Raw genomic sequence first — 121,896 nt, 5'->3', positions numbered from 1 at the left:
ACACCCATCTGAAAGCAGCCTAACACAAAACGTGCTACGAGAATCAGAAGTTTCCTAATAGGATAACGCGTTTATTGCAGTTCTGTGCTGGATTATTAGATTGAAGGGATCACTATAAAAAAAATATACATAAACATGGGCTAGCGTCATAATTAGCCTATAGCCAAAAAAAAGAGAGTCGACGCCAAAAACCAAAAACTCCAGTCTTTTTCTGCAGATATGTCCCGCTACAGCCTCACCTGAGTCAGTCAAAACAGTTTTGTAAAACTTTCTTTCACCTAACGTCTATGGTCACCTATGGGCTTCAGTTTTACCGTCTCTTTGCATTAGGCCAGGGCTCCGGAGCCACCTCTAGTTTCGGTAAAAATTAAGAGCTTTTGCGCCATCATGCAAACCCAATATTTCCCTGTGGGTGAAAAAGTTGCACAGGACGTTTGCCTGCAACTTTTTCCTCTTATAGGAAACTTTAAATTGTAACTTAAACTTTTTTTAAAAATTTGACATGTCATGGGATTTGAGTCGGTGGGGGTCTGAGCACCGAGACCAAAAACAAAAGCGGCAGAAGCACTCATCGATCAGCAGCGATGCGGTACAGCGCTCACCCAATCGCTTCTGACGCTTTGTTTTAGCAATCGCTGGGGGTCTAAGTGCTCGGACCTCCACCGATCAAAACTTCTCACATGCCAAAAGTTTAGTTACCCTTTAACATGTGTCGGTAAAGGTATGTTCGCATGGAGTGTTTTCAGCCGTTTTTCGGGCCGTAAACGTCCCGAAAAATGGCAGAAAAATCGGAAGCAGAACGCCTCCAAACATCTGCCCATTGATTTCAATGGGAAAAACGGCGTTCTCTTCCGACGGAACGTTTTCTATGCGGCCGTTTTTCAGAACGGCCGTGTAAAAAAATGGCCGCGAAAAAGAAGTGCATGTCACTTCTTCAGGCGTTTTTGATAGACTCTATAGAACAACCGCTCCAAAAACGGCAGTGAAAAACGCGACGGATTTAAAAAACGTCTGAAAATCAGGAGTCTTTTTCCCTTGAAAACCGCTGCGTATTTTGAGACGTTTTTTATTTTGTGTGTGCACATACCCTTAAGGTAACCCTTGAAGTGGCAGTGGAGCTCTAGTCTTACTCTAGCATTCCACGTATAGCAAACCTGTCCAACAAAGAATTCTTCCACAAGCGCTTTAAGCTACTGCACAAGCAACCAATGTATTTCCCCTCGACTCTACCCCATGAATTGCGTTGCATCCCTTTGACCTATAATGCAAGAGGAAACAGACTGGGGGGGGGGGGAAGACAGATAGATATTTAGTAATAGTACGGGTAAATATTTCCAGAATAAACTGCATGATGAACACATGGTTTGCCATGCATAATTATTTCATGACTCTCTATAAGAAATCCATTTTATCAAATATATACGTACATATAGAGGATAGCACTGCAGGACATTATATAGTCCGGACGTTGAAGAACGGTCTGAACACTCAGACGCATAGGAGTCCTTCCATATCTTGACAGGACAGATCCAAAATGTTCATGTCAAGACACAGAAAGGCTGATACATCTGCTATAGAACATTTCCTCCTAAAATTAAAGCAGTAACTAGAAATTCTGGGGTCCTTGCCCAGTCTCTGCGGAGATGAAGAAATTATGCGTTCCTTTAGTTAGATCCGTTTCAGGTGACAACCAATATGGCCGCCATTGCAGCTCCCCACGTCAACCAGTTCTCCCAGACTGGTGAGTTTCCAATCTACTTAGTTAGGGGCTGTTCACATCTGCGTCGGTGGGACTTTCCTCACAGATTCCGTTGTTTTTGCCGGACAAAGTAGCGCAGCGTGCCGCACTATTATGTCCAGCAAAATGATGGAGACTGGATGGACCCCATTAATGTCAGTGGGTTCTGTCTGGCGGCGTTGGTTTCTGTCATGCAACGGATTCCGAGCTTCCGGTATTCTTGTTGTTAGCGAAACCAGGAAAGCAGATGTGAACAGGCCCTAATACTGCTGCATAACTAGGTAGAGATCAGGTTAATGCACATGGGACAGATTTGCCGAATTTGCGCAGAAAAGCCACGAAAAATATGGTGCAGTTTTGCCGCTGTAGATTTTGAAAATAATTTTTTTTTTTAAATGCGCCAGATTTACTATTGAAATCTGGAGTACATGTCGTGCGCCACTTTACCGATATTAGAGTTTTTTTTTTGTATGCTTCACGAGGGGTGTGGCTTATCTGGAAAGAGGCGTGTTCTACTGGAAAGAGGTGCGGCTTAAAGTGTGACAATGGGCACCAAAAATGTGCCAAAATTTTGGCACAAAGACCTGGCGTAAACGAAGCCAACGAACAGGCGTTATAAGGAAAAGTGTCTAGCAAGATGCGCCAAATTTATCATACAACGCGCACCACTATGATAAATTTAGCGCATTTTCTGACTGCCTTATCTAAGTTTACGCTGTCTAAAACTCACATAGTATTAGTAAATCTGCCCCCATGGGTTTCAAAGCAGCGACAGTGGACGTCATTGCAGAACTTCAAATCTACAACAAATCCGCAACATAAATTGACATGATGGGGACTTAAAAAATCTGCACCGCAGGTTAATTTCCACGCATAAAAATTACACAGCGTCCAAAAAACATTTAATAAAAAGGTCATCAACTTGGCCGCTGCTGTATCTCGCTGCGGATTTTCCACGTGCAATCCCGTCCTGTGAACATTTACCTTCAGCCTTCAGGAAAGCTTAGCTATGAGCCTATGGGAAGTGTAATGGGAGCCAAATTAGTGGTCACCCAATTTTTACAGATATAACGAAGGAAGGGATAAAAATAACTTTCAATTACTGGATCGAAAATCACGACTCAGGAACTTAAATGTGAACGTCCTTCCTTATAGATCCAGAATTCTGTGCGGATTCATTTCTTTATAGCGATAGCAGCTCCACTTAAAGAGGCTCTGTCACCAGATTTTGCAACCCCTATCTGCTATTGCAGCAGATCGGCGCTGCAATGTAGATTACAGTAACGTTTTTATTTTAAAAAAACGAGCATTTTTGGCCAAGTTATGACCATTTTTGTAGTTATGCAAATGAGGCTTGCAAAAGTACAACTGGGCGTGTTTAAAAGTAAAAGTCCAAGTGGGCGTGTATTATGTGCGTACATCGGGGCGTTTTTAATACTTTTACTAGCTGGGCACTCTGACGAGAAGTATCATCCACTTCTCTTCAGAACGCCCAGCTTGTGACAGTGCAGATCTGTGACGTCACTCACAGGTCCTGCATCGTGACGGCCACATCGGCACCAGAGGCTACAGTTGATTCTGCAGCAGCATCAGCGTTTGCAGGTAAGTCGATCTTACCTGCAAACGCTGATGCTGCTGCAGAATCAACTGTAGCCTCTGCTGCCGATGTGGCCGTCACGATGCAGGACCTGTGAGTGACGTCACAGATCTGCACTGCCAGAAGCTGGGCGTTCTGAAGAGAAGTGGCTGATACTTCTCTTCACAGCGCCCAGCTAGTAAAAGTATTAAAAACGCCCCGATGTACGCACATAATACACGCCCACTTGGACTTTTACTTTTAAACACACCCACTTGGACTTTTGCAAGCCTCATTTGCATAATTACAAAAATGGTCATAACTTGGCCAAAAATGCTCGTTTTTTAAAAATAAAACCGTTACTGTTCTCTACATTGCAGCGCCTATCTGCTGCAATAGCAGATAGGGGTTGCAAAATCTGGTGACAGAGCCTCTTTAAATAATAAAATTCTGACTGTATTCGCCGCTAGGGGGAGCTAATGAGCTTTCTGCATACAGTTTTCTTATTGAGTTTAATGTAGAAACAGTATTCGCTAGCTCCTAAGCTCCCTCTAGTGGTGGCTCCAGGCAGAATGAAGTCTATCCTTTATTTCTATGCAGGAGATTTGGAGCTCTGTATCAGAAAAACAGAGCTCCAACTACTATAAAGATATATTAATAAATTAATCTGCAACAATTTTTTATAAGGAAGGACATTCCCTTTAAATATACTGCCATTTTAAATTTTAGGAGGAAATGTGTATTAAAGAGAAAGAGCACCGAGACTTGTACTCAATGTAAACTTATAAACTTCAAGATCTGCGATACACAGCGACTTCTTCCCACACGCTACAACTGAAATGGTTGATGGGTACTTTGGAGCGTAGTCTAGTTTAGGGAAATTTACTGGCTATAAAACCGTGAGCATGTGCCGCACGGATTCACCAGGCAGGTAGATCATCTCCCCTGGATCTCCACGTCTTCGTAGTTCATTTTCCTGGAAACGAGGCCTCGGACATCCGCTCATGCAGGAATACATTATTACACAATGTGCTTATGTTCATCAAAGGGCTGTCAGACCAAAGTTACATCGCGAATATGCCATGCCGGCCGAGTCCAGCCATGTGTCCGAAATAGGGTCATATTTCTGTACCGTGTTGAGATAGGATGACCCTGAGTGACCCCCAACCACATAGAGGTAGTTGTCAATCACCGCTGCTCCGACTCCTGCATGAGAAAGAGAGAAAAAAATAGTAATGGCTTCATCGCCCTGTCTCCTGGATGGGGGGGGGGGGGGGGCTGGTAACACTTAAAGGGGTTGTGTAGTTTGGAGAACAGCTTTTAAAGTAAGAGGTGTGACCCAATAATGAGCTGATCGCAGGGCCTCCCCCCTGGGTATGTCAGAGTAAAGGACACTATGCGGTGGCTATCCACTCAGGCTACTAAACGGAGTCACCCACTACATTCATATGCGCTAATAGGGTCCATGGTTGATCTTAACCCCTTTCCGCATGATCACGTACATGAACGTCACAGGTAGGGTCCCCTTCCTTCACTCTGACATGCATGTATAAGACGGTGATCCTCCGGGCACCACGGCCGTGCTTGCATGATCACCGCGGGAGACCGACTTTGACAGCCAGGCTCCAGCTGCAACGGCCAGCCATTTAACCCCCTCGAATGCCGCGGTCAATTGCGAGAGGGAGGGGGGCATTCGGCACCCATATTCGTATTGACCCATAGAATAAAGGTTTAATGTTATTTATGCTGCATAGTGAACGGCGTAAATTTGAAACGCTAAAAACCATGCTGGGATAACGCTTTATTTGTTCATTCAATTCCCTCCCCCCAAAAAAAGATAATCAATATATTATATGTACCCAAAAATGATGCCTTTGAAAAATTTAACTCTTTCTGCAAAAAACAAACCCTCATACAGCTATGTCGACGGAGAAATAGAAAAGTTGTAACTCTTGGAATGCGACAAACAGAAAAAAAAAAAAGCGTGATCATTAAGGGGTTAATCATGCACTTGCTATGTAATAGCTTGTCCTGTGCACGTTTTACGTGTCTCAATTCAGTCCCTGGGACCTATGCAGCATGTCCAAAGATGAGGAACATGTCCATAAAGTACATATTACTTGTCTGCGGAGGCGCTTCACGTAAAAACAAAACCATACAGCCCCCCGTAGCCATGGTCCACAGAGATCAGGGCCCGAGATGAGCCACAAAAACTCTACTGATGTAGAGAGCCACGTTTAAAGGGCTTTCAAACAATGTTATTATACTTTGTAATTCAGTTTTTCACCATGTTGAAGTATTTTGCTTGCTGTCAGTGAATGGAAAAAAGTCTTCATTTCATCTAGAGCCTGAAAACCCCTCATGATCATGTCCAACTGATCAGGTGCAGGGCTCGGTACAGTGTAATAAAGCGCTCTTGTAACGAGCCATGCACCCGTGCTAGTTCAACAAATCTCTAAATGTAAACAAAGTTAATTTTGTTGACAGCAAGTAGAGATCTTGAAAATTGTGAAAACACAAAACAATGTATATTAACTCATGTGAGGCCCAATTGTCAAACATTAGTGTGTAGTAAGACGTGGGAATAAATACTGTGGTCAATGTAGCAAATTTCCTAAGTAAGTTCCTTAGAGGGATTAAACATGGCTGCTTTCTTCTAGAAACAGCGCCACCTACGTACATGGATTGTGCCTGGTATTGCAGCTCAGCTCCATTGAAGTATATACAGCTTAGCTGCAATACCACACACAACCTGCGGACCGGCGTGGTGCAGTTTCTGGAAGAAAGCAGCCATGTTTTTCTAATCCTGTACAACCGCTTTAAGAATCCCTCACTTCTCCCTCTAGGGTTGTGTCCCTGTTATATATATATATATATATGCTCCTAAGAACAGGATAATCTACTAGGTTTTCACAAACGCCTGAATAATTTAGAAGGACGGCTGATAAAACATTTAAAGGAGGACACTGGGCAGAGATGTAAATTATTCATGTATACGGTTAATACTCCATTTTTCTCACCTGTCCTGGGTTCTGTCATCGGTCTACAGACTGTCCATTGATTTTGATGGGGGTCATACCTCTCGATGCTCGATAAGTGGGACACTCCGTTGTGCCCCCCCACTACAAATATAAATCCCAGCATAACGCTCACTCCAAAATTAATCCTCTTATCCCCCATTGGAGCCACCATCTCCCAGGAATCTTTAGCCGGGTCGTATCGCTCCACACTAGGGAAAAGTAACAAAGACAAAGTTATAGGAGTTGTCCAGGTTGGTGGTGTTTTCTATACTGATGACCTATCATCCAGAGGATAGGTCATTAGTAAATGATCGGTGGGGGTCTGTTATCCGGGCCCCAAACCGATCAGCTGTTTCAGCTGCCTCCGGGCGATGATGGCTCCGGCCACAGAATAGCGGCCGTGCTGCAGGACTGCTCGTGCTCAAGTGCATAGGAGCAGAGGTGCAGCACGGCCGCTATACAGTGTACGGAACCATCTGCTTCCGACAAGGACCACTGCATAACTTCCAGCACAACTGATCGGTGTGGGATCAAGGTGTCGGACCCCCACCGATCATATACTGATGACCTATCCTGATCAGTATGAAATACAGCCCCCGACCTGGACAACGCCTTTAATGCTTCTCAATTCTTCTGCTTGGCCATTCGTAGCATAAACATTAGATTATAGAGATTAAAGGTAGAGGATGAATTTATGAATAGACTGTCGGTCAGTACTTGATCTTTTGGACGAAAGGACATGACCAATACAATGGACGAGTCTGTCTGTATCATCCATCCTGTCCATGGTTTGCTTTAAATAGGACGTGTTGACTCTCTGAACATGTAAATACTTGTAATCCCCAAAAAACAACAATACTGGATCTTTTCTTATAACTCTGTTCCTCTGTTATTCCTCCTGGAAATTAATAAATAGACATCTGGGCTTTACCGTGTCAAAAGGGTGTGTCTCTACACAGTCAGCACTGATTGGACAGTCAGACTGTAGGTACATACCCCACTGGCAAGGGGAATGGCAATGATTAATACATTTCCAGAAGGAATAACAGAGGAACAGAATAGATAAAATAAAATAAGATCTTCCAGAATAGTTTTTCCATGACGACAGCAATTTTTTACTAAAACAGACATGTCAGGAGAACGGACAGCCCCTCCTTAAAGGGTTATTCCCATGTTATAATGTGATGGCATACTGCTAGAAAAGGAAGTGACCACACAGCAAAGCTGTGGCCCCTTCCCTTTCTAAGTGGACGAGTGAATGGGGCCAGCTGCAGCTCCCTGTACAGCCAGACGACCAGGGCACCGCTGTGCAGGGAAAACAAAATGGTACAGAGTGCTAAAGCAGCGCTGCGGCCCTTTCCTTCTCAGGATCTGTGGGGGGGGTCCCCACGATCATGAATTAATGGCATATCCTAACGATACGCCATCACTTTATACGATGGGAATGACCCTTTACGCTCATGAGTACTTGGCTGAAAATAATTTTTATTTTGTCCCCCAAAAACAGCGCCACTCTTGTCCATTGGCTGCAACTGGTACTGCAGCTCAACCCTGATCACATATGTAGCCGATCTGCACTACCAGACACAGCCCATGGATAATAGTGGCGCTGTTCTTGTTCTGCAAAAGCAGACCCCTTTTTTTGTAATCTGTAGGGACCCCTTCACTTGCATTTGTATTAACACTACATAGACTTCTTTAGTGTTAGTCCTTTCAGGTGTCTCTTCACATACAGGTTGTTCCCCTAACAACCATGTATTTATAGACCGATAATCACATCCCTTGTTGTTTATTACCAAGAGGATTGAAATGTGGATATTGCTAACACGGCGTAAACATATAAAATACCTGTTCATGTGAGCGGGCCCATAGCCACCTATAGCATAGATCATACCATCCAGGACGGCACCTGCGAAGCAACTTCTTGTTTTAATCATGGGAGCGACCGGGTGCCATTCTTTAGCCTTCGGTATATATTTTTCGACAGATTGTAAACAGGACTGTCCATCGTATCCGCCCAGGGCGTAAAGTTCTCCTGCTAAGACCACCGCACCAAGGGTGCTCCGACACTCATTCATTCTCAGCACCGACGTCCATGTGTTGGTCACGGGGTCCCAGCACTCCACCGAACTCTCATGCTTCCTGTAGTTGATGCCCTGTCTCACGTGGGTGGCAATGCCCCCGACAACATACACTTTCTGGTCAAGAGTACACAGTCCAAATTCATAGCGAGGGGACCCAAGAGGGGCCAGGCCGATCCACGAATCGTCTTGGGGAAAATACATCTCCATGCTGGAAAAAAAATAACAGAGCGTTACCCCAACATATTAAAAAGTGCAACTTGAAAGGCCGCCATGTGACACATTTACCGGATAACCCCAATAAACACCATGACAAATGCCATCCATTATTCCTTATTAACGACAGCAGGGTTCTTCTTTATGGAAAGTCATATTTTGGGGGGAGGGGATCTGAAATATCATGTTGCAGTATGGACATCTCCGGTAACTTATCACATGCTGTTTATTTTAAGACATGACTAGGGTTCTGGTTAAATGTGGAATGACTTTAACCCGCCAATACCAGGTCATCAGTATTACAACGGGTGATCTAAATTCCCAGTTTTAAACGGGGTCCGGCTTCTGAAACCCCAGAGATCAGTTGTTATCCCGGGGTAAAGCTGCGTCCAGATATATATTTCCTTACAGTGGCCGCTGCAGGGGGAATGTAGCATTCAAATGCATGGCCGACTCTGTAATGCATGGACGCGTCCGGTCCGCCAGAGAGACTCTCCGTTCTGGCACATAAAGTGTGTCTTGTTTATTTTTAGTAATTTTTAAAGAGAACCTGCACATAAAGAGGACGTGTCACCTAACAATTGTAGAAAAAAAAAATAGATCTTAGAACTCAGCAATGTGCCATTCCTCCGTTATTCCTCCTGGAAGTGTATTAATAAATTGACAACCGTGTGTTACCATTCCCCTTGTCAAAGGGGTGTGTCCCTACACAGTCTGAGACGGACAGCACTGTGGACATGGTCAGACTGCTAACACCCAGTTGTCAATTTATTCATACATTTATAGGAGGAACAACAGAGGAACAGCAGAACGTAGAGTTCTAAGAAAAAACTTTCCAAAATTGTTACTTCATGGGGGAATACAAAATTCTACTAAAAACAGTGTAAGGAGAGGTGACAGGTTATCATTTAAGATATTGTTCAATATATTTGGCAAAGGAAACTGCAGACCAAACAACTTAGTGGTCATAGAAGCATCATTCAGAATGAGACCCCCAACAGATTCTTGGGAAGAGATCACAGATCTTGGTAATGCACCAAGACCCCTAATGGCACTAATCACAGATTTCCATAACTTGGAAACCTCTAAATATAGGTGGAACTCCCCTTCAAAAAAAAAAATAATTTCATTCTTCCAATGAATCTAAAATGAAAGATGAAGAAACTTTTCAAATAGTATTCCTGAAAAATCTCCCATCGTTTTGTGTAAATATCTCCCATGCAGACCTATGTGTTTCCGTGGAAACAGACTACAAACATACCCTGTGTTGTCAGATCCTGCGATCATAATCTCTTCCATCTGAACCTCTTCCCTACATACATTTAGTGACTACAGAATCAGACTACACAGGGTAAGTTTGTAGTCTGTTACCATGGATACACACCTCCACAGGAGCTGTAGACTCAAAACAATAAGACATTTTTAATTAAGACTAATTGCAAAGTGGCTTTATTTTTCATTGACGATGTACTGGTAAATAAGTTGGGATGGTGGACCTTTCCTGTAAATGATGGGACACCCATGCACGTACCTTTCCAGGCAATTGAACAGTCCGGCTTTCCCTCCCACCGCACATAGCACTTTGGGTGCGCAGCGCGGCTGTGTCCTTAGCACCGTCTGATGGGAGAGTCTATGTTCAGGCATAAAATGGTATTTCAGAGCTTCGTTCAGTAAGTGTTTACATGTGTGGTCATCGCGTATAAGGTGATTCGCTTCGTAGAGCCGGGTAAGAAACTTGACACTCAGCAACGGCAGCCGGACGCAGTGCAACAACTGAGAGAGGAACGTCTGCCGCTCCTGCACGTCGTACTTGATCCAGGCCTCGAGGGCGTAAAACACACTCTCCTCATTCACAACATTCAAACAGTCATTGGAAACGATCTCGTGTAACTCGGAATTCGTCAGCTCAAAAAATTCTTCCGTCTGACAAACGTCCTCAAAGTTCTGGCAAATAAACTTGTTGGCGGCTAGGTAGAGTTCATGGCAACCGTAAGTCTCGGCGAAGCGGGAGATCCCAATGCAATTGCCCACGTCAAGCTGGCTCTCCAAGAATGCACAGCACTCCTTCAGGACGAGCTTGATCTGCAGGAGGTTTGCAGCTGGAAGAAGGGACTCCACCGTTTCCTGGGAGATGAAGACGGTTCCGGTGTAGGCATACTCTATGATGGCCTGGAGGGCGGCCTCGTCGACGCATTGGAACTCCACCTGCGTATTCTCTTTCTCCGAAAGGTTTCCTGTAAACATGGCTTTGAAGTAAGGGCTGATGCTGGCGAGGACCACTTTATGGGCGTGTATCTTGACATCGCCCACCTGGAGGACAATGTCGCAGAGCTCGTGGTGCTGGCGGAGGAGGTTCAGGCCCTGCAGGAGCTGTTCTGAGTGCAAGTGGGTGATGTTGGCAAGCATGTAGGACTGAGAGGACTGGTCCATCTGAAAATGGAGACAAGCAGATCACATTGGGGTGTACTTTGTGGAAGCGGCAACGGATTTACAGCTGTTCATGAACTGCGCCAAAATTAGAAGTAGAGATTTATTAGAGGGGTTTTCTGGTTTCAGCAAATAAAAAGGTTATTCATTTTAGAATGAAAGCTTAAAGGGGAACTAAACTTAAAAAAAACTTTTGACACGTCAGAAGTCTTGATCGGTGGGGGTCTGAGCACGGAGACCCCCACCGATCCCTAAAATGAAGCGTTCGAGCGAGCGTTGTGCCGCTTTGTTTATGATAGTCTTTCCTCGGAAAGCCAAGCGAGCGGTGTACGGATTCAGACTTTCTATTGAGCCCGTACACCGCTCTGAGGAAAGCCGATGAGAAACTAAGCGGCTCAGCGCTCACACGAATGCTTCTGCCGCTTCGTTTTATCGATCAGTGGGGGTCTCAGTGCTCAGACCTCCACCGATCAATACTTCAGATGTGTCACTATGACATGTCAAACATTTTTTAAAAGTTTAGTTACCCTTTAAACTATTTTTTAATATACTTTCTGTACCCAACTTGACACAGTTTTCAAGATCTCTGTTTGCTGTCCATAATTAGATTTTTCCAAGGAATAAAAATCTGCCCTGGTCATGTGCTGGACACATAGGTGCAGGACTGATTATAGTTAGGATCCTTTTACACTGGCAGCTGATCTACGATGTCGATGCCATCATCGTGAGTTTTTTTTTTAAAGGGGTATTCCTAGAATAGACAATCACTTATGCACAGGATAGGCGATAACTGTCTGATCGCTGGGACCACCACCAATTGCGAGAATGGGATCCCGAACCCCCTGTCGAGCATGGGAATGACGGAAACAGCCAAGTACAATGCATCGCTGTTTCCGTCAGTCCCATAGACATTGAATGGATTGGGGGCGCATGCTCCATTCAAACTCCTCCTCACTGCAGGCGGTGCAGTGAGGGGGAACAAGAGGTTCAGGACTCCCGTAGTTATGATTGGTGTGGGTCCCAGTGATCAGATAATTATCCCCTAATGGCCATTCTGTGACAACACCTTTAAGACTGATGATTCGGACGATCATTCGTGCCCCCCCCCCCATACAGTTTCCATTATTGTCGGCAGCACGTCCTGTTTTCCGAGGGGTTGCGCTGCCGACAAACGAGGATTTTTATGTCATCATAAAGAAGTGATCATAGTTCTATCTCCTGACATTTACATTTGGCAATGATCGGGAACGAATATTCGTATGGACCATCATTCTGGAGATTACACCCCCCCCCCCCCCTGCGTGAAAGCCCCTTTACAGTACGTTTATCAGAGCTCTGTCATCTCAGTCCTCACCTGCGTATCTCACATAACCAGCACATATATAATGTTTTTATCCTTCTAAAGGGAAACAATGAAGGTTCCTATTAAAGGACAGCAAGCAGAGATCTTGAAAACCGTGAGGAATTGATACAGAAAGAATATTGGAAAATTGTAAAAATATGTTTCATTAGACAAAGAATAACATTTATTTTCTGAAATTGAAACACCTCTCCTGACAACTGTTTTAGTAAATAATTGTATTCCCCAAGAAATCATCTGGGTCATCTGTATTCTGCGTTGCCATGTTCCTCTGTTATTCCTCCTAGAAATGTAGGAATGTCAAAAGGGATCTCCCTACACAGTCTGACACCGATTGGACAGAGTGAGACTGTGCAGGGACACGCCCCATTGACAAGAGGAATAGTATCACCTAATTGCCAATTTTATTCATACATTTCCAGGAGGAATAATAGAGGAACTACACAACGCAAAGTTCTAAGGAAAGATGCTCCAGAAATGTTATTTTATAGGGAAAGGAATTATTTAGTAAAAACAGACATGTCAGGAGAGGTGACAAAACAAACATTCCTTTAGTCCCTGTTCACAATGAGTTTTTTTGCAGCAATTTTTGCCGCGAAAACCACGGCAAAAAATGGGCGAAATTGCCTCCCATTGATTTTAATGGGAGGTAAAGGCGTTTTTTTTTCCCACGAACAGAAAAAAATGATTGCGGGAAAAAGAAGCGACAAGCCCTTCAGGCGTTTCTGTCTCTGACCTCCGATTGACAAAAAACGCGGCAAATGGCGTGCAGGCAGGTCAAAATCTGCCTCAAAATTCCAGACGGAATTTTGAGGCAGATTTTTCTGCCTGCAAAAAACTGTGTGAGCACGGCCTTAAGAAGGATATTCGTCTGCAGAGACCAAATCTAGCTTTAGGGGGGGGGGGGTGTACGCAATGGGAACACAGACCCTAAAAGTGTATTCATACGGTGCGGTGTCGCCTTTTTCTTTGCCGTGCGGATAAAAATCGCGCTGCAAAACCACAGTAAATCGTGGTAGAAGAACATGCATTTTTGCAGTGCGGTATTCAGCCACACGGCAAAACTGCACCATGTGAATACATCCCAAAGACAGCTATGTAGACAAAGGTTGTTTGGGATTAGCAAAAAAGGAGGTTTTTTTTCCCCCCCGAAATAGCCCCACACTTGTTCATGGGCTGTGTCTGGTACTGCAGCATTCAAGTGAATGGAGTTGTGCTGCAATACCAGACACTGCCCACAGACAAGAGTGGCGCTAGGTCTGGAAAAAAAAAAAGAAAAAAAAGAAAGCCATACCCTTTTTTTTTATAAACGTATATTACCGCTATAATCACACCCAGCACGCCCAGTGCAGTCGTATGGACCCCAACAAGTAACGTTGAATACATTTGGGTGTAGTGACCGGTATTTTCACATTATTATTGTTTGACATTTCAGAATCTCAATTCTGTACAACATTTGGTGCATAAATTATAAACCACATTCACTTCCTCCGTCGTCGTCGTCTCCATATCACAAATCTTTACGGATTTCCCCTTTCTAACCAAATATGCATCACAAATGACATTACTACAGATGTAGGAGAGCTCAACTTCACTGAGCCCACAATATTGGTGCATCCTGATAACTTACTTAGGCTTCGTTCACATCTGCGTCGAGACTCCGTTCATGGGTTCCGTCTGAGCTTTCTGTCAGGGCGACCCATGAACGGAATCTGAACGGAAACCAGAGGTTTCCGTTTCCATCACCATTCATTTCAATGGCGACAGATCCGGTGCAAATGTTTTCTTTCCGTCTCCGTTGTGCAAGGGTTACGTAATTTTGACAATTAATTCCGTAGTCAACTGCGCTATTCATTCCATCAAAACGACGGAACCCTTACACAACGGAGACGGAAAGAAAAAATTTGCACCGGATCTGTCGCCATTGAAATCAATGGTGATGGAAATGGAAACCTCTGGTTTCAGTTTGGATTCCGTTCATAGAAAGGTCCGACGGAACCCGTCCCAACGCAGATGTGAACGAAGCCAGAGTAATGTAAGTTGGAAGGTTTACCTGCAGTCCTATGTAAAAACCCAGATAATACATATTAATCAGCACAGGACTTTCATCTCAGGAGCCTGTAGGAAAGGATTGTCTAGCAAATGACGGTCCATTCAGACGTTGCGGTTGAGGGGTTGTTTAAAATGCTGCTGAAAAAAGCGATTTTGTGCATTTTTTAACGCAACCGTATTGAAAATCACGCCAAATTGTGGTAAAAACGCGTCCACAAGTAATCCCGGCTACACGTTGTAAAATTATTCCACACGTAAGTTGACCTGCGTGGAGTATTTTACAATCTGCATCACGTCACTTTATCTCGCGCTTTTTTTTTTTTTTTTTTTTTTAAAAACACAAACCAAAATCCGCAGAATAAAATCCACATCAAAATGGGAAAACCTCAACCCAAAAACGCTTTTAAAAAAAATGCAATATTAGGATTTAGATTTGACCTGCGGTTTTCATGCAGATTTTATTTTTATTTTTTTTGCACCAAAATTTTGCAACATGTGCATGAAGCCTCAGGGTTTTTTCCCGCAACAAATCCACACAGAAATCCTGCAGTGTTAACGCTAGGTGTGAACTTAGCCTAACGTGGTAAGTCATGTGACCATCTCCAGTGCCCTCAGTAATATATATTTTTCATTTCTACACATTGGGCATGGACCTGGCATCAGTGACCCGTCAATCATCAGCTCCAGTAAGAACCTCCTCCCTGACAGCACTCTCATCATGTGTGACAGCGCCATCTCCCCCATTATCCTCACGTCAGTCACCTGTCGCCCCTCTGCCATAGCCAGCCCGGCACCTCCTTCCCACAGGTGTCACCCGTCACCTACCTGTGTCACCCGGAGACAGCAGAACACACACAAGCGCGGCCTCCTCTCCTGTCACAACCCAAACACAGCGGAGAGAGAGCGCGTCACTTCCAGGTCAGGACGGCCCCGCCCAGAAACAGCGCCGCCCTGTAATGGAGACCGACCCAGAAAACTACAACTCCCGGCGTCCAATACGTGGCGCGCTGCCCACCACGTGATAAGGGCGGAGCAGTTGATGTAGTTGTTATAGGAACGGGTGACAGACAGCAATAAATCATTCACACTAGTCATACATCAGTGTGTCACATAGAAAAAACTCAATTTCCTAAGCTGTGGTCACGTCCTACAAGGCAAATCCCGGTGTTGCTGGCGGACTCCTATGCCACTAGATGTGGTACTGTTGTAATGGCAGAGGGGCAAATTTATCAAAACTAATGCAAAGGAAAAGTAGAGTGGTTGCCTATGACAACCAATCATATTCCAGCTCTCATTTTTCAGAGACTCTTGAAAATGAAAGAAGACATTTGATTGGTTGCTATGGGCAACTGCTCTTTTTCCTTGCACTAGTTTTTATAAGTGCCCCACAAAGTCTCTCCTGCAAAGTTCCTATACAGAAGGGATTTCGGGCAATTGTACAGTAACAGTATCACCCCCGCTGGCAGGAGATGAGAACGACAGCGACATTGGCGTTGCACTATAAACCGGTGTCCGGCGCACAATTTGGCCAGTAGCATTACAAATATTTACCAATTTACACGGCCAAAAATTGCCAGAAGTAATTGGAAAAAAAACCAAAACAACCTTTTACCCACTGTACAGAAATCTGTGTCCCCAATGGGGCTTACAATCTAATTTCCCTTTCCCAAACACACACATTTAAGACGTTATAAAAGGCTGTGGCACGGTGGTTTAGTGGTTTTCACTTTGGCCTTGCTGGTTTCCAATCCGACCAAGGGCAAAATCTGCACAGAGTTTGTATGTTCTCCCCGTGTTTGCATGGGTTTCCTCTGGGTACTCCATTTATGGGTACTTGGCTTCCCATGAAATCCAATTCTCCGGGCATTTCATATTGATGGCCTATGCTTAGGGCCATCGTAGGGGGATGACAGAACGCCGAGGTGAGGGCAGGGAACCACAACGGTCATCGCTCTGGTGTACGCATTTGGTTTAAAGGTACCATTTGTAGGTGACCAGGCGACCGCCGGATCGAGGTCAGGAGGTCGGGTAGTTTGAAAGCCCGAGTTGCTATGTGCCCCAGGGCTGGTGACCCTGGGGTGCCCTAACTCACTGGGGGTGGGATCCCACTGAGTGAAGGCACACTTGCACGCACTCTTCTTTCACACTTCTAAGCACACACCTTTTTTCTCCCGGCCTTCTGGCTGGGAGATGAGGAATTTTTATATACCTGGCGGATGTCCAGGCTGTATCACAGCGCACATCCACTTATTTAATTTTGTTTTTCACTGTGTGTTTGTCACGTTTGTCACAAGGATTTTGGGATGCGGTGCCCTTTTGGGACCCTCCTGAGGTCTAGGGGGAAAATGTGTGGCCTTCTGGTTCCTTTTTCCCCTGCAACCCGGCCTCCCTTCTTCGGAGGGGAGGTGCAACTAGGATGCAGGCTCCTAGGTGGACACTGGGGTGGCAGCCCAGGTAGAAGCCTAGGAGTGTGTTTGGGTCTCCCTAAGCTTCGGCGAGGGGGGACCATCGATCCTTGATCCCAGGGGCGTAACTAGGAAAGACTGGGCCCCATAGCAAACTTTTGACTGGGGCCCCCCCTCTGCTGGGTATCACACAACCCCCCCCCCCCCCTTGTAGATAGTGCCTCCCTATAGATTCCACCACACAGCGCCCCCCTATAGATAGCACCATACACAGCCCCTGCAGATAACGCCATACAGCCCCCCTGTAGATAACGCCATACAGACTCCCTCTGTAGATAACGCCATACAGCCCCCCTGTAGATAACGCCATACAGCCCCCCTGTAGATAACGCCATACAGCCCCCCCTGTAGATAACGCCATACAGCCCCCCCCCCCCAAAAAAAAACGTCCTATAGTTTGTCCTACAAAAGACATGCATCCCCTATCCACAGGATAGGGGATACATGTGTGATCACTGGCAGCGATAAGGAGAACGGGGGACTGAAAGTCCCCCGAAGTTCTCCATGACTAACCTCGGACTTCCGGCGTCTGCGCAGTTCAATAAAAATGAAAGGAGCGCTGGTCACGCATGCGCACAAGCGCGACCGGCGCTCCATTCATTTCTACGGAGCTGCCGACACAGACCCCGGAAGTCCGAGGTTTGTCATGGAGAACTTAGGGGGGACTTTCGGTCCCCCGTTCTCCTCATCGCTGCCAGCGATCACACATGTATCCCCTATCCTGTGGATAGGGGATACATGTCTTATGTAGGAACAACCCCTTCAGTGGCGTCGCGCTGTAGCAGCCATAGCGGCTGCTAGCGGAGCCTGCGGCCATGGGAGGGGGCCGTGCCGGCGGGTGGCACAGGCCCCCTCATGCTGCAGGCCCTGTAGAAGTCGCTACGGCTGCTATAGCGGTAGTTACGCCACTGCGTATAAGTTTGTACGGCGTAAAACTACAGCTCCCAGCATGGCCGGAACAATGGTAAGGATATGCTGGGAGATGCGGTTTCACAAAAAAAATCCTATCACCATCATCTCGCTGCAGATCATACAGTGACTACAATACTGATTAGAGGCAGAATAAACATTTACATTAAGTGACTCACCGGTGACGTCTCAGATTCTAGTTCTTTTCTTCTCCCTCCGGTTCAGACATCTATGATGGATTTCTCCCGGCCATGACCCATTTCTGCAGTTTTCCGTTTAGATGTCTACAGCTTCTCACTTTTAAAACATTTCTGCACCTATAAAACGAAGTTAAAATTCTCAACACATCTAAATATAACTGTCACAAACACACAACATGTCCCCTGTAGATAGTGACCTACATAGAAGCCCCTGTAGATAGTGCCCACATATGGACTCCAGAGCTGCAAGGCAATAGTGCTAACCACTGAGCCACCGTGCTGCCCTACATATAGCTTCCCCTATAGTTAGTGCTCCACGTATAGCCCACCTCTGTATATAGTGTCTCACATATAGCTCCCCCTGTATATAATGGCCCACACCCCCACATATAGACCCCCCCTGTAGCTACTGCCCCACATATAGACCCCCTATATATAATAGCCCACATAAAGATGACCCCCCCCCCCCCATAGATAATGCCATTCACATTTTTATGAGGGGAAAAAAAACAAAAACTTGCCATACTCACATTCTCCGGTTCCCACGCTGTTCACTGGCGATGCAGACATGCTCTCTTCTGAGCATGTCTGCAGGAGTTGAACGAGCGTCCTCCAATGACGCTGATTGGCGGGGCAGAATGACTTGCCCCGCCAATCAGCACCTTCCAAGCATGGAAGCGGCGCGATGATGTCATCGCGCCGCTAGCCAATCAGTGTCATTGTAAGGCACTGGATGGTCAGGCACGGAACATGCCCGGCCATTCATGTATTTGGCTGCCGCTAGCACTGGGGCCCCCTCCGGTGCTAGCGACACCTACAGGCATGAGATGGCCTGTGTAAGGCTCGGCGTCGCGGGCCCCACAGTAGCGACGCTACCGCTGTAGTAGCCATAACGGCTGCTAGCGGCGCCACCGGGCCCCCTCAAGCCCCGGGCCCCGTAGCAGCCGCTACTGCTGCTACCGCGGTAGTTACGCCACTGCTTGATCCTCTAGGCCTAAGGTTTGGAGGGTCAGGGAATGGTTATGCGGGGCCTCTCTCTTTTAAGAGAAGGGCTGCGATAGACCGCATCCTTGTGCACTTTTTGTGTGGCACCTCTGCACTTTTTATGCACTTGGGTGATAGAAAGCACGACTCGGGCTTTCAAAAAAAAAAATAAAAAAAAAAATGCTTAGGATAGGTTAGCCCTCTTGCACGTGACCGAGTGCCACTCGGGCTGTTTTTCATGGCATCTGAGTGGCACCCGATAGTTTTCACAGACCCATTCACTTCAGTGGGTGAATCGGGTCTGGGAAAATGAACCCGACTCTCCGATCTGTGAACATGTCCTATCTTTCCACGGATCACGGATGGGACTCGGGCGGCACACATGGTCGTGTGCAAAAGCCCTTATCAATATCAGATCGGTGGGGGTCCGACTCCTGGGACTCCCCAACAATCAGCTAACTGGGACCGCAACACAAGGCACAACGTGGTACACATCCGTAGCTGCTGTGCCTGGGATTGCAGCTTATTCCCATTAAAGGGGTTTCCAGTCATAAGAAATGGATGGCCTATTCTCAGGATAGGATATCAATATCTGATTGGTGGGGGTCCGATTTTGGATACCCCTTCCAATCAGCTGTTTTGATGGGGTCACGGCACTTGCACGAGCGCTGCTTCCCCTTCATTTCTTTTCTGCCCGTTCTGTGAATCGCCGACAAACTTGTAGCGGAGGTTCACAATATACTATCCCTTTATACTATCACAGAAGACGCAGGCTGCGGGTGGCTGCACTGTATCGACAGACTAATATAGAGTTGTCGCCCACACGGAAATGTTGGTGGCATTCTAATATGCTCCATTCAGTAGCGTATCCTACATTTTGCTTGGGTATTTTCGGAGGGAAACAGGAGATGATGGCAGATGCTTAAACCATGTCTGATCCTTTTAAAAATGTTATTTCCTCTAAAAAAAAAAAACAAAAAAAAAAAAAAAGAATAGGCGTTAAAAATAAGTTTGTGGTAGGTGAGTAAAGTGTCTGCTATTTTAGTATATAGCAGATTCTACTTTTCTTCTGTCTTCGAATCCACTCCTGGTTGTGGTTTAAAAAACGGAACCAAAAAAACTGCACAGTGTGAATATGCCCTTACAGATGTTTACTGCGGATTTAACCCTTTTCAATGAAATCCACAGCAAGATCCACACATAACAGATCCTGTGTGATTCTAAGGGTAAGTTCACACGGCCTATTTTCAGACGTAATTCGGGCATTTTACGCCTCGAATTACGCCTGAAAAGACGGCTCCATTATGCCTACAAACATCTGCCCATTGCTTGCAATGGGTTTTAAGATGTTCTGTTTAGATGAGGTGTAATTTTACGCGTCGCTGTCAAAAGACGGCGCGTAAAAAGACGCCCGCGTCAAAGAAGTACATGTCACTTCTTTTCACGTTTTTGGAGCCGTTTTTCATTGACTCCATTGAAAAACGGCTCCAATTACGTCCGTAATGGACGCCGCAAAAAACGCAAGTACTTGCAAAAACATCTGAAATTCAGGAGCTGTTTTTGCGCATGGCCGGGGAGCCTGGACCGCAGAAAGAACAGCTCATAGGAAATAATGTGCACAGCCCGCGATTTGCGGGCGGCTTGCGGGTGACACTCCGCCCCGGCCAACCCGAAAATCAGGGCCGTGCACATGGCTACGGTTGTGTGCATGAGGCCTAAGAACAACCAAAGCAATGGCTGCCATATTGGATGTTACTCAGTTTTCCCAGAAACCAATATAACTAGGAAATTATTATGGGATATTAGAAGTTAACACAGGAGGACGTAGGGTGTTTTTGTTATGTTTTATCTTTTTGCATTTTACCACAAATGTTAAGGGCAGCTTTGCTGACATATTCATTGCTCTTTATTACAGTTTAGAGGCATATTTAGCTCCCTTCTACTAACAGTTCTATGCACAGTCTGCCAACATGAATCCATATTACTTTATCGCATAGCAACAGAATGGCCACTAGGTTTCCACAACGAAAAACGCGGATGGAGGAAGTTTGGCTCCACAGCCCTGCTGTAGCTGCTTGACGTCACGGGTCAGCTGACCGCCTCCGTCCAGAGCAACCGGCAACACAAGCGCTGCATCCAGTGTTAGCCGGGGAGGGCAGGGGGCAGCGGGAGCTCAGTGTGTGGTAGGGGAGGCGTTGGCAGGCTGGTATTAAGGGGGTATAGCGGGCAGGGCGAGGTGGCTCTGGTGGCAACACGCAGCTTATACATCCGTATAGCGGGGTATTTGGGCGATATTTACTCCAGAAGAATTGTGACTGGTATGTGAAGGATTGTCACCATGTGTATATGAAGGTATATACTGGTAATCATGAGCGATGACGTCAGATGCTGCTGTGTGTGTGTGTATATATATATATATATATATATATGTGTTAGGCTGTGTTCACATATATCTATTTATCTATTGATCTATCGTATACATGTCTCACATTGTTTATTTACAATTTCGAATGTTTTGCAAATAATTATTTACTACCATTTATTTATTTATTTTTTACTATTATATGTATCATTTTCAGTGGTGTTATTTATGGTGTTATTTATACATTTTATTTATCTTTTTATATCATTTATTTCCTGTTTACATTACCATCGTGCCTTCCATTTTTAAAGGGACGTTCTGAACTTAGACATTTATGGCATATCCACAGGCGATGGATCTTCGCTCTGGGACCCGAACCTACACCAAGCAAGCGCTGCCCCATACAACAGAATGGAGAGGGCCGTGCGAATGTGCAGCCCTCTGTCCACTAGTCCCCGCCTGGAATTGGCAGCTTGCGGCCGTCGCACCAGGCGATACAGGGGTGGGGTGAACCCCGTTCTAGATATAGGTGCGGGTCCCAGAGCATCTGTCAGATATTGTCTAAGTTGGGAATACCCCGTTAACGGAGCCATAACGCGTGTGGCGATTGTGTTATCAAACAAATAGTGATGGACCCCAATGACTTCTTATGGGGTCTGTCTGGTTTCCGTTTTAGTTCCACTGTCCGGCATAGTTGTTGTGTTGAAGTCATGATGCTAATGGAAAAATATATTCTGTAGAAGAGAATTTATATATTTACAGAATATCTGACCGTAAAGAAATTCTATAGAAAATGTAAATGTATGTTAAGTTATAATCAGTTGTGTGTGCAGGAAATTATATATTCAGACAGAGAAATATATATAAATAGATATTGCAAAAAAATCCGTCTATCACTTGCTCGCCCTCTTTCTCTAGCGCTCTCTCGTTCGACCTCTTTCTCTAGCGCTCTCTCGTTCGACCTCTTTCTCTAGCGCTCTCTCGCTCGCCCTCTCTCTGGCGCTCGCTCGCCCTCTCTCTCTGGCGCTCTCTCGCTCGCCCTCTCTCTCTCTGGCGCTCTCTCGCTCGCTCTCTCTGGCGCTCTCTCGCTCGCCCTCTCTCTCTCTCTCTGGCGCTCTCTCGCTCGCCCTCTCTCGCTCGCCCTCTCTCTCTCTCTCTGGCGCTCTCTCGCTCGCCCTCTCTCTCTCTCTCTGGCGCTCTCTCGCTCGCCCTCTCTCTCTCTCTCTGGCGCTCTCTCGCTCGCCCTCTCTCTCTCTGGCGCTCTCTCGTTCGCCCTCTCTCTCTCTCTGGCGCTCGCTCGCTCTCTCTCTCTCTGGCGCTCTCTCGCTCGCCCTCTCTCTCTCTCTGGCGCTCGCTCGCTCTCTCTCTCTCTGGCGCTCGCTCTCTCTCTCTCTGGCGCTCTCTCGCTCGCCTTCTCTCTCTCTCTCTGGCGCTCTCTCGCTCGCCCTCTCTCTCTCTCTCTCTCTCTCTCTGGCGCTCTCTCGCTCGCCCTCTCTCTCTCTGGCGCTCTCTCGCTCGCCCTCTCTCTCTCTCGCTCTCTCTCTCTGGCGCTCTCTCGCTCTCTCTCTCTCTGGCGCTCTCTCGCTCGCCCTCTCTCTCTCTGGCTCTCTCTGGCGCTCTCTCGCTCGCCCTCTCTCTCTCTCTGGCGCTCGCTCTCTCTCTCTCTGGCGCTCTCTCGCTCGCCCTCTCTCTCTCTCTCTCTCTCTGGCGCTCTCACGCTCGCCCTCTCTCTCTGGCGCTCTCTCGCTCGCCCTCTCTCTCTCTCTCTGGCGCTCTCTCGCTCTCTGGCGCTCTCTCGCTCGCCCTCTCTCTCTCTGGCGCTCTCTCGCTCGCTCTCTCTCTCTCTCTGGCGCTCTCTCGCTCGCTCTCTCTCTCTCTGGCGCTCTCTCACTCGCCCTCTCTCTCTCTGGCGCTCTCTCGCTCGCCCTCTCTCTCTCTCTCTCTGGCGCTCTCTCGCTCGCCCTCTCTCTCTCTCTCTCTGGCGCTCTCTCGCTCGCTCTCTCTCTCTCTGGCGCTCTCTCGCTCGCCCTCTCTCTCTCTCGCTCTCTCTCTGGCGCTCTCTCTCTCTCTGGCGCTCTCTCGCTCTCTCTCTGGCGCTCTCTCGCTCTCTCTCTCTCTGGCGCTCTCTCGCTCGCCCTCTCTCTCTCTGGCTCTCTCTGGCGCTCTCTCGCTCGCCCTCTCTCTCTCTCTGGCGCTCGCTCTCTCTCTCTGGCGCTCTCTCGCTCGCCCTCTCTCTCTCTCTCTCTCTCTGGCGCTCTCACGCTCGCCCTCTCTCTCTGGCGCTCTCTCGCTCGCCCTCTCTCTCTCTCTGGCGCTCTCTCGCTCTCTCTCTGGCGCTCTCTCGCTCGCCCTCTCTCTCTCTGGCTCTCTCTGGCGCTCTCTCGCTCACTCTCTCTCTCTGGCGCTCTCTCGCTCGCCCTCTCGCTCGCCCTCTCTCTCTCTGGCGCTCTCTCGCTCGCTCTCTCTCTCTCTGGCGCTCTCTCGCTCGCCCTCTCTCTCTCTGGCGCTCTCTCGCTCGCCCTCTCTCTCTCTCTGGCGCTCTCTCGCTCGCCCTCTCTCTCTCTCTGGCGCTCTCTCGCTCGCCCTCTCTCTCTGGCGCTCTCTCGCTCGCTCTCTCTCTCTCTCTGGCGCTCTCTCGCTCGCCCTCTCTCTCTCTCTCTGGCGCTCTCTCGCTCGCCCTCTCTCTCTCTCTGGCGCTCTCTCGCCCTCTCTCTCTCTGGCGCTCTCTCGCTCGCCCTCTCTCTCTCTCTGGCGCTCTCTCGCTCGCCCTCTCTCTCTCTCTGGCGCTCTCTCGCTCCCTCTCTCTCTCTCTCTCTGGCGCTCTCTCGCTCGCCCTCTCTCTCTCTCTCTCTGGCGCTCTCTCACTCGCCCTCTGGCGCTCTCTCGCTCGCCCTCTCTCTCTCTGGCGCTCTCTCGCTCGCCCTCTCTTTCGTGCTCTTTTATTTTGTTTTTTTCGCTATATTTTGACTTTTTATATATATAACAACTGTTCCTATTTTAACTTGTGCTTTTGTGTTTTTTTTTTTTTTTTTCTTCTTTCAGTCACTCGGGAACCACCTCCTTCTGTGTGAGGTAGAACATTACGTCAGCTATGATACCTGATTGTAGGATTTCCACTCATGTCTCTATCATCTCGGACACAATATGATTTCTATAGGTTGGTCGGTAACGAAGGACGACATTAGCCGCTGGATTAATCTTGGGGGTGGCTCACCAGGCAACCTCAGTCTCCAGCATCGTCAATACCATGTAGAGAATGACGTTTTCTGATAGTGGCGATCGTTTACCTAGGTCTAGTAAAAATATGGAGGTCCACGTATCCCGAGTGGCACCCTTTGCCAATAATGGAGAAATCTCACAGTTGCGCAGTGGATCTGGAAGACGGAGATCACATACTCAAGACAAATCATATTGTGATCTCTCGCATGAACCGGTTACCCAAAGAAGCAGTTCTCAAAGTAGACCACATTCACGTACACGAAGCTCTGCCATTATAACAAGTCCTCCTCAACACAAGACCTACCTATCTCTAAGTGACAGCAATCTCAGCTGTGGGGTCATTCCAAAGGAGCTGCAGTCCAGGCTTCTCGACTTGAAGGACTATAAGTCCAGGACTCACGCTATCGAGGAACTGAAGTATCTCATCCAAGATTGCGACTTCAGTTCGGTATCTTATTCCAATGTGGTTGGGTTTATCAGCTTTTTATGTACGCTGCTCGACGACAGTAACTTCACGGTTGTCCTCGTCACATTAGACGTTCTTAACTGCTTTGTCCTAAACCTTAGTCAAGGTGTTAAGGAGTTCCTCAAACCCATTATTTCTTCCACAGTAAAACTCCTCGGAGATGGTAAGATAAAACAGGAGTATATGAAAATATACATGAGACTCATGAAGGTGGCTGGACCTTACAAGGTGTTGACTGTTCTGCTTGAGAACCTGAAACACAAAAACTCCCGAGTGAGGGAGGAGGTGGTGAATATTTGTATGGTGTCTTTATTGACTTATCCAAGCGAGGACTTTAATTTACCGTTTTTAGCTTGTGCGATCGCACCGTGTTTAATTGATGGCAAGAGGAGAGTCCGCCATGCAGCTTTGGAGGCCTTTGCCGTCTTGGCGGCCTCCATGGGCCCAGGGAAAAGCAGCCTACTTAAAGCCGTGGATGAAGTAGAACTACAAGAAAATGGAGATGGGTTAATGAATGCCGTTCAGGCCAGGTTGGCACGCAAGACTCTTCCTAGGATTACCCCCCAAGGTTTAGTAGAGTATGCCGTTCCCTTCCCATCTTCTGCACAGATCAGGGGGACTTATCATCTGCCCGCAGCGGACACTGACTGGCTCTTAACTGGGAATCGGGTACAGAGTGGACATTATCCAGCTGCAAATCACGGTGGGAGAGGAGTCGTCCCTCACATCGATCCTGTTGCTCGCAGAATGTTGAGTGCTGGGAAAGGAAAAAATAGGTTCCCTTGGGAAGACTCGGGAGTCTTGGATGTGTTTTCTGGAGCTCAGGCCTCAGAACAGGTACCTTTGCATGTAAATGTCGTGTTGATTTCATGTCTTCTCCCTGGTGGTTTCACTCATCATGCAACCTCTGCATAGGTGACATTCGTGGAATCTTCCTTCATTGGTTTATTTTTAGTGATGACCCTAAGGAGCATGGATTGTGTCTTACTGATCCTTCAACTTAAAGAAAAATACTCCTTGAATTTATTCTCTGGTTCATTTGATATATAGTTTAGGGTAGATGCTTGATGTTCCATGTGGATCTTGGAATTAAATAAGAAAATTTAATATTAAAGGGGTCAATCGGGAAGTGATTTTTTTTTTTTCTTAGGGGCTGCAAATGAAATAAATAAAGCAATACTTACCTATCCTTCACCGCGGCGATCCAGCGCTGTCGCTCTGACTGCAATCACAGGGCTGCATGGCCTCTGAACCCCCTCAATAGGCTGTGGCGGTCACGTGCTACGTGCATGTAAACAACCACCGGGGCTGTCGTCGGAGCGATATCGCTGTATTGCCGGAGTCAACGATAGGTAATTATTGCTTTTTTGCCTTGTTCATTTCTTTTGCAGCCCATAAGAAAACATTTTCATTTCCCGGGTAATTCATTTTTAAATGAATCTACAATTGTGTGTTTTTTTTGTTTTTTTTACAGCATATAAAAAAAATTTTAATGGTGTTTTTTTTTTTTTTTGTTTTTTTTTTTTGTTTAAATCGAATATCTTTGAGTACCTGCATTTTTACATGCGTTTCTATTTTTTGTGGAGTTTTTCACCTTACAAATCATGAGATTTGCAACACTCTTGAACATCTGCATTTTTTTAAACCAATGGATGTCTATGGGAAAGAAACGCCAAGAAAATTACTGAAAAAACATCAAACCTAATGCATGCTGCTATGAAATAAAAAAAATACCCCTGATCTAAAAACAAAACGTAAATAAATAAACGTCATAAGGAAAAAAACGCAATGTTTGTAGTGCGTTTTAATATTTTCCTGATGACTTCTAGCTAACATATGGCGCAGCGGTTTTTCCCCTGAAAAGATTCTGGCAAAAAAAAAAAAGTGTAAATACACCCTCAGGGGAAAAAGCTGCAAATTTTGACTTTGGATCAGTGAGAAGGTGCTCCCCCCCCCCCCCCACCCACAAAGTTATACTTACCTGGTCCCCACTGTTCCGTTGATCCTTGAGGCTATTTATATGTGTGGCCCCTTCACTACGACTGTCAGTTCAGAACTCACGTAGCGGTTGTCATGAGCCGCCTGGTAACCTGCGCCGGGAATACGGTTGTTTCCCGGGTGACTGAAAACCCCCATGACTGTAGTGAACAGCTGAACCAGAATAGGCGAAGAGGTCCTAGAATCATTGGCCACTTCTGGCATTTTCGGTCCATATGTGTTAGATAATGTCTATGAAGGGTCGAGGAGATAAGTTAGGAAATGACCTTGTAACATTGTTACCATTTACAATGGTATTAATACGGGGGAACTTGAGGGGGAATCCCCGTTATAGTACAAATGCAATATAAGCTGGTGACCCCATGGTAACCAGTAGACACTATAGAGTTGCCAGTTCTTGTGTTCTGTCACCGATGCAGAAATCTGGATAAGGTTTCAGTATAAGGGTAAAGTCACGCATGTTAGGGTATGTTCACACGGCCTATTTACGGACGTAAATCGGGCGTTTTTGCCCCGAATTACGCCCGAAAATAGCGCCTCAATAGCGCTGACAAACATCTGCCCATTGAAAGCAATGGGCAGACGTTTGTCTGTTCACACGAGGCGTATATTTACGCGCCGCTGTCAAATGACGGCGCGTAAATGGACGCCCGCGTAGAAGAAGTGACCTGTCGCTTCTTTGGCCGTAATTGGAGCCGCTATTCATTGACTCCAATGAATAGCAGCGCTAATTACGGCCGTAATTGACGCGGCGTTCAAGCGCCTGCACATGCCGGTACGGCTGAAATTACGGGGATGTTTTCAGGCTGAAACATCCCCGTAATTTCAGCCGTTACGGACGCTGTCGTGTGAACATAACCTTACAGACACTTGTAGTAGCGCTTTTATACCTGAGCTTTTCCCTGTCTAAACCGGCGGCTCTCGCAAAACTACAATTCCCAACATCTCCTGACTCCTGACAGACAACTGCTGGGGGTTGTAGTTTAGCAGCAACTTAATAGCCACGGGTCGGAGACTAATATTCTAATACGTTATAATTGGAGGGATCTGCAGTAACTAAAGGAGAACTTTAGTCAAAACTTTATATGGAGACAGCCCATTATGAGCCAGTTCGTGTCCGTGGGTCCGGCGGCTGTGACCCCGGCAATATCAGATGAAGTCGCGGGCAGCCGTACGTTTCACTCTAGGGAAGATGTTTTATTACAGGGTGCCCCGTCAAATCAGTGTCAGGGTCGGATTTGCATTTTAAATGGATTGTCCAGTTTGCGCAGCACCTCACATGAATGGTCCCCCCCTGATCAGATGTTATGGGTCATCCATGTAATGCACAGATTAGACTACCCGAGCGCCAGTCATGACCTAACGGGGCATATGAAGAGGGGTAGACAACCCTGCTATTCCCCTCTTTTATGGATCTTAGTAAAAGTATCTTCCAAAGCTTTCTCTGTTGGCACTGAATGGGCAATAATTGATTCCAACTTGACCCACTTGTAATAGGACATCATCCCGCCAGTCGTCCTTTGATCCCTTGTTGCTTTTCAAGGAGCTAAAGATTTTATGGCCCATGTGGTGAGGGCCTTTGGTTGAGATTTACACGAGATAGTTGATGGACAGATCTGTCACTTGGCAGGTGGTGCAAGTCCTTAAACCTAAACAGACCCTATTGTCCTTACAAAAGTCTTTTTACCATTCCGATGTTCACAAATGCTTACAACCAAAACCATTACATTACGATCACCGGTCTAAAAGTGTCACAGAAGAGCTCTGGAGCAGATAAAGGGGCCTTCCAAGGTTATTTTCCATGGAGTCTTCGCAGAAGATAACGCCCGCTCTCTTTCCCGCTCGCCCCCTCTCTTTCCCGCTCGCTTTCGCTCGCCCTCTCCCTCGCTCGTTCGCCCTCTCTCTCTCACACACACACACACACACACACACTCAGTATGCACACAATGTTTAGACCTTTGTTTGCATACTTTTTTTTTTTTTTGTCCAAACCCAGAAGCGGATCCAAAAGAGAGGAGAAGTATAAAGAAAAGACTGATGCGTCTCCTTTTGTGTTTACGCCTGTGTTTGGCTAAAAAGAAATCGGAGCCAAAACTGTGTGTGCGATCCTGGCCCAGTTTAGTGAGCCTCAACCACAGGATTAAGGCATCACACTGCACTCACATTGAACTGCTCAGCAGTGTACACATTGGGGACAAGACAGCAGTGACCAATACAGACTAAATTATGTTTTTTGTGTTTTTTTTACATTAAAGTCCTAGTTTTTTTTATTATAGTCTCTCATAATGTTTTCCATATATTTTAAGATTTGAATAACTTTTGAACCATATTTATTGCCCCAATGGAGAGAATAAAAAATGTAGCCACTTTAAAAATAGTCTTTATATAATAAAATCCTACTGTTTTTATGTCTACAAAATCTATGCAGATTTGTGTCTTCATGGTCAGACTGCAAACAAACCCTGTGTGTAGTCCTGCAGACGTGTGGGAAGGGAGAGAAGGAACACATGGATCAGACTACACAGGGTTTGTTTGTAGTCTGTAACCATGGAGACACAGATCTGCATTTGAGCTTTATACTCGAGACTGAAGGAGATTTTTACTTCTGACTATTTACACATTTAGCTTAATTATTTTAATATTTTTTTTTCCCATTTTAGATGCTTTGGAACAATAAAAAATTTTTTTTGTACAAATATACATATCCTCTTCTTTAAAGTTCTAGAGAACCTGTTAGGAAATTGCACCATTTCCGGCGGTTTTTTGTTTTGTCTTTTTGCAGAAAATGGTGCGGATTTTGCTGTGTTTTTTTCAATGGTGACATCTCTGAACACGCAGCAATTTTGCACACTTTCCGCAGCTGGAATTGTCATGCAGGGGTATGAAAAATATGCACTGCAGGTCAGTTTCTGGTTGGAAATTTTATGCAGTGTTTGGATGAGACTTGTTAAATCTCACCCACTTTGCTGCTACTTTATTCTGCTGCGTATTTTCCGTACGCAATTCTGGACGGAAAATACACAGCAATTCCGTAACGTGTGATCAAGCCCTAAGAGTGTATTTACACGTGCTTTTGTTTTATGTTTTGTTTTTCTCTGTGATTTTGCACAAGTACCCAAAACCAGCACGTGTGTGAATACACCCTAATGAAAATGTCTTCCAACAGATTTGTAACTAGTGTCCTGCTTCTACACTCCACACAGATGTGGGGGCTCAGAACAAGTGTTTAGACATTTACAGATTTGCAAGTATGTTTGGATTTGGACTTCAGCACTCGGGTAAAGTGAAGTCATGGGGGGGGGGGGGGAGTGGGTGCATTCTGAAATCTAGGCACGGAGACGTCACCATTAAACTATGTCCAGGGTTAAAAGTGCTCATGGATTTCCTCATGTATTTTCCCCTTGAAGAAGGTAGTTGAGACGTTTACTGGCTCTTGCCAACCTGCATTGTACAATTTTTTAATAGGCGATGAGTACCCTGGGGGCATCCGGTTGAAATATGTAGAATACTTCTTTGTACCAACACAAGTGTCGGAATATAGAATCCGCATGAAAGTTGTTCTGTAATCTATATTTAGGAATTATTCACTTATGATCAGTAATGTAACATGGGAACACAAGAGACCGCGGTAAACATATACATATATATATATATATATATATTGGGGGTATCCTATCCAGGAGCCTCAGCTATAAGTTTTAGCAGAGAGTGGCTACAAATAGTCTTTCTTTCTCTGGAAGACCCAGAACGTCCGCTGATTACATAGGTAATCATTGATTTCAATGGTAGCTGTGTAGTACTTGGTTTTCCCTGCTGTGGCGCTGTAGGAAAATCGAACACCCATTGCCAGGGTCCTTCACAGATTACAGCTGATCGCTAGTTGTGATCGACTAGTCATTGGAAGACTCTTCTAACAAAAAGGTATCGCCCAGAGCTGATAACCCCAGTAACATTAATAATGCACGGTCATGAGAGCATAGCGTAATTTAATTCACCCAAACAAGTGTGTATATGTAGGGAGCGTTATTTTCCTGTTGCTGGTTCACTGCATTCCCCCCCCCCCCCACCCGATCCATTCAGGGTCTCATGCTTGTTCGCTCCTTCCTATCCATTGTAGGAAGGAATTGTGGGGGGGATCCTAGGGCCAATGCCTCTCTTGTTTGTCTGCTAATGTTACAATGTTCAGATTCACCCCGATTTGAGGATAGGGTCCTAGTGCTAGTTCTTAGTTGCTGCCACCTTGGAGAATGATATGTCTTTTGCTATTATTGCCCATAGGCGAATCACTCGCTGTGGTAGAATTAGTGTAAACTAGTTTTTAAAGAAGATTTCCACTTCAGATGGTCCCTACTTGTCAGAAGTGTTCATTGACAATAAACTGATCACAAATTCTTCTGTTGGGACCACCAGCGATCAGCTGTAATCTGTGGGGAAACCTGGTAGTAAGTGTTCAATTTCCCTGCAGCACCTCTACAGGGGAAATGAAGCATTACACAGTGCCCATTCAAACCAGTGGCTTGTCTGTTTTAATACAGGACAGGTCCTCCAGAGCGGGAGACGCTCTTTGTAACCGCTCTTCACCCTGGCCAATAGATGAGGATCCTCAACAGAGGACCCCCGTCTATCAACTCAGAATTCCCTAATCGGGTATTTGCCAATGGTTTTTTTTTTTTTTGTTTTTGTTTTTTTTTTAAACTGGACACCCCCTTTAACTATTAATTACTCCATTTCATTCGCTTACTAGAGCATTATGTCCTACATATAAAGACCAGGTTTCCTTGGGAATCTCATTCTCTTGGGAGAAAAAGGGACATTTTTCCGTCAGAGACTTGATATTTCATGTCACTTGGTTGAGCGTAAGCTTCGTCTTGTCCAGCATCACTCGGGATTGCCGGTCCTGGATGGATCGATGTGCCCAATGCAAACCGCTCCCCCCTTGGAGAGCATTATTTCTATTAATGCAATATAAGGATAAAGGATAATGTCCAACACCTACTTTTAACCCCGTACTCATTAACATTAAATACTCCGCTCTCATCTCACAGTCCTCCTTTACAAAAGTAAGATCCAGCCGCACATGTAGCTCTGATCGCCTCCCTTGAAGTCAGAACTTGTGTCCGCCTGCCTGTCACTATTATTTGTTAGTTGCACAAGTTAAATATTATATCTGCCAATAGCAGGGACTGCCTCCAGTGTTTCCATTGTCTGGCTCGCTGTATAAATACGGGAGGTGTGATGTTACCTGGAGACCGCCGATAAGAACTTGTGTTCCAGCCAAGCTTACACTTCAACATATACCAGCCCATAAGGACGGGACGTACAATTGTAATTACACCGTCCAACATTGCAGAGCAGCTTTTTACTACGTTGACGTCATTTACTTTAGGGAGTATACATTTAGCTGTCTGTGACCTTCTGGGGGCATTACTAAAGTCCTAGGAAATAATAATAAGTAAAGTGGGATTTGTCAAAACTTTAGGCCCTGTTCACACAGAGTTTTTTGCAGGCGGAAAAATCGGCAGATTTTCCCCTTCCAGCAGAACATTTGCCACGATTTTCACTGCGTTTTCCACCCGCGGCCATTTGAGTGCTGCGAGCAAAAACCGCCGTGAAAAACGCGGTCTCTGACTCCAATCTATGTCAATTGGAGGTCAGAGACGGAAACGCCTAAAGAAAGGGCATGTCGCTCCTGAAATCAATGGGAGGCGCTGTTTCCGAAACGCTTTCTCTGCCTCCCATTGAAGTCAATGGGAGGTCGGAGGCGGAAACGCCCGAAGATGGGGCATGTCGCTTCTTTTTCCCGCGAGGCAGTTTTACTGCTCGCGGGAAAAAGACGCCGACGCTTCCCATTGAAATCAATGGGAGGCATTTTCGGGCCGTTTTTGACGCGTCAAAAAACTCGTCAGAATACTCTCTGTGAACATAGCCTAAAAATTCAGTCTGGAATTTTGAGGCAGATTTTGACCTGCCTGTACGCTGTTTGCAGCCTTTTTCGAAAACGTTGAAAGGCTTTCTCTCCCTCCCATTGATGTCAATGGGAGGTCAGGTCAGAGACCGAGATGCCCGAAGATAGGACATGTCACTTCTATTTCCCCGCAAGTGTTTTTTTTCCGCTTGCGGGAAAAAAAGCGCCTCCGCCTCCCATTGAAAGCAATGAGAGGCGATTTCGGACGTTGTTTTGCAACGGTTTCCACAGAAAAAAACGCGACAAAAAACTCTGTGTGAGCAGGGCCTTAGTGAGGTATTGGTTGCCTCATCATGTGGAAGCCATGGCGAGCCAGGCTAATGTAGTATTAAGATGAATTTCCTTTTTTAATACAAGGACGGCTCAAGTCCACCAGTACGAGCGTTTCTCCATTCTGGCTCAAAAATGGGGCTCCTGAGCGAGGGACCCCGCTGTATAATGTCCATATGCCCTAATAGGGCTTCTAGACTGGGGTTGTCTTCATGAGACAAACCCTTTAAGTATTTATGGAATATGCTATAAATGCATGATAGATGCAGGTTACACCTCCTGGGACCCTCGCTTATCGGAAAAACTGGGGTACAGTGACCCCTGTTCCATTATTCTATGCTGTCACAGTGTTTGTTTGCGGTCAGTGGATGGAAACTTTTTACAATCAGAAGCTGAAAAGCATTAAAGGGTAACTAAACGTTTAACAAACTTCTGACATATAGTGACATGTCAGAAGTTTTGATCGGTGGGGTTTCGAGCACTGGGACCCCCACCAATCGCTAAAACGAAGCATCAGAAGCGCTCATGTGAGTGCGGAGCCCCTTAGTTTCTGTTTTCTGGAAATCAATGTAGCGGAGTACTGATTCAATATAAAGTCTATGAGCCCGTACTCTGATACATCGGCTTTCCGGAAAAAAGCCCAACAGACGCTGAGCGCCCGCACGAGCACTTCTGCCGCTTCGTTTTAGCGATTGGTGGGGGTCTCGGTGCTCGAAACCCCACCAATCCAAACTTGTGACGTCACTATGACGTGTCAGAAGTTGTTTGAACGTTTAGTTACAAACGCCTAAATATGTTCTCTACACGTCTGAAGATCTGGATGTGTCACTTGTTATACTTCCGGACAGTTATCGGTATTTGCTCAGTTGCCGGCCACCTTCTCCACCGTAGTGGACTGTGTGTAATCCTAATATTGTCTCCGGGTATATTCACACATGCGGCAGATTTGTTGCAGAAATTTCTGCGAGTGAAACGGGGTTGTTGCTGCAGCAGGTGCATGGATTTCTGCCATCTCCATTCAGATGTACAGGATAGTAGCAGAAATTTCTGCAATTATAGCCGCGTGTGAATATGTCCTTATTTCCTATTTCATTATATGTTCTTCAGAATGTTTATAAAATTGAGGATGTACTGATTGATCTTGTCATTCACCTTGCAGCCTCCTTCCACGTTTGATTTACATCACACACCCATTGTGAAGACCCCAACTGCTAAAACCAGAAATTCTGTCCACCAGGCAGCTGCGGAGTACAGTTTCCAGCCCGAGACCTTGCCCGCGTTCTCCGGTAATGAATTATTACTTGTTAAGTGTTCGTTCCGATTTTCCACGATCTATTCTTGATCTAGTTTAGCATTTTGTTTCCGGATCATCTAATATAGAGGTCCAAATTTTGACAGATTGTTGGTTATCTGTGATTTGCAAAACAATTTTATTTAGCTGAACCAGTCAAAATTTTTCCATTTTGGCCAACGATTATCACTAATCTATGGCCACCCCAAGCTCATTAAAGGGGTTGTCCAAGATTACAAAAACATGGCTGCTTTCTGTTTGGCATATTAGCTCCGCTCTTTTGAAGTGAATGCGGCTGATCTGCAATACCACACACAACCTATGGACCGGGTTGGCGCTGGTTTTTGTTTTTTTTTAAAAGAAAGCTGCCATGTTTTTCTTATCCTGGTCAACCGCTTTAACACAAAAACCTTGAAAGAGTCTAAGGTTGGGATCACATGTCGCAGTTCAAATGCGCTGTTGGCCTCCATTCACAGCCAAAAATGCAACTAAACCGCGATGTGAAATCCCAGCCTTAGACCAGGACTCCACAGTATTTGAACTCGTGCTAAAGTGCATTGTCATATCGCATGTAATGTTAACCAATGCGATCGCATGACATCCTATGTATATGTGTAAAGTCATGCGATAATCGAATAACTGACATTGAAGTCCCTCTCCCTAGTACCGACAAATGCAATCTCACATGAGATCACAGCGCAACACATTGTGGGCGACACTGGAGCCCTGACCTAAGGGTTTGTTCACACTTGCAGTTTTTGGCTTATGTATTTGTTAAAAAAGTAAGCAAAAAAAAACTGATCATAGTTTTGTTTTTTAGCTTAAACTGAATCCTAAGTGCATCAGTCTTCCTCAGTTCCGCCATGTCCTTATCAACACATGAAAACCCAATGCGAGTATCCGGTATTGATGTGCTAATGAGCAGGGTTAATGAGCCAGTCAGACCCACATAAGGACACTATTGTGTAGAAACCGCGTGGATCCGTCAACAGCAGTTTGTTGACGGTTTCCTGGTAGGAGATTTAAAGAGGATCTGTCAGCTCTCCTGACGTCTGTTTTGCTAAGTACTTGTATTCCCCGTGAAATAACAATTCTGGAGCATCTGCTCTTAGAACTCTGCGTTGGGCCGTTCCTCTGTTATTCCTCCTAGAAATGTATGAATAAATTGACAACTGGGTATTCTCATTCTTCTCAGAGGGTCGTGTCCCTACATGGTCTCACGCTGTCAGCACTGATTGGACATGGTCAGTCTATAGCGGCACACCGTGTTGATAAGCTGTCAATTTATTCATACATTTCCAGGAGGAATAACCTAGGAGCGGAACAACATAGAGTATTAAGGAAACTTGCTCCAGAATTGCTATTTACTAAAACAGAAGTGTCAGGCCCCATGCACACGACAGCAAAAAATGTCCGTTTTTGCGGACCGCAACTGCGGTCCGCAAAAACGGAGCCATTCACTTTCATTGAACACTGACACCTTTTCGTAGCACTACGGAAGGGTGTCCGTGCCGTGGAAATGTTCCGGGAATTATGGAACATGTCCGTTCTTTCGCATTTTGCGGGCCGTGCTCCCATACTTTGTATGGGAGCACGGCCCGAAAATGCGGCTGTCAGTCAGCGGCCGGCCGTGCCCGCAATCGCGGGCCGTGATTGCGGGCACGGTCGTGTGCATGGGGCCTCAGGAGAGGTGACAGCTCCTCTTTAAAAAGTGAGAAAAATGCAAAAAAATTATAAAATGTGTAAAAAAAATAAATAAATAAATAAAAATAGGCAGGTTAAACAAAATGCGTATGTTTTTCTTCAGCGCAAAGTTATACAAAAGAGATTATAGAGAACAGAGCAACCTGAAAACAACCGCATCCAGGGCCCCGACATAGTATTATTGAGCAGACGAAAACTTGGCTCCCACCTCACACAGCGGGTGAATAATCCTCAGCAGCCTGGGGGGTTTCCACAGCAGATTCCTGCTAGCGGTGATGAATGAGCTGTCAGCTACGTGCGCTGCCGTTCTGGAACGCCACGTCCCGGTGACACTTCCTCGCCTTAATTATAGAGATCAAAAAGAATTTCTATGTGGCTGCAGGTCTGTAATGAAAGGGTTACTGCGGCTGAAAATGTAAACCACCGGGTTGTCACTTCTCCATGTCTACAGGGATGATTCATCTTCAGCGGTCACTTTCTGTCTATTGGGTGCACATAGTCTCCACTGTACAATATATGCATCAAACTTGTCCAGCGCAAAATTATGGACTACTCAAATATAAGAGGAACAGACGCTCGATTTTTATTTTTGGGGATTTTTTTTAAACTAATATATTAACAGTATTAAAAATATGCAAATAACATGTTAAAAACATATCTATCAATCAATTATTCACAGTCTCTGGGGTTACAGGATCCAAATTTCGTTAGCCGCCTGGCTGTAGGAACTTGCTCTACCCCGTATACCCTGCTTATTCAGTGTCTTTGCAAAGGTGTGCTCTGCTGTGGTGCATTGTGGGAGATTAGCAATGTACCATAGTCTGATGTAATCGTTCACGATACACCACAGTTTCATGATTGACCCACTAGTGCTAGGCATTTTACACAGGCCAATGATCGGGCTAACGAGCGCCCATGTGAACGGTCGTTTCCGATCATTGCCCTGTGTAAACAGGGCAACGATCAGCTGATTAGCCAGCAAACGCTCGATCATCGGGTGATCGTGTCGTTTATGCACCACAAAATATCATCGTTGTCGGCAGCACATCTCCCTCTGTAAACAGGGAGATGTGCTGCTGACATGGTAGAAATGTATGAGGACCAGCGATCATATGTTACTGACCATATTTCCTTGTGAAATCCATAAACGAGCACCGATCAACCAGCTGTCTCGTTGATCGAGCTAGTTTTTTTTATAGCCTGTATTGGCCGGTGTAAAAGGAGCCTTGGTCTACAGCCGGCCATACACACAAGATCATGGTTGGCCCCAAACAAGCTGTACAAACGATCTCACCAGCAACAGGAGACTAAACTTGTCGATCAGGGCAATCCGTCTTTAAAAGCTAACTCCCTGAGGCTCGGACAAAGTAGCAAATGGTCAACCGAATTTGACCGATCATGCCGTACACATGTATGTGTAAATTTTCCAACCTGGCCGATCACAATTTCGGCCGGCAGAAGTCAACCGTCGACCATCACAAACTGTTCATTCACCTGTCACCTACCCCGATTTTAAGTTTTCCAATGGTGGTTGGCCGAAATCCCCCAAATCATCGTTTCAGCTGACTTTCGTCTTGTATGGGAAGCTTAAGGGGTCTATTCAGACATGGCGGTTGAGACGTTGCGGTGAAAAAACGCACCAAATCGCAGTAACGCATGCAGTGTTTCTAAGCGGTTTTCACTGCACCTCAACTGCAATGTCTGAATGGACCCCGAGGTTCACCCCCAATATATATATATATATATATATATATATATATATATATATATATATATATATATATAATTTTTTTCCTTTACTGTATGCATCTGCATGGAATATCATAATATACTACGACATTCTATACAATGAAATAGAAGCTATGCCAATGCATACTTGCTCAGTGTATTCCTAAAGGGCAGTCTTTCGGCGTACTTGGGGTGAATGGGGCCCTATGGGTATATTCGGCATATTCACTGGGATCACATCACATACGCCAAATATAGTCCACAACCCTCTGCTTGTACCGGTCTCTAAGGCCTTGTTCACACAGTTCGGATTTTGCATGTATTTTTTTAAGCCAAAACCACGAATGGAACCTAGACCGAATATATAAATGAAGGACTACGTGTTTCCCCTCCTGGATCTAATTCTGGTTTTGGCTTAAAATGTATGCAAAATCTGATCTGTGTGAACAAGGCCTTATAGTGACGTTACTGCGACGGACTTTTCACGCTGTCCTGCTGACATGCCGTGTCGTTTGTACGGAGGACACACCTTCACGCAAGAATCAACCGATTCAATTGTTTTTCATTATAACATTATAATGTATATTTTTTACTTCATCGGTTCTCTGTATATTGGTAATCCACAGGTAAGGAGGCTTCTATTCCACTGAAGGCATCAGTTGTCAGACTCCCATCAGGGCGAAAAGACCTCAATAAATCCAAACCTGTTCCCCCGATCACAAAAGGGACAAAATCCTTGCCAGAAATCAGTTCAATGACTGGCAGCTACGTCTGGAGTAACGCCAAACCCCTTGACAAGAGCGGTGAAGAGGAGAGTCTCGTGCTTGACCTCTTGGATTTAAGCACAAGAGATGAAGACGATCGTGATGAGGTTTGTGTTAAATAACCGGAGGCTCTGAGAATGTAACTCTCATCCAGCAATGGGAATTATCGACTTCAAAGGGATTCTAATGTCTTCAGGCACCACAGCCTTTTAAAGAGATTCAAACATTATAGAGGGGGGAAGGGGCGCGCGCGCTGGAGTTTCACATATTTGGTGGAGCTTTATAGAAATTGCACTAATTTTATTGGTGCCATTTGCGTGTCTCGCTTGTTGCCCTGCTGGGATCCCCCGTGATCAGTGGGAGAACATTGCAGCAAGTGTTCATTTCATCGGCAGCGCCACCACAGGCGATTTGAAGCATTGCACGGTTCTTATTAAAACCAATAGGCTGTCCATGTAATACACAGACATGTCGGGTCCTCCAGAGCAAGAGACGCTCTTTGTTGCTGCTCGCGCTAATTGATTGAGGTCCCAAACTAGGGACCCTTTCCTCCCCCGTCTATTTACTCAGATTTCCATAATAGGGTATTTAAAAATGTGTACGCTAAACCAGACAACCCCTTTTAATATAGTTTTGCCATTTTTTTAATTTCTTTTTTAACATTTGTTCTTAAAATGCAGATGGAAAGCTCCCTTAGAAATGTGCGCAACAGTGCCGCTAAGAAAAGGGCCAAGATGAGCGGCAGCCTGTCTGACCTGGAGAGCCCGGACTCCATGAAAATAGATCTGAATCTGGATTCTCCTTCTTCTTCACCAATTAGTGGATGTTATAGTGAGAGCGGGGTCTACAGCCGGGAGTCCCAGCGTTCACCTCTGTCACCCACCCCGCAACTAAAGAAAATGTGAGTACTGTCCAAAATTAAGGCATTTATACTTCTCCTCGACATTCTACTTCTAGCAAATATGATCTTCCTTGGTTCCTATACCTATTTGATTTTCTACGCCTATAAAATTCTAATTCTCCTGCATTAATGGGCTGTCAAGATGATGTCGTCTTCTTAGTGTTGCAGTGACGTTGCAATTGTCACTGCATTGTTATTCTGGTACTTTACTTATTACAGCAGGTCGATTTGAGCGGGTTGCCGTTAGAATGAAATCTTATGTGATGTTTACTATGCAATAACAAAACATTAGAGGGGCAAGAAAACAAAAATGGTTAAGGGGGTATGGGTAAAATCTGAAGTTTGCCTGTAACCTGTCAAATAGAGGTTTTAAAAGCTATGTAAAGGCACTTCTTTTCTTTTTTTTTTTTCTTTTTAATAAAACTACATATACGAGGATTTTAAGCAACTATTTAATTGTTTTTATTTAAAAAAAATTGTTTTACTTTTTGAGACACAGCTTCTATGTATCCTGAATCTCAAAAAGTAAAACCGTCAGATCTGACGGGACCCAGCAGCCACTCTGCTCTACAAGGGAATACCAACGTTTATGATCTCTGTACTGTGACATCACTGTGTGCATTATCACTGTATTAAGATGCTGTGTTTATTATCTCTATACTATGACATCACGTTGGTCTTTGTCCATTAACTGTTACATTACATCACGGTTTGTGTTATCCTTGTGGTGGAATATTATTGTGTGCATATCGCAGGTTCTGTGACATCACTGTAACAAATATTCCTGGGCAGTGACATCACTGGACCCCGTTTATCAAAACTAACAGGATAACTGGTTTGAAAACTGTCCACATAGCAACCAATCAGAGCTCAGTTTTCATTTTGGTTTGCTATGGGCAACAAGGACAGTTTTCCGGTCTGACGGTTTTGATAAATGAGGCCCACTGTGTGCATTTCCAGGGGCATCTGTTTAGGAGGAGGCCAAATTATTCAGACTTCTAAATTGCATGTAATTTTGGAGGGTCTTGTTACACATTTTGCATTGGGGCCCAGGAACTTCAAATTATGCCTCAGATTGTACTTCTATAGCTGTTTTTTTATTTTATTGCAAATGGTATTTGTGGGGTGTTTGGTATAACAGTCATGCGTTGCCTGTGAGGCAATGGGGCATTTTGAATGCCCATTCACTCAGTGGTAGTGCCCTATGTGTTTTGGCATCTCGGCCTAATTTTTATTTCCGCATGCTCTACGCCTATAAAATTCTAATACTCCTGCATTAATGGGCTGTCAAGGTGCCAGATTATAGGAATTGTATGTAGGGCATTCTGTAGGCCTCATTCTATCAATATTAGTTAGGTAAGTAATGAATTTCGGTTCTACATTCGTAAAATGCGTCTTTATCAATATTTATTTATCTATCTTCTTGGTTTTAGCCGTCGTTACATTAATTGTTCGTTATAATGATGGGGTCCGGGAGCGGCGCTCTGTATAATGGGAATAACTGGGATTTGGTTGACTTATCTAGTCCGTTATAAAGTAATGGCATTTATTCTTCTACTTCCGTTCCGGCCGCGGTTAGATCATGTGACCCACTCTGACTCTGAATCATACAGCGTTTTAGATGGGAGTCTCATAGGCTTGCATAGAGAGAGACTGACCCCTGGTTCACGCAGGAGACGCTATAGTGCAGGTCACGTGATCGAACGGCGGCCTGGAACCAAGCCGCTAACTTTCTAATCAAGTTCACCTAATGAAGTTTACAAACTGAGGGGGAGGGGATTTCCCTGGAGATTCTAAAGTCCCTGGTTAGAGCATTAGGTCCTCATTAATAAAGACTGTCTAACAGAAACACTGGCCTTGTTGCCCATAGTAACCAATCACAGTGCAGCTTTCATTCTAGCAGAGCAATTAAGAAATGCTTGGTGCCCATAGCAACCAATCACAGTGCAGTTTTCATTCTCCCAGAGCTGTTTAATAAATGAAAGCTCTGCTTTCATTGGTTACTAAGGGGAACAAGGCCGTTGTTTGTGTTAGACGGCCCCATTTTATTTCCTCATGCTAAACTGATGTGAGGGGTTTTATCATCCTGAAGCCCCACATTTGGCACATTTACGAACATTGGCATATAAATCACAGGACATTTTAAACTACGTCCCAGGACCACTCGAACAATCAAGAACCGCCAAGTGACACCCCTTTGAGGTAAATTAGCATAAACAATCCCACCGAAATCAAGACAACTAGCGACTATACATTTAGCCCCATGTATTTTTTTTTTCCATTGACTGTTAGGCCTTATTCACACGAACGTGTCCGTTTTGCACGTGTAAAAAATGCAGCGTTTTTCCTGCGTTCCGTGTGACATCAGTGTATCGTGTGTGTCTGCATTTTTCCTCCGTATGTCATCAGTATGTCACGCGTTTCACGTCCGCAAAATAAACTGAAGGAGGTGTTATTCTTTTTCAAAATCATTTCTTTAGCAACTGTTGCGTGAAAAACGCATGGTACACGGATGTCCGTCCGTGTGCTGTCCGTGATTTTCACGCACCCATTGACTTCAATGTGTGCGTGATGCGCAAAAAACGCACAAGTATAGGACATGCAGTGAGTTTCACGCTGCGTGAAAAACACGGAATGTCTGAATGGCCCCATTGACTTGCAGAGGTCCGTGTGACGTGCGTTATTTTCACGCGCGTAATACGGACGTGAAATACGCTCGTGTGAATTAGGCCTAACACAGTCCCAGCCCTCTGGTAACATCTAAGTGCAAAAGCAGGACCCACCTGCAATGAGAAAATATTGGGGATAGGGATCTGCAGTCTAAATGGGTGTCTGGATTGTAAAGCATTTCCCATAAAATCTACTCTGGCATAAAATTTCTCTCTACTCTCATCCAATAATCCAGAAAATCTGATAATCTGACCCTCGCTTCCAGCACAGAACTGCAATATAATGTGAAATGTCACACAAGACTGAGCAGAAAAGTTCCAGACACTGCGATAGTAGCGGTTTTTATATTGAGCTTTCTCTCTGCGGTTTCACTACCTTTTTACAAGTAAAATTCCGGTAATCCTGCATCCTCCGGAGCATTGAGGTGCCAGATTATTGCATATCCCAGACTACTGGACGGTCTGGTAGGATGTAATAATGAACAAATAGAGGATTGGTGTAAAATGTATTTTAGTTAAGTTTCAGTCCGCTTACAGGGACCCCCATTAAAGTGTCCCTCCAATTACGACCTCTCCCCCGATCTTGCTATGGCTACTCTACGACATCTGAAGAGTATCATGCACAGGTCCTAATAATGAGAATGAATACGGTTCCTGCGGCAACTGTACCACCCAGCGTGCGGTAGTGTCTCTCCATGCCCGATGTCAGATCGGCAGGAGGTTGTAAGTGGAAAGACACCTTCACTATTACAGTCCTCCTATGAGGCGGAGATCGTAATCACCTTGACACCAACATCCCAATGCCCAAAGGTCTATAGTGGTTAGAGGATGTGCTATCCAGACAACCCCTGCCCATGTGCCCTATTAGGCACATTATTTATAGAGGGGGTCCCCCAATTGGGACCCCCCTCCCTCTGGTTCAGAACAGGGAGCCGCTCTGGCAGACTCGGTGCTTCCTGGCATTCATGGCCGCCGCTGTAGGGGGAATTTATATAGCTGGCATTTTCTTCCCCCATCGATAACCGCTGAAAACAATTTCTGAGGGTAAAACCAGCCAGGCCACCCCTGTATGAGTACTGAATGGATATGTCAAACTCCTATATGTTACATATGTCCTATATATACTACACCACAATCATCTGATGATAGAGAATATCTGATATTTCAGCACGTTAAGACCCGTTGTTACCAGATTAAAGGAATTGAAGTTTATTTTTTTATTAGATTATAAAATGCCATATTTTATTATCCAGTCATTTTTGGAACCCGAATGTGGAGTTTCTTGGGACGTCACACTTTTATTTATATGGTCCCAGTTTTTATTTTGTTTTTTTATTTTATACTTCTGAAACTAATTCGTAGCCGTGCTGATATATCCCATGTTATCAGGACTTCTCTGTCCTTGGTTTGGTTTCACTGACATTTTAACATAACCAAAAAGTGTTATCGCCGCACATGTACAATATTAGGAGTTAAACAGTAACCAGGACTGGCGGACTAATGTTTAAAGGAATGTGGTATGACTGCAAGAAACCGGTTGACCCATGGAAGGCTAAACCCCACACATTGCCCGCTCACTAAGAGAACATAAACCCCTTCTGTGAGGTATATGTGTCCTCTGAAGAGTGCAGCACCAACACAGGGGAAATGAAGCATTACACCGTGCCCATTGTCCTCAGTCAGAGAAATTGAACACTTTCTGCTGGGTTCCTCCACAAATGACAGCTGATCACTGGGGGTCCCAGCAGCAGAACACCCTGTCATCAACTTTCTAACAATACAGTATCCTAAGCGGATCGTCATGTACGATCAGAACCTTAATGATTTCCGCTATGGCCAACTTGAAGTTTACCCATTATAGAATGCTATGGCATATCGCTAGGATATGCCATCACTTCCATATGGGTGGGTGTCCAATGCCAGGACAGTGAGATTCTCAAAATGAAGGGGCGCAGGGAACTAAAACACAAACCGATTCACTTGACTGGAGATGTTTCAGTTCCCTGCACAGTGGTTACCTGGGAGTGCCGCTGTGCAGGAGAAATGCCGAAGGGCCATTTGTCACCGTTTCTGGGATCGGCAGGTATCTCCGGGGTGGGGATACCCGTTTAGATTAGTCAGGAAGTCTATATGTTAGGCAGGCTACGCTACACTATTCATCCGATCAGAACAACGCATGCTTTATGATCTTCAAGTTGAGTCACCCCCAAACAACGGTGGATTATCTTACAATTCGGCCACTGTTTGGAGCGTGATACAGTTGGGACGATGTCTAGAATTCTGCTTCATATTAAACCAAACTGTTTTGCTCCATGATACAAAAATAAATGTTTTGACCACAAAATATATATTTTTCTTGTATTGCTGGGTTATTTATATTGATCCTTCTTTCACGAACGACAAACATGTTCTCTCTCTGCAATTACAGGTCTGATGTGACTTTGGTTTCTAAATTACGCCCCGCAAGAGTCCTGTCTGCACGGAACAAGGATGCTGTGAAAAAGCCGGACTGTCTTCCCCAAGGTGCGCTTGCCAAATGTTGTATTCGTAGTATACTTTCTAACGTTCTCATAATTTAAGACCAAGAAATAACCAATGACCGAGAATAGAGCTGGAGCAGAGCTGAACACTATACAGGGGGCATGTACCACAGTCCAGGCTAAACAGCCCCTCAAGCCAATGAAAGTTGGCTCTGTTCTGAATCGAGCCTCTATGGATGTCTCTCCCGTAGAACCTCTTTTGTGCCCTATTGATCTTGAGAAGTATCCCTTATACAAGCTATTGGGTAATATCTAATATACCTGAAGATTAAAAACACCGTACTCCCTAGAGACATGGCAAGTACCCCCTAGAGTACATCTACCACAAGTTCAGAACCTAGGACCGAGAGTACATGCGTAGATAGTATAGATATGACTGGCATGTATCTCTATTCTTTGAAGCGGATTTGTCATCAGGCTATGCTGCCTTATATAAGAGCAGCATAGTATGGAGACAGGCGTGCTCTTCTATTCGCCAAAATGGCACAAAAATATTAATGGAAACATCCAACGGCACAGTATTTTTTTATTTTGTGCCGCTTTGGCTAATCGTAGAGCAGACCTGTTTCCATACTATGCCGCTCTTATATAGGGCAGCATATTCTGATGATCGATCCGCTTTAAAGGGGTGTTCCGTTTTTTTTTTGTTTTTTTTTTAATCCCTGTAAAACTATGAATTTAGATCAATACTTCACTCAATGCTATTCCAGTTTGACCAATGTAGCACGTGGATACGTATGGATTTCAGGCCGTGTGATGGTTCAGGTCATGAGGTCGTTATGCTTCCATTTTAGCGCCGCCTATATTTGTGAAGTTGACATGTGAAATTTCAGAAGTAGTACTTTTGGGTGTTTAAAAACCAGAAAAACCATTCACTGTTCCTTTGCCTTGCCTTTTTCCGATCGACTGGGCCGTGAAAAACGGTCACGAGTGTCGGCCGGGTTTCCCGGCATGACCATAGTACAGGTGAACGGGACTCCTGGCATCATAGACATTTTATGATGCTAGAAGCCGCTGCCTCCCCACCGAACTGCTGTTCTGAACAAAATGATACAGTACGGAACAGCATTTCCATGGGAAGTCAGAGACTCCTAGCATCATAAAATGTCTATGATGCCAGGAGTCCTGTTCACCTGTACCGTGGTTGAGCCGGGAAATGTGGCCGACAATCGGACCGTTTTTCACGGCCCGAACTCGGTCGTGTACAACAGCAGTAAATTCACCTCCGAAGAAGGTGATAAAGTAGAAATGGTCTGATCGCAGGTCAGATGATCTTTTACTTATGTGTTTTATAGAACCCGTATCCACAGGCTACGTTTGTCATATAGATATAGTGGCATCTGGGTGAGACTGTGTATATACCAATAGCTTTGTAAAGCCGCGGAGAGGAGATTTATAGCACATAACTCGCATCCCGTTCCTGTTTTGTTACCGCCTGTGTAAATCTTCACTCTATAGCACCTTGGCTCTCAATGAGCTGCATCTTTGTAGCCGACAGAACAAATACAGTAAAGTGCAGGAATAATGAGCCGCGTGACGAGAAGAATGTGATCGAGAGAACTGGTCCTGTCAGATTCTCTTAATCCTCCGCCACGTTCTTCTACTCAACCTGAAAATGTTAGGAATTTTAAGTTAGTAGATATTCATCTTCACTTACCTTATTTATTTCCGGTCTTTGTTATTCCCTGCCCCCCACTTTTTGACCATAAAGGAACCCATGTCAATGATAAACCAGTAACTGTGATTGGTCAGCGGATGAATTATAGGAACGGAACTGCAGATGAGAATCTTTTGAAGGAGATCGTCACTGCTTATACAAGACCTGCTCCAAAGGACCTGCCAAGAGCATCAAAACCTATGAAAGGTGAGGAGTTGTTGTTTTTTTTGTATTTACAAACTCAGTGTTGTAGCTTTAAGATATGTGGATTTTGTGGGTGCTCCAGGGCCCTGATGCCTAAGGGGCCAAAATTCCCTTCTGTCAATGGGACAACCGCAATATACAGTACAGGGTATGTGATTGTTGGGGGGAGGGAAGATACGTGGACTCCATGAGCAATGCCCATGCATACCATCCCCCTTCCTGAACACACTTACCATATTCATTTTTGGCTTCTGTCTTCATAAACACTCAGAAGAATGGTTGTAATACTTGGCTGCGACCCCACCAATTTATATTCATAGTATATGTCCCTGAAATATCCCCGACTCTGCAAATAATTTGTATACTTGTTTTTTTTTTTAATATGTGTAGGAATCACCACATCCGCCTCTAATTTCCAGCAACATAACAATGATCATGACATGACCAGCCACTTGTCGGAGGATTCTGTGGCAGTCATTGGAAAAGGTGAGTAGACCAGGAAAGTGGTTTCCAGGTGGCTATGGTCCCAATATTACTAGATTATTTTTTTTTTTGTCCGCTTTGGACAATCCCTAGTTGTTAGAAGGGTCCCTTGAACATAAGCAAATTACAAAGAGTCCCACTGCTGGGATCACCAGCGATCAACTGTAATCTATAGGGAAACCCGGCAGTAAGTGTTCAATTTCCCTGCAGCGCCACCACAGGGGAAATTAAGCATTACACAGTTCTTCCACCATCATGTTGCTTGTTCTTTGCTACGGTCCCCCCTCTCTTCTGTGCACAACGTTGCAATGCATCTCGGTAGAATTGTCTGGACGATAATAATTCTTCGTTACTGTCTTTTAAGGGGTCTTTGAAACTCTGCCCCCTGCCCTCCAGTCGTACAGTCAGTCTTCCTTCACTACTACAGAGGATTCCAGTCCAGTAAAGCAGAATTATCAGCCGCCCACAGGAGTCTATGGCAGAGCAGTTCAGCAGAACAATTCTACCCCTGAGAATGATGTAAGATATTTCTTCTTTATTTTGCTGTCACATTTATTTTTTTATTCCATTAAGTTATTTTCAAAACTTAATTCCTGTCCCAAATTGATGTATATTATATATTGTACAGGGCAAAGTCACCATGTCCAAATCGGCCCGGGACAAGATGAGGCAGAAGCAAGAGCATAGCCTGAATGATCTGATAGATGTCAAGGATCCAGGCAGAAGAGAGAGACTGTCCCAGACTGACCCAGGCCCGGTGGCCAGAGAAAGTTAGTTGATTTTGCCTGCTTGTATTGCTTGGTAAACTTAACGGAAAGGTGTCATCCATTTTTTTTAAAAATTATTTAAATGTTTTATTTCATGAATTAATTTTTTCATTATTATTTATTATTATTATTATTATATATATATATATTTAAAAAAAAAAAATTTCGCCACGTAAAATGCGCCAAAAAATGTATCAAATACACGACGTGTGAACCGGTCAACTGAAAAGTCATTCCCTCTTAACTTGCATCATTGTAAGGCTGGGTTCACACGACCTATTTTCAGACGTAAACGAGGCGTATTATGCCTCGTTTTACGTCTGAAAATACGTCTCCAGTACGTCGGCAAACATCTGCCCATTCATTTGAATGGGTTTGCCGACGTACTGTGCAGACGACCTGTAATTTACGCGTCGTCGTTTGACAGCTGTCAAACAACGACGCGTAAATGGACTGCCTCGGCAAAGAAGTGCAGGGCACTTCTTTGCCACGTAATTTGAGCTGTTCTTCATTGAACTCAATGAAGCACAGCTCAAGATTTACGAGCGTCTCAGACGCCTCGCATAATACGAGGAGGAGCATTTACGTGTGAAACGAGGCAGCTGTTTTCTCTTGAAAACTGTCTGTCTTTTCACACGTAAATGACAGCTAGCGTGTGAACATACCCTTAGCCTTTTGGTGTGTCCTAGAGCAGCTGCCATTTCTAAAATCTCTCCCAAAATGGAGCTGGACACTGCTTAGCAATTTGAAGACACCTTTTCCTGGCCTGTAGCCAAAATAGGCAAGGCGGTGAGTCTCCCTCCCACATTTACAGCAGCTGTGAGTCAGGTTGCTTTACCTGATTCACCTTTCTGTAATTCTGGGAAGTGTTCCCTCTTGTGGCCAACATAGGAAAACATGTCAAATTATTTAATTTGTAATACTTTCCAGCTTGTGGAAGAAAAAAAATACACCCAAAAAACAGTACAAAAATATAATAAAAAAAAAAAAAAGAAATGCTGAATTCGCGACACATTCCCTTTTTAAAGGGGTTTTCCTCTTTGGACAATACCCAATTGTGATCTGCTTATTTTCAAGGGATTCATCTAACAAAGTTTCCCCGTGCTGAGGCACCCAGAGATCCGCTGTAATCTGTGGAGAAATCTGGCAACAAGGGCATGTTTTCATGGCGCTCCAAAAAAAATAGTCTCAAATACGCTTGTTTTTCTTGTGAAGCTCTTTTTTAAATGTGTTTTTTTGATGCGTTTTGTGCACGTTTTTTGGTGCGTAATTAGGACTCCCATTAACTATGGGAACATTTGGCGTGTTTTTGACGTAAAAAAATTTTATTTTTTTTACGCCTTTTTTTTTTTTACATTTTTTACGCAATGTAATTTTTACATTGTGGAATAAAAAACAAAAAAATAAACACGTATGTCCTAACTTCGTGCATTCCCATTTGATATGTATGGGAAGCTTAATCGGTTTTGTTTTTACACCTATTTCGGCGCATCAAATACACGCCTAGTGAACAGGGCCTTAGTGTTCAATCTCCCTGCAGCAACACCACAGGTGATATTAGGCATTACACCATGCCCAATCATATCAATAAGTTGTCTGTGTAATGCAGGACAGGACAAGTCCTCCAGAGCGAGAACAGACGACAAGGTATCACAGCACCAGATCTGAAAAATAATATGGATGCACGCCTCAACAGAACCTGATCCAATGTCCCTTGGTGTAATCCAGAAGATGAGAGACGAGGCAGCACATGCAAAATGTGAAGGAAATTTTATTCACCCAAATTTGCAACGTTTCAGTCTAGCAGGACCGCGTGCTTGAGAAAGGTCTTCTGGATTACTCCAGAGCGAGAGACGCTCTTTATATGCGATCTCCACTCTGGCCAAGAGATGACGATCCTGAATAGAGGAGCCCCCCTCCCTCTATTAACTCTGATTTCCCTAATAGGGTGTATGAATAAATATGAATACCCCTTTAAAAGGAGTATTCCGGTTTCCACAAATAAGTCGTCCTTCACACAGTGCATGTATTTCTTAAGCCAACACCAGAATTGGATCCAGGAGAGGAAACCCTTTAATGCCTTCCTTTTATATATTATGTTTTGGGTTCCGTTTCTGGTTTGGGCTTAAAAAATACAAGCGAAATCTGCATCAAATCCTCACCATGTGAACAAGGCCTTTAAGGTTATTCATTGTGTAATGGATTTGTATATATGTTTATCCTTTCTGGATCAAAGATATATAAATCATGCACTTTCCTCTCAGGCCCTGCACCAGGTATACCACAGTGTGTCCGTTTTTCTAGGGGTATTCCTTTAAAGATTAGATTGCGGGCTGATTGTGGGGAAGGAGAGAATTATTATAGGAGCCAGTGATCAACTGTTATTACTGAGAACTTCAGCTTATAAAGAGAAGCGGATCTGTCACTAGTTTAGTAATGGCCAATCTCCTCGCTAATCTAATAGGCGCGGTCACACTGATAATACTAGGGAAAATTGTGTCCTAAAAAGTTTAGTGTATTAAAAGTTATCAGCTTTTTTTCTAAATATGTAAATGAGCCTTTATTAGACAAGTGGGAGGTAACACCAGGGATTCTCCTGAGGCGGAGCCTCCTCCCAGCCCCTGACGCTGTCCTATCAACATGAAGCTGCTTCACACAGTGTGAGAGACTGAGACTTGAGGGAAGGGGCACTTTAAACAGCCATATCTCCGGCTGTGGGCCACCTAGAACAGCGGCTCTGGTGGCGTATGAAAGAGGAGATTCTAATCTTTCATAGGACATCGCAGTTCTAGCTGTGACACAACCAGAGAGAGATCACCAGTTGAATAAACAGTCGGGAATGGAAGCGGTATACTATATGATCACGCTGTGTTGCTGGGCAGCGAAGGGGAGAAGCTGGATGCTGATTGGACGTCGTCAGACAGAAAACATTACGCCGCCCAGAGTGAAAAGAGAATTGCCTCCTATATGGCATTAGAGCCACATTAGCATATTTAGAAAAATGCTCAACTTTTAATATAATTATTTAAAAAAACAACAAATCCCACTGTAGTTATCAGCCGCAAAGCGACTATTCAATTATTTAGAAGATAGGGAATTAATAAACTGGTGACAAATCCTCTTTAACTCAACCTGCCCTAGTAGGGAATTTAGAGGGGGCAGACAAGCCCTTTATTAGGAGTGCAAGAAGTTTTAACTTTTATAGAAGTTTTCACTTGTGTTCTGTGAATGTTTTAGCTTGGAGACCACGGTCAGACGGCCTAGAGAACATCGACATCAGTCCCCCAGCCTTAAAAAGAACTTCCAGCTTGAAGAAATCCTCAGGTAACCATTCTTGCAAAGATGCTTGCAGACGGTAGGCCATGATGCATTTTATTTCTAACCGACTGGTGCCTTGTGGGGGAGGGAAGGGACAACCACTTTATGCACTTTTTTTTTTTTTCTTACGTAAAACTGTTTGCCTATCAAATAAATTAAAATATAAATAAATAAAACCGACAATATTATTCCGTCAGAAATGTTTGGCACTGGTGGCTTTTCACATGTTTGTTTTATAAGGATTTCAGCATCTTGATTAAAGAAGTTGTGCCAGATTAGAGAAAGGGGTCTGTTTCTTTTTCCCTCACAATCGGGGCCATTTTTGTCCATGAGCCGTATCTGGTATTGCAGCTCGGCCCCGTTCAAGTGAATGGGACTAAGCTGTGGTACCAGACACAGCCCGTGGAAAAAGAGTGGCGCTGTTTCTAAACAGAAACCCCTTTGATGTGATGTTTTTTTAAAAACCATGGCCCCAGAAGTTGGCAATCTCATGATAAATATTGATTATCCAGCTTTAGAAATGTATCCCCTAAAGAGCAGAGAATACAGCGGCCAATTATCGGCCAAACAAGCGTTCACAGAACCGAATCGTTTACGCAGCAAGAAATATGGTCATTGTCGGCAGCAGCAGCACATCTTCCAGTGTAAACAGGGAGACGCGCTGCCGACATGATAGAAATGTATGGAGACGAGCGATCAGAGTAAGGAGCGCTCGTCCCCATACTAGCTCCTTGTGAATGCAACAAACTAGCGACTATCAACGAGCTGTCTCATTGATCGGCGGTCGTTTATATGGCCCATGTTGGGCTGTGTAAGAGGCCCCTATATCTCTGAAGCCTGTCAACCGGCTACAAAATGTTTTACCTCTATGGTCCTATAGACAGACTATAGGCTATAAAAAGCGGTCTATAGTTATAGTGATCGCCATAAACCATCAGAGTATCCAGATCCCATTGGCTGCCCTGTTTCCTAGCGTATTCAGCAATTTGGGAAAGAGATCTTTAAACTGGGGTAACCTTTTAAAGAGGACTTGTCAGCTCTCCTGACGTGCCAATTTTAGTAAATACTTGCCTTCCCTGTAATTTAACAATTCTTCAGTTATTCCTCCTGGAAACTTGAGTAAATTGTTTGTCACCCTACACACTCTGACATCGTCCACTCAGTACTGTCTGAGTCACACTATGTAGGGACGCAAGCCTTTGATAAGGGGAATGTTATCACCCGGTTGTCTGTTTATTTATACATTTACAGGAGGAATAACAGAGGAATGGCATAACAAAGAGTGCTAAGAAAAGATGTTTCAGAATTGTTATTTCATGGGGAATACAAGTGTTTACTAATCTAGACCTGTCAGAAGAGGTGACAGCATATAGCATGTAGCTGTCGCTAGTAGTTCTGACACTGACATGGTTAACATGTATTTCTGCAGCACAACGGAGTCCTTACAGAGATCGATCTTCTGTCAGTCGCAGCTCCGATATCATTGACCCATCGGTGCCCAGACAACTTTCCAGACCAGACTTGTCCATCATGGAAGTGTTTAAACTGTTGCCTGATGATGACTGGTAAGAGGATAAGTGAGAACTAATGAAACGTGTTTTAGTTCGGCTTATAATATTTAAAGGGGGTGTCTGGTTTCAGAAGATAAACATTATTTTGTTGTATAATTAAAGGGGTTTTCCAGGGACACAATTTTCGGGGGCGGGCACTGAGGAACTTCATGAACACGAAGAAAATGGTGCCGGCATTGAGGCGTAAGCAAAGAATTGACAAGACGGGAATTGAGTAGGCTGTGGACCAATAGGATCCCTCAAACCCGGGACTTTTGATGTATACCCAGGTTTGAGGCATCCTATTGGTCCACAGCCTCCTCAATGCCCGCGCCGTTCATTCTCTGCTTATGCTTCAATGCCAGACCTGTGTCGATACTCAGTGAGGTATCGACACAGGTCTGTCAGCATAATAACACGAAGGAAAAAAAGACTAGGATGAAAAGCAGAACTTCCGGCGGGCCAGAGGTAGGGGGAATAGGAACAAATCCGTTCCAATTTTTGACAGAATGTATATTAGGAAGTTGAATTAATTTTGACATAGAGTATTAGTACAAAAATTGTGTATCCCTGTAAAACCCCTTTTAAGTCATAAAATTTTCCAGTATACTTTCTGTAATAATTCCTCAGTTTTCAAGATCTCTGCTTGAGGTTATCCAGTAGGAACATTCATTGATTACTTCCAGTGGATACAATTCTGTCCATGGTCATGTGATGGACACAGGTGCACGGCTCGTTACATGGTCATGTGATGGATACACAGGAGCTTGGATCATTCGAAGACACCGCTCTAATACACATACTGTAACTGTAACAAGCCCTGCACCTGTGTGTCCATCACATGACCATGGACAGAATTGTAGCCACTGTAAGTAAACAATGAATGTTCCTACTGAATAACCTCAAGCAGAGATCTCAAACTGAGGAATTATTACAGAAAGTATACTGGAAAATTGTGTAACTTTTAATTATACAACAAATAACATTAAAAGGGTTGTCTGGGCACACGGGGCGGTTTTTCATACTGATGAACTATCCACAGTATATCATCGTGGGGATCCGACACCCGTTCCCTGCACCGATCAGCGCCTCCGGGCACCAGATGTCCGTGCCGGAAGCAGATGTCTCTGGTCACAGTATCGCAGCCTTGCTGCAACTCTGCTCCTATTCAAGTGAATAGGAGCAGAGCTGCACCGCTGAACACTGCATAACATCCGGGGCCCAGAGGCAGCCAGAACAGCTGATCGGTGCAGGGTCCAAGCGTCGGACCCCCACCGATCATATGACTGAAAAACCTCCCCGTGCCTGGACAAACCCTTTTTTTAAAAAAAAATCAATCCAATGTTTATTAACAATGGACAAACCCTTTTAATTAAATTATTTCAAATTCTGTCTTGACTTATTCAGTCACTGTGATTCCTGCTCCAGACATTTGTAAAACATGATCGGAGCCTCATTATGGGGAGGAGCTGGGCTTTATTTTTATATTCCCTTCCTCGTTAAAGGCTATGTACACCTTTTTGACAGGGATTTTTTATTTATTTTTTAAACAAAAAATTCAATCAGTGTGTTTGGTGCAACTTTCTAATTTTTTATTAAAAATAATTTTTACTTTTTGAGATACAGCTGCTTTATATTCTGTATACAGAGCAGCTGTATCGTTCGCTAAGACCTTAATCCGTAAGTCCCGTGCACCGGAGGGGTTCAGTGTCAGCGGGTCCTACGTGTCTCTGACTCGCAGGATCCACTTGTAATCTATCACATCTAAGTTATGAAATTGGATGCGATGGATAACTGGTGGATCGACATGCAGGACCCGCTGACACTGAACCCAGCGATTCCACGGACCTAACTGGAACAGGATTTAGCAAACGATACAGCTGCTCTGTATACAGAAGAGCTGTCTCTCCAAAAAGTAAAAATACATTTTTAATAAAAACTAATTATAAAGTTGCACCACTCACACTGATTAACCTTTTTATTAAAAAAAATCCCTTTCAAAAGTGTACATAGCCTTTAACTCCTTAATGACCGCCCACCGTCTTTTGGCGTCGTCGTAGCGGAAGAAGAACATAGATCGTGAGCTGTAGTTTTACAACACCTGGAGTGCCAAAAAGTTGCTGACCCCTGTATTTAATCATGGTTTAGTTAAAAATATTTGCACCACCGTCCCGCCTGCACTGGACCCATGGGTTAAAATCTGACTGGAACGATGTCTGTATGTTCTCCGTCATAGCCATAGTTTCCTCTTGGTACTACGGTTTCCTCCCACTATCTTTGAACAACTGTTAAGACAATTTCTAACCATGATGATCCATCGCGAACACGTTCTTAGACTGTGACTTGACATTTACAGGGAGAGGAAGATCGAGGGCTTGAATTTGGTGCGATCACTTACCGTCTTCCATTCTGATCTTGTTCTTGAAAAACTCCATGACCTTAAGATTGCGGTAACACTAGAGGTGAGATGTATATATATGTATTATTGAGCTGTAGTATAACCCTATTGGTTACTCATCTCTTTCCTATCTGTACCTTACATTTTGATTCCATCGTTAGGTAAAGAACTTGCGCTCCACGGTTTCCCGGGCCGCTATCGCCTGTTTAGGGGACATGTTTACACATCTGAAGAAGAACATGGATCATGAGCTGGACAATAGCGTCCGCGTACTTCTACACAAGGCCGGAGAATCAAACATCTTCATGCGAGAGGATGTGGACAAGGCATTGGGTGCGATGGTCCAGCATGTCACGCCGGTCAGAGCTCTTGCCGCCCTCATAAATGGAGGACTTAGGTAATGACACTTCACTAAAATGTTCACTTCAATATCTTTTAGATAAATGTAATTATTGTTTTCATGAAAATTTATTTTTAATCTGTAGCCACTTGAACACTCTGGTCAAAAAATGTACAGCACAACACATGTCTGATCTAGTGGAGAGAATGGGACCGGGTCGGATTCTGTCTGGAATAAAGGATATGACCGATAGGGCTCTGCCTGCTATTGCGAGGTTCGCTCAGGATGGCTCACAGGAGACGAGGTGAGTAGTCGCCTGCATTTCAGTGAATTTATAATAATTTTATTATACAGCTCGTAAGGTTACCCACACACGTAGTGGATTTGTTGTGGAATTTTGCTGTGGATTTGACCTTTTCTACATTGAGAAATGGTAAAAAAAAATTCACAGTGAACATCCAGAATAAAATAAGAATGCTGCAGATTTGAAAATTCCGCAGCATTGTCTGATTTTCCACACCGCAAATATTCAGTGCGTGTGGATGAAAATGTTTAACTCTCGTCCAGTCGCCGCAATTCCGAACAGAAAATCTGCAACAAATCCGCTCTCTTCCTGCTGTGTGTGGGCTCTTGCTAGTTTTGATGGTAACGCACATCCGAGGTCTTCCCACTTCTGCACGCAGCCACAGTGAGAGAAAAAAAACTGCACCCGCAAACCTCCCCCAATCTATTTACTATGATAGTCAGACTGAATTGTGGGGGACTTAGGCAGTTTCTGAACATTTAGGGTACGTTCACACATGGCGGATTTGTTGCAGAAATTTCTGCAACTGTCCTATACATCTGATGGAAAAAGCCATGCACATGCTGCGGTAGCAACCCCATTCAGGTGTATGGAACGGATTTTCAGTCCCAGAAAACCGGTGTATTAGCAATATGCCTGTATTAGTACCAAATCTGGACTCGCTGGGGCACATTTACTGATACAACAGGGTAACTACAATATAAAAAGTCTGTTTCCTGTGACCGATCCTCTTTAATACCCATGATGGATGGGGCGAATGGTCCGTTTCTTGTTGGTAGAAGTGTAAGAAAGGTGAATGATTCACATGTGGTCGCCAGGCCCCTGGATATGTGATTTTGTATATTGTGTTGGCCGTCATCACTTAAACTGCTTATAGCCGAGCAGATTTGTTATTCTAAGTCCCCCACTAAAGACTTGTGCTAAAACATGTATTAATATGTACAACCTTTTTTCTCTGCAGGTTCTTTGGCCGAAAGATGTTGCATTATCTAATGTCTCATCCAGACTTTGACAAGATGCTGGAAAAATATATCCCAGCCAAGGATTTGCCTTACATAAGAGACTTAATAAAGCAAATTCAAGCCAAGGTAAGGCAAAGGATCTTCACTCCTACATCATTCATTTAAAAGAAACACTCCAGGCAAAACTGATGGAAGCAATGAGGCTCACTTTTTTTTTTCCCTTATACACGGGCCAATTATCAGGCAAATGAGTATTCCTGCGAACGCTCATTCCCGATTATCGCCCTTTGTAAACAGGGCAGCGATCAGCCAATGAACGAGAAAACGCTCGGCTGATCGTATCGTTTATGCTGCAAGAAATATCATCATTGTCGGCAGCACATCTCCCTGTGTAAACCGAGAGATGAGCTGCCAACCTGAGAGAAATGTATGGGGACGAGCGAGCGGAATAACAAATGCTCATCCCCATACCTAGCGCCTTGTGAAAAGAGCTCATTGAAGTCAATGCAAATCTTGTGTGCGAACAGCCCGTGTATGACACTCCGCGGCCTGCCCGTGCCGTAATCCCGGACCATGCACACTGCTACGGTTGTGTGCATGAGGTCTTAGGGGCAGATAAAGTAATTGAAAGGACACTAAAGTGCGCGTCCCTGTGTCATACGCTACTCCCTCAGGCCCTGCACTTGGCGTAATACAGCGTATTCGCTGTTCTCTGAGTGTTTTCTTAAACCTGCATTCCCCTTTTGAATAAGAGGATGATAAGAAGGGAGCTGCTGGGAATTTTAAATGAGTTGTCCATGAGTTAATAAACATGGCTGCTATCTTCCATAAAAAGCGCCACACCACAGGTTGTGGTATTGCAGTTTAGTTCCATTTGAAGTGAATGGGGCTGAGCTGCAATACCACATCTAACCTGTACACAGCCGTGGCACTGCTTTTGGAAGAGATTGCAGACGTTTTTCTGTTATCTTGGACAACCCAATTTAATGTCCTCGTGACCTCTGCAGCCTTCAGTCTGTACCATTCTGATAAGAACAACAATAAAATATCATCGGCTGCACTGGTCTGTTTGCAGCAGTTATGATCTTAGAATTTGTGGACAGCCTTCCTACAGGCTCTGTTCACATCATAGCAATAAGTCGGAAGTATATGTTGGGTGTATTCCCTGACATACGTCGCCCATTGGTCGCTTTAAAAGGAAAAAAAAAAATGAACCCCAAAAAAAATTATCGCACACCGTATTCCTTCACATAACGCGATATCCTAAACATGAGTTCAGATGTTTGTTCTATGTATAACATTTATTTTTTAACTTTTTGTTCAATGTCTATAAAGCGTTTAATTAAAATTAACTATTTGGAGAACAATAAAAGACAAAGGAACGTAGATAAAACAATTTATTTATACAGCGCTTACAAATATTCTTACAGTTGGTATATAGTGAAGTATTACATCCCACACCTCAGCGGCAGAAGCTCCGATATTCTAGAAATGAAAATTAGTATATGATCACCCGAGGGGATAGGGAGGAGAAATCTACTTTCACACAGATGGTTTTATACAAAGTACTTCATGCAGAATCAAAGCCGTTCAGTCACTGAGTAATTCACTTTAATGTAAACCTTGGGCCTCATTTACGGTAAATTTCCATAGACGGGATACGCTGCCGATTTTCCAAAGCGGAAAATCTGCATCTGAATCTACAGGTGAATCCGTCACAGAAATACGCAGCAAATAGTGGCTGCGGAAATCATTGCATTTGACTGTAGCGAACGTTGTGCACCTGCGGATTTCTAGCGGTTTCTACATCGCTTCCACTGAATGAACGCTGTACAAACCGCAACTCGACTTGCGTATTTTACTGCAGAATTTATGCTCCCCATTCAAGTCTACAGCCAAAACACGCAGCATAAAATTGACATGCTGCGGATTTGAAAGTCGCACCGCGGGACGCTTTCTGCATTTTTTTTTTCCCGCAACGTGTGGCTGAGATTTGCGGACATCTCACCCACTTTGCTGCTACTGTAAATACTGCAGGATTTCTGCACAGAATTCCACAGTTTTATCCCGCCTGTGGTAAACACGCTTTTCAAAACGGTCTAAAAGAAAAACTGGCCTTGACGTCCATAGCAACCAATTGGAGCTTCACGTCCCTAAAAAAATGTGCACGGTCCTGAGTTGCTATGGGCCACAAGGCCAGTTTTCCTGTTAGACCGTTTTGATAAATGAGGGCCATTGTTTCTATTTTGCATTATTATCTAGTTCTCTGAATGCAACAGCCATGTAAACAATCTGTTTTTATTCTGGTTGCCATGGCTACGTCCAGGGCTTTGTATAGTTAGATCTCTACTACAGCTTTCTCCTGCAGTCCTATAATGGAAATTCATATATATATATATACACACAGTTACATTTGTGAAGTTTACAATAACTCTTTACAGAAGATAAAACATCACAGATACTGTATGACTATAGAATATTTTATATAGGACTTGTCCGCTCTCATGTGTGGCGCAGTAGAGAGAACCTGTCACCTCTCCTGACATGCCTGTTTTAATAAATACTTGTATTCCTCATGCAATAAAAATTCTGGAGCATCTTTTCTTAGCACTCTGCCATTCCTCTGTTATTCCTCCTGGAAATGTATGAATACTTTGACAACTGGTTGTTACTATTCTCCTTGTCAACAGGACGTGTCCCTACGCAATCTGACACTGTCCAATCAATGCTGTAGGGACACCCCAACTGGTAAACGCGTACAAGTATTTACTAAAACAGACATGTCAGGAGAGCAGACGGCTCCTCTTTAACCTCCTCACGCATTTGATCACTGAATTAGCCTACGTTTAATGTATACGGTAGGATAAGCTCCCAAAGTATCTGTTAAATGTAAGCTGTGATCGATGCCTAACAGTGGCAGCCGTCACCCATAGGCTCTAACGTTATCTGTTTAACGGATACGTCATGGAAAGCGGTCAGGAGTTCATGTAGTATACGGTAAAAGGATCCCATACATGTAGAGTTCATGACCTACTTTAAAAGTATCCTATAAGGTACATGTTAAACGGATGTCATAATAGCCTAAGGTGACGATGCTACTGTTAAGCACCCGTAGGCTATAATGGCATCCGTTTAATGTGTATGTCATGTTAAATGTATATGTTTTTATACTGGACGCTGCAGGATGGAATAGCTTAGTATACCGCAAAAAATATATAGACGAACGTATATACTGGCCTAAAGGATACTCTTTTTGTCCTCCGTCTGACAAAGCCCTATGTACGCGTTTAGCGTTTACGCCAGGTGCTTTCTCAACTTTCTCAACGTACACGCTAAACGTAGGGCCAAAACGAGATATGAACAGGGCCTCACTTGTCAGGTTAGCAAACTTCATCTTCTCACAATGTGCTTTTTCGGTCACATCTAGGGTGTAGGGGAGATCTACGATACGCCATCAGCTCGAGGAAGACGATCTTACCACGGCAGTGTCGGCAGTTTGAGAGCTTCATCCGTCTCCCAGAACACTCATCACACTCTGGACAGGTGCGTGGTAACTTCTCTCTACGAATGAACCGGAAACGGAAAACGATTTGCAGAAGTTGGTTAGTATTCATTAGAACAAGTGATGACATTTGCAAAGTCAGCTTAAAAATATTTACAATAACTTTGGGTATAGATCATGTTGCAGCCCTTTTTTTTTTTTTTTTTTTTTTTTTTTTAAATCTAAAATTCTTTACATTTTAAATAAAACAGTAATACAAAATTAAAGCAACTGTGCAGAGGAGATTTTCAATAAAGACTTCCATTTCGAGTATACAGATCCTATGCAAATCTGTGTCTCTATAGTTACAGAAGACACAATTTTTTTTTATATTGTCTGATACGGCAGTCATCTGTTAATGAATGGAGTAAAGGTTCTATTACACAGCCCGTTATGGGTCGTAAAAACGATCACCGATCAACAAGACAGCTCATTGATCAGCACTCGAGCAATGATCGCTTATTTCTGGGGACGAGTGATCGTTACGACGATCGCTGATCCCCATACATTTCTATCATGTCCACAGCAAATCTCCCTGTTTTCCCAGGAGATGTGCTGCTGTCAACGGTGATATTTAATGCAGTTTAAAAGAGCAGAACAGTCGTCGTACGATCGTTTGCCGGATCATTGGCCCTTGTAAGAGCGCCTTCACACATGAAACTTTCAATCAAAATGTGACTCCAGCCAACAACTCGAGCAACATTTATGTTCTTATTTAGCACCTTAAATAGGAACTGCACTTTCATCAAACTTTTGATATGTCAGAGACATATCAGAAGTTTGGGTCCGAGTGCTGAGACCCTCACGGTTGCTGAAACAAAGTTGCAGAAGTGCACAGCGGAGTGCTTTGCTCCTTCAGCTGTGATCAGCGCTCGTCGTCAGGCTGAACAAGGCTCTCATAGAACATCTTAGGCCTCACACACCGTGAAATGCTTCCGTGTGCTATCTGGTTTTTTAACTGATATCTCACCCATTCATTTCTATTTCCGTTTTTTTCTTAGCAGAATAGTGTGGCCATTCCGCCAAAAATAAAACCAGTCCTATTCCTGTCCATCTTTTGTGGATCAGTTTTGGCCATTCTATTAATTTGGTCCGTTAAAACAACAGACCGCACACGGAAGCTATCCGTGTGCTGTCCATGTTTCTCGGCCGTATATTTGGCAATGGATGTGTGCGTGAGGCCTTAGTAAGCCGTCTTCAGCTTGACAGGGAGCTTGACCGATCACAGCTTAAGGAGCAAAGCGTTCAGCTGCATCTTCGTTTCAGTAATGGTGGGGTCTCAGCACCCGGACCCAAACTTCTGATATGTCTCGGTCATATGAAAAGTTTGATGACAGTATAGATACTCTTTACATTTCTAGATCACCAGTCTATACCAGGTTAAAATTAGGGGGCACATGACATGTTAGTGGGGTTTGCTAGATCTTGGTCACCAGGTTTATGCAAATAAAGCTTAATCATGTTATAGTGAAAAGTTCTATAACGCAGGATATAAAATCTTTCTAGCTCTGATAGTTTGTTACAGTGTATCAGTGCAGGTAAAATATAAAAGCCCGGGTTCCAAGTGGTTTAGATTATAGCGCCTAGACTATATTCAATTGTAGTAAACTCTTAGGCCTAGTGCACGGTCCGTGATTACGGCATGGACGGCCGCGGAGTGTCACATGCGGGCCATCCGCAATTCACAGACTGGGCACACATTGGTTTAAATAAGCCCGGACCGCAAATCCGGACTGTATAATGACTTGTTCTACTTTTTTGCCGTCCGGGTTTCTGGCCAATGCACGGACCGTGGAAACCATGGTTCTGTGCATGGGCCCATGGAATTGAATGGGTCCGCAATTCATCCGCATTTTTGCAGACAAGAAAACATGTGCATGTGCAATGAGCCCTTCGCTGTGAGAGGTATTTGGTTTGTATCTAGTTATATTCTCTGGATGTAAACCAAAATGTTCTCGTTCACTTACAGCAAGCACAGGTCTTAAATAGGGAGTGACAGAAACACTAAGTATATTAGAAAGTTGCAGAACTCCTTTCTAATGAATAAAATTGAGAAATAAAAACTTAACATCCCTACAAATCAGCAAGGATGGTGCCATACACATCAGATATTTGATTCGCTGACAATCTAATGTGTATGGAGAAAACCTGACTGTCAAATCATACCCTTCCTGGAAAAACTTGTCATTCAGGTTGGATTTTAACCCATCCATTACGTTGTTTTTCTAGGCGATAAGCAGCGCCAGGGGTGTCTAGCAGCCGCTGATCTCAATTTTCCTATTGAAATATCCCATAAAAATGTTTGTTCAGCTCGCCCATGTGGCCTAGGTAGTAGCCTGCTAGATAATCGTTTAACCAACCACTAATGTGTATACGTGGCCGACCGCCTCATACGCTTCTTCCAAGGAAGCGGTGTATAGGCGTTACTAGCTGTTGTCCCAGAATTTTTACTAATCCCCCTAATGCTCCGTCTTATTGGAAAAACATTAAGCTTTTATAATATACTTAACACTAGAGCTACTTGTGGTATGTCATAACCATTGTGGCCAATCCCTTGCCACAGGGCCTTGCGTTACGATTGGCTGTCAGGTGATGTGATGTCACCTGTACAAACTTGACCCACTTTTTTTTAAGGGCTCTTTTTTTCCCAATTTCTTTGCAGCATCTTGCACAGAGATATGAAATCGTAACGAAAGGACGAATACTGAATTGTGAGGGGACGTCTCCGGCTATCGGACCTTCACGGCTCAGGATGTGTCCTCACAAGTAACACGGAATAGCGACACGGATATTCTGAACATTTCTTAGAACCAGAAGAGTATTAAATCCCTTTGTGAAGTTACGTGTTACTACTTGATATTGTGACTAGTCCTTGTGAGGTAAGATCGCTGCTCCCTGACCTACGAGGCAGGAGACACTCGGCAGGTACAGAAATTTAGGACCTTTTTTTTGCTCTTTGTATTAAACTTGATCATGGATTATATTTCATCTATTAGCGATGGGAAATTTGAATGTGACTTTTTCATACATCTTCATTTGTGCCTTTTGAAAATATTGAATATAGACGTGAGATTTATTGTTTCCAGTTCCCTGCACACAGTGACCGTGTCAAATCTGTAGATTTTATTCAGACTAGGAAGTCGTTCCTAATTTACGTGCGATGCTTCATGGCGGGGGGAGAATATAATAATTAGGAGAGGAAAAAAAAAAGCCTGTCTCCTGACGGTATCTGCGCCTCTTTTTTGTTATTTCTGGAGAGAACACCTCTGTAATATGGCGCGGTGGCACACAGAGTGCCTATGGTTCTGTGTTGAATAGTGCCTCCATACGCCATGCTCTGCCATGTGCATGGGACCAAAGCCTAAAAAAAAAAAAAATATTCTTTTAAAGGGTTGTCTTATCACAGACAACTCCATTAAGTGGATTTTGTCAGGGGAACCAGAAATCGGCCAAACATTTCCCTATAGAGTGTTTTTAAAGAGTGAGATTTCAAAAGTTTTGATCCGTGGGGGTCCGAGCATTGAAACCCCCACCGATCACTAAAATAAAGTGGCAGAAGTGCTCAAGTGAGTGCTGTGCCCCTTTGTTCCAGATAGTCTTTCTATAACGGATTTTGCATGCGATATTTTTTATTTTTTTTAAGCCGGAACCTAAACAGAAGAAACATATAAAGAAAGGTCTCCTCTCCTGGATCCAATCCTGGTTTGGGCTAAAAAAACAAAACAAAAAAAAAAAAACATGCAAAATATGCATTAAATCTGCAGTAAGGGGACAGTCACACGTAGCCGATTTTTGTGGCAAAAATTTCTGCCACTGAAAATTTGTTCCATTCATCTGCATGGGGCTGGCAGAAATCCGTGCACCTGCTCCAGAAGCAACCACATTTAGACGAATGGAACGGATTTTCAGTCGCAAAAATTTCTGTAACAAAATCTGCTGCGTGTGAACGCACCCCAAAGCTCCTGGCGATCCGCTGATTTCACTGGAGGAAGTTGCAGCTAGCAATGAAATGAATGGCCCACCATGTAATAAGAAGTGGAGCGGAGTACACCGGAGCAGGAGCAGCTCTTGCATAGTGTAATCCTGCTCCTCTGACGGTCATATGCTCTAATAGAACATATGAACGGACGTGGTCTTACATCCCTTTCTTACAAAGTATCTTCATTAAAGGTGTATTCCCAGAATCAAAAATTGTCACCTATTCACAGGATAGGTGATACTTTTCTGATCTCTGGGTCCCCCGCCTATCAGGAGAACGGCGGTCCCAGACACCCAGATCTTCCGCACTGTTCCCCCCACAGTGAGGAGGAGCTTGAATGGAGCGGCGGTCAACCATGCACCCATCACTCAATTCACTGTCGACAAAGACGACGGCAACAGCCACGCGCTATACTCAAGTATATGGAAACGACAGAAACAGTGAAGTGTAACTAAACTTTCGACATATCAGAGCGATATATGAGAAGTTTTGATCGGTGGAGGTCTTGGCACGGAGACCCCCACCGATCGCTAAAACGAAGCTGCAGAAGTTCTCAGGTAAGCGCTGAGCCGCTTTTGTTTCTGATCGGCTTTTCTTGGACTCGACTTTCTATTGACTCTACACACATTGGCTTTCTGAGAAAATCCGATCAGACACCAAGTGGCTCAGCGCTTACCTGAGAACTTCTGCAGCTTCGTTTTAGCGATCGGTGGGGTCTGAGCACTGACATCTCTGAAGTTTTTTGAAAGTTTAGTTATCCTTTAAATTGAGTGGTGGGTGCATGCTCGACTGCCGCTCTGTTCAATGTCCTCCCCGCTATGGTCGAGCAGTGAGGATTAGTAACAGCGGGTTCAGGACCCCTGTTTTCATTGATGGGGGGTCCTTTGGATAGGTGACCGTTTTGGATTCTGGGAATACCCCTTTAAGACATGATGTATGAACACACTATTCGCTATAGTTTACAAATAAAAATTGGGGAAAAGTCCTTAATATGAGACACTAAATTTTATTTCTGTGAATTTTATCGCCATACACTACAGACGTCTTGTTTCATTGTCTAAACCATAAATTATTTCCACTCCGCGCAGGATGATGGGAGCGATTGTAGCAGAGATCTCATATTTTTTCATGAAAAGCAGTTTCTATAATGCAGCTGGGACCATTTTAGCATGTATGTAATATAACGCAGCTTTTATATGGATAATATGTCAATTTATAGGTTTATTTGTATTACTAAACATATAAGGAGGACCTCGATCTTCACACCATTCGTACATATACACACAGCACCGGCCTGATAGGCCAACATCACATAAGTTCTGGACTATTGCCCATTTCTGTTTAGGGATGCAAATCCTCTGCAACATATTAGCAGAATGTAGGACTTGCTGCGGATTTTCAAATGTTCACCATTCCCTGAAAACCATGCAGATTCTTTTTCCGCCACATGTGAATGGGGCTTTGTAAAATCTCATTCACATGTATTGTACTGACCTTTGTGTGTCTTGAGCTGCAATACTAGTCACAGCCTGAACAAGAGTGGCGCTGTTTCTCGGGAAAGAAACATTTTTCTAATCTCCTACAGCCCCTCCTGGGCCAATCCTATATAATGAGTGATAACTGAAGCCCTGTATTAGTCTATGGCTACACGACAACACGGCCATACTCTGTGTCTCGTTGCATACATCGCAGTACTGAAAGCAAATTTGACCACGTAGTGACTCGTAGCGGCCGTGACTCTAAATACGCAAGAAATCCTTTGAGTTTGGATTTCTTGGGACTGTAGTGCCGCGGTCACATTCGCTTTCATTACTCCGAGGCACGCAGCGCCAAACAGTGATTACACTTTTTTTTGTGCATCCGTTGGTGCCGTGTAGCCCTAACCTTGGGCGGAACTGTGTCGCGCTCCACCCCCTCAGACGCTACACTGCATAATGCAATGTATCATTTTTCTTTTCAACAAATTTTATTGAACATTTTTACATTTAGGTAAAAGACATATATCAAAAACAGATTAAAATAAAATTGAATATAAACCATTTCACTCAATGAATTATAATGTTGTTATAAAAAACAAAATGACAAGCATTCGTGAATGCAATGACAGTAAATGCAGGATCAATATATGAAAAGGAAACATCCTATACAACAAGAGACAGAGGAGGGGGGAATAGAAGGGTTGGGAAGAATATAGCGGAAAACTGGGATTGGTAAGGGGGGAGGAGCCGGTCAGAAATCTAGAATGAAAAGAAAAGTCACTGGACTTAATAAGCAGTGATCATATTGGCAGGTAAGTGAGGGTATGCGTAGCTAATCCAGGGCGACCAAAGCGACTCAAACCCGGCAACCCTATCTAGTAAGATTCCTGTGAGTTTTTCGTTCACAAACATCTGGTCCATTCTAGTTTTAACCCCTGCAAAAGTTACTGTATGTTTTTTCCAAGAGTGGGCTATAGTTATTTTTGCAGCCAAAAGGATATAAGAGAATAACCGAAATTGTGCGTTCGTAAGCTCTGGGGGTTTGTGATGGAGAAGGCCTATCTTCGGATCTCTTCTTATAATAATGCCAAACAGACTTTGGGCGAGACCAAATACCCTACTCCAGAATCGGGTAAGCTTAGGGCAGGACCACCAAATATGGAGCATGTCACCGGGAGAGTGGCAACCACGAAAGCAAGAGGCAGGGTAGGTGGGAAAGGCACGTGCAAGTCTGCTAGGAACCAAATACCACCTCATCATGACTTTATAAGCCGATTCTAAAATATTTGTGTTAATGGAGCAGTGTGATACTATACTCCAGATATTATGCCAATCTGCTGGTTCGAGCGTCACCCCCAGATCCCGGTGCCATCTATCCACGTATGTGTGGGGAACAGGTGTGGGGTTGTTAAGGAGCCATTTATACAAGACTGATATGATCCCTTTAGTGTTAGGGTTGTTTTCGCAGATTCGCTCGAACTGTGAGTAAGAGTCTGAAGCAGTCTTGTTGTGGAGAAGAGAAGTAATCCAATTCTTAAGTTGTAGATATCGGAACACTTCGCCGTTGGGAATCTGCTGAGAGGTCTGAAGCTCACAGAACGAGAGAATCCGGGAATGGGTGGGCGTTAGAAGATGATGGACTCTGAGTATACCACTAGTCCACCACCATTTAAAGGCTTGGTAATTGTCTGTACCTGGGGAGAATAAAGGGTTATGCCACAGGGAAAGGAGGGGAAGATGCGGCGAGATCAATCTGCTAGAATATTTAATTGAGTCCCATACCGATAAAATGTGCATGAGTGGGGGTGATAGGTGGGAGGAGCGGAAAGAGGGAGGTAACCAGGGCACTGATTGGATCGGGGTTGGCGACATCTCCGGAATATCCAGGTACACCCATAGAGGCATATTTGCAGAAGCATGCAATTTAGTTAAGGGTGCTATCATAGCTGCCTGGTAATATTTGGAGACATTCGGAACCCCCAGTCCCCCATCTGCCTTTGGTGAACAGAGGGTGGACCTGGATACTCTAGGGCGTGCTCCCTTCCAAATAAAAGATGAGATCCGATTCTGGATGAGGCGCAGAATGTGTGCTGGGATTTTGATTGGCAGGGTTTGAAACAAATAAAGAAGCTTTGGAAGGATGGTCATTTTGACTGCAGAAATACGGCCTATCCAAGATAAATAGGTGGATTGCCAGGATGTCATCAAAGATGTTATTGAGCGAATAAGGGAGGGGTAATTAGCGGAATACAGCTGCTCATAGGAGGGAGTCAACTGGATACCCAGGTAGTTCAATGAGTGTCCGGCCCACTGGAAGGGGAAATGGCTTTGTAGTGAGTGCAGGGTTTGTTGTGATAGATTAACATTTAAAGCGATAGATTTTGCGGGGTTTATAGTAAGACCAGAAATAGCAGCGAAATCTGATAGAGTTTGCATTAAGTTAGGAAGGGAAATAAGGGGTTGGGAGAGCATGAGTAGCATATCATCTGCAAAGAGGGACAATTTATGTTGCACTCCCCCTAACTCCAGTCCCCTAATGTTCTGATTCTGGCGAATCATCATGGCTAGGGGTTCAAGTGCTAGGATAAATAGAATAGGGGATAGAGGGCATCCTTGTCTGGTGCCCCGTTCAATAGGAAAAGAAGCAGACTGGTAGCCCGCGTAGCAGACTTTAGCAGTAGGGTTGGAGTAGAGGGCGTGCACCCATGACATAAAGTGGCTACCAAAACCCCACTTCCCCAAGGCAAAGTCCATGTAAGACCAAGATACTGTATCGAAGGCTTTTTGAATGTCGAGCGAGAGAAGCATTGACGCCACATTTCTCTTGCGTGCTAGGTGAACCAAGGATATAACTCTCTTGGTACAGTCGCTTGTTTGTCTTCCAGGGACAAAGCCTGCTTGGTCTCCATGTATAATCCCGTCAAGGAAGCGGTTTACTCTAACCGCCAGGATTTTAGCTAAAATTTTTATGTCAGTGTTCAGGAGGGATATTGGCCTATAATTGGTAATTTGAAGAGCATCCTTTTGAGGTTTGGGGATCATTGCAATATGGGCTGTCAGGGTTGGTGTCCGAAGGGTTGTGCCAGTTCTGATAATGTTAAAGAGTTGGGTCAAATATGGGCTTAGGAGCGGAGAAAGTTTTTTGTAATATAATGGGGAGAAACCGTCTGGGCCAGGAGATTTGGAAGGTTTTAATTCCTTGATAGCTGCCTGAACTTCAGTCTCAGATATCTCAGCTTCCAATGCTTCGAGATTAGAGGAGGTAATATCTGGAAAAACCAAATTAGCTAGCAAGCCTTCAGCCTTCAAGGGATCAAAAGGTGGGGGGGATGAGTATAATTTGGAAAGGAAAGTTTGAAATTGGGAAACAATCTTATTAGGGTCTGCTGTTATTGTGCCGGAGGCTGTCCGCAATCTAATTGGTTCTTTTGGCGCAGCGGGAACTCGCAGCTGACGTGCTAAAAGTTTACCCGGTTTATTGCTTTGCGAGTAATAGCGCTGCTTGGACCATCGTAGCTTACGTTCAGCCTGTTCCGTCAATAAAAGGTCAAGCTCTAATCTGGTAGCCTCAACTGACGCTTTATTAGCATGTGAAGGCGTCTGTTTCCAAGCATTTTCTTTTTGTGCTAGTGTTTGGTATAAGTCTGTTATCTTCTTTTCTCTGTTTTTTTTTTTAATAGACCCCAACCTAATGAGAGTCCCCCGCAGGGTGGCTTTATGGGCTTCCCATAGTATGATCGGCGAAGACGTGGAACCTACATTTAAGTTAAAGTATTCCTTAACCGCTTCTTCAATCTGTGCGAATGAGTCTTTGGATGTCAAAAGGGAGTCGTTTAGTCGCCAATTAAAGGATAGCCCCCGTGGGATTAGAGAAGAGAAGGAGACCTCAACCGGGTTGTGGTCAGACCAGGGTGTGCTAAGTATCTTTGCGGCGGAGCATAGTGGTAATGAACGCTGAGACGTGAATATGTGATCAATGCGACTAAAAGAGGAGTGGGGGTTGGAGTAAAACGTAAAATCTTTTGTATTGGGATGTAATTCCCTCCACAGGTCATGTAGATCGTGAGCCTGTAGCATGTCACTAAACATAGACGAGGAAGTTTGAGGTGTGGATGATGTCAGGGTCGGGGATTTATCTAAAGCTGGATTAATTACCAGGTTTGAGTCGCCCATGACCACTAGCAAGCCCTTTCGATTGGCATCTATCTGTTTAAATAAGTGAGAAAAAAACTCTGTTTGAAACTCATTTGGTCCGTAATATCCCACTAGGGTCACCTCTACATCAAATAGAGTACCGACCAGAATCACATATCGACCAGTAGGGTCAAGAATTTCCTTGTTACAAAGAAAAGGGAGATTCTTTCTGAAGGCAATAACTACCCCGCGTCGCTTTTCATGGGCATAAGAACAATGGAAAACAGGAAAGTGTGCACTAAGATGTTGTGGTTTGGAGGCAACAGAGAACCTGGTTTCCTGGAGGCAGACAATGTCCGCATGACAGGCTTTGTAGAAATGAAATGCCTTCGATCGTTTATGTGGCGAATTGAAGCCTTGGACATTATGAGAGATTATTTTCAAGGCAGAAGTAGCCATATGTATGATCTGATGATTTTATAATGAGTTCTGACCGGCAGGGGGAAAGGGAAAGAAGGGCTGGAAAGAGAGGGGAGGGAGAAACAGAATAGGTAAAAAGGGGTGTAGAGACAAATATGCATTTGGAAAACTGAAGAGGGAAATTCGTCCGAAAATCGACCGAAAAGGGTGGGCAGTAGCACAGGGGATACTACTGATAGAGTTCGGGTTCGCCAACACCTGGGCACAAAGGTGTGGTAACGGCAATCTGTTGAGGTGAACCTAAACACCATGTCATGACATATAGGGGAAAGCAATGACAGAGAGGGGAAAACTAGCAAGGGAGTATGGGCCAGGGGGAGAGAACATTAATTTCCAGAACATTCTGCCCCAAGTAAGATGGCGGACCAGGCACGCCGAGTCGCGTTCAATCATATAACCAAAATTAAACATTGCCATCAATCAAGGCAACAATTACTTGGAATTATCTTGCCGGTTGACCTCCTGCAGGCCATACACACAGTGCCGCCTAAAGGCAAGGCAAAGTATGTCTAGCCGGCAGGACAGCAAAGCGACAACCACGTTAATAGAAAAAATAAAAATAAATGGTTAGTGCCAAGTTAATAAGCATTGCATCTAGTTAAACAGCAAACTTATTCCAGATACAGAATTTCCAGAACATTCTGCCCCAAGTAAGATGGCGGGCAATGTATCATTTTTATTCTTTGGAGCAGCTCTACATTCTGGCTAACGGCCCTTTTACACGGGCCAATGAGCGTCCATACTGTATAATCAGAGCAACGATCAGCCAATGAATGAAAAAACGCTCGTTCATCGACTAATCGGATCTTTTATACGGCACATAAAATGGATCGCTAGTCGGCAGCACATCTCCCCAAAAGAAGCAGATAACAAATACAGATAAAGCAAGTCCTTCCATATAAAAGTCTGGAGGGCTGTAGTCACACGCGGCAGATTTTGTTGCAGAAATTGCATGAATTTCTACAAGTTCCATCCAGATAAATGGAACAGATTTTCAATCACACAACCTGCCGTGTGTGACTGCACCCTAAATCGCTTCCCATGATCAGGACAGGAGCTTCTTCAGGTACAGTACAGAGTGTAGCAGAGAAACAGAATGGGGCGCCCTCACCTGCTGTCCACACCAGCAACTCCTCCTGGCCCAGATAAAGAGCAGTACAGGACATTAGTAGCGCCTCTCTACAGTATAGTACGGTACTACAACAGCCAATCCATACATGCACTTCAGTAATACAGGGGGGGGGGGGTTTACCAGCAAAATGCCCATTCTGATTGGCTGATCTTCCAGCCCATTGCACGTGCCTGCGATATGGGCAGCGGCTGTGGCTTTGTATGTGGTTTAAAGTTACAATGGCCTAGGAAATACCATTTTATGGCACAAATTATGTAATCAGAGGCCGTTCTATTTAAATATGGGGTCAGGTCTTTCAACTTTTTTTTTCATCTAAGACAAGTTGTAAATATAATTGGAATGTAATACATTGGCACTTTAATGATGCTCATAGCAAAAAAAAAAAAAAAAAGGTACGGAGACTATAGTCAACCAAATCTCATGTGAAAGTCACATCTTGAGGCTGGAGTGATCCAGACTCACTGGGAAACTTATCACAGAGTTACATGATAACAGTTGTTGGAGTTACTACAACTCCCAGCATCCTAGCTAGGGACATATTTTCAATTGAACAAGACAACTAGGTCTGTGGTGAGAGGGGCAACACTTCTCCTTCATTCTAATATGTCTTGTAGCTACCACTAGGGGGAGCTCACTACATAGATTTTTCCAGCTCCCATTGAGTTTAATAGTAGCAGTATAAATCTGTATGCAGTGAGCTCCCCCTAGTGGTGGCTGCAGGCAATTAATTCTATGACTGTGGGAAGTGAAGCGGTGTGAAAAACTGAAATCAAGCCCCTATAAAAATGCATAAAATTACAGGACATTTACATTTGCCGGAGCTCTCAATGTAGGGGAGCATTCTGAGTTTTACTACGGGGTCCTTTGATTTCTGTGTATGCCCTTGGTCAGGACATGCTGGGAGTTGTAGTTTCTAATCAGCTGGCAAACAATGACCCATATTCGAGGCCCAGAGTAAAGGAATGTGAATCCATGTAATATGTACAGAAAGCCTTACTGTCCCTCTATCGTGATGTGTTATATGTATATACTATATCTCTATTTATGAGTATTGAATAGTATTTGGAAATCGTGACTTAACCGCTTGTCTTGCATTGCACATGAAATCACACCTAGAACTATGTTTTACCTACAAATATTATTTTTTCATGTTTTTCCGAGTATTTTTATATTTTTTTTTTTACATTTGTCTTTTTTCTTTCACACGTGTCTATTGGACCCTGTTCATTTTACTCCATGTACATTTTACTTCTATATTTTTATTGATCTATATTAATAAATAATATTTTTGGATGTTGGCGGTCTCATTTTCTTGCACACATGTTGGTATTTTGTTATTTTTAAAATGAAGGGGTTTCAAGTTTTAAATATATTCTGACATGTCCTAAAAAATGAGGTGTAGGAGGATCAAGGGCTGGGACCACCACCGATGCAGTCATTGGGACATTCTAATAGGGAAACTCCTTTATTTCAATGGACTGAAGGGTGCGCATCTATGGGATATCTAAGTAAAGCCATCCATGGTCATAAGAGGACTACAACGCCTCACGCTATACAAGTTCTACAGCTCCACAAAATATCAGAGTTGTACGAAGCTGTAATTATAACACCCATAGAAGTGTATGGGCTCGTACTGCTCCTCGGTATGCCTCAGATTTCATATTAAAGAGGTTGTCCGGACATGTTTTATTGATGGCCTTTCCTTGAGATGGGTCATCAATATCAGATCAGTGGAGGTCCGACTCCCGGCACCTTCACCGATCAGCTTATTGATGGGGCCAAGGCGTTAGTAGTTGTGGCCTTTCAACAGTTTAAGGGCACAAAGTCATACACATCCTGAGCGGCTGTCCCTGGGATTGCAGTTCCAGTCCCATTTAAGTGAATGGGACAGAGTTGCAATCCCAGGCACAGCCACTAATTGTGTGTACGGTGCTTTGCCTGGTAAACACTGAAGAGGCTGTGGTGACTAACCCTACGTCCCCATCAATCAGCTGATCGAGAGGGGTGCCGGAAGTAGGACCTCCACTGATCTGATATTGGTGACCTATCCTACGAATAGGCCACAATAAAATGTTCGGAAAACCCCTTTAAAGGGCATTTTATACCAGCCGACAATAGGCCGGTGCAGTGAGCGCCGATCAACGAAACATCGTTGATCGGCGCTCGTTTGCTCCTATCACACAGAGCTATGGTTGGGGACGAGCAGATGTTACTCCGATCACTCGTCCCCATCCATTATGTCGGCAGCGCCTCTCTGTTTACACACCAAGATGTGCTGCCAACAACGATAATCTTTTACTTAAACGATACAACCAGCAGATGATTGAGCGTTTGCTCGTTCATCTGCGGATCGTTCCCCTGTTTACACAGGGCAATTATCGGCAAAGAGCGTTATATGAACCCTCGTCTGCCTGATAATCGCCCAGTGTAAAAGGGACTTTAGGCTCTGTTCACACTTGCATTGTGGTTTCAGTTAACTTATATTAGAGTCTTATTGGCTTACGATGGGGTCTGTCTGGTTCCACTGAAGTGTCTGTCGTTTTGACCAGAAAAATAGCATTAATTGCAGCATTTTTCCCGTCAAATTTGACGGATTCTGTGATGGAAGTCCCAAAACTTGGAATATTGCCTAAGGCTTTTCCTGCATATTCCCACGACAGCGAGGTATACGACACTACACAAAGTGCCTACAACTCCATTATACAGAACTCCGTGTACCTCCATACAGGATCTGTACAAGACTCGTGCATGATGCCTAAGACTAGGACTCCATAGCGACACAGCACTGCCCATGAGACACGGTAAAAAAATAGATTGACGCAACCTCAACGTTTCCGAATAGAATTAAGTCGCAGGAGACCTTGCAGCCGTCACAAAAAGATCTGACACGGTTGGCGGTTTTGGGATAGTTGCAATGTCACTTGCACCACTTTCCTCAGGGTAACATTGAGGTTACAGCATGGTCGTATTAACCCTGTGATTTTACCACAACTTGCTGACTGTTTCTCGGCGCCCTAGCCTTATTTAAATAGTTTGATATTGGGTGACATCAAAAAGCTGTGGACAACAGATGTCGGATACCTACATTGGCTTAGACAGGTAGATTGGTGCCAGTCCCGTCACTTCTCATGAATATACACAGTCACAAGATCCAAGTTAATGGAAGATCCATTATCAAAGGGGCAGAGTTGCAATACTGGACACTGCCTATGTACATGAGGGGCACTGTTTCTGGGAAAACTAGCAAACTTATTATTTTTTTTATTGAATCCCGGACAAGTCAACTGACTCCTTCAAATATACATGTTCTCAATGGCTCCTGGAGTTCTCTTCTATCTTGTAGATTTTTTTTTCCTATTGAGCCATTTCTTAGTCATGTCTATTTCAAGCTGGGTGACAACCAACATGGATGACATTAACATGCGCACGTTTTGACACCCAGCTTTCCCTGAATGGAGTTGCAGCTGTATTGATGGTAACCTGCCATTTCAGAAATTATAGCTTATTACAAATCCATCTCTATTCTACTCTAGCTGTCACACTTTAGCCTTCCACTAGAGGGAGCTCTGCCTCACAATAATAGTTATCGCTGTCCATAGGAATGCATGGAGTAGTTGAAAATATCTTCAAAATTGCTCCATTCGAGCGATTTGCCAGGACTTTTTTTTTTTTTTTTTAACCACTACATGCTGGGATTTCTCAGCTACACACTTGTCTGGCACGACTTTAAAGAGGTTTTCAAAGCTACTCCATGCATTTCTATAGCCCGCAATTTATCACAGCGTTTTGTTTTTTTGTGTGTTTAGCCCTGGCCTAATGCATTTCTAAGGACAGTGAAGTGTTGTCCAGGCTCAGAGCTGGTTTTATACTACTGACCTATCCACAGGAGTGGTCATCAGCATATGATCGGCAGGGGTCCAACACCCGGACCGCACACCGATCAGCTGTTCTGGTTGCATCCAGGTGTCGGAAGCAGATGGCACCGACCACTCCGGTAAGTGAATAGGAGCAGAGCTGCCGTACGGCCGTTATACAGTGTATAGAGCCATCTGCTTCTGACACCGACCCCTGCATAACTTCCATCAGCTGGAACAGCTGATCGGTGCAGGGTCTGGTCGTCGGACCCCCACGATCATATACTGATGACCTATCCTGAGGATAGGTCATTGGTATAAAACGATAGCCCCCAAACTGGACAACCACTTTAAATTGCTCACTACAAATAAAAAAGTCTGGAAAGCCCCAGCCTTGCAATAAGAATATTTTGGAGAACATCAACCACAGCCAAGGGAATATGTAGTAAAAGACAGTCAGTCTCTAGTTGGGGGGATGGGGATATGTTTATTTAACGGGAACGCGGCTTCGTGAAGGTTAATCAGTAAACTAAGCGTTGCCATGTTTGCAAAAATCAACATTTCCTGTTGATTTACATGACTTAATCTTTAGATACTTTCACTTTCCATCTTGGAAAAAGCCATTACATTTTATACAAGAGAAAAATCAATATCCGTAGTTCACAGAGTAACGGTGCATGTACTTTGCCATTGTAAAGCAGCGTTTCTAGAATTTTATCATGTTGGTGTGGGTTTATTGACGCTGTGTGCGCTGCACCCATCCATCTAAGGTAGTAGCTTCCAACGTGTGCTTCTCCAGGTGCTGGGAGACTACAACTCCCAGCATGCCCTGGCTGTCTGTGGCTTTTAGCACATGCTGGGAATTGTAGTTTGACAACAACCTTGCAACGATAGTCCTGCGGTTGAAACTGACCAGGGAAATATCTACAGGGAGTTTGTATGTCCCATCCTGTCCCGTCCCGTCCCCCATGAACGCCTGGACATCTGCAGCGTTCTCCTGTGTCGTCTCACACAAACCTAACTCATGAAATGAAGCAGCATATGAGATAATGTGTCAGAGGACAATTAAATTACGTATTTGGCCAATAGGCACCACGTTACAGTGGAAGCAACTTCGTGTTTGAGACACTACTGTCCAATAAAGTACTTAAAGAGGACGTGTCGGATCTCCTGACAGGTCTATTTTAGAAAATACTTGTATCCCCCATTAAATAAAAACTCAAACATCTTTTCTTATAACTCTGCCTTGTGCCATTCCTCTGTTATTCCTCCTAAAATATAAGCTCTGATTGGACATGGTCACCAGTTGGGGGTGTGTCCCTACACAGGCTAACACCCAGCTGTCACTTTATTCATATATTTCTAGGAGGAATAACAAAGGAACGGAATATAAAATTCTAAGGAAAGGATGCTCCAGAATTGTATAGGCATATATTCAGAATACAGAAGTCGAGATGTGAAACAAAGGCATCTGAAGTCAGTATATTTACAAATTTCGCCATCCCACAGATCGAAAGGGGCTGCATCACCAGTACAACAACGCCATAAAGCCTCCTCAGGTAGGAGGTAATTTCCACTTGAGTTTGCTGAACAGACAACAATAAAAAAAAAAAAAAAGGGATAAACACCAAGAGGTAAGAAAGTATGAAACACAAACCCCACTCCAGTAACCCGTGGTCAGGTTAGCAGCAGAAATCCCATACCGCAGACTCTGTTGGACATTGGCCAATTCGGATAAACCAGCGAGCCAACTCAGGGTCATCGTGAAAGGCGATTCAACCGGACCAGGTACGAATGAAGGAATGAACCAGTCAAGAGTCATTTGCTAAAGCCCCTCCCCCACAAACTTCTATGAATATCCTTACATTTATCTTGGATACCACGCCTTTTTTAGAATTTTTTTTAGAATAAGTTATATTGGAGTTCTTAATCCAGCAGTAAAGGTGATATTATACGATCCGATGTGGGCCGTGTAAATGAGCGCCGATCGAAGAGACAGCTTGTTGATCGGCGCTCGTTTGCTCCTTTCACAAGGAGCTATATATGGGGACGAACGGTCATTACTCGGTTCGCTTGTCCCCATACTTTACCATCATGTCGGCCGCATGTCTCCTGTTTATACAGCGATGTGCTGCTGACAACGATAAAAGTTTATGCATATAAAACTATACAATCAATCAGTCGATGAACGAGCATTTGGTTGTTCATCGGCGGATCACTGCCCTGTTCACACACGGCAATTATCGGCAATGAGTATTTTGTGAACACTCGTCTGCCCGATAATTGTCCCATGTAAAAGGACCTTTAAGAACACAATTTCCAGCATCTGCTGCAGATATTTTTGTATTTTGATTTAATCAAAGTCAATTTCTTTGTAGTTTTGCTGTGGAGACAGACACAAATGAGACAGAAAGAGAGACACAGAGACAGACGAGTGACAGGTGAGAGAGAGACAGACGAGTAACAGGTGAGAGAGAGACAGACGAGTGACAGGTGAGAGAGACACGAGTGACAGGTGAGAGAGAGACACGAGTGACAGGTGAGAGAGAGACACGAGTGACAGGTGAGAGAGAGAGACGAGTGACAGGTGAGAGAGAGAGAGAGACGAGTGACAGGAGAGAGAGAGAGAGAGACGAGTGACAGGTGAGAGAGAGAGAGAGACGAGTGACAGGTGAAAGAGAGAGACACGAGTGACAGGTGAGAGAGAGAGAGAGGAGTGACAGGTGAGCGAGAGAGAGATGAGTGACAGGTGAGCGAGAGAGAGACGAGTGACAGGTGAGCGAGAGAGAGACGAGTGACAGGTGAGCGAGAGAGACGAGTGACAGGTGAGAGAGAGACGAGTGACAGGTGAGAGAGACGAGTGACAGGTGAGCGAGAGAGACGAGTGACAGGTGAGCGCGAGAGACGAGTGACAGGTGAGCGTGAGAGAGAGACGAGTGACAGGTGAGCGAGAGACGAGTGACAGGTGAGAGAGACGAGTGACAGGTGAGCGAGAGAGACGAGTGACAGGTGAGCGAGAGAGACGAGTGACAGGTGAGCGCGAGAGACGAGTGACAGGTGAGCGCGAGAGACGAGTGACAGGTGAGCGCGAGAGACGAGTGACAGGTGAGCGCGAGAGACGAGTGACAGGTGAGCGCGAGAGAGAGAGACGGACGAGTGACAGGTGAGAGAGAGAGAGACGAGTGACAGGTGAGAGAGAGAGAGACGAGTGACAGGTGAGAGAGAGAGACGAGTGACAGGTGAGAGAGAGAGAGACGAGTGACAGGTGAGAGAGAGACGAGTGACAGGTGAGCGAGAGAGAGAGAGACGAGTGACAGGCGAGCGAGCGAGACGAGTGACAGGCGAGAGAGAGAGACAGGTGAGAGAGAGGCGAGAGAGAGACAGGCGAGAGAGAGAGAGAGAGACAGGCGAGAGAGAGAGAGACAGGCGAGAGAGAGAGACAGGTGAGAGAGAGAGACAGGCGAGAGAGTGAGACAGGCGAGAGAGAGAGAGACAGGCGAGAGAGAGAGACAGGCGTGAGAGAGAGAGACAGGCGAGAGAGAGAAAGACAGGCGAGAGAGAAAGACAGGCGAGAGAGAGAGAGAGAGACGAGTGACAGGTGAGAGAGAGACAGGCGAGAGAGAGAGACGAGTGACAGGTGAGCGCGAGAGAGAGAGACGAGTGACAGGCAAGAGAGAGAGAGACGAGTCACAGGCAAGAGAGAGAGAGAGACGAGTGACAGGCGAGAGAGAGACAGGCGAGAGAGAGACAGGTGAGAGAGACACGAGTGACAGGCGAGAGAGAGAGAGACAGGTGAGAGAGAGAGAGACGAGTGACAGGTGAGAGAGAGACGAGTGACAGGTGAGAGAGAGAGAGACGAGTTACAGGTGAGAGAGACGAGAGAGAGAGATGAGAGAGAGAGACAGACGAGAGAGACACAGACGAGAGAGATAGAGAGATAGATAACGTACAAGTATTAACTTGAAATGGATACATTGGACGTGTTTTTCGCACAGTTTAGTTATTAAGTAATGCTTATTATTTTTATAACAGAATTGAAAGGAATTCCCCGTTATAGGGACTTCTGGATAGATTTCGACATCTGAGGACGTGGGAGGGCGAGTAGTGGGTGTAACCGCTGTATCTTTATAGATTTCTGCACGGAGTTTAGTTTCAAGTTCACTGCCAGAGCTGCAGATCCTCTAGTAAGTATTTCCCCCTTATTTTATATCATTAGATTTTTTTTATGTTAGATTAGAACATTGTTATGGAATTATTAACTAATTCTCTCAAATCTTTTCATAAATGATTATTATATATTGTTAATCAGAATCACTCATATTAAAATTAAGTATAAGATTTAGAGCATTCATTAAGATTATTTAAAGTTTTCCAGTCCTTAATCTTCTCAAATCTACACCTTTTTGCTACCTTTACACCTCTTTTTTTTATTACAATTTGCAGGATTAGTATATAACAGTATTCCCAAACCAGTCATTCTGGAGGTACATGGGGCTCTGCTGCCCCTTTAAAAATACTATTGTTCGATAGTTTCCAACAGAGATGTAATAAGGCTGCAGTCACACGCGGCAGATTTCGTTGAAGGAATTCTATCTAAATGGTGATGTTTCTGCAGCAGCTGGTATGTAATGTGAGCATAATTGTACTAACTTTTTACCTTGACAGGAAGAGAAATGAAGGGATCTGAGGAGGTGCCGACTGACCAAGACAAAATAAGTGGAGACAATGAAAAAAATACTCCAGATAATAAAAATGAACAAAATGGGAATGAAAATAAAAAAGAGAAAAAGAAATTTAAAATCAAGAATAAAATTAAAAAACATTTTGCCAAGCTCATAACGCCACTGTTCAAAGGTAACGCTGATAAGATTTCCATATATTATGTATAGTCATAATTATATCTAAAATAATATCCAATTTTTGTTCTATTTTTAGTAAACCTGGAGATGAAATTATTACATAAAAAGGAGAAATCCAATAAAAGTGAGATGCCACCATTGCTTCCTGGTATAAATGTAGCAGACGAGGATAGTAAGTTTGTATATCAAGTCACAATTGTCTCCACTAAAGATGCTGCAGAATTCAATGTAGCACGAAATGCGATATATTCCCAGGCGCCACTGCTACGTTATAATATGTCTTATGTTAAACAGCGATTCGCCGAATTGATAGATTTAAGAATTCCAGACTAGAATTTTTCATTAAACGCTTTTTCATTTGTGGATTTGTCAATTTATCCCTAGTCCTATGAAACACCATAGAAACCATAGAAAACACGTTGGTCAACATTTACTAAGCAGCTTCTGCCAGTTTTTGCCATAAAAAACTGTGCCAAATCAAACCCCACAAACGTGACAAATTTGATGTAAAACGTAAACCGAGAGACATCATTCGCAGAATTTGCAAAGTGATGAGAAAAGTTGACGTGGTCTTCAAGGAGACTTCTTAATGGGGTTATCCAGGTTTATAAAGATGACGGTCTGTCCTTAGGTCATCAATATAAAATCTGTGGGAGTCCGACTGGCACCACTGTCCTATTTACTTGAGTGGAAAAGTTGTGCAATACCTTGTACGGCCATTACAAATTAACGGCACAGGCAAGTACGAACCCGGAGATGAGCCATGTAAACAATGAAGAGGATGATGTCCATCTGTGTGCGGTGTGTGGTTTTCACGCACCCATTGACTTCAATGGGCGCGTAGGTGCGCGAAAACGTACCAATATAGGACATGCAGTAAGTTTCACGCAGCGGACTCTCGCTGCGTGAAAACTCACACGTGTGAACGGCCCCATTAAAATCAATGGGTCCGTGTGGTGCGTGTGATTTCCATGCACATCACACGGACGTTAGGGCCCATTCATACGAATGTGAATAAGTGAAAAACATGAAAAAGATGCACAATTCTAGGGCAAAAATATGCCTGTTTATAGTGGTCATAGATTTGATCTTTGGCTTGTGTGACAGGTCAAAACGTGCCAAAATTAATTAAGAAATCTTAACCTTCTAATAAATATGGCGCAAATCATTAAGCCTACCTCCTTTAATTAGGCTCGCGCAAAAACGCTAGTCTTCATAAATGTGATGCGTTTTTGAAAAGTGCTGAAAACCAATCTCAGCTGTACTACATCTGTAGATACAAAGATATAGATAAACGGAGATAGATTATATACACTGCTCAGCCATTGTAACCAGATAATCCATGTTAATCATTTCACCTATCAGTGGTTTTAATGTTATGGCTGATCGGTGCACAAGCTAGATTGATTAAATACTGGATATACTTTTTTTTTGTTAACCAAAAATGTAATCTGCCAAATCCCAATCTTACAATTTAATCTACAATCATGATATTGTTTTCCAGTTATTGACAAATATGATGAGCAGATTGAAGAGGAGACACTTTTGGATGAAACCAAACAACTGAACGTTATGGAGAAGGAGATGAACACTGGTGGCTCCATAGACAATGAGATAAGAAATGAGATGGAGTCTCTTCATGGAGAATCGGAGAGAAGAGTTTTCAGAGTCATTAAAGATTCAATTTCTAATAAGAAAGGAAATGAGCTAATGAATGCTGTCCAAGCTATAGTAGAGCAAGAACATGAAGACAGAAGACCATCACGGCAATGGAATACCAAATGGAAAGAGTGTGTTGCCTCATCTGTTGTTGAACGGGTTAATAAATTGCCAAAATTTTCAAGGGATGCTCCAGGCTCCTGTTTGTCCCAAGTATTAACAACTCTGGGAAAGGCTTTGAAAAAGGATCTAACCCACGTCATAAAAAACATAAAACCTTATTACCCAGAAGAATTCGACGTATGCAATATATATGCTCAACAGTATCACCAGCTGCTTCAGAATGAAATAAGTCTCGTTACAGAGTATGAGCTTTATATCACAGACATCCACAGTCTATTGAGCTGGATAAAAACAACGTATCCCAAGTAAGTTCTAGTGTTAATGGGATTTACACCCTCTACCAACTCGAAATCAGACGATAACCAATACCCTTCAAGTGAAGGAGCCAGGGAACTCTTTAGAACTCTCCAACAATTTTGGCTTCAGTTAAAGTGGTTGTCTCATGAAGACAACGCCTGTCCATATTCCTATGTGGATATCATAGAAGGGGGTCCTTTACTTGGGATCCCCTTATTTGAGATAGAACGGGGAGTAAGAGCAGCTCCTGGTCTAGTGGATCCAGCCCGTCCATGTAATCCAACATTTGGATGGCTGGCATGTAATACCACATTTCCACCACAGTGGCCGCTGTGGGGAAAATGCATGGCTCATCGATAACACCTGATCGCCACAGGTCTAGCTTTAGAAACCCCAGACGGTCATCTGTTTGCTCGGCCAGCTTTAATATAAAAAAAGGTACAAACCAATTGTTCATTTACAGGGTATCATTACACGCCTTTAGGTCTACATAAAGTAACACTGTATGATGCATTCTGGGTTTTCCTACACCTGTTAGTACTGTATGGTGCAATGCTTTGCGTGCACATTATACTAGTGAAAGTGATATTACATTGTGACACTCTTACATGTGTATAAAGTGTAACCAAAGGAATGGTCAAAGGAAGATAGATTTTCTAATATCAATGGCTGTTTCCCTTCTGTTGAACAGTATCCTGAGGGACCCAGCTCTGATCGGCCACATAAATACGGCTGAACTGGGAGAACTCCTACCTCCAGAAAAGATACATGGTCTTGAACGCATGTATATGCTTTATCAAGAGGTGAGTCCATTTCATGTATATTGTATAATGCTAGTGTGCCTATCCTTAAAGAGGCTCTGTCACCAGTTTATAAGTGCCCTATCTCCTACCTACCCCACAGAAACTTTACCGAAGTGTCAGGAGTGTGAATAGACATCGTATCCTGGCTGGAGGGAATGTCTATTCACTCCCAAGACACTTCGGTAAAGTTAATGTGGGAGTAAGTGACAGCACAGCGTGATCTCACGAGATTGGGAAAAAATGATTTCCTTTTTTCCCAATCTTGAACAACCCCTTTAAGCTCTTCACTATTTTTCATTGATTTAGCCCCCCCCCCCCCAGCCTCATAATCAATAGATAGTACAAACTGTACAATCCTTCCGGTTCACGTTTTGCTTAATTGGATTCTATATTGTCAAGCTGTTATTTAGCGGGGAAAAGATAAATCAAGAACGTGCAGCATTGAGAGGGAGTGCCACGTAAGGCACATAAAACATCTGTGACTACTCCTGTATTTGTTCCTACATGTTCGGAAATGGTGGTCACCGAGGCAGGGGGACATGGGGTTGCTAGGAAAAGTGAATTAAAACTGATAGATCTTGATAGTTTACCATTACTGCTTAGAGTTTTTGGTCTTCTGTTTTTTTTTTCTAGCATAGTTTGCAAATAATTTATTAATAAATTATTTTTACAAGGGACTACTGGAGCAATGGATGACCAACGCATTAGAAGTGGAAGAGAAACACTGGATGGAGGGACGCCAACCAGTGAAGATAGGGTCAATTTGTAATTCTGAGTTATCTGTAGACATCCTTGAGGTAAAAACTAATTTTTGGGGATTTAAAACTGGTACTAAACATAGACCCCACTGGACAGTCAGACAACACAACTGGAATCTTAGTGCTCATAATGTAATGGTTTATATCGGCAATCTATAGCCACACTGGGGCATAACTAGAGTTTGTAGCCAATTGTTGCAAATTTTGCATTGGGGCTCTATATGCCCAAATATACCCAAGTTATGTCTACATCTACGACTATACAGTTTATGCAAAGTCTTATTCCCAAGTATTATTTACATCAAGGTGCGAATATTATATTCTACAAAATTGTAGTCATGTCCTGTGCCCAGTAGAACCCATTTATTTTTGTACATTGGAGATAAATAAAGAATTTTCAACAGATCTATGACAGTGGAATCAAGTCCGCAAAGGAAATATCAGATGATTTTGTAGACAAAGTGACACCGATCCTGGCAAATGAATTCCTAAAATTCCTCAAAAGGTAAAATTTAGAATTTTAAGATATGTAGCACACACTGTCCGGACAACCACGAATACATTGTTAATGAGAGTCTTCTATGTGGGTAATAGGCAACCTCAGAAGATTGTGAACACTACATTGTCGTCACTCTCCCCTAGAATGTCTTTTAGAGACGCCTTAAAGGGTAACTAAACTTTTTAAAAAAACTTTTCACATGTCATAGTCACATGTCAGAAGTTTAGATTGGTGGGAGTCCGAGCACTGAGACCCCCACCATTCGCTAAAACGGAGTGGCAGAAGCACTCAAGTAAGCGACGTGCCGGATAGCCGGCTCGTACACTGCTCTGAAGAAAGCCGATCAGAAACGAAGCGGCACAGCACCCACTGAGCGCTTTTGCCGCCCTGTTTTAGCGATCAGTGGGGGTCTCAGTGCTTGGACCACCACCGATCAAAACTTCTGACATGTCACTATAAGGTCTTATTCACACATACAGGATAAATCAGCTGTGTGATGGTCATTATTTTTAACGGCCATCACACGGCTGTATTAAAATAAATGTAATTCTATGGGGCTAGTCACACGCCCTTTTTGTTTTTTTTTAACATACTCTGTGAATGGCCAGTGAAAAAAATAGGACGTCCTATTTTTGCCCATTTTCACAGATTCCGCTAAGACTCAAGTCTATCAGGGATCTGTGAAATCGGGTCTCGCACAGGTGCAAATCGGTCGTGAAAAACTGACACCCACTCGTGTGAATAAGCCCTTACACGACAAAAGTTTTCTAAAAGTTTAGTTACCCTTTAAAAAGGTTGTATGAAATTAGAAAATAGGGTTTGTTTGTTTTTCCCCCTGAAATATTGGCACCTTTGTCTATGGGCTATGGACATGAATGGGGCTGAGCCGCAATACCAGACAGTCCATAAACAAAAGGAGGCACCATTTATAGAAAAATAAATGGAAAAAAAAAGGGATGTTCTTGTCTAATGTAACGAAGCCCTTTTTAACAATTATCTCTGGAAGCAGCAGCTTCCTCACCTGGCAGAACGGAGGTGGGGGCCTCCCCTATCAGACATTTATAGCATATACTGTAGACAGCGTCCAAAATGTGCAACTGTGCCTGGTACTGCAGCTTAGCCCCATTCACTTGAGCAGTTTTATGAGCTGCTGTACCTGAGTAAACATTGGAGGGGTCACGGCCACTTTTAGTAAACTATGTGGTCCCGTCATCCTGGGAAAATCTCAAAAACTTTTGACTACCGGAATCCCCCTTTAAGGCTATAACGTTAGGGTTTAAAGCGGCTTCTATGTGATTTTCACAACGTAGCCTTTGTTTACTATGAATGACTAAGGATATTTATCTCTGTTCTAAGAAGATAAATTGCTTTTTATCATCCAGTGATACGTTGTAACCTTTGTGTTTTAGATATAAAACATCATTTACAAACTATCATAAAAAGAACAAATCAAAGTCTCATTTCAGGGAAATAATCTTTGCCAACATGAACTGCTGCCATAACTTCAGGTAAGGATGTTGAGGACACACATTTTGATATATGACGCTAGGTGTTGTGTAGTTTGGACAACCACTTTAAAAAATTGGGTCCAAAAAGCAAAATTAATTAGAAGGAACGGGCACATGCCGAGTACATGAAGCTTTATGGGATCCCTATTTATATCTTTTTTTTTTATCACATTTGTTTTTATTGAGTTTTTCAAATCGAACATACAAGTAAGCAGGAACTAAGCTTACTTACAAAACTTAACATAGTAAAAATAGAAATAAATTTACATAACTTAACATAACAAAGGTATCAGTACAATATCATAGCTTTGTGTACAATAAATCATTATGAACAATAAAACAATATGTAAGGGAATACATCAGGGAGTCTCAATGGTATTTTTGCACAATAATATATGGTTTGTATGTGTGAATATCCATAAATCTAGTGTATCGCATTACAATACTGGCTGGAGGTCCAAACATCCCACATGTTGTCAAATGAGCTTTTTTTATTTAAGGAAGAGGCGATCATAGATTCAAACCAGCAGTTGTTGTTTATTCCCTGAATAATTTCTGACAAGGATGGGATTTTATTGGTTTTCCAGTATTTTGCTATTTTGAATCTAGTCACTATAATAGTGTGTAGGATAACTGCTCTGTGAGTGCGATCATACTTGTCGGCACCAATTGCCAACAAGCATAATGGGGCATCTAGGATAATTGGGTATCCACATATATTTGACAGAAAACGACCCATTTTTCTCCACACTTCCAGGATATGTGGACACTTCCACCAGATGTGCAACATAGTGCCTGTATTACTACATCTCCAACACTCTTTTGATTCTTCGTAAAATTTATGAAGTTTCTCCGGGGTGAGGTACCATCTATACAAGAGTTTTCTGGCTGTTTCAATATGATTAGTACATCTGGAGATCGATGACCCTATTTATATCAATGGTGGTCCACTAGAGTCCACTCTGTGAGCTCAAGCTAGTAGAATGGGGTCCCGATTAGGGGAACCCCTCTATCATCTCATCTTGCCCTAGTCAAACTAGAATGGTCTAAACCATACAACTTCTTTAATCTGTTGACGATCTATGGTCTATGGAAGGTTCTCTAGTACCCTGAAGGAAACATAGGTTGGCCTGTATCGGGAGACGTTACTACAGAGCGGTCAGTTGATATATTTTGTCGTCCCTCTTCATCTCAGAGTGTTTATTGAAGGTGCAAGTGCTGCTGAAGATATAAAGCAGAATATTTATTCGATCCTCAGTGAGATTGAAAATCAAGGGTTCAGAATTATTCTGCAGGATTTGTTTCAAGAGATACAAGTAAGTATCAGACATAAAAGATATACTACAGTTCTGTCCCCTTTGCAAGTCTGTCTATAATGAATGATAGAAACAGCTCGACCACCGCTCCATTCAATGTCCTTATCACAGTGGTCGAACAGTGAGGAGGGTCTGGGGGTTCGGGACCCCCGTTCTCACAATCAGTGGGGGTCCTAGCAGTGAGGCCCACAACGATCAGTCAATCACTTATCCTGTGGATAGGTGATATTTATGATTTTGGGACTACCAATACACTTTAGATGAAGCTGCCAATTTCGATTGGACTGGCTCACCATCTATTAGGCCCCATGCACACGACAGCAAAAAACCTCTGTTTTTGCGGACCGAAATTGCGGTCCGCAAAAACGGAGCCATTCACTTTCATTGAACACTGACACCTTTCCGTAGCACTACGGAAGGGTGTCAGTGCCGTGGAAATGTTCCGGGAATTACTTAGTATGGGAGCACGGCCCGAAAATGCGGCTGTCAGTCAGCGGCCGGCCGTGCCCGCAATCGCGGGCCGGGATTGCGGGCACGGTCGTGTGCATGGGGCCTTATATATGGGGACGTCTCGACGGCAGAAGAAAGGAGAATGGGGTTTGGTGGATTTCAAGATGCTTGATCCTTCGTTCTCAAGGGAGATAAGCCGCTACCAGAGTTTCCTGGCTTATTCTCCCCTACCCATTAAGTACACATGAATGCTCGGTGCATATCTATTGGTGGGTTAGGAGAAATAACGGCCAACTATCTAAGGTCTATGGCTATTTTTGCTGTCCTCATTGCCTGTGTCTTATAGGAAAGAAGAATTGTTTTAGGCTTCGTTCACATCTGCATTAGGCGTATCAGTTTTTTCTGCCCAGTCATAGTATCCGTTGTTTTACGGCATGCTGTGCAGTTTTTTCCAGCATTTTTTACCGTATCAGTGGTGGAGGCTCCTAACAAAGCTTCTGACGCAGATGTGAACAAAGCCTTAGTTGTTCAATGTTGGTGTCTGTGGACCACTGTGTAGGTTTACACCAGTAAAGTGACTGTTTCAATCATTACACACCCATATGCACTCTGTGTGCCATCGTACGGTGCCTCTGTGAGTCAACATATTCCCCTCAAGAAGCTCTGCTTCTAGGAGAGAATACGTCCGTAATATGGCATGCGATGGAAAATTCCATATTTTCTCATAGATTTATAAGAAATCCATGGGCAAATCGGAGGCCCAAAGTGGTACAGTATGGGTCCAGAGCAGACTACATCCGTACAACAAGTAACTGTAATGCGGCCATGTGCCTATCTGTATATTAATCCCTGTATATACAAAATTAAGCAAATTCTTTACTCAGTCTCATTTCAGAAGGATCAGTGAGTGTAAGGGACTAAACAGCAAGGAAATAATGTTGAACATCATTACAACTGCCAATACTTATATATCCTCTATTACTGCATTGGACGCTGCATGTCACGAGGTGAGAGACATTAGGCATTTATTATATATACAATAGACAACTTACAAATGCCTTAAATATAGACACTATATAATAAAAAATAACTCATGTACTGATAAGAGATATATACATAGATTCTCCAGAAGCATCTCTTATATTAAAGGTTTTGCAAATGTATTATTTAATATATCTTTATAGCAGTCAGAGTTCTTTATTTTTTTTCATATAGAGCTCAAAAACCTCAGCAGATGTACAGTATAGCAAAATTATTCTTCTGGCTGGAAAGTTCTGCCTGCCTTCAGCCACCACTAGTGGGAGCTCAGCAGCTTATTGCATACTCAATAATAAAACAGTAAGCTCCCAGGCTCCCCCTAGTGGCCACTGCAAAAATTTCTAATTTTACCTAGGTCTATGCAGGGGGATTTGGAGCTTTGTAACAGAAAAATTTAGCTTTTGACTGCTATAGTATACACGCATTTATACTAATGCTCAGGGTTTTGGGAGTAAACGTTCAGCAAGCACATGTGGATCTGATGTTTAATATTCACATACTTTTGGCTATCTAGAGTACTATCCTTTTAAAAAGCTTTTTATTGATAAATATTACAACCACTGTAATTCTTCTATGAGGTGGGGGATGCACCATTTGTTAAAAAATTAAGCGGACACTAAGACCACAATTAAAAAAATATTCGATTTTCTCCATAGGTTATGGTGGATAAGATCCATATGCACCTAGTCAAGGAATATCTAACACAAATTCAGCATATCAGCCCCTGCAATATAGAGCAGCAGAAGGCACTGGCAACTCAAATGCACAATACTGTGGATTTCGTCACCCAGTTCTGTTCTGACCATGTAAGTACTGGAAAATATGATCATAGGAAGTATTAGGTATAGCTAAACAGATAAGCTATTAGGTGTAAGAAAACTGTGCGAACACCCCTCTAGGAGCAAAGGGTGCAAAAACAAAATGTATATACACAAAAGAGATAACAAAAGTCAAGGGTTAGTAGAATGACCAAAAGAAAAAAAAAAAAAAAGGACCAATGGCATTCAAATGGTACAATCGGGGTCGGATTGGCCCACCAGAGTTTCCTTACAATCGTACAACAATGGTCCAGTAGAAAGCAACTATATTTGGAGCCAAATCACTTGCCACTTAGGTTATTTGTGAATCAACTAAATGTTTTTTAAAAAAAAAACGCATTACTTATCTACATTAAACTGCATATTAGATTAGGTAGAAGATAGGGCAGTTATAAACTGGTGACAGTCTCTTTTACCCTATACACAAAACACTAAAAATGTTACACAGTACTGCTGTTAAGAATGAAAGCATGCAATATGGATCTAAAATCAATGCAATAATGTGGTCACTTGTCTCATCAGTCCATGCTCAATATATAAGCTTATATCAGTCTGCCTTTCAGACTTCACACTGCACATATTACATTGCACAGCCCCCCTCCGCGTCACATTCTAAATTTTTAAACAATCAACTCATTTGATCACATATATCTCATCCTCAACACTCAACCATTCACTCTGTGGGTTGTAATCTGGGGATTTAAGGGCCTTGGGTGTGTGCCAATACCAATGTCCTTCACTGTAATTTGTGTAGGTAGTTATACTACTACGACACTCTATATGCCGGATTATCAAATGCGTGCTAGAAATCAGTCTGTACCGATTCCTACCTTATGTCAGTCTGACAATGCATACAACTGGTGGTTTTTAAGGACCCTTACACATAATATGTCAATCTGGCAGTGTGTGCTAGTAACATATACGCAATACAACATTCAAAGTTTTCCCTATTGCACTGGGTAGTGGTACATACACACTTATTACACTTCTGACATGCACTTTAATATATATTTGACTACTACAATCCTGACAAAGGACCCCATTATTACAGAACCCTTTTTGTAGTTGTTATAGCATCTTTCTTACCCTATTTGTCACAATTTATTTGGCTGTATATCACACTATGAGGTTTCCCCTGTTGCTCTGCTCTCTGAGTTTCCCATTATCAGGACTTAACCTGAGAGTTCCTTGTGGTACTAAAAGTACTACAAGCTATTACCTACGAATATCCAACCAACCTTTCTGTCACCTATGGACAGACTGTTACCTTCGGACAGATTGTGTCACCTACGAACTCATAGTACCACGCCGAGCCAGGCGTCCCTGACACTCGACTATCTCAGAACAGCCAGGCAACAGGATGCATTTCCTTTGATCCTTAACAGTTTCTACACAACAGCCAAATAATAAATTATAACAGACCTATAACAACACACAAATCTAAACAGCATAGTTCATTGCAGGTTCACTACACAGCATTCAGCTTTCTCATCTTACACACAGACAGCTGGACACTACTTCTACACAAGTTTCTCTTTTTCCTCACTAACTAGGTCATCACATTCCACAGGAGGGGGTCACTCGCTCACTCCTCACAGCTTCTGTTCTCACAATCTTAACAGTTTCAATGCTGGCAAAAATTCTCATACAATGAACCTCAAGATTCACACATTCGTACAACTCCTCAAGATAACGTACGTATCTGCAATCATTCATCACACAAAAAGCTTTCAACATACCTCATACTGCTGGATAAATTACTACATTCAGGAGATGTGACATCATGAGAGCTGATCTAGCCTCAGCAATGAATGAGTGAACAAAGGTTTTGTAAGAATAAGCTTCTTATGTACCGGACGGTTTTTGATATTCATTGATGCAAATGCCGTCAGGCCTCCATTGACAGCTATTAGACGAGCAATCTCCCAGGTTTCGGCACCAAAACTGTTAACACAATCATGGGCCAAAATATATTAGACTGGAATTTGTAATGGGTATGTCAACCGATACCCGCCCTCCAGTGATTTATCCAGTTTCAAATCATTTTTTATCGATATATCGATGGAGGAATAACACACAGACGCTGCTGGTATGCCCAAAATACTCCTCTAAATTTTATTGATCAAAACAAGTACAATAATAGGATTTCAGAAAAGGATTGGCTGAAATCAAGCCTACACATCTACAATATGATAATAACTCTGATTCAGGAAATGAGAATATTTCAATGCATTATTATAATTCTTTACACATCAAGGTTTGCAGGAGGCCTTATCTTTCTTGGCAAGAATATTCTTGTAAGATGGGGGAGACATATTTCCATACATATGTGAATGTGTCTGCACTTCTTATCTCAGTCCCCTTTCCTTCTTCCCTTGAGTTTCGCATGAGAACCAAGGCCAAAAATAACTAACTTTAATAAACATACGAAATCAGCATTAATATACTTGTCTTAAAGGAACAAATAATTTTCTTATTCACAACAAAAAAAACAAAATGGAGACTCCATAGAATATGGCTCCTGCACAAAATGAAATCATTTAAACATTATTTTAATCACTTTCACACCTTTTTATAGCTAAATGATGCACAGGTGTCAGAAGCCACATGGGTGAACAATGTGATCCGCAATATTGCCGACATCATACAACTTCAGGATTTAGAAGCGATTACACTGGAAGTAGGTGTACTTGTTCATGAATACCCAGATATCAGGTAAGGAGTCAAAATGGGAACTAATAAAGTTAAAGGGAATGTCCTCTATAGACCGTGCAGAAAGATGTGTGTGCTTTATAACACTTCATTGAATAAGAGTGAACACACACACACACACACACCTTTTAATGATAATGAGATTACTTTGATCATATTGTCCCAATCTATACAGCAAAGCTGACAAAGGGAGCTACAGAAAAAAATGTGTCAGCCAATTGTGTGTGCTCTAGTGCCCAGTGTGAAAACTGGAATATTTCAAGATTACTTTTTATGGGGATAGTCACTAAATAAAACTTACATTTTATATTATATAAAATATTATACAGGGAAAATGGGGAAATATATATTAGGGTACTGCAGATACTACAAATTATTAATAGAAGGGGTCCTCTGTTCAGGATCCTCATCTCTTGGCCAGAGTGGAGAGCGACTACAATGAGTGTCTCTCGCTCTGGAGGACCTGTCCTTTCCTGCATTACAAAGACATCCCATTGATATGAATAGACACTGTGTAATGCTTCATTTATCCTGTGAGGGTGCTGCAGGGAAATTAAACTCTTACTGCCAGGTGTCCCCAACCATTTTGAGATGATGGTTTGGGTTCCCAGAAAGGGGGGGGGCACTTTGGGATCAATTTATAGTAAAGAGATCCTTCTAACAAGTGGGGACTGTCCAAAGTGGAGAACCCTATTAAAGAAAAATTATTAATTTCACTTTTTTTCTTCCTCCAGGAGGCGGCATGTAAAGGCCTTTTTGCATATAAAAAAGAACCTGACGATTTCAAAGACCATGTCAGTACTGAAAGTATTTAAAATCATCAAACATGGAGATCACCCACACAGACAACTATTCACATTTATTCCATGTAGATCGTTTTGTTGCTTATTATTTTAGGGATGTCATATATGAACGCCATATTTTTCAGTGTATTTACGCCAAAATAATAGCATAAATACATTGATAAATCGGTCCTAGTTTGTGAAACGGTGTCCACTCTTTGTGTTTCGTAATAGTGCAGGGTAAACCGTTTTTTCTGGCGCTGACCCACAATCATTCAGGAAACGTTTTCTTTATGATTAAGAATTGAATTATTTGTGCCTATTAAAACAACGTGTGTCAAGACTCACTTTGTGTGTTTTGCATGACGTAATTCAAGTCTTAAAGACATTTGGATCCCCTTAGCAGCCATATTGTGAAGGTGACTTCACTTTAGGTGGAGAGCAGCTAACATACAACAGCAGTTCTTCCCAAATGTTCCTATATTACGGTTTTCTAAAGCATTAATAAACAGGTTGTCTCAGTAAGACCACCTCCATCCATAATATTCCCTATTAGGGAACAGAAAGTCGCTCTTTCAGAGCGTCTCTTTCTGGCAGTCCTTGTGCGTCCATGTGTTACATGGATGATCATGGATTTGAATGGAGCGACTGCTGCAGGGAAAAGGAATGGCCAGGCAAAAGGGGTAGAGAAGACGGACTATGCCATAAATGTCTGATTGATGGGGGTCCCTCCTCTGCACCTCTCTCTAGCGTGGGGCCCCCTGACTTCCGTCCTATCTTGTCTGGATCCTGCTGCACCCCAGCCACTGCCTGATGAGGCGGTTGTGGGGGGGGGGGGTTACGGAAACAGTGTAGCATGGGGAGCTGTGCCATTTCTGGAACTCAGGAGCTATGGAAGCAGTATAGCTCATTGTGCTACCCTGTTTCCGGAACTCCCATTCACTTCTATGGGAGTTACGGAAACCGCGTAGCTACTGTAGGCGGTTTCCATAATTCCCGACCACCTCGGCAGACAGTGGCCAGGGAGCCGGACAAGGTAGAAAAGGGGTCAAGGGCAATGTTCCCTCTAAGCCTTGGCTGCTCCTGAGCGGGGCAGTTAGGGAGCAGGGCAAGTCTCCATCAATGGTGGACGATCTGATGATCGAAAGGAAAACCCCCAGTAAATGCGGATATAGCAACTAAATAAGAAAACGTATTTTAAATTACTTTTTTAAGTACTATAATATTACAAGTCCAGCAGTAAAATAGACAGTTATAAACACCAATTATAGGCATCAATGAAAGAATCCTTCATTACACCACTGCCCCTATAGATAGCGCCACACAGACCGTCTGTAGATAGCGACGCACACGCACACCCTGTAGATAGTGCCACAGACCCCCTGTAGGGAGCACCACACAGCCCCTGTAGATAGCGTCACACAGCCCCACTGTATATAGTGCTACACAGAAATTCCCCCCTGTATATAGTGCTACACAGACCCCCCTGTAGATACTGCCACACAGCCCCTGTAGATTGTGCCACACAGACCCCCTGTAGATACTGCCACACAGACCCCTGTAGATACTGCCACACATACCCCCTGTAGATAGTGGTACACAGCAATTTCCCCCTGTATATAGTTCTACACAGACCCCCCTGTAGATACTGCCACACAGACCCCCTGTATATAGTGCTGCACAGCAATTCCCCACTGTATATAGTGCTTCACAGCCCCCTTTCCCCTTGTACATAGCGCTACACAGCTCCCCTCTTCCCCTTGTGTATATAGTGCTACACAGCCCCCTCTTCCCCTTGTGTATATAGTGCTACACAGCCCCCCTCCCCTTGTGTATATAGTGCTAAACAGCCCCCTCCCCTTGTATATAGTGCTACACAGCAATTCCCGCCTGTATATAGTGTTAAACAGCTCCCCCCTCCACTTGTATATAGTGCTACACAGCCCTCCTCTTCCCCTTGTGTATAGTGCTTCACAGCCCCCCTCCCCTTGTGTATATAGTGCTAAACAGCCCCCATCCCTTGTATATAGTGCTACACAGCAATTCCCGCCTGTATATAGTGCTAAACAGCTCCCTCCTCCCCTTGTATATAGTCCTACACAGCCCCCCTCCTCCTCTTGTATATAGCCCTACACAGCCCCCCTCCTCCTCTTGTATATAGTGCTACACAGCACCCCATCTCCCCCTGTATATAGCGCTACACAGCCCCCCTCCTCCCCTTGTATATAGCACTACACAGCCCCCCTCCTCCCCTTGTATATAGCACTACACAGCCCCCCTCCTCCCCTTGTATATAGCACTACACAGCCCCCCTCCTCCCCTTGTATATAGCGCTACACAGCCCCCCTCCCCCTGTATACAGCGCCACACCAAAAAAAATAAAAAAAATTGTACTTACCTTGCCCCGTTCCCGCGGCAGACGGGGTGCTTCACTGCCTCTCAGGCGGGACGCATGCGCAGACTGGCATGATGATGTGATGTCATCATGCCAGCCTGCGCGACTCCCAGTGCCTTATAGGCTGCAGGCCTAACGTGACCTGCAGCCTATAGTATTCATTTGTATGTGTGTCCTGAGGACGCACATACAAGTGAATGTGGCTGTCGCCAGCACCGGAGCCCCCTCTAGCTAGCGACGCCACTGCATCCGCCTGTGACAGTGCGCGGGCTTTAAAGTTTAGCGAGTGGGCGGACTGTGGATGGTGCGCGGCTGCGCACCTTAAAGGGAACACTGGTCAAGGGGCGCTGTTCTGTTTTTTTTATTTAGTGTCCCTTTAATATTTTGCTATATTTTATTATTCTCCAACAGTTATTTTATATCATCTTTTAAAGCAGATCTCTTGAATTTTACAATTGTATTTCTATATCACACTACCATATTTTTTTACCATATTATATTTTTCACAATACATATTATTTTACTTTTATGCCTAAACCTTCTTCTTTTTAATTGTGTCCCTTTAATATTTTGTTATTCTCCTACAGATATTTTATATTATCTTTTATAGCAGATTTCTCTTGAATATTATAATTTGTATTTCTATATCACACATTACCATTTATATTTCTTTTACTATATTATATTTTGCACGTATTATTTTACTTTTATGCACAAATACTTGTCTTTCTATATTTTAAATAAATATATATTTTGGACTCTTAAGACTTGTTTATTCTTTCAATAAAGGTCTTTACAAAGACGATCAGTTTAACAAATTACGTACTGGAAAAGTCATTTCCACTAGTGCAGATGTCTTGCAACTTGTACACTGTTGACAACCAACATCAGAATAGTTAAAAACATCAGAGCATGGGTCATATTGGGGCAAACTGTCCATCTATAGTAATCTTTAAGAGTATGCCCACCTTTTAACACCATTTTACAGTTTACATAAAGAATCTATTTAAACAGTTAAGTTACTTTATAAATACATTGTATTACTTATCTTGTACTGCTTAAGGAGTTACAGCCTGTATTATACCACAGATCTGCATTCACAATTCTGCAGGCTTCAGAGCTGAAAGTGTGACCGGAGGAAGACAAAACCTAGACTCAGGAATGGATGAAAAGTGTTGGCGAAAATATAAGCAGAAAGGGGTAAATGACAGTGTGGGTGGTACTTACAAGCCCTGGTGGGTGAAGTGCTAACCCTCCACACCTATCATTATGATATCTCGGTGATAGGTGTTGGGATAATATTTCCTTGTCACAGCAGCCAAGAGTCGGGTTTAGTTAAGTGAAGTTAGGTCTGGTGGAAACCAGGTGGAAGCCCATGGAGGTATGGATACCGAGTTCAGGCCCCAAAATTGATGCAGTGCATTGAAAATGAACCTCCTAGAATCATATTGGTGCCCGCAAGGTGGTGTTTGTGACTGTGGGCCAATGGTGGTGGGCAGGAAAGATGTGAATTATGAATTAATGGCTACACCTCTCTCTCTCTCACTTTACTATGTTTATAACAATGAATCTCCCGTATATTTGTATACTTGGTTAAAGAATTGTATTGAATGTACTTTATTAGAACGGTTTAATAAAGGGGCTGCTGTGACAATTCAACCAAGACACGCAGAGTTGGGTCTTATTGGGTATGTATAATGGTCCAGTATTTACGCACAATCAAGTGTTTGCAGAGAAGTCCCAACTTCAAATACTGGATACGTCCCTATAGCATATGTCCCTATAGCATACGTCCTATAGCATACGGGCTGTAACTCCGGATCGGTGCAGGATAAATAATGTCATGTCTTTCCAAAGTAACTCAACTTTTTGTGTAGATTGTAGATGTTCAGCGATGTATACGGGTTTGAAGAACGTAGTGTCTGGTATAAAAATTTGTGAAAACATAAAGGGAAAGAGATGCCTATAACCACCGATCAGATTCTAGTTTTCATTTCTTCCAGTGAGTTCATATTTTGCGGGCTACTTATCTTCTGACTGCACTAGTTTTTATGGGTATTCACATCACACGTCCCAGCTCTGGTATCCGCATCTATGTCAAGAATGGGGTTCCCAAAACCTGCCTGGTGAGATAGCATTGGCCGCCGCATTCAGACAGAGTATATATAGAGAACTGGCCAAACAGGTCTAGCTCACTCTATTCTCTATGGGAGTTACAAATATAGCAGAGCTGGTACTGCTCAGTGGTTCATTCTGAATTTATTGTCCGCCTGGATGCGGCAGCTTCATCGCCAGGCAGAGCAAGGGTCTCCCGTTCTCTACATAAGTGCGGGTACCTGAGTTGGGAGCTACATTTATCAGACATTTATGGTAATTACTGTGGGTATACCATAAAGGTGTGTGATGGGAATACCCCTTTAAGCTTCTTACCAATAAAAGAGTAGTACAATTTGCAGAAAAGAGAACACATTTAGTTGCAGAATTATTGTCATGAAGGAAGTTTAGCTGCAAATCTACTGTGGTTTTAAGAGGAGTGGTATAAATCGGCTTCATAAACGAAGAAACTTCACTTTGCCTAGATCTTAATTTTAGGAAATGAAATCCTTAGAAACAGAAGTGATGTTACTGTAAGTACACTTGTGAACTATATAATCAGAATATATTGGATAATTACTAAAATGGGAAACTCCAGTGAAAACAATAGGTTCCCAGGGGACTCCTCACCTGTGGCGTCGCACCGGGCATTTTTGGTCTGGATCCCCGGGTGACTGCCGCATTTAATTGTATCTGCATCCTCACGACGCACATACAATTGAATACTACGGCGGAGCAGGGAGCTATCAGCTCCCTGCTCTGCCATTCACTTGGCTAGAGGCCACATTAGTCCTGCAGCCTATAAGACACTGGGACAAGATCCCTGCGCAGGCCGCACGATGAGGTCATTGGATCGCGGCGGCCTACGCAAGCGTCCCATCTCAGAATCTCATAGGCTGCAGGACTGAGGATGCTGTACAGCTCTATTCATCGTGGGAACGGGGTTAGGGGAGTATAAGGTATTTTTTTTTTGTTTGGGGGGCACCCGGGCACAATCTACAAGGGGGCCCGTGTGTGGGCACTCTTCATGTGTCGTTGATTAGAGGCCCAAGACATAATTTTGCTTGGGGCCCCAAAAATGCCAAATTTGTCCCTGAGGGTCAGTACAAGGATACTTACTGCTGGGGCCCTGTATCTAAGCCTATCATGTATGATACTGACTGTGGTCGTGCCCTATTCTAAGAATAGGCCATCCACTTTCAAATCCTAGATAATCCATTTAAAAAGTGAAGCTTGTGGTCTTGGCTCAATCGGGGATATTACTCTTATAGATATTTTAGTGCAGACAGTTCATTTATTTTTGCCATGAGCATGCTCATTTGGCATAAGGCAATGATATCTCATTGATATTTCTTGGCCATTGTGAAGCATATGGGCTATATTTGTAATGCACATATGAGCTGGGTTTACCAGAGGGAGAATTGCTATTTATTATAGCTCTCTGCACAGACTAAAATAGTGGGGATCCCGAGCCAGGAAGATCCCCTCCATTACATCAATATTCCTCATTAGGGCAAAGGAAAACGTGTTGTCCAAAGCAGATAGTAAAAGAAAACAAGAACCTGGCTGTATTGTGCCCCAAATGAGAGAAATGCTTACTCTAAAGCATGATCTCCTACCTGTGGCTCTCCAGCGGTTACAAAACTACAACTCCCAGCATGCTCTCAGCATGTGGCTGTTAGGGCACACTGGAAGTTGTGCACATGCAACATCTGAAAAGTCACGGGTTGGAGACAAGTGCTGAGAGAGAGTAATAGAAAGTATAATTATCGGGTAACTAAACTTTCAAAAAAATTTTGACATGTCAAAAGTTTTGATTGGTGGGTGTCCGAGCACGGAGACCCCCATAGTTTACTAGAACGATGTGGAAGAAGTGTTTGGGCGAGCGCTGTGGCGCTTTGTTTCGGCTCGGCTTTTCTCGGAAAGCCAAGCGAGCGGTGTACGGACACAGACTTTCTATTGAGCAGATACACCACTTGCTCAACTTTGAGGAAAGCCAATCAGAAACGAAGCGGCACAGCATTCACCTGAGCGCTTCTGCAGCTTTGTTTTAGAGATCGGCGGGGGTTTCCGTGCGGAGACCCTCACCAATCAAAACTTTTGACATGTCTCTATGACTTGTCAAAAGTTTTTGAACGTTTAGTTACCCTTTAAATATCTTTCATATGAGGGAAATAATTGTGGATGCTTTTTTGACTTATTCTATTACGGATTTCAGTGAACTTTCGGTTGATCGCTACGTACCGTGATTATCATGCTACAAATAATATATTAAGTGTTTTATTGATTACCATGTGACCCAGAAAAATTTAAGCAAATCAATACAATTTATATTCTATATAGACTACCAGGTTAGCAGCTGCTATTGGCCCCTAACAACTGAGGGGGCCCAACTCCACTATTAAAGGTAAGATGTAGAAGATGGAGATGGAGCGGAGTGGAGGCAGCAGACAGTAGAATACAGAGCACTGTAATGCCAAGAAAGGGAGGCAAGACACAGGGGACGGAGAACGGACCATGGAAATTATAACCATCCCCATACTTCCTGCTGATAGGGGTCATTGTTGAGTGTGGCCCTCATCCAAAATGTGCTTTTATTTTTCATATATACTGGTTGGATCAGGACTTTTACAGTCATTAATGTGTTCTTTACAGAAGAACTTCCAGAAAAAAAAAAAAAAAGCCAAATTTTATTCTAAGTATAATTAGAAGGCGTGTCATGTAAATATGAATGACACTTTATATAATTAAATAAAGGATCACAGAGACTCAGGTCAGGCCGGTGGCGACCACAGAACTTGCTGCGCTCATTCTCACTAGTCCACAATAGAGTGGAGATCTACTGGACCCGGTGATCCAGAGGAAGGTGAGGAAACCCGCCGAAGTTATATATCTCAGGGGGAGAAAAAAAATTCCTTCCTGACCCCAGACGTTCAGTCAAAAAACGCTTGATTGAGAAATCAATTGGAAAGGGGACCATTAGTACATATAACGCATTTTTTACGCAAGCATATTTAAATTACACGTTGCGTAAAAAAAGCGTCATGTTGATAACACTTTTGTGATGACATCACTGTATATACATGGACAGTGACATCAGGGGCTTCCCCAAGGCCGGAATCCCCGGGCAGAGCACTACCTGATGCTCTTCCTGGAGGTTCCGGCCCTGGGAAAGCCTGGGCTTCCATGTAAAAAAGTAAAAATAAAAATGTGTCCGCTAGGTATACGTTTGCTTTGCAGGATCCCTTTAGGATGCAATAGCATAAAATACTACGTTATCCCATCCTCCAAAAGAAAAGGCATACCGACATATCCCAAAAGGGCTCTTTTTTTGGACTCCGTAGGGCAAATGGCATCCTATGGACAAGTATAGTGTGTACATAGGGAGCTTTTCCCAACGTTTACCCTAAACGTAGAGCCAAAATGCGATATGAACAGGCCATTAATGGGAGACCATTTATGTTTTTACTGATCATTGATTTAGCACTTTTCTGCATTTCTAACTAGTCACCATAATAAACATTAAGAGATTTAGTGCAAAATCCTGAATAATATATTGCAATAAATGTCCAAGTCACGATACAATTGTAAAAGGAACCTTTTTATCTTAAAGGGGTTTTCCAACCAATAATATGGTCTATCCTCAGGATAGACTATGAATAACTGATGGGTCAGGGTCCGACCGTCGAGACCCCTGCCAAGCAGCTGTTATGAAGGGGCCATAGCACTCATACGAGCGCTGCTTCCCCTTCATTTCTTTTTGCTCACTGGGAATGTTCGACACGCATTTAGTGACGATTCACAGGTGTTGCCGCCTTTTCTCCCATTGAAGTGAATGGTAATGCTTCCGTTGCAAATGGTTTCCATTTGTTTCCGTTCCGTAAGATTTTCGTTTTTTTGACGGAAACCATAGTGCAGTCGACGCCATTGTTTCAGTCAAAAAAGGCAAACCTTACGGAACGGAAACCATTTGCAACGGAAGCATTACCATGGAAATCAATGGTAATGCAAACAGAAGCCTGACATAGATGTGAACAGGCCCTAGGACCATGCTTTGGTTACGAGCAATGATAGGGGAGATAAAGTTGTGATTATGAAAGGAGATATTTCACTACACAAAGCCAAATTCCCATTTTGTAATTGTAGTGAACCTCAAGTCCTGATCGTCCTACGGCAGCACACTTAAGGGTTAAGATACTTCATCTGACCGGATAAAAAGAGACATATTACTCAGCGGTAACCAATTAAACAATTAGGAGGTCCCAGGTAGCCTTAAATAGAGCCCAAATCCCTTCAGAAAGCGTATTTTTTCTCTTCTATGAACATGGATAGCTGAAGGCATCTAACCGAAATGCTTTATAGAGAGGGTTTCCACTGTCCCTAAGCTGCGACCCATGAGGACATGGAGGGCTGTATACTGGGGATTTCCTCGGTCTGGCTTCTGAATCTTACCTGGCGGTAAAGAGAATCCACGCTTCCATTCCGGAGCGGCATACAGCTTTATCTGTCCCTCGGCTCCTGGACGTGGATCCCATACACCTACATCCCATACACATACACCTACGGATGGGTGTCCCAAGATGGCCACCACCGAAGAAAGGTGTAAGCCGGTTTCCGGCGCATACGCCTTGCACTCTCCCGGCTTTGGTGGGGACTGCGCATGCGTGACAACGGAAGCCTCGTGGGATCCCAGCGGTTCGAGAAAGGACCGCAAATCCGGGGCTATGGCGCTGGTTAATTTGCTTGACCCTGGAGAATCAAGGTACCGAACTTTCATTGTGATAATGTGAGAGAGGTTTGCTTCCTTGAGGCCACTTACAGGTTAGATTGTAATTTGCATGCCTCTTTTCCCAGATGAAAAGTCCTGCATCTCAAGGGAAACGCAGGAGGAAATCCAAGCACAATAAGTGTAAAGGTGGTCATCAACCGTTGCCAGGGGATTAGTACCAGAGTTTCTGCTCTTCTTGCAGACCTCCTGAACAATCCCTCCATACTGAAGCCAAGGGGTTTCTGTCCTGGTTTAGGCTTCATGCCCACTTCAGTCTTTTTCTTCAGGGTGCTAGCCGTTTCTCTGACGGCTAGCACCCTGACCCATCCATTTCAATGGGGCCATGCTCACTTCAGTTTTTTTGACGGTCCCGTTGCTCCGTTCCGACAAAAGTAGAGCATGTCCTACTTTGGTCTGAGATTCCGTGACCGTGAGGCCCATGCAAGTCGATGGGGCTGTCAAAAATACTGAAGGCACACGGAAGGCATCCGTGTGCCGTCCGTGTGTGATGGAGTCGTTGCCTAGCAATGGCTGGGTGGGCAGAAGTACATTAGGGATATTACACTAAATCAGCAGCCACTTCTCTCTATCCAGCACGGATAGAGACAAGAGGCTGCTGATAAAAATAAAAAGCAGTACATACTTCCCCCGGTCGTTGTCTTGGTGATGAGTCCCTCTTCTTCCTCCAATCCGACCTTCCTGTATGACGCGGCAGTCCATGTGGCCGCTGCAACCTGTGATTTGCTGCAGAGACGGTCACATAGGATTAAGTGTCATCCCTGGAGGCCAGCCTTCTGACGTCATCCAGTCCGGCCTTCTGTTATGACTTTTATCCCATTTGACCGCCACTACAGCCTGTGATTGGTCATCATCCCAGGAGGCCGGACAGGAAGAAAACGCAGGGAGTTCTGGGTAAGTATGAACTGATTTTTTAATTTTTTATTTCATTAGAATTGTGTTTTGCAAGCGCCAAGCATGGTCATTCTTCAGTGCTAGTCACTGTCCAGAGTGCTGAAAGTTACCGCCGATCAGTGAAGCCCATTAACTCTTTCAGCACCCTGTACAGTGACTAGCGCTGAACAACCCTGCTCTTTCTGCACCCTGGACAGTACCATGCTCAGCTGTCGGAAATGGAAACAAGGAGTGCACACGGAAACCACACCGATAACAAAACGGACACACGGATCCGTCAAAAACGGCCAAGAAAACGGTGAAGGAAGTGTGCATGAGGCCTTAAAGATCAGCTTACGGACACCTTTCAGGAGATTAAATCGGTTGCTATGCTGAAAAAAATCTAAAAGGTAGAAAGCGGACGCCCTCTCCGCAATCCCCTTCCGAATATGATATATCGGAGGACGATCTGTATTCAGAGGACTCTGATGGGGAACCTCTAGATAATATTTATCTATTAGACAAAGACAAGGTGCCGCACCTGCTGAAAGCCGTCAAACTGACCGTCGAGACCAATAAAGAGGTGTCTCCTAAACCCCCAAAAAAACAACTTTATTATTTTCCGGTCAACAAAGACAGAGTCCTTCCCTCCCATCCTGTTATTACAGACTGGGTCCAGAAAGATTGGGATAAGCCGGAGAGACGTATCAAATCAAGGGGCGAGGTTTAAACAGACCTACAAAACAGATCCCAAGTTCAGCTCTAACTGGGATATTCCGCCCAAGGTTGATCTGGCTGTCGCCAGATCAAAGAAATCTGTGTTTCCTTCAGAGGAATCCTCACTCTTAAAAGGATCCAATGGATCGCAGAGCGGATTATATATTTAAAAAAGCCTACTTATCGGCGGTTGCGGCGTGTAAAGTGGCATCAGCCTTTATCCTGGTTGCCTGAGCCCTTCGTACCTGGCTTAGTCAGCTCTCGCAAGATCTAGATGACGGCATAACAAGAGAGAAGATTTTACATAATATCCCTCTCATGAAAGCGGCTGCAGAGTTTTTGTGTCTTGAAGTTTTCTTCTAGATCCCTGCCTCTCTCTAATATGGCGCGTAGAACCCTTTGGATCAAGCAATGGACAGGGGAAGTGCCATCCAAGAATCATTTCTGTTCCCTACAATCTCATCCCTCTTCTCCCCTCAGCTGGAAGACATCCTTAAAGAGGCTCTGTCACCAGATTTTGCAACCCCTATCTGCTATTGCAGCAGATAGGCGCTGCAATGTAGATTACAGTAACGTTTTTATTTTTAAAAAACGAGCATTTTTGGCCAAGTTATGGCCATTTTTGTATTTATGCAAATGAGGTTGCAAAAGTACAACTGGGCGTGTTGAAAAGTAAAAGTACAACTGGGCGTGTATTATGTGCGTACATCGGGGCGTTTTTACTACTTTTACTAGCTGGGCGTTCTGATGAGAAGTATCATCCACTTCTCTTCAGAACGCCCAGCTTCTGCCGTAGGACAATCAGGAAGGGTAAAATTTACCTGAAATTTTCATTGCCTGGAGTCAGTAGGCAGCACAAGTTTCCCACTATATATATATATATATATATATATATATATATATATATATATATATATATATATATATATATATACTGCTGCATACGTTACGCTTTCTGAAGGGATTTGGGCTCCATTTAAGGCTACCTGGGACCTTCTAATTGTTTAATTGATTACTGCTGAGTAATAGGTCTCTTCTATCCGGTCAGATGAAGTATCTTAACCCTTAAGTGTGCTGCCTACGGACTCCAGGAAATAAAAATGTCAGGTACATTTTCCACATGAAGGAATATATATATATATATATATATATATATATATATATATATAATCTTTCAAACACCATACCCTATTAAAGATTTCCGAGTTAATAGAGGGTAAACCCTGTTCAAGACCCTAATCTGTTGGCTACAAATAGTGTCTCTCACTCTGGAGGATCCAGCACATTTGTGAATTACACGGCTAGCCCATTGATTTAATAGGGCACTGTGTAATGCTTCATTTCCCAGTGGTGGCGCTGCTGATACATTGACCACTTATGCTTCTATATTCCACCACAGATCACAACTGATCGCTGGGAATTCCAACAGCAGGACACCCTGCAATCAGCTTATCATCTAACATAACAGGGATTGTCCAAAGTAGACAACCCGTTCAAAAGCTTCAACCCCTATTTAGATCGGTTATGAAATTGCGGTGAATATAATTTAATAGAAAAAAAATACATTTGTCGAAGCGCTCAGTGGGGTCCATACTAAGTTTTGCTATAGTGGCCTTTAAAAAGGGAGGCAGCTCAGTGACAAGTGAATTCACCGTTTACAACTTCTCTATAATATCTCAACTGTCCCGCGAATCAGCCCGCAAAGGCGGCGGGTCTTATGCAGAATTGCATAAAAATATAGGGCTCCTCTTCCCATGCGGGGCCTTAGATGCCCCATGATTTGGGTTTAAATGATAGGAGGTAGGCAGATATCCTAAAAAGTGCATAGAGAAATAAACAAACAGTCAGGTATATAGGCTGCATACATACGCAGAAATTTTGGATTTTAGCAGCAATCCTATCTCTGCAAACTATGTTTTGAACAGATAAATTTGTTGGAATTTCCCAGTTCTGCAGTGTAAACAGTCGCACCCTGACACGATCATGCGGACCAGGTGTCTGTCCGTTAGCATATAGTACTTTGCCTAACAAATTTTGAGCTTTTTCTTTGTACTGCATTTCCTCAGGAAACACCTGTATGAACGAACAACAATATAATATATATATATATATATATATATATATATATATATATATATATGCAGTCACAGACGTTCTTGCACCTGTATACATGTCTTGTTTCATTTTCTTGGAATGTGCTGTTCTTTTGTGTTGTTTATGTGATCCATATATGTGGGGTTGGTGACTGCCTCCATTGTTGATCTTGCACTCCCATTGTGCAGCATAGGTTCCCACCTCAGAGGTCGCTTTGTCGTGGCAGGTGGGCTCACATAATGATCAAAATGTGCGCTAAGAGCCTCCCTAGTGTAAGTAGATTCAGCAGTAATGCACATTTATTTATATTTAGTGGCTTAGGTGACATTAGTGTTCGCAGTGTGCTGTCACCATTTTCTTGTGTGCTGTGTATATATAAATATATATATATATATATATATATATATATATATATATAATAAAACAGGGGTATTCCCATCTTAGATATTTATGGCATATCCTGTAGACATGCCATAAAAGTCTAAAAGATGAGGGTCCCAGCTCTGGGTCTGGTACCTCTATCATGAATAGCAGTCACCCGACCTCCGTTTCGCCTGGTACTCTGGATATGCCATAAATGTCATAAACTCGGAAAGACTTGAGGAATGAAGATTTGACTCTTTTCAAACGAAGATTTGACTCTTTTCAAACGAAGATTTGACTCTTTTCAAACGAAGATTTGACTCTTTTCAAACGAAGATTTGACTCTTTTCAAACGAAGATTGCTAAAATCGCTCCTAACGTGGTGAAAATAGATCGTTTTTTCTAAATAAAAAGCACTGCTGTCACCTACATTATAGCGCCCATCTCCTTATGTAGGAGACAGAGCACTTATAGTTTGGTGACAGAGCCTCTTTAAAGGGAATGTGTCGCTAGAAAAATTTATTTATTTTTTAGTTAAAGAGGCTCTGTCACCAGATTTTGCAGCCCCTATCTGCTATTGCAGCAGATCGGCGCTGCAATGTAGATAAGAGTAACGTTTTTATTTTTAAAAAAAGAGCATTTTTGGCCAAGTTATGACCATTTTTGTAGTTATGCAAATGAGGCTTGCAAAAGTCCAAGTGGGTGTGTTTAAAAGTAAAAGTCCAAGTGGGCGTGTATTATGTGCGTACATCGGGGCGTTTTTAATACTTTTACTAGCTGGGCGCTCTGAAGAGAAGTATCATCCACTTCTCTTCAGAACGCCCAGCATCTGACAGTGCAGACACAGCGTGTTCTCGAGAGATCACGCTGTGACGTCACTCACAGGTCCTGCATCGTGTCGGACACATCGGCAACAGAGGCTTCAGTTAATTCTGCAGCAGCATCTGCGTTAGCAGGTAAGTCGATGTAGCTACTTACCTGCAAACGCTGATGCTGCTGCAGAATCAACTGTAGCCTCTGGTGCCGATGTGTCCTCGCTCGTCTGACACGATGCAGGACCTGTGAGTGACGTCACAGCGTGATCTGGCAGAAGCTGGGCGTTCTGAAGAGAAGTGGATGATACTTCTCATCAGAACGCCCAGCTAGTAAAAGTATTAAAAACGCCCCGATGTACGCACATAATACACGCCCACTTGGACTTTTACTTTTAAACACACCCACTTGGACTTTTGCAAGCCTCATTTGCATAACTAGAAAAACGGTCATAACTTGGCCAAAAATGCTCGTTTTTTAAAAATAAAAACGTTACTCTTATCTACATTGCAGCGCCGATCTGCTGCAATAGTAGATAGGGGTTGCAAAATCTGGTGACAGAGCCTCTTTAAACAGTTAGTAAATACATGATTAGACATTGTTCTAATTTTTTAATTTTTTTCAACAGGTCAGGAAATATTATAAATTAGATTCTAATTTATAACATTTCCCTGTGCTGGTCACTAGAGGGAGCAATTACCAAAATTGCAGCATTGGCATGTGGTAAAGCAACATCATTGCTTTATGCTGCAAAATTTGAGAAGACACACTCGCTCTAGCGTCCTCAAACAATCCCCCCTGCTTTATCCTGGCTAGTGCCAGGAGAAAGGAGGGGATTGCATGTTCAAACCTCCTACACTGTGTGCCACCATTTTTTGAGCGAATACACAGTGTAGTAGGCTTACATACAGTAGTAATCACACACTAAAACACGAACATACACAAACATAACTTACCTGCTCCAGCCGCCGCCTCTGCCTCCGATCCGTCCGCTCCTAGTGCTTGCTTCTAATCACATGTCCGGAAGCCGCGACCGGAAGTAGTCATCTTACTGTCCGGCCGCGGCTTCCGGTCCACAAGAAAATGGCGCCGGATGTCGCTCGGCCGAAGACCTTCCATTTGGACTGTGTGGGGGCAGTGCATACGCCGTTCCCACACAGACGGCGTAAACCATAGTGAATGGAACGGCTCCCTTCACATTCTCTATGGGGATGCATATGCCGTATTCCATCTCTGTATGTGTCGTTAATCGACACATACAGAGATGAAAAAAAAATGGCAGCCCCCATAGACAAGTAAAAGTTAGAAAAAAGAAAAAAAGTAAAAACACAAACACACAAATAAATAACATTTATTTTAATAAAACACTAAAAGCAAATTGATATTAAAAAAAAATTTACGCGACACCCGTCCTTAATGTCCTCACCTGGTTTACAAATGAAAAGAGGTTTGGCTTTTGTCAATCTTTTCCTGTACTTGGAATGTCATTGTTCTTATAAGAGACGGGTGTGCCAACACGTAAAATGCAGACAATAATAACGGATAAGAAAAAAAAAACCCTAAACAAACACGGAGTCAATGTGATTATTTCAGACAATGTTATCAGTGGGAAAAAAGCCAACAGTGAACTAAACACAATATATAAGGGCTCATTCAGATGAGCGTCTACCACGTCCATGTAACGGTCATTAAAGGGGCTCTACCTACCTAATCTAATAAACGCTTTGATGTAGGGAGCTAAGGTTTTGTGTTTTTTTGGAAAAACGCTTATTAGTGACAAATTTCTGATAATTTTTACATTTATGCACATTTTTTTATATAAGCCAATTGGGCGTTTTTTATTTTTAGTTTCACCGAGTGGGCGTTGTAAAGAAAAAAAAGTGTATGACGCTGACCAATCAGCCTCATACACTTCTCTTCATTCATGCCCAGCTTTATTCGCAGCACAGCGTGATCTTGCGAGATCACGCTGTGACGTCACTTAGTCCCGTAGTTCCTTCACCAGGGCAACGAGAGAATTACCAAACATAGCCTCCAGCCGTGCCAGTAGGATAATCGTCCTGGCACGGCTGGAGCCGATGTTTGGTCATTCTCCCGTCGCTCCGGTGAAGGAACTGCAGGAGTAAGTGACATCACAGCGTGATCTAGCTGTGCTGTGAATAAATCTGTGCACGAATGAAGAGAAGTGTCTGACCCTGATTGGTCAGCATGATACACTTTACTTTACAACGCCCACTTGGTGAAACAAAAAAAAAAAAACACAGGGAGATGTGCTGCCGACAACGATAATATTTTGTGCTGATTAAACTATACGATCAGCCAATGAACGAGCATTCATATAAACACTCGTTTGCCTGATCATTGGCCCGTGTAAAAGGGCCTAAAGTCTCCTTTCTTAATAACGATTGGGGACTGGTGATTGCAGAAACACATTCATATACACAACTTGAGTTCTTAGACCTAGATCGTTTTATTGAAAACAAATTATGAGAACCATCTTTGAATTGGGGTACGCCGCTTTGGACAATCCCTACTTGTTAGAAGAGTCCCTGGACAATAAGCTGATCACAAAGCGTCCTCCTGCTGGGACCCTGAGCGATCAGTTGTAATCTCTAAATAAACCTGGAAGTTTTTAATTTCCATGCAGCGCCACCACAGGAGAAATTATGCATTACAGTGTTCTTTTATATCAATGTGTGGTCTGTGTAATGCAGGACAGGTTCTTCAGAGCGTGAGACACTTTGTAGCTGCTCTCCACTCAGGCCAAAATATGAGGATCCTGAACAGAGGACCCCCCATATTAAACAGGTTTTCTCATTACGATCATTTATCACATATCCACAAGACAAGTGATACATTTCTGATAAGTGGGGTCCGACCCCTGGGACACCCACCGATCCTGAGAATGGGGGTCCCGGACTGCCCTTTATGAATGGAGGCGCATGCTGCATGCTTGGCCACCACTCCATTCACTATCTCTGGCAGCCTAAAAGAAAGCGAATGGAGCTGTGGCCGAACATGCGCAGTTCCGCTCCATTCATATAGGACCCCCATTCTCGGAATAGGTGGGAGCCCTAGCGGTTGAACCATCCAGTGGATTTGTAATAAATTATCACAATGAGAAAACCCCTTTAACTCAGGATTTCCCCAATAGGGTATATGAAAATTAGTTTCCTTTTAAGAAGGTAGATATCAATAGTTATCTTGACTTTCGAATACAAAAAGTGTAAGTTAAATAGGTCATTCAGCCAGTTCAATAGACTAAAGCCCCATGCACACGAACGTGTCTTTGCGGCCGCAATTCTCCCGCAAATCTGCGGGTGATTTGCGGTCCCATTCATTTCTATAGGCCCATGCACGCGAGGGTGGTTGCCACGGTCCATGCATTGCCCAGGAGCCTGGACCGCAAAAAGATAGTACGTCTTATTATGGCCGTGTGCACGACCCGCGATTACGGTCATGTGTATGAGGCCTTAGGAGAAACTGTACCAACAACAGGGACTTTATAGTCGAAAGTAAAAAAAACATCAAGATTTAAAGCTAAAGTATACCCGGCGATCCAGGCTGCGTTCTTAAGAGACAAAAAATGTACACAAAAAGACCGTCTAGAACCATGAATCGGAGCTCCAGCTGATGAAACTAAAGAACTGAAAGGATACGACACTGACTTTATCAACTCTTATAACAGTGGGTACAATGTACTGAATGCACCCCAAAAAAGTCTGGTTGAGACATTTAATAAAGCTTTAAAATCTACAAGCGTTTGCGGAGCTCCTTTTAGATGAGGGCTGCACCAGACACTCTTTTCTTTTGGACATTGATTCTACGCTAATTGTCTACCGATTCTCAAGATCCCTGACAAGGTGGTGACCGCAGAAAAAGAGAACCAGCACCAGCAGCATCTTCATTACATATATCCTCTTGTAGTACCTAAATGGTCGCACGATACCGAAAAGGTGCACAAGGCAACTCCCCGACCCCTCTATCAACTCAGAATTCTCTAATAGGGTATTTGAAAATGGGTTTTCTAAACTAGACAGCCCCTTTAATACAGTATGTCCAGCTGTTACAGGCGTATATCAGATCGTGCAAAATCTGTTAAAAGGTTTCCCATAACAGTATTACTATTTACAGGAAATCAGGGACTGTGGGCTTATTCAGAGACGTGAGAGGGGGTGGGGACCAGATATTCTCACAACTGAAAGCATCACATTTCGTTTCAATTTCTTTGAGGTCCTCTAAAGGTAAGGATCCTGCACTTTTTTACTTTTATGTTTTGATATTTCAGAGGGGGATTTATATTGTTAGACCAAGGTAACACAGGGGGATAGAGTAGCAAGGAATATTTATTCTCAATTTAACTCATTCTTTACTGATGATTCTTAAATCCTTGAAGACACAACTAATTTTGGTCTTCAGGACGCAGAGTTTGTAGTTTTTGCTCCATTACATATCAAGCTTCGTATCTTTTTTATTTTTGGTTGTGGTGTTTTTGTTTTTTTTTGTCTTGAGATGAATTTATTTATGGTCATGTTTCAGCAAATATTAGGCTATGTTCACATCTGCAGCGGAGTGTCCGTCCGGTAAATTGACGGACATCATGACTGAGACCCGACAGAACACATTAAAGTCAATGTGCCCTGCCGGGCGCTTTTGTTTTTTTAGTTGTTTTGCACTTACGATGGAGCAGAAGGGAAACCCCAATCACAGATGTGAACAAAGCCTTATATAGCATCTTTTTTTTTTTTTTTTTTTTAAAGAAAAAGGTGTCTAAAAATGCCAACATTGTCTTTTTCCTTTTCCATGTATTTCAAACACTCTAAACGACAGATTACCTTAATCCGATGGGTTGTAGCGGTTAAGGAAATAACTAATATCTGCATTTTTTTTATGTTTTATGGTTGCGTTTATTCTTAACTTTTAGTTGCACAACGTTTTTTACTCGTTTATTCTATTGAACGGTGTGCCCATTTTACTTTGTCCACTATGGACTAGTACTTTTACAAAAACATTTTTTATAATGCATTGGAGAATCTGTTGAATGCCTGTGTATAGGAAATATAATGGTTTCGGGACCCTGAGTCTGATATGATGGGGTGATGGGGGGGGGGGGGATTCTCAGGGCTAGACCCAGAGCATGTTGCGTTGTGAACAGTGTCCTACTGGAGTGCCTTGATTCCACCAGGGGAAATAAATCTTGGGGTTACCAACCGTCAGCTATATAGAAATAATGCGACCACTCTTAAATGTGTAGTAAACCAGAGACCAATATTACCACCACATAATGACCAAATAGTGGTAGACACCAGTCCTACACAAACGCTCTGCAGACCACATAACTTAAAGCAGTTTTCCCATCTTAGACATTTATGGCATATCCACAGGAAATGCAAAGAAAATGTCTGAGTGATGCGGGTGCCACCTCTGGGTCCTACACCTAGATCATGAACTGACCACAGAATCCAGACGGAGACCATTGGAGAGAGGGTTACGCGTGCGCGCAGCTCTCTCCATTCTGTTCAATGGGAGTTAAGGAAACCGCACGCGCGACCCTTTCTCCAATAGTCTCCGTCTGGATTTTACTGTCAGTTCTGAATATAGGAGCAGGACCCTTATCTATCAGATATATTTGGCATTTCCTGTGGATATGCCAAAAATGTCTAAGATGGGAAAACTCCTTTAATATAATAGAGTGAACTCCGGTGACGTCTTCTCAGATTAGAGTCACTCACTTTCCGTTTTCTTCCACCCCAGATTGCTCTGATGCCTTCTCCCGATTACGAATCGCCTCTGCAGAATTTGCAACACAAACATCTTTGGCTTCTCGCTTTTCTAGCACCTCCCCACCCTCTACAAAAACCTCACCATTTATAGTGCCCCAGATGGAAATAATGCCCCCTCGGAGCAACACACTAAAATAGAACCCCTTTAGGCCCCACAATAATAATAGCATAATAGCGCCACACACACCCACCCCCTTGTAGACAGTGCCACACCCCTCCCCCTCCTTGTAGACAGCCCCACTCCCTCTTGTAGATAGCGCCACACAGTCAGCCCCTCCCACAAAAGAACTGTACCTAGTTAGCCCCGTTTTCACGATGGATATATCGCTTCACCGTCTCTGATTGGACCCTTGCGTAGGCGAGCGTGATGCAATGACGTCATCACGGCAGTCCGCTCAGGGACTCCAGAAGTTGCAGATACAATTGAATGAGGCAATAGCTAGCACTGGGGCCCCTTCTGGTGCTACCTACGCCACCGGGCATGAGGGAGCCCACGACACCCGGCCCATAAATGTTATTTGAGAGGCGGTGTGGGCCCCCTCATGCCATGGGCCCCGTAGCAGCCGCTATGGCTGCTATAGTCGGCAGGGGGCCCTGTGCAATTGCCCAGTTTGCCCCCCTACCACCTGCCCTGCCTACAAGAGTAAGTAGCGGGGCAGGGAGACAATATCTCCCTGCTCCGCTGCTGGATAAAAGCTACTCGCTGTCTGGGCCCATCACCGGAGGACCCTCCGGTGCTCCGGTGGGCCAGTTTGATGCTGGTAATGAAAATAATGCCACAAACCAAAAGGCTATGTATGTATCATATATTTTTTGCAATGAACTTTAAAGTAACATCTCGGCATAGCGTTTTGGGGCAAAAAAACAAAACACCACCGAAAACACAATTAAACATTGCAACCTAAAGTTAGATTATAAAATGAATTGTCACAGAATTGTCTACCCTACAATCCTGCTACCAGAAAAAAAAAGATAAGACCCCTAAATCTAACATATTGTCATGGAAGTCAATGGCTCAAAAATATATTAGACTGAAATTTAGACGAGTGTTCCAACAGACACTCATGCCAGGAACTTTATCCAGCACCCTAATCAGGAGATTTCATACTGATATATAAATCGAGAGAGAAGAAGAAAACACACAGACGCTGCAGATATGCTCAACATACTCCTCTGGGGGTTTATTGCCAAACTTAATTACAATAATATCATTCAGAAGGGGTGTAGACATGAGGTTAACCAATCAGAGGCAATGTGACAATATTTCTTAGTCAGCCAATAGCAGACCATAAGAATGTTTCAAGTACATAATTATAATACTTCATTAAAATGCTGACGTCAGGTAACACCTGGAGACAAGCATATAATGGGGGGGGGGGTGTTAACTGATCTTTCCCATGAGTAAGTTTGTTGTGCTAATGAGAAATAGTTGCACTTTATGTCTGGGCGTTCAGCCAACGCGCTACAATGGGGTATGAAGACTCTGCAAAGAACTGTTATGGCAGGAAGGAGGTGAAGGGAACAAGTGAGCCCTAATCTACCCACCACCCTGTCCCTGCCTACTTGCAACGACCCGCCCTAGGCGACGGGGTACAACTTGCCGGCGGTCCCTACGCTGACTAAGTGCAAGGGAATACAAACAGGGAACAAGCAAGGGAAGGGGCAGTAGTCCACGGAACACCGTGAGGAAACGGAGTGGTGAACGAGCCAGTCAGGATCAGGATGTAATGAAGTATACAAACGCAGAGCACGGAGCAGGAAGCAAGCCGGGGGCAGAGCAAAGCAGGATAAGCGGGAACTGAAGCAGGCTGAAGCACGGCAGAAGCAGGCTGGAGCAAGGTAGCAGTGGGGCCAGGAAACCAAGAAGAATCACAAGCAATGAGGAAGAGAAAACGGCAGGTATAAATGGACAGGGGGCGGAGCTAACTCCGACTGACCAGGCCGTGATAGGCTCTCCCACTCCTGAGCCTGCCACCCTGATTGGTGGGAGCCGGTGTCAGTCTAAGAGGTCTGGCCTCAGGTGTCGATTGATTAATCCTGGGAGTATCCACAGACGTAGTGCCTGGCAGATCCCTTACAGTACTCCCCCTTTTATGAGGGGCCACCGGACCCTTACTAAGAGGACCTGGTTTAGTGGGGAAGAGAAGGTGGAACCTCCTGACCAATACCCCAGCGTGAACATCTCGAGCAGGTACCCAAGTCCTCTCCTCCAGCCCGTATCCTCTCCAATGGACCAGGTACTGGAGGGAGCCCTGGATCATCCTACTGTCCACAATCTTGGCCACCTCGAATTCCACCCCCTCAGGGGTGAGAACGGGAACAGGAGGTTTCCTCGAGGGGGACCAGGACGGGGAGCAGCGTTTAAGGAGGGAGGCATGAAAGACGTCGTGTATGCGAAAGGATGGGGGCAGCTCCAGACGGAAGGATACAGGGTTGAGGACTTCAATGACCTTATAAGGCCCAATAAATCGGGGAGCAAACTTGCTGGACGGGACCTTAAGGCGCAAGTTCCTAGACGACAACCACACCAGATCCCCGACGACAAACCGGGGGTTAGCAGAACGTCTTCTATCAGCCTGAATCTTTTGTACGCTCTGGGACGCCTCTAGGTTCTTCTGAACCTGGGCCCAGACTGTGCACAGTTCCCGATGAACGTCCTCTACCTCGGGATTATTGGAACAACCAGGAGAAACGGAGGAGAACGGTGGATTAAACCCGAAATTACAGAAGAACGGGGAGACCCCTGACGAGTTACTGACCCGGTTATTCAGGGAAAATTCGGCGAGGGGAAGGAATGAGACCCAATCAAATTGACAGTCAGAGATGAAACACCTTAAATTTTGTTCCAGGGATTGATTAGTCCTTTCCGTTTGGCCATTAGTTTCGGGATGGAAGGCGGAGGAGAAGGATAGATCAATCTCCAACTTTTTACAAAAAGCTCTCCAAAATAAGGAAACAAATTGTACCCCCCTGTCAGAAACTATGTTGACTGGGGCCCCATGGAGACGCAGAATGTGTTTAACAAACAAAGAAGCTAACGTCTTGGCGTTAGGTAGTTTCTTAAGGGGCACAAAGTGGCACATCTTGCTGAAGCGGTCTACTACCACCCACACCACCGACGTGCCCTGAGATGGAGGCAAATCGGTGATAAAATCCATGGAGATATGGGTCCAAGGTCTCTGGGGAATGGGCAAAGAACGTAGTAAGCCCGCAGGTCGGGACCTAGGGGTCTTGGACCTAGCACAAACCTCACAAGCGGCGACGTAAGCCCTAACGTCTTTAGGCAACCCAGGCCACCAATAGTTTCTGGTAATGAGGCGTTTGGTACCCAAGATGCCAGGATGACCAGATAGTGCGGAGTCATGGTTTTCCCTGAGTACCCTTAGCCGGTATTGCAGGGGGACAAACAGCTTGTCCCCAGGGAGGTTCCCGGGAGCTGAACCTTGATCAGCTGCAATGTCAGAGGCTAAATCAGAATCAGTGGCAGAAACGATTATACCAGGGGGTAAAATACAAGCAGGATCCTTCTCAGCAGGAGGATTGGCCATGAAACTACGTGACAGTGCATCAGCCTTAATATTTTTGGACCCAGCCCTATAGGTAACCAAGAAGTTAAATCTGGTAAAGAATAGCGCCCATCGAGCTTGTCTAGGATTAAGCCTCCGGGCAGATTCTAGGAAAACCAGATTCTTGTGGTCAGTAAGGACCGTTACCTGGTGTCTGGCCCCCTCCAGGAAGTGATGCCACTCTTCAAAAGCCCATTTAATGGCTAAAAGTTAGCGGTTGCCAATATCATAGTTACTCTCCGTGGGCGAAAACTTCCTAGAGAAGCACAGGGGCGGAGATGGGTGAGGGAGCTGGTACCCTGGGACAAGACGGCCCCCACTCCCACCTCGGACGCGTCAACCTCCACAATAAATGGTTCCCTTTGGTTGGGCTGAACCAGCACGGGGGCCGAGATAAAGCACTTCTTGAGGGTCTCAGAAGCCTGGACGGCCTCAGGAGGCCAGTGGAGGACATCAGCACCCTTGTGAGTGAGGTCCGTAAGAGGCTTAGCGACGACCGAGAAGTTGGCAATAAATCTCCTGTAATAGTTAGCGAACCCCAAAAAACAATGTAGCGCCTTCAGGGAGGCAGGTTGGACCCATTCCGCCACAGCCTGAACCTTGGCAGGGTCCATGCGGAATTCATGAGGAGTGAGGATTTGACCCAAAAATTGTATCTCCTGTACCCCAAACACACATTTTTCGGTTTTCGAAAACAGATTATTTTCCCGGAGGACCTGGAGGACCTTCCTGACATGCTCCACGTGGGAGGACCAGTCCTTGGAAAACACCAGTATGTCATCAAGGTACACTACAAGAAAATTTCCCAGGTAATCTCTCAGAATTTCATTAATAAAATTCTGGAAGACAGCAGGGGCATTACACAACCCAAAGGGCATGACCAGGTATTCGAAATGACCTTCGGGCGTGTTGAACGCAGTCTTCCACTCATCCCCCTCTTTGATGCGGATAAGGTTATACGCCCCCCGTAGATCGAACTTAGAGAACCATTGGGCCCCCTGAACCTGATTAAAAAGATCCGGAATCAAAGGAAGGGGATACTGGTTCCTTACTGTGACCTTATTCAAGTTCCGATAGTCAATGCACGGCCTAAGACCACCATCCTTCTTCCCCACGAAGAAGAAGCCAGCACCTACAGGAGAAGTCGAGGGGCGAATGAAACCCTTGGCCAGGCATTCTTGGATATACTCCCTCATGGCTTCACGTTCCGGACATGAAAGATGAAATATCCTACCCTTAGGAAGCTTGGCACCTGGTACCAAATCGATGGCGCAATCGTAATCTCTATGAGGGGGCAACACCTCGGAGGCCTCCTTAGAAAAAACATCAGTGAAGTCCTGAACAAACTCAGGTAGCGTGTTTACCTCCTCACGGGAAGAAATAGAGTTAACCGAAAGACATGACGTCAGGCATTCACTACCCCATTTGGTGAGATCCCCAGTATTCCAATCAAACGTGGGATTATGCAGCTGCAACCAGGGAAGACCTAATACCAGATCGGACGATAATCCCTGCATCACCAGTACAGAGCACTGCTCCAAATGCATGGAGCCAACAAGGAGTTCAAAAACAGGAGTATGCTGAGTAAAATAACCCTTAGCAAGAGGAGTGGAGTCGATACCCACTACCGGGACAGGATAAGGCAAATCAATAAAAGGCATTTTTAGAGACATAGCAAATTCCACAGACATGATATTAGCAGATGAGCCAGAATCCACGAAGGCACTGCCAGTGGCAGACCGGCCAGCAAACGAGACCTGAAAGGGAAGCAAAATTTTATTGCGTTTCATATTAACGGGAAATACCTGTGCGCCCAAGTGACCTCCCCGATGATCACTTAGGCGCGGAAGTTTTCCGGCTGCTTATTCTTGCGCCTGGGACAGGTGTTCAGTTGATGCTTGTCATCCCCACAATAGAAGCAGAGACCATTCTTCCTGCGGAACTCTCTACGTTGTCGAGGGGACATGGAGGCCCCGAGTTGCATAGGTACCTCCGAGTCTTCCGTGGAAGAGCGAGGAGATGGGACCTCGGGGGGAATCGCAGGGAAGTCAGAGGGGAAAACACTGAAACGTTCAAGCTGACGTTCCCTGAGACGTCGGTCAAGTCGTACTGCTAGGGCCATAACCTGGTCTAGGGAGTCAGAAGAGGGGTAGCTAACAAGCAGATCCTTCAGGGCGTCAGATAATCCTAACCTAAACTGGCACCTTAGGGCCTGGTCGTTCCACCGAGAAGCTACGCACCACTTTCTAAAATCAGAACAGTATTCCTCAACAGGTCTCCTACCCTGACGTAAGGTCACCAGCTGACTCTCGGCTAAGGCAGTCCTGTCAGTCTCGTCGTAAATGAGTCCGAGGGCAGAGAAAAAACGATCGACGGAGGAAAGTTCAGGGGCGTCAGGAGCCAAGGAGAAGGCCCACTCTTGGGGCCCTTCCTGGAGTCGGGATATAATGATTCCCACCCGCTGGTTCTCGGAACCTGAGGAGTGAGGTTTTAGACGGAAGTAAAGTCTGCAACTCTCCCGGAAGGAGAGAAAAGTCTTACGGACCCCTGAGAACCGGTCAGGTAACGTGAGGTCAGGTTCTAGAGGTGAGGTGAGGGGTACTACTATGGCAGCGTCAGACTGGTTGACCCTCTGAGCCAGGGCCTGGACCTGTAGGGAGAGGTCCTGCATCTGCTGGGTCAGGGTCTCAAGGGGGTCCATGATAGCGTCAGCGTAGGAGAAATGGTAGACTAGGTATGGGCTTGTGATTATGTTATGGCAGGAAGGAGGTGAAGGGAACAAGTGAGCCCTAATCTACCCACCGCCCTGTCCCTGCCTACTTGCAATGACCCGCCCTAGGCGACGGGGTACAACTTGGCGGCGGTCCCTACGCTGACTAAGTGCAAGGGAATACAAACAGGGAACAAGCAAGGGAAGGAGCAGTAGTCCACGGAACACCGTGAGGAAACGGAGTGGTGAACGAGCCAGTCAGGATCAGGATGTAATGAAGTATACAAACGCAGAGCACGGAGCAGGAAGCAAGCCGGGGGCAGAGCGAAGCAGGATAAGCGGGAACTGAAGCAGGCTGAAGCACGGCAGAAGCAGGCTGGAGCAAGGCAGCAGTGGGGCCAGGAAACCAAGAAGAATCACAAGCAATGAGGAAGAGAAAACGGCAGGTATAAATGGACAGGGGGCGGAGCTAACTCCGACTGACCAGGCCGCGATAGGCTCTCCCACTCCTGAGCCTGCCACCCTGATTGGTGGGAGCCGGTGTCAGTCTAAGAGGTCTGGCCTCAGGTGTCGATTGATTAATCCTGGGAGTATCCACAGACGTAGTGCCTGGCAGATCCCTTACAAGAACACTAAAAGATAAGACATTTCTTTGAGACTCCTCTAGAATTATATAGAGGAAAGGTCATTACAAAATGGAGAATGCATATCTTAGTAATTCGGCATCCTGCTTGATAATTAATAATGTAATTTAATACAAGAATATAAGCAAATAAGCCATCCTTCACAGTATCCTAGCCTATACATTGGGCTAAATAACCTTTAATCCTTTTGGCACTGTATAGAAAGTCTCGATATCTCATTTAGGTGAATTAAATCTGATTCTATTACAACTTTTGATCATAATAGCAAATAAAAAACGATGGACAAAAGACTGAAGAAAAGTGAGCAGCTTACAAATACCCCAGAAAATGTCGATAGTTCTAAAGGGGTGAAAAAGAAAGCTAGCCTGGACCGGTTCAAGAAATTCTTCATTTCTCAGGTTACCAAGACGTGTGAAGGTAAAATAGTACTGGAATATAGTTCCTAAAGAGAAACTAAACTTTTAACATGTCATAATGACATGTCAGTTGTTTTGATCGGTGGAAGTCCGAGCATTGAGACCCTCACCGATCGCTATAACGATGCGGCAGAAGCGCTCGGGTAAATGCTGCGCCACTTAGCTTCTGATCGGCTTTCCTCTGAACTTTGTATGGGCTCAATACAAGACTATGGGTCTGTACACCGCTCTGAGGAAAGCCGATCAGAAACTAAGTGGCACAGCACTCACCCGAGCGCTTTCGCGGCTTTGTTTCAGTTTTCGGTGAGGGTCTTAGTGCTCGGACCCCCACTGTTTAAAACTTCTGACATGTCACTATTTAACTATGGCAGGTTGTAACTGGCACAATTTACGGTGGTAGAAAACATTTATATTATAAGTTGCACACAGAAACACAAACTGCCCCACTTTTATCTCTGAAAAGTACAAAGTTTTGAGAAAATATTGGGTAACTGGATAAATAGGGTGTTCGGCACAAACGCCATTCTATTGAATGCAATAACGCCAGAAAACCATCCTCATTGTATTAATATGTCCCACCGTTTAATAACTAGAGGTCGTTGATAAAGACTATTGCTAATATGAACAGAAATATTAAAGGCGTAGTCCAACCAATAACATTTATGGCATATCAGTAGAATACATCATTTATGTATGATAGATAAGGGTCTCATCTGACTCACACTGTGTAAGTAAAGAGGATGTGAAGGAGAGAGTGGGTCTACCAGGTGGGCTTCTCTCACCATAGACTTTAATGGAGAGAACAGTGTGCATTGTTTGACCTCCTCTCTCCTCCTCCTTTTCTTGGCCATTATTGGCCATTTTGCTTAGCACAACTGGGGGCACGGGACCCTCGTTCTACGGATAGGTGATGATTGACAGGTGAGTCTCTCACCTCTGTAGACACTTATTAAATATCCAACAGAGAGACCTCACTTACTACGAAAGTGGCGCCTATAAATTTACCTGGTTCTGCATGGTTTGCTATGTTTTCAACAGATATGCCATAAATGTAATTCGGAATACCTCTCTAAAGAATACCTGTCACCTCTCCTGACACGTCTGTTTTAGTAAATACTTGTATTCCCCATAAAACTACAATTCTGGAGCAGCTTTTCGTAAAAAAACTGTGTTTTGCCGTTCCTCTGTTATACCTTCTGGAAAAGTATGAATAAATTGATAACAGGTGTTAACATTTGGGGGCGTGTCCCTCCGAACTAGGATATTGCCCAATCAGTGCTCAGAGTGTCAGACTGTGTAGGGACACACCCTATTGATAAAGGGAATGGTAACGCCCAGTAGTCAATTTATTCATATGTCCAGGAGAAATAGCAGAGGAACGGCACAAAGCAGAGTTCTAAGAAAAGATGTTCCAGCATTTTTAATTCATGGAGAATACAGGTACGCAGTCCAGTCACATTATTATGACCACCAGATAATATCCAGAGTAACCGCCGTGTGCCGCACGGACAGCAGCTAGACAGGCTGGGAGTGA

The 121,896-nt window shown here is 44.0% G+C and overlaps 3 protein-coding genes and 1 pseudogene across 5 annotated transcripts; 3 read left to right on the top strand and 1 right to left on the bottom strand.

The window, feature by feature from the left end:
- Nucleotides 1–3,724: 3,724 nt before the first annotated feature.
- KLHL28 (kelch like family member 28) lies at nucleotides 3,725–15,453 on the bottom strand. Its single transcript, XM_075845022.1, has 5 exons — nucleotides 15,296–15,453; nucleotides 10,163–11,061; nucleotides 8,183–8,626; nucleotides 6,335–6,543; nucleotides 3,725–4,520 (listed from the first exon to the last, which is right to left on the bottom strand). Exons 2-5 carry the CDS (start codon nucleotides 11,059–11,061, stop codon nucleotides 4,357–4,359), a joined length of 1,716 nt encoding a protein of 571 aa, XP_075701137.1. The 5' UTR covers nucleotides 15,296–15,453; the 3' UTR covers nucleotides 3,725–4,356.
- A 5,639-nt stretch (nucleotides 15,454–21,092) lies between these two features.
- TOGARAM1 (TOG array regulator of axonemal microtubules 1) lies at nucleotides 21,093–72,866 on the top strand. 3 transcript variants are annotated; one of them, XM_075843940.1, is made up of 18 exons: nucleotides 21,093–21,346; nucleotides 24,433–25,912; nucleotides 34,468–34,594; nucleotides 38,658–38,902; nucleotides 39,476–39,696; nucleotides 44,794–44,888; nucleotides 46,617–46,769; nucleotides 47,157–47,252; nucleotides 47,614–47,768; nucleotides 47,878–48,019; nucleotides 51,254–51,340; nucleotides 52,764–52,899; nucleotides 55,241–55,346; nucleotides 55,444–55,679; nucleotides 55,768–55,926; nucleotides 56,888–57,014; nucleotides 60,316–60,490; nucleotides 63,092–72,866. In XM_075843940.1, the coding sequence occupies exons 2-17, from the start codon at nucleotides 24,647–24,649 to the stop codon at nucleotides 60,457–60,459; spliced, it is 3,495 nt and encodes a 1,164-aa protein (XP_075700055.1). In that variant the 5' UTR covers nucleotides 21,093–21,346; nucleotides 24,433–24,646; the 3' UTR covers nucleotides 60,460–60,490; nucleotides 63,092–72,866. The 3 variants fall into 3 exon arrangements, with proteins under 3 accessions (XP_075700055.1, XP_075700053.1, XP_075700054.1); XM_075843938.1 differs by having other exon boundaries at nucleotides 21,096–21,346; nucleotides 60,316–60,431; XM_075843939.1 differs by having other exon boundaries at nucleotides 21,096–21,380; nucleotides 60,316–60,431.
- A 7,291-nt stretch (nucleotides 72,867–80,157) lies between these two features.
- On the top strand, nucleotides 80,158–96,058 carry LOC142665338 (tumor necrosis factor alpha-induced protein 2-like). Its single transcript, XM_075845021.1, has 12 exons — nucleotides 80,158–80,340; nucleotides 80,422–80,517; nucleotides 81,850–82,432; nucleotides 83,116–83,227; nucleotides 83,902–84,024; nucleotides 84,390–84,490; nucleotides 85,894–85,992; nucleotides 87,188–87,308; nucleotides 88,643–88,765; nucleotides 89,453–89,602; nucleotides 92,193–92,329; nucleotides 93,061–96,058. Exons 1-12 carry the CDS (start codon nucleotides 80,160–80,162, stop codon nucleotides 93,221–93,223), a joined length of 1,989 nt encoding a protein of 662 aa, XP_075701136.1. The 5' UTR covers nucleotides 80,158–80,159; the 3' UTR covers nucleotides 93,224–96,058.
- A 24,166-nt stretch (nucleotides 96,059–120,224) lies between these two features.
- LOC142664442 (tumor necrosis factor alpha-induced protein 2-like) overlaps nucleotides 120,225–121,896 on the top strand; it is an 18,025-nt pseudogene continuing 16,353 nt past the window's right edge.

Source organism: Rhinoderma darwinii, chromosome 12, assembly GCF_050947455.1.
Source record: "Rhinoderma darwinii isolate aRhiDar2 chromosome 12, aRhiDar2.hap1, whole genome shotgun sequence".
Taxonomy (NCBI): Eukaryota; Metazoa; Chordata; class Amphibia; order Anura; family Rhinodermatidae; genus Rhinoderma; species Rhinoderma darwinii.
The sequence above is the reverse complement of the archived record's forward strand: the minus strand, read 5'-3'. Positions and strand labels throughout refer to the sequence as shown.

Bases quoted from the DNA above. Each gene is read 5' to 3' on its own strand.
- KLHL28 (XM_075845022.1), bottom strand. From the start codon at position 11,061: ATGGACCAGTCCTCTCAGTCCTACATGCTTGCCAACATCACCCACTTG. The intron at 6,544-8,182 runs GTATTTTATATG...ACTTTTCCCTAG, and splicing joins GGGCCCGCTCACATGAACAG to TGTGGAGCGATACGACCCGG. The intron at 4,521-6,334 runs GTGAGAAAAATG...TTTCTCATGCAG, and splicing joins GATGACAGAACCCAGGACAG to GAGTCGGAGCAGCGGTGATT.
- LOC142665338 (XM_075845021.1), top strand. From the start codon at position 80,160: ATGAAGGGATCTGAGGAGGTGCCGACTGACCAAGACAAAATAAGTGGA. The intron at 80,341-80,421 runs GTAACGCTGATA...TTCTATTTTTAG, and splicing joins CATAACGCCACTGTTCAAAG to TAAACCTGGAGATGAAATTA. The intron at 89,603-92,192 runs GTAAGTACTGGA...ACCTTTTTATAG, and splicing joins CCCAGTTCTGTTCTGACCAT to CTAAATGATGCACAGGTGTC.
- TOGARAM1 (XM_075843940.1), top strand. From the start codon at position 24,647: ATGACGTTTTCTGATAGTGGCGATCGTTTACCTAGGTCTAGTAAAAAT. The intron at 48,020-51,253 runs GTTAGTTGATTT...TGAATGTTTTAG, and splicing joins AGGCCCGGTGGCCAGAGAAA to CTTGGAGACCACGGTCAGAC. The intron at 57,015-60,315 runs GTAAGGCAAAGG...GGTCACATCTAG, and splicing joins TAAAGCAAATTCAAGCCAAG to GGTGTAGGGGAGATCTACGA.